Here is a 143527-nt window from a genome sequence, read left to right as displayed (position 1 = left end):
AAGATTTCTTATTAAAAATTTGTGTAGGTGACACCCTGACACCCATTTCACTCTAACACAATGCAGACAATGCTAAACCAACGTATGCAGGTATACCACCAGGGTGTCACCGTCACTACTGGGTCAGAGCACATTAAGTACAAGCGGACCGTCCTACTACTGGACTAGTCTCAGCAGTTTATCCTTCACCCATTTTCTGCACATCATCCTGAGGTAAACCAATTTTAAATGTGTTTTCAGTAAACCAGTTATGACAATTTATGCTAACAAATTGAACTAGAACCCATCTGATAGGTCTTGAATTTGTTTTTTCATTTTTTGATTTTAATACAAATGCCTGACTGAGCTCAATCATCAAGCTGCATGCATGAAAAACTGGCCAGCCCAAACAGTGTATTAATCATTAGCAAATGGAACTTTAAGGAGTCCACTAAGTGCTTCCTTATCATTAAGGTAGTACAGTATTTATATTGTAAAACTGGTGTGGAGCTTGATCTTTAGGGGACAGGACCACCAACCAATACATGCAGATTTTGTGTGTGTGGACAGAAGGTACTTTTGACATTCAGTTTTGCTATATAGAAACAGAATGAATAAATGAACTTTTTTCTTTTCTTTTTCTTTTTTTTTTTTTTTTTTGCAAGAGGTAAGTAAAAGATTCAATTTGATTCTTCTAGTGGGGGGAAAAAGTAGTTGAAAGTAGGTCTTCATTTTGCAGTCATCATCTGTACGAATTCTGAAAAGACAAATAATCATAACTTTTGGTTATCTTCCAAAGCAGCTTTAATGAACACATCTCTACTCTGCATACAAAAAAAAAATCAGTAGATCGCTAGAGAAACAGCTGATTTGTTTAAAGATCTGAAAGTTAAGACTACTGAAAACTAAGCTAATGCAGTTTTTAGGGTTTTACCTTCATAGTTGACTTGTCCATCTCCATCAATATCTGCTTCTCTGATCATTTCATCTACTTCTTCATCTGTTAGTTTTTCTCCTAAGTTTGTCATGACGTGACGTAGTTCTGCTGCACTGATGTAACCATTTCCATCCTGGGAATGTTCAGCAATTGTTATGGATAGTGGTTTGGTGTTAGCAAGCAGGTCTGTAATTTAATTATATGCCCCTCACAAGGTACTGCCAACTTTGCTGACATCAACACTACTCCCCTTTCCACGTCTCCTACTAAACACATTCAGCCAACACTGAAAACATGGGGAATTTTGTTTTTTCCATTAAATACTGAAAGTAATAATTAGAGTTGGTTTAAAGACCCTCTCTATTATGCCTTCCTCCCCTCAGCTAGCCAGATTACTAAAGAGCCAGGATTCCTGGAAGTGAGATCAGAGGCTCAGGCAGTGAGGCTGTGTCTCATTGACTGACCGCTGCAGCCATCAGAAGCAATGGCCAGAAAAAGTCCTATGTAAGTACCGTGTGAAACACAGGTGCAGAATTACCTTGTCAAAGACTCGGAATGCCTCGCGGATTTCCTCTTCACTATCTGTGTCTTTCATTTTTCTAGCCATCATAGTTAAAAATTCTGGGAAGTCAATGGTGCCATTACCTCAAAATAAAAAACAAAAGGCCCACATAAGATAAGCATTGCTCAACACTGCTTTGCAGTAATAACTGTGGCACTGCTGTACAGGATGGCAAGCACTTGCTATAACAAAGTGACTACCTTATTAGGACCAACCTAAAATGCTCAAATACTTCACAGGGCTAATTTCACGATTCAAATTAATCATGAGTGCCTAAGGCAGTACTGAAAGATATGAAGGAAACCATAAGCCTGCATCTATGACCACCACAGTGAGCAGGGCAGTTCAAAGGGAAGGCAGCATACAACATCGCAGGACAAATCTTCCCACTTTTAAAGCAAGCATTCTTGATTGCCCACCCTGAGCTAAGAAAATCACTCAGGTTTAACTCTACTTTGGCCACTGATGCCAGTAATGTGCAAACTGTTTTAGGGAAGAAAAGAAAAATAAGAGCAGGAAAAACGGTTACGCATGGCTGCAGTCTTCTTGGGGTGCATTTTTCAGCCACACTATAAGTCACCTAATCATTTTTCTCCCAAGTCTTTTTTTTTTTGGGGGGTGCAAGGGACTAAATCCAGGGCCCCTCAGCTGCTAGCATGCAGTCCACCACAGAGCTGTACCATCAACCCTAAACTGAGTCTCTGTTTCTGACTAAGGGAAATGATCAGAAGAAGTATTTTCAGTTCAGACGGTTATTATAAGGGACTGTCACAAAAACTCACTTTATGGGCAGTATTCCAAATAATTCCTCTAAAACTAACAGAAGAATACCCCCAAAACAAGCCTCCACTGTTACTTGAATTAAATGAAAATAAAATTAGAAAAAAAAGAAAATCTTAAGGTTAAGTTACTTGTTTGCACCAGTATCTCTAAAACAGAGTAATCCTGACACTGAGGATATATAGTTCAACTTGCACAAGGCCCTGGGTTTGATACCAGCATCACCAAAAAAAATTAACTGATTTTTTCTAAATTTAGGGAGTTCTTCAAGTCTTTTAGGTCTCTGAAGGTTTAAAACATTGCTGATATTCACGCGAGACAAAATAAAATTATTTGAAGTGCTATCTCACAACCATGCAAAGATGTCCTTAGTTATCACCATATTTACTCAGAGCAAATACAGGATTCTGTGCTTGATGCAACTTCTCCCATATAGCTTGAGGGACAAATACACCTCGCCCATTCCCCAGTCGTTTCCCAGAGTTTACACAAAACCAGAGGGAGCTGCCCAAGTTCCTAGATGTCTGATCACCTTAGCTGTCAAACTAGACCTAAGTATGGACAGTTTCTTTTTCTAAAACAGTATTAAGAATAAAAACAATCTTTAAAAATAACTCTAAATGAGCACAGAAAGTCTTGTCAAAAAGCTTAACCAAAAGCCCTACTTCTAAATGCTTTTGACAAGTATTATTCTGCCATATCACCTTATGGTAACAATTTTTCTAAATGACTACTATCAGGTCAATTACCTAGAAAGTAAAGTCTAGATCCAAACTGTTTATTCTTAGCTCATCTTTCAAAAATGTATCATATTCTATAATCTTATGTAGTACATTAGTGTGTGTATATGACTTACAAAAGTTCACTGGTTGCTAAGCATGGGGCTACACCTGTTTACTGACGGAAGCTAGCAATGGAAGCTCTGCTGTCCACTGGAGGAGCGTGGAGGAATGACGATCCACTACTGGTTCTAGCCTCACACTTTATACAACTGACTCCCACTTCTCTTAGATCCTGCACATCCATTCCCTACAGAGTTGGACACCCTTCCTACAAGCCTCATGTGATACTGTTTAGCAAATACCCACTGCTCACACCGTGTTAAGTTGTACGTTAATTTTTAAGAGTGATCTTCACCTGCTGCAGTTGAGGAATTCTCTTCCTCTTAGGGATAATAAGCTCTTTTTTTCTTTAATTAATTTTTTTGTTTGTAATAATCTCTTTTTAAAGCACATTCTATGGTTATTTATTTTTACCCCCACCCCCACCAGAGCTCATTGCAGATTCATGAGACAGTTGGTAAGATTTGAACTGTAGGGCACAACAGCAAGCAAAAAAAAAAAAAAAAAAAAAACAGTGATCGGATCCAGGAAACGTTCTAGACATAATCTTCTATTTTAATGTCAGGGGCCATAAGTCAACCACAGAAACAAACTCTGCACATTTGCTTTGCTCTGGGGACCTGAAAGACAATCTCGTAACATGTCTAAACTTGAATTACACTAGACTGGCACTCAACCACAGTTCTAAAGCCTTACCATCGGCATCTACTTCGTTGATCATATCCTGCAATTCGGCTTCTGTTGGGTTTTGACCCAGTGACCGCATGACAGTTCCAAGTTCCTTTGTTGTGATGGTGCCATCGCCATCTTTATCAAATAGGGAGAAAGCTTCCTTGAATTCTGAAAAGAAAAGTTTACCCTTTAGAATGAATGCCTTCACCCAACCCAGTCACAACACACACTTCCCTGGGGTTTGCCAAAGCAAGTCATTCAAGTTGTGCGAGTTATCAGAAACCACCTGGTCTTTATCTACTAAAATAAAGACCACAAAAGTCATGTTGGTCTGGCCTTCACAGCAGCCTATAAAGCAAACACTGCTCCTGGTAACCAATTCCATAAAGCCACAATAACCTCATATTTTTAAAAAAAGTTAAGCTTGAACAAGCCTAAAATTAGTCCTAAATCCAATCTGGCATGAGAAGATTGGTCCACATGTTCCCTTAAAATTCCTTCGTGTTAAATTTCTACAGTCATAAAAACCTCTCGCTTCACAGCAACATGAATGTTATTAGAAATGTCCATTCCCAGGTAACCAACTGTTTACAGTACATTCAGACTGTTTCAAAGCATCTCAAAACAAGTGCTCCAGGAAACATTAAAGAGCTAAAATCAAAAAAGAAGGAAAAGACCAGTGGAGGACCGGGGCCAGGAAGAGGGGAAAGGGAAGGTAGCAGGCAATGAAACAGATCAAACTGATATAGCCACACAAGAATATGCAACAACGAATCCCACTGTTATGTATAATTATAACGTACCACTAAAAACAGAAAAAAAGGCTAAAATCTAAACTAATGTAACTTATTTCCCAATTAATACATTAATGCTAACACTCATTTCTCCCCATTCCATTTTAGGACACCAACCAAAAGCTAAAAGACCTTTGGCATAGAACTGCAAATTCAACTTCTGAACAGCAAGCTTGGTGCATCTGCATGATTTACAAAGCCATGTACATGGCAAAGCACAGACACCCCAGAGAGTAACAAGTGGGCATCCTTAGTTCCACTTCCTTCTGTTTTATCACTGAAAGACTGGCCAGGAATAACACCCAACCTAAATGTTTTTCCTTACTGTTTTCACTCAAATAAATTCTTCAAAAACTGTTCAGACTGTAGGGAGGAAGGGACAAGAAGAGTCACCAAAACTGAGTCAGAACCTAGTCCTAGCCTTCGAGGGACTCCCGGAGTCACCAACTTACCAGCAATCTGTTCTTCAGTCAGTTGATCAGCCTACATGGATAAAGAAAAGGTTACAATTCAATGAGTTTGACTGATATCAAAATAGTTTTTCCAATTCCTCTTTTAATATTATCATCTTTCAAAAGTCAATCTTAAAAATCATTTGAAATCATTAGCACTATCATTTAATGAAGGCGATTAGAATAAAGGAAACCAGTTATGCTAGTTTAACAAAGAATGACAAGGAAGCGACAACATCTGCTCCCTCCAGGTCTTCTTTTCTGGCCTGCAGATTGCAGCCTGCGCTGAGATCTGACTAGGTAGGGTCAGTTCATAACGTGAAAAATGGCACCTCTAGTGGCAAAAGGCTCCACCGCACCAGTAGCTACTGCTGCAGCAGGCTGAGAAAGAAGAGCGCCACCTACTGCGACACCGACACTGCCATTTCTGCTCCTATCCAAGAGACACAGCCCAATGCTGCTGCCACAGCAGCCCGGGGATCAGGATCCTGTCCAGGGGCCGACTTTTAGCGCACCTTGCGCATTGCTTTGGGCCCTCAAAATCTCTGAACTAGGGTTACATAATAGCATTGGGTTGGATTAACAGGCTTTTATACACTTTTATGAGAAACAATTAAGTACAAAAAATAAATATACATCAATGGCTTACCCCACTAGCTTCATTCCCTTTTATAATAAATGCTTTCCAATCATTTAAATTAGGCAGTTATTTGTTAAAAGCCTACCATTTACAATGGCTAATGCTTCGGTCAAATTATCTTATGATTCAGAAGCCAGGAGAAAGAATGGAACCATCTTTCAACAGTCGTGTTGCAAGACTGCAGAAATGAAGTACACAGTAATCATGGGACTACAGTACTCTTTTTTGGAGAAAAGCAGTAAACTATTAAATTCCCTGGTGTTTACCTTAAGAATGACATTTTACTCATAATAAACACTATTCGATGTGATAATGACCACAAAGTTATTAATTCTCACTTGCATTATGTGGTCTCTGCAACATCCAATCTGGGCTCACAGTAAGGGGAATTCGAGAACAAGGAAAGCTAATATACATTATTATTTTCATGAAGGATGCCTAACGAAGCCAGTTACAAAACAGGTCCTAATAGAAAGCAGATGGCGTTAAAGTTTATTCTCTAAAATGGAAACTTTCACAGAAGGAATGATTTTCCAATCATTGATGGCCTTGGGGCAAGGAGTCTTATTTTTACAAATTATAAGTAGATCTTCCTTCCTTGTTACCCCAGTCACGGAAAACTAGTTTTCTTTAAATCAAATGGATGCTCGAGGCTTTATGTAACTCCGGGCAACGTTTAACTTAACAGGAAGCTTAGAGAAATTGTCACCTTACTGGGGAGTGCATTCCCACTTCTCCGCGAAACTCTGTTTTAAGAATTATCAAGAGTACCCATCTTCTCGACAAAGAAATTCACCTCCCCCAAATCGTGTTGGCCTTGGGGCAAAGGCGTTCCAGAACCCTGCCGGGAACCACCACGCCACCAAACCAGAAAACGCTGCCGGTGATGTCAGCCCTGCCCGCTGAGGGAGGAAGGGGCTGTGGAAAAGGCACCCAGCGAGGCGCACAGTTGCACCTGGCAATCTAGAGGCTGTGGAGAGGGCGGAAACGTGGAGGGCATCTCCCCGCGGACTGGGAAGTGGCAAGGGAGGCGTAGGGCCAGCAGTCGGACAGGGAGCGCGCGCTAGAGCAGAAGGGGGCGAGGGGACCCCCAGGCACGGTGCCGCACCTCCTCGGCCGGGGCGACCCCCACTCCCCGCAGCTCCGCACCTCCCACCCGCTTCTGCTCTCCCAGGCGGCGAGCCCTCCGCGCCGCCGCCGCCTCCTCGCGGAGCAGAAACTTTGCGTCTCTAATGGAAACGAGCCGCACGCCAGCTCCCTCCTCCCCCGCCCCCCCCGCCCCAATTAGCGCGACCGAGCGCCTCCCGCGGGAGGGGGCCTCCTGGTGAAAGCAGGCGCTCGCACGCCTCTGCCACTGCACGGGGCGGGGGACCGCAGGGGTGCGGAACAAGGAGACACGAGCCCCAGCCACACTGCAGGGCCCCGCCCGGGCGCAGAGCGGCCGGCCCGACGCTTCCGCCCTCTCCGCCCCCCACCTCTCGCCTTCCTGCCCCCACCCCACCCTTCCCCGGCTCCTTCCTTCCCGGCCCACGCCCGCGCCGCGCCCCCCTGGAGGAAGGAGGGGACAGTGGCCGAGGGAGGGCGCCCAACAGGGTCGACGGGGGAATCAGCCGCGGACTGCACCCCGGACCCCGCAGCCGAAGCAATATGCGCCACCGGCTCGCTCGGGTCCATTCATTCTCCGCCGCCGGGGGACCCTCCACCTTCATGCCTCGGGCGAAGCGGGAGGGGGGCGTCTGTGCCCGGCCCCGCCCGGCTCCCCCGCCCCCCGGGGCCCGGGCCGAGGCGCAGCGCTGCAGGCAGCCCGGGTGCGGCGCGCTGGATGCAGTGGGTGCGGGGCTGGGGGAGGGAATGGATGCGGAAGGCCCGGGTGCAGCTGTGGCCGCAGCCCCAGCCGGCGGACAGCCCATGGCCAAGTTCCGAGGGGTCCGAAATTAAAGGATCCCTGGCAGAGAAACCGAGATGCAAACCCGAAATGCATCCTTTTTATCCGCAGCTGCTGCGTAACACCAGGCAAAGAGAAAAAACCACAACCGGAAAAAAGAAGGAAAAATTTAAAAAAACAAGACCGAAATAAAAATCTGCTAATCGTAGGCAGTTGCTACGCCGGCGTTTGCCGCTCCGGACCTACCATGGTGCGAGTGAAGAGAGGAAGAGCAGAGAGAGCGAGAGTGGCTGCACCAGCGCAGTAGCTGTGACGGCGGGGCTGCCTCCGCTGCTGCTGCCGCTGCCGCTGCCGCTGCCGCTGCTGCTGCTAAGGCGCGGTGTGCTCGGTGAGAAGTACTGCCTCCGCCGCCGCCTGCGCCGCCGCCGCCGCCCGAGTGCGAGTAACGGCGCCGCGTCCACGAGACTCCCAGCACCACTGCCGGAGCGCGAACCTGCGCGCTGCTCTATATATATGGCGCGCCGTATCCCTCCGCCGCGGCCCGGCCGCCTCGCGCAGGGCGGTGCTGCGACGGCCGGGCCTTTCCGCTTGGCCCCGCCCCATCGCCCGTCCGGCCTTCCGCCGCCCCCTGCGCTCCCGCCGGGGACTGGGACCGCAGGGGTCGGGGAGGGGCACGCGGGCAGGTGCGGCCGGGCGTATTCTTGAGCGCGCAGTCCCCGCTGGGGCGAAGCGCAACACCTGCTTACCCAGACCTGGGGGCATCCCCCCGGCTTCCAGCCGACCACTCCCCACCCGCCTCTTCCCCGCTTAGGGGACCTCTCCCCACTACACCTCTCCAAACGCTCCACTGGGGCTGCAGGGTCACGCTGGCATCCACCTCTTGGGTCCCCAGTCAGTGCTTCCAGTTCCTGGAGCGAAGCTGTGGGAGATCCTGGGGCTGGGGGCAGCCGCGGGAAGGTGGCGGCAGAGGAATTGACTACACACCTTTAGCTGCTGAGAAGAGGGCTCTGCGGGGCACCAGGTAGTCGGCCTTATGGAAGAAATTGGTCGGTTGTTTGCTTTTCACATCATGAAGAACCATCTGAGGCACAGTTGCTAAATCTGTGCATACTAAGCCAGTCTTAATGTTATGTTTCCAGTAATTTTTCAGCAGGCCTGAATATTTCTCCCCTACTGTTTTGTTCCCTTTTTGCTATGGCAAATACTATTCAGTATTTGTTTCCAGTCTTGCTAAAAAAAAATTGTTTAGCTTCTGTTTATCTTAAAACCCATGTTTTAAATTTTTCATGGTCCTAAGATGGACCAGAATCTTATTCATAAATCCACAAAAACAAAGACAAAAAAAAGATACTTAGAATCTCCTAGGTTACAGCTGGAACACATAACCATTTGCCTCTTGTATGGAACTAGACTGTACTTTAACCTACACTCCTGATTATATTCCTTTAAAAGTAATATTTTAATCTTTAAATTACCACTGTTACCCTTTCTTCTGTAAACTAGAGAAAGAACAATTTCATTTCTTAATTTGAAGCCCAGGAGTAGTAAAACTCTGGACAAAATGCTGCAGTTTCTTTTCTTGCCAAGGCAGAACACAGAATTTGATCTTTTGTTTACAGGGCCAGGGCAAGTTGCAGGTTATCATTTGCTTATTTCAGAGAATATAGCAGAGTGTATGATTAACATGCTCCACTTGAAAGGGCTTTGCTCGGTTATGTTTTTTTCTGGCTTTGACAAAGTCTGCAGAAAGATGTTTTAAAAGAGTAGAAACTGTTTAGGCACATGGCAAACGCCTCAGGATAACCCCAGACAAGATGTCAGCATCTGCGGAACTGTGCTTACTGATGTTCTTTCTGGAATGCCACAGAAAGGGTGAGCCTCCTGTTTGATTTAAAGAGAGGCTGCAGCAGCAAACCAGGGAAGGGTGCTGCCTTCCCTCTGCAGACCAGACATTCTTCACAAATCAGCCCCCCAAAATAATATCCCAATACTTACAGAGGGGAAAAGGGACTAATACGAAGGCTATTTTTTAAATATTCAATAATCCAGTAGGTTACAAGTCCAAATAGCCAAAGTCATTATGAAAGCTGCTTTGTCTCTAAATGAATTATTTGTGTTTAATATTGGGGATCCACTAGTTTCTAGTGGTCTTCCATTCCAAGTAGTTTTGGTTAAATTGCTACAATCTGTGGTTTTGAAAACCTGTCATTCTCTCAATAATTTTTCTTTTATCATTTAACCTTATTTCACCCAAATAAAATACGTTGAAACTTTTTCATGACTTTATGTGCTAAAACCTGCATCTCAGACTTATTTTAATTATAATAGTAAAACTTCTGTTTCTAATTCTTCATATTATACAAATGAGTTCTCTTTTGGTAATTCTTTAATGTATCAAAGCATATCTTAGCTTTCAAGTCCAGTGGGTTTGTAATGAGGTCATGCTTTACAGAGTTTTATGGCTTGCTTGACACACTGAAACATAAGAAGGTCAAGTGACTTGCCCAAGATCTTACCGTGAGTCAGTGATGGGGTGTAAAGAGAGCTTGAGTCCTTGCTCAGGGGCTCTAATATTAGATTGTATATGAGTGAAATCAGTTTCTGAAAGTTTTTAAAGGCATAATTCTAAGGATTTGTCTAGTTCATAAAGCAGATTCTTCTGACTGACTTAGAGCTTGCTGGCTTTTCATGATCAAATAAACTCCTTTAAATGAATAAGCTTCCTAATGTGTGAAGATACCAGCAATCAGGAAAACAAGCCACATTATGGTAACATCATAATTTACTAAGAACTGAAAAGTCTATGGATCATTCTGTGATGTTTAGAGGAAATGGTTCTATATGAAATCATTTAAATCAAATAATGTTAAATGGAAGAAAACAGAGAATGCAGCCCCAAGCCAAGAATCTCAGGATTGAATCTCATTTCTCTCACAAGCTGGATCACACTACCTGAACTGAAAGAACCCAAGTGTAATAATTGTACATAACCTTAGGTAAAATAAGAGGTGTGAGCTTGATCTATAAATTCCTTCTGGCTATGAAACCCTGTGTCTGCATACATATATGTCCTACATATATGTGTCACATACATGTGTCCTACATATGCCATAAATACATGTCATATATACACACAAAATGTATGTATTAAAGATGAAGAGGGCAAATGGAGAAATGGAAATGGTTTAAAATAGTATTTACTGAGTGTCGATTGTGGCCAGGCCCTGTTCTAAATGTATTACTGGATCCTACCCACCCAGTGAGGCAGGTGCCATTTTTATCTTTTATGGGGAAACTGAGGCACTGAGCAATTCAGCAGGTTGCCTGAACTGAGTAGTGAAACCCAAAAATCTAGCTGGGAACCCAAGCACTCCAGTCTCATACCATAACTATCTCTTGTAATTTACTTTCATTTAATTGAGGCGGGAGGGGAAGTTCAAGGTTAAAATTAAAATTTGGTTTTTACAGAGTTACTTCTTATCCAAGGAATGTAGTAATGGCTCTATCTCCCACACAAGGAACACAGTGTGAAAGAAAACCAAAGCAAAACATTTGCTTTGTGATGCCTTCTAGCTAAGGAACGAGTCTCCTTTGACTTCAGGCCTATAGAGTTCCTAAGGGGATTTGCTCGCTGTCACACACCCAGCTGATAATTCTATACTCTCATCAAAGAAAGTGATTGATGGCTCCTTAAACACAGTCCTGCTCCTTAAACCAGGCTGTCTCTCCAGGTATTTTAATTTTGTTTTTCACAAAACTGTCCCTGAAGTAAAACCCAACCTGAAGGCATCGGTGCATACAAAACAGAGGTATAGTCTAGACTCTTACTAGCATATGTTCAGAGAATACATTTACCTATTTAAATCTACCTCACAGAGACCCTCGATTTAAATTTTATTTATTGCACCTCACACTTTTCTATGCACCATGAACACAGCATGGTATATATAATCTTCTTTCATGGAGCATATATTCTTTTGAGAAAAGTGTGTGTGTGTGTGTGGGTGTGGGTGTGGGTGTGTGTGTGTGCGCGCGCGCAGGGGAGAGGGGATAGGTTGGTTTCTTTGATTGTAAATAACCAATTTAAGCCTACTCACAGTATATAATTATGGTGTCATGGCTGCATTATCAGAGATCTCAAGAAAATTATAATGTCAAAGTAGCACCCATCTCTGGGGCCCTTTCTCTGAAGAAAAAAAATCCTGTCTCCTACCTCTCCACCATCCCCAAAGCCCTCCTTCTCCATGTTATGGTGCAACGGTACTTCAATGGATTCCCACTGTTTGGAAATTCATCTAACTATCCCCAGTCTCCAGATCAGATTCTTGCTATGTGGATTTACCTCTCATTAAATTTTACACAGGATTATTTTAGAAGATTTATTGTCTCTATCAACAAACAAAATACTCATTCTTTTTCCATTTTAAATTTTGCTACTATCCTGTTATCTTTATGGATGAATCTTCCAGGTAAGGAGTCAGGCAGGGAATATTCTTACATTACATTTAAATTTGAAAATATGTTACCATCAGAACATAAGATGCAAGTGTTAGCCATGACTATTTACTATGAGAGAACCATGTCAATTTGAGCAGGTAGGGTAGCTGTTTAGCGTTCCATGATTTTTAGAGCAACTGGCCTGCTGTATGTTCAGCTTGCAAAGGTCGTTGTATATTCAGTTAATGGTCTAATGTGCAATATTTCCAAACAGTACCATTCACATTGCAGTGTGTGCCTCATTCTTGTTTTTTAAACAACTCTTTCCTTTGTATAATAGAGACACGTCTTGCTCTGTATTCACAGGGTTTGTGCTTGTTTTGCTAGTAGCTGTGGTGATGGATTTACACTCATCTATTCCCTCTCTGGCCAGGCCACCCTTGTGACCAAGGTCATGAATATGCAACACAGCAAGTTGGGATCAGGGAGAGAGAACCAGCACAGAGCAAAATAATTGGCCATTAATAAGACTGGACCCATGACTTGGATTTCATTAGCTCTGTGCTTGAACCAACTGAGCTCTTAAATCACCAACAGCCAATGATTATACAGACTTAGGCAGTGAGAATGTGAATTCAGATAGTAAAATGCCCAATGGGATAAGATCACAGTTTTGTGCTCTCATTGTTTATACTAAATTCAAGTTGGTTAAAATAAATGCAGCTGATCCAGCAATGCATTCTTTAGGTCATATTATGTTGGAAGTACTTAAGCTACCATTTTTCCTAATTATTTCAAAAACCAAGTACAAAAGTAAATTTAATGAGCATCTAAACGCTGACCAGCAACTTCTTATTTCTACTCCATGTGCTAGAAAGATCGAACCAAAGAGCAGATCTAACTTATACATGCAACAATAGGCATTTAGCAGCTTACAAATGATTTAACAACTGTTCCGGTGAGGACTCTGTGGCCACCGTGGTAGGCTGGATGGCGGGCTTTGGGGTGACTCAGTTTACCTATAGGTTAGAATCAATGATTGGCACAAATTGGTACTTCCACTAAGATCCCGATCCACAGAAAACTGAACTATAATAATAAATTAGATAACTGAAGCTGATTGTGATTTTATCAAAGAATTGACCTTACCAATTACAACAGAGTAAGATGGAGTTAATAACAGTGTGGTCTGATTTTCAATCATAATGAATAGACTTTGTTCTGCCTGCTAGAGCTATGCTGTCCATTACAGTAGCCATCAACCATGTGTAGCTATTTAGATCAAAATTAATAATTGAGTTTCTCTTTTACCTACCCACATTTTAAGTGCTCAACAGACCCATATAACTAGTAGTTGCATACTGGACAGCATAGCACATTTCCATCATTACAGAAAGTTTTATTTGATAGCACAGTTCTAAAGTTTTGTTTATTTGTTTTTGCAGTACTGGGGATTGAACCTAAAGCTTCATACATGTGAGGCAAGCACTCTACCACTGAGCTATATCCTCAGTCCTAGAAATTTTTAAAAAGGAAATATCCATGTTAACCCAGGTCTGTAGTGTTGAGCATCCCAAAATTTTAAATACCACATCCATGATTCTTTTTTTATCCCAATGAACTGTGTCCCTTTCGATCCATAGAACACGCAGCCACCAGGTAAGTTTCAATATGTCACTGCCCAACTCAAACACCTTTAGTGGCTACCTGGTGCCTGCAGCAGATACAAGCAAAAGTCCTCATGCCTCATTCAAAGCCCTTCAACAAATTGCCATTCTATTTTTTCAGCATTATTATCCTTTGTATTCTACAAATATAAATTTGTTGCTTCAGACCAATCAGTTCATTCTGTTCCCTGAATATACAAGGCATCCTCTCAACTCACTGACTTTTCTGTGCAGTTCCCCGGGTCCAAATGCCTATCCCTATCCTCATCACCTACCTAAGTCCTTCTTACCCAGTTTCAATACCACATCTTTCAAACTTTCCCAATTGCCACAGCTTCAAATAAACTTCCTCTCTTCCGAATTCCTACATCTTTTATCCATTTCTACCCGATATCTTTTCATGGATCTTACCCTCAGCTAGATAGTAGCAGGAGTTACCATCTAATAGTCTTTGAACTCAGCATGGTACTGACCCAGTTAATACCAATAGATTACTTAATTGATTAGTGTTGAACTCAGTTCATTCACTTCTGGAACTGGAGAGGATATTAGAAGCAAATTTTCCAAAAGAGAAAAGGGGAAGGAAATCTTTTGCTTTAATGAACTACCACCCAAAGTCAGCCTTCCTGGATTTGGTAGCAGGCCCATACCTTCCTTGGGAATATTCTGGGCTATCCCTGATTTGATCCCAACTTGTACTCTCTTCAGCCCTCAGCACCCTTCTTTGGCATTCTCTTCACATTAGATTCATTTCCTGCTTCTTGTGGTGGAGAAAATATGGCCAATGGGAAGTTGTACTTGAACAGGAAAACTATCTCTGTTTAAATCCAGTGATGATGCTTCTTGAATTTTATTCATTCTAACTAGAGACTCTGAGTCATTGGCTAATAAACCAAGTCTAGGCATCACAACAGATGATTGAATCATTTGGTCACTTAAAAGATTTACCTTCCAGAAGGTTTTCAAGTTGTACAAGTGTACATGCATGTGCTCCTTTCCTTCCCATGTTCTCCATAAACCAAATGGATAGACAGAAATTTTTTCCTATTTCAATGAAAGGTTACTCAAAGTTTTGTTATTCTTAGTTCTGACAGAGAAAACATTTCCTGGGCTGGGGTCGTGGCTCAGTGGTACAGCACTTGCCTGGCACGTGCGAGGCCCTGGGTTCAATCTTCAGCACCACATAAAAATAAATAAATAAAATAAAGGTCAATTGTGTCCATCTACAACTAAAAAGTATTTTTTAAAACATTGCACAAGGAGAGGAAAGTATTGAAGAAGGGTATTGGCTAGGTTAAATGGCTGTTTCCTTGGTCACTTAGCCATGCAGACTCAACACCTCATCTGTAAAATTGGTATAATGATAACTCATCTCAGGGGCTTGGTGTGAAGGTTACGTGAAAGAAAAAAAATGTGTTGAACATAGCAAAATGTGTTGGTTTGAACACAGCAAAGTCACAGGCAAACCTAAGGTGTGATTGTGTATCACGTTTGACACATCAGTCTGCTAAATATGGCCCAGCAGAAATCAACTCAGAAGGCATGGAGTCAGAGTGAGTCTAGGACCCACAGTGGGAAGATCCGAGGAGGTGTCCCATCACTCGGCGCCACCAACAGGCCGGTGCCAGGGGCAACAATCCCTCGGCAGCCTCTCTCCCTCTGCCACTCCTACGGGCTGCTGCTGAGTCATCACTGTCTTCCAGAGCAGCCTGAGAGATTTGTGACTCAGAACTGATTTATAGTTTCATGTTTCACTGCTCTAGCTCTTTCCTGCCATGCGAAGTTTCAGAGTTGCACCTGTCTCACACAAAGCTTGAAATTTAGGAAATGACCTCAAAACTCAGTTGCAACAAAACACACAAGCCTTGTTTTGTTTGTTTTTCTTTTTTTCCCCCCCACAGTGCTGAGGATTGAACCCAGAGCCTTCCTTGTGCATGCTAGGCAAGGAATCTTCCACTGAGCTATACCTTCTGTTTGTCCTTTTTTTTTTTGAGACAGGGTCTTGCTAAATTACCCAGGCTGACCTTGAACTTGTGATCCTAGCCTCCCAAGTAGCTGAGGTTACAGAGGTGGGTTACAAACCCTTATTTTAAAAGGTCTGTTTGACATAGTGATTCAAATAGAGGTATTTCCAATTTTTAAATCCTAAAGAAAGGTGGGAAACTGATAAAAGGTATTCAGCAGTTTGTACCTACAGGAACTTTACATTTGGGGGTTCTTTGTGATTTGCATACACATTTCAACCTGTGTTCTGTGTGGTAATACCATTGGCTCCCACCAAACCAATCTTACTTTCTGAACTTATGCTTGCAAACATCAGCTAGGTGAAGGAGTTCAGGTGCCACAGAACAAGCCTTTCTTTCTGTGAAAGAGTACTATATGCTAAACAAGTCCTGTCATACCTGTTTTAACCACCTGAAGAAAACCAAAATTTAAGAAACAGCCTAAAAGTTGAATAATGACAAATGAAACTATAACTGGGATTATTCTTTGTTAGCCCTTGGCAAAACCCTAAAAAACACTCCAGAATTTCATGCAAGAATGGTAATTGTGTAGAGCTGGGTTCCTCTTCATTTGTTTGTTACTCCTGTCAAATAATAAGCTTCTCTGAGCTCTTGTGAGAATAAGGAAAGGACGCACTGCCAGAAGAGAGTAGAGAAACTATGATAAGGCTTAACAACAGGAAAGTGTCGGCAACTTAAATGAAGGTCAAAGATTTTAAACAAGCAGTATAGATAAGTCCTAGCCCCGAGAACAATTCTGCACAGCCAATCCCTAAATGGGAATAACAAAGTCCAAAGAAAAGTTGTCAGAATTTTCCATAGTCACTCAGAGGGCCTGTGGATGATAACATTCCTCTGCTTTCCTTATTACAATTGCTCTTGCATTAAAATGCTTTCAAAGGTCAAAGGAAAGATCAGCTGGTAGGATCCTAAAACCTGCTCTGTCCCTAACTAGTCACTTCTCAGGACTTTTCTTATCCAGAAAATGGGAAAGTTGAACCAGATGGACTTTTTCTGGTTTCTCCCAGATTTAGAATTTCATGATTCTCAATATTTGGTTTGGGAATTGTGTATATGTATATAGAGCTAAGGTCACACTGGACCTGACTCAGAGTTACATCTTCTTGTGAATATAAACAATTACGAACATTATAGAATTTCTACTTTTTTAAATGATACTTATGGAAAATACTTAGACTAAGCCATGTCTACTCAAACCGACTGGCTAATCCTGTTATTCCCCAAAATTAAAAAAGAAAAGATCAAAAGCTGGGTAGAAATATTATGTCTTTACATAGACCAGAAAGGCAACAATAGTTGGGGAAGGGAACAATGTTGTTTGAATGGGTCAGATGGGAATTTTTAAAGTCATTTTCTTCTAAATCTTTGTATTCTCCAAAGAATGTAATAGGATAGAATGAAGAGCTTGGTTATCAGCCCTGATGTTGAAGATTTATTAATGTTCCATAAACATACTTCCTTACTTTAAAAATAAAAAGTGGAGAAAGGTATGGTGGCACATGCTTATAGTCCCAGTGACTTGGGAGGCTGAGGCAGAAGGACAGAAGGATCACAAGTTCAAGAAAATCCTCAGCAAAACTTAGTGAGTCCCTAAAATAAAAAAAATAAAAAGTACTGGGTGCTCAGTGGTAAAGCATCCCTGGGTTCAATCCCCAGTTTAAAAAAAAAAAAAAAAAAAAAGGTAGAGACAACTCAAATGGAGAAAAAATTATCGTGTTGAATAGAGAAACATATCTTCTATACTGTGGATTCTCAATACGTATTGGTTGATTTTCTTGGAAATCAGCAGACCCTTCCCAATCTGAATTCTTCTATCATAGATTTAAAAGTGAATACAATTGTTCATTCGTTCTTTCAGTAAACCTTTACTGAACTCCCAGAATGTAAAGGAAATGTACTGAGCATAGAGAATATAAGGATGTATGGAAAAGGCCATGTCATTAAGGAACTTACAACTTGGTGAACTAATTAAAAACAAACAAACAAACAGATTTTATATGTGCTAGAATTGAAGTAATATGTCCTAAGGAAGATTTCACATGTAGATAAACCTGGGACAGGCTTTATAAAAACCTAGTTTTTTTGTAAATGGACACCTTTCCTCTGGAAGTATGGTGAAGAGTCTGATAATAAACATAAAAGTGACTTGAAAAGCTTAGGGGGTAAACAGAATCAGATAATTCTAAATATGACATAATTAAGGTTCAACTTTTTCACAGCAGAATTAAATATTAGAGCTGGGAGGAAATCTGGAATTCATTTAATCCAATCCTCTTATTCTACATTCTAGAAAACTGAGGTCCCAAGAACAAAGGAACTTACTCAAGAATTCCTAATATGTTAGTGGCACAGTCAGACCTCTTTTTTCCACACGATGGTCTGGCCTGCTACAAAGAAGTCACAGTACGTATTTCCTATACCATGTACATTGCAAAAGAAGTGTGGTTTGTTGTTTCTTTGGGCAGATATTTTTATGGTGCGATGGATATTTGAAAGTTCCAAGGTATTGACTCATTTAGTAAATATTTTTGAAGATGACTACTAACTGCTTACAGAAAGAAAAAGCACAGTTCTTCTCTTTTCTGAGAAAGACTTTTGAGTAAAAGTTTAAGAAACAAAAATAAACAGCAACTTGGCAACAATAGCCTTAGATCAAAGAACCACTTCATGGGTACAGGGCAGACACCACGTGAGAAGTTGCAAACCTTTGGGAAGGGCCATCCATAACATAATCTTTGAGACAGGATATGAATATAGAATAGTTACATCGCAAAAATCAGAGAATCCAACCCCTCTTGTCAAAATCATAGATACATGTTTAAAGGTTAAAAGAAATGGTGATTGTAAGAAATCTACAAGGCTTAATTTTCTTTGAGCATTGGCTATAACCAAGTAACATTTCTTTACTGCTTTCTCTGTAGGCCACTGAATGGAAATTGTGTTCAGAGGAAATGATTCCTTTGGTTCCTCCACCGTCCTTCGATTATACAATAAAGTTCCCCCCAGTGCTTGAGCCATGGCACAACCGCAATTCAGCCCTAGAAAACAAGGCGTTGCCGTAGTGGAAACACCGACTCGGGAGACAGTCCAATTCTGTGCTCCGCTTCTAAATTGTTAGGTGACTTTAGGGTGATCCTCACCTTCGGGAGCTGAGGGTTGAGGTACCCTGTAGCACTAGACCCATTAAGTAAGAGATGTGGCCATTTGAGAAGTTTTCACCAAATCGTCACATCTAACTAGGAGGGGCTTTCCACTGGGTGCGCGGGGGGGGGGGCGGCAGCGAGAAGTTTCGCGTCTGTCCACCTGCCAGTCAGAGCCAAGCAGGGGCTCTCCCGCCACTGCATACCAATCAAGTCCGCACCCGCGCGCGGCGGGCACCGCCAGCCCTCGACCGCGTCCCCACGGGACCCCTCAGGTTCCGACAAAGCTGAAAACCCGAGCCCAGCGCGCCCCTCCCGCGGCTGGAGATAAGGAAACCACAAGGGGGAACTGGAAACGGGCCCTCCTGGAAACACAAGTGCCCACGAGGGTGCTTCTCGGGGGGCTGGGCGCTGCGCCCCTACACCAGAGGGTGGCAATTCGAGTACGGGTTTCCAGATGAGGGAAGGTGTTCTGATAGGTCTCTGATGGCAACTGATTTTCACACTACGCGCCCGACCAGCCGCAAAGGGCGCTGCTCCTTGGCGCACCGGGACCGGCGAGGGTGGCTCCAGATCGGCCCACGGCGGGCCACGGGCCACGGCACAGAAATGCAGCATTATTTCTAAGTCAAGCATATGCTCCGGCGCGAGTAGGAATGAGCGAGCCTCGCCTCGAAGCCCTGGAGAGCTGGCGACGGGCGGGGCGCGGCGCGCGGCACTATATCTCCCGGCGGAGGAGCACACGGCGGCGCCTCGCGCACGTCCCGCAACGCGCTCTGCAGCCGTTTGCTTAGTTGGCGCTGCGGCGGCTTCTTTCCTCGTTCAGTTGGACGAGGACGCTCTGATAGGCCAGCGCGACCCTGCAGTGGTTGGCCGGAAAGAGTTGAGCCGCCTGATTGGCCACGCCGCACCTGCAATGCGTCAAGCCGCGGCGGGCGTGGAGGGCTCCGCGTGAAGGGCCGTGGCCCGCGGGGCAGCCCGCGGCCTTCCGAAGGGAGCGGCCCCGCCTCGGCCGCCATCTTTACTAGTGGCAACGCGGACGGCCCCAGACGTGCGGGGGCTGCCCTGCGCTCCTTGACCAGTAGAAAAAGGCTCTGCGACAGAAGTTTTGTTTGGGGGTTCATGTTCCTTTCTGGTGGGTTGTTTTTGCTCAGGTCCCGGGGATGTGCTTGGAGAGGGTAGAAGGCGACACTCGGGGCTTGGCGCTGAGAGCAGAAATGGTCACTGGAAGGAAAGGGCCTGAGAAGGGTCTTAGCTACCGCTTTAATAAAACTGCTTGGTTTGCGTTCTCTCGGCGAGCACGGGCGGGGCGGGGGTGCGCTCTGATTCAGTTTCTGCAGGCAGAAATGAGATTTGCTGCCTGGGCATCTTGCTTCAGCCGGAGAGCCTTTCTGGAAAGCTCTCCCGAATACGTCATGGTTCTTGCTCGCGCCGTGCGCGGACCCGCCCGCACGGAATCGGTTTTTGTTTTTTTGGAACTGTAAATCAAACAGCCGTGCTGGAGAGTATTTCTCGGCTCCAGAGGCAGTGGCCTGCAGGAGCAAAACTGAGCTTGCCTGATAGATAGGCTACAAGATGTGGGCAGAAAATTATTTTGATCATATCAGTTTATTTGCCCTTTTTAGGCAGATGTTGTTTGTTATATGTGTGATGTTTGATGCCCTCCCCCCCCCCCAAAAAAAAAAAAAAAACCTTAATTGTCGGACAAGATGGTGGGGTAGGACTCACCCACCCTTTTGTGGAACTAAAGAGTATGCTTCCTGGATGAATTAGAGATTGAGGAAACGGAAAAGGTCGTGGATGCCTTAGTTTAGCGGGTGGTGATAGCTTTCTTGGTTTTATTTGAACTGCGGAGGTGCAAATTCGGTGGATTGTGGATATCCAAAGGTGAATTCTGGAGCTGCCTAGGTATGGGTGTTGCCATGGCTACAGGGAGAGGGAGTGAATTGTGGGGCCAATAAACCTGGTACTGGCACTGCCCTGGCCTCTCTGGTGTATTAAGCCTTAGTAATTGACTGCCCTGGTTTGCGTATCTAGGCTTTCTCCATTTCCATCCCCATCTAGGATTTGTGGATTGATCAATGCAGGCACAAATGGGCGTGTCGATTTCTGTTAATGACTTAATACAAGAGGCACTCACTACCTTGTGTAGATTATCTGATTGGATTGTGCATCTAGGAGTATAGTTTTTGTTCCATTTGCCATACGTTTTGATTTGCAAGTTATTGCTGCTGTTACATAATCTTATCAGTTTTCAACAATTATTTACTGACTCGTATGCCTTTTTTTTTTAAATCTAGGTAAACAGTCATTCTACCATAGGGTGCCTTCTGCCTAAAATGAACACTCCCATTTTATTGTGTATAAATATAATGTCAGAACACTGAGTTCATGGACATTGCAAAAGAAAGAAAGTTGCAGCTTTGCATAATCTCTATATAGCAACAACCCCTCCTGCCTGTAGAGCACACAGTATCTCAGTGTTTGGCAGCTGCAGGGGTTGGCCCTTAGCTTGCTGTGTGCACAAGAAGTCTTCCAGAGCCTGGATTACTTCTGTGTTGTGAAGAGAATCAAATCTCAGAGTTGTGGGGATTGTATGCTCTGCAAATGTGTCAGCACTGTGTAAATTGCAGAACTATTGACATATTGATATGCAATTACTAATGCAATAATTTAGTGCCTGTACTGTCTGACCTTGTGAGAGGAAGATTTTCCTTCAAACTTTTCTATCTCTGGAAAGAACAGGTGAATAAACTCATATCCAAAATAAATCTTAAGTAGCATTGCTTTCTTCTTAATGAAAATAGTACTAATATAACCTTGTTAGTATGCAGTGCCAGATTTGGGGGGCTCTTAGAGGGACCAGCTTATCACAGTTTACTGGATGTACCTAGTTTTAACATCATGTGTGTTCAAAAAGTTCCTCTGCCCTCGGCAAACCAGGACAACTGGTCACCTTTGGACTGTTTTCAATGGCAAAAAATAGGATGAACAGAATAGAAAATGGAAGACTTTTATTATATAGAGGTTCCTTTTAGCTGGGGGCTACTGGGCCCAAGAAAATGGATGCCCTTGTGTGAGAAAAGTGTAGGCTGCCACCTAAAACTCAAAGTCCCAAAGTCAAGCGGATAACTTTATCCATCTTTACTACTCTTCCTTCTCAGTCCTCACACATGGCTTTTGTTTTCAATATCTTAAAAGTTTCCTATCAACTTATCATCTTTATTTCTAATAAAGGCTCTACAGGGGCTGGGGATATAGCTCAGTTGGTAGAGTGTTTGCCTCACAAGCACAAGGCCCTGGGTTCAAATCCCCAGCACTGCAAAAAAAAAAAAAAGGGGGGGGGCGGCTGGGGAGATAGCTCAGTTGGTAGAGTGCTTGTCTTGCAAGCACAAGGCCCTGGGTTCAATCCCCAGCACCGCTAAATAAATAAATAAATAAATAAATAAAGGCTTTACAAACCTTTAAGTCACTGTAGAATACAGAAATATTTCCTTATGCCATGGGTCCTTTGTCACCAATCAACATACGGTTCTTTTGTTCAGGTAAAGATCATGAAAGGGCAAAGCATAGCTGTTTTGGTGTTGCAGATTCTTAGCCCTGAGTGTTACAGCTGGGACTTGGGTGCTTTGCTGTCTTGGATGTAAATCTTGAAGAGGCAAGCAGCAATATCATTGAGCAAGGCTTCACTGAACTGGTGCCGTAGCACCAGGGAGGCAGGACACAGGTCGAGTTCCTGGATCGGCTCCCTGAGGAGTCAAGGAGTGAAGCTCATGTCTGCAAGTCCCAGTCAGCTGTTGCCCTCATGCTGGTTCTTTGAGCTTGGCGATCCACGCAGGTGTATTGGGTCCATCTGGACTTGGCTGTTGGGATGGGTGAGGTGCTCCCCCCGGCCCTGGCGGCTTCAGCTGTCTGCAGAAATAACCTGTATCCACACCCTGCAGGCCCTTCCTATGCTGTCTCACTTTGCTGGTGGGATAAAAACCTCGGACCGTCGCCCATATTCCTAGTGGATGTCATGCTCCATTTCACTTAGAGGTTAGTGAAAACAAAGATGTTCTATTTTTCTCTCCGAGTACAGGGATCCCCTGAATTCTCTCCACGAAGTCCACGCTGAGAACCTTTCCCTCGCCATGGCCTCATGGCAGTTTTCTTGCTGCTGCTTTCACCTTTTCCACCTGTCCATCCTCGCTGCAGCCACCGTGGTTCAACTCGCTGCTGCTCTTCCCCTTCCTCTTGGTTGGTCCGTGTTTTCGTCTGTTCCTGCTGCTATAACAAGTACTGCAGACTGGGTCATTCACGAACAGCCAATTTATTTCTCACAGTTCTGGTGGCTGGGAAGTGCAAGGTCAAGGCACCAGCAAATTTGGGGTCTGATGACGGCTCACTCTTTGCTTCCAAGGCAGCACCTTGTCACATCCTCACGTTGTGGAAGTGGAAGGGCAAAAGGGGAAACGCCGTGTCCTCATGTGGCAGAAGAGATGAAAGAGCCAGGCAGCTCTCTGAAGCTTCTTTTATAAGGTCATTAATCCCATTCACGAGGACAGAACCCTCATGAGTAATCATTTCCCCAGAGGCCCCATCAGTTTGGGGTTTAAGTTCCAAAATTTCAATTTTCAAAGGACACACAACTTCAAACCACAGCTATTTTCCACCTTTTGCCCAGTTGATGGAGTACGTTATCTAAAACACATCTAAAGGCCCTGGGTTCAAGCCCCAGCACTGCTAATCAATAAATGAACAAACCACATCGGACTGCTTCATTTCCCTGTTAACAACCTCTGTAGTTTCTCATGGCCTCCAGGATTAAGTCAGGTTCCTCTAAGAATTCCTTTAGGGTCCTCCATAATCTGGCCTTTTCAGTCCTAATAACCTACTGTCCTTTGCAACTCTTAAATTTCAGTCGCATGAATTGTTCTTTAATATTTGTGCTCCTGCCAGGTGTTGTGGCACAGGCCTGCAGTCTCAAACTTGGGAGGCTGAAGCAGAAGGACTGCAAGTTTGAGGCCATCCTCAGCAATTTAGTGAGGTCCTAAGCAACTTAGCGAGACCCCGTCTCAAAATAAAAAGGGCTAGGGGGTGTGGCTCAGTGGCCCAGCACCCTGGGTTCAATCCCCAGTACCAAAAATAAAATAATCTGTGCTCCCCTCATCCCTTTTTGTGTTGCTTCCTTGGTCTAGGCTTTTGGTCTCCATCATCTGCTAACAAAGGTCTAATATCCTTAAAGGCTCACTTCAAATGTGAAGTCAGCTGAAATAAACTCTTCCTCCTTTGGCTTCCTTAGCACTTACTTCACTCTCTGCTGTTACCACTCTCAACTTTTATTATGGGCATTTGATTACTCATTCAATAAATATTTGTCAAGTATCCATTGTGAGCAGGGCCCTGGACTAGGGGCCAGGGGAATAGAAAATGAAATAAATTTGGATGTTGGTTTTTAAAGGATTTACATATTTTAGGTTGGGAGAGAATGTGAACCCAAGTAACGATTTTCCAGGTAGGAGAAAATGACAAGTATTTCAGGAGTCCAGAAGGAGAATTCAGTCTGCTGGAGTGATCAGAGAAAGCTTTGTGGAGGAGGTGGCATCTGAGCCAGCTTGGAGGATCAGCACCCTATATGGATGTACCCAGGGAAGGCATTCCACACCGAGGGAACGCTGGGAGTGCAGACAAAGACTGAAAAGAGCAGAGTGTCAGGAAAGGGCAAGAACCTTAGCTTATTATTCAGGAGCATCATGAAAAATTAGACCAGTGGCAGGTTTGTTAAGTCTAGATAGTGCTTGGCCCCGTGTTCCAGGCAAGAAGACAGGACCATCCCATATGCCGGAATCCACTGAAGAGCTTTGAGAAGAGTCTGACCAAACCAAATATTTTTAAGGATAATGTAGCAAAGTAAGAGGTGACTTTTACAGAGACAGACTGGACAGGGAGACTCACGAAGGCAATAACAATATGAATAGCAGCCAGTATTTATTGAGCACTTAGGATGTGCACTACCTTGACTTGCTGTATCATGGAATTAGAAGAGGGGAAGGTGTGAGAAATGCCACTCTGTAAGAGAGAGTGTTTTTGTTCTCTGTTTGAGACAAAGAATAAAAAAGCAAGAAATGTCACCATAGCTGGACTAAATTCCTGGGCCTTTTTGTCCAATATTGGTCTCATCATATGCATCCTAGACCCTTTTCTGTACTGGGTACAAATGTCAATGGGCTTGGCACTTTCAGGATTTCTCAGAAACCTTATAGGAGACTATTCTCTTATGCTTCCCGCCAGGGACCTTTCCTGAATGAGATCTGGAAATTTTCAAGACATTTCCTCCTGAGTGAAAGACCTTTCTTGAGCTAGTACCTATTTAAAGATGTGTGATTTCAGTGCTGGAGGAGTGATTTTCCTATGCTCTGTTGATGGAAATTTTCACAATTGTAGATGGAAAAATTAAACCCTATAGATGGCAGAAAACCCTTAAAATCTAGGAAGTCTTTTTACCCAGAGGCTTTTACCTTCACAGTAATTGACTACCTTTTCTCCCTTACTAATATGTTCACGTCATTTTGTATGTGTTTTATCATTCTAATTAGATCAGAAGTCCCTTAGAAACAAATTACCTTCAAAAAAATCCTCCCACTTACCTACATGTCCTGGATATAATTGTCACTCAATCCTGATTTTTTTTTTTTTTTTTTTTTTTTTTTGGTATTCTTTTCTTTATCTTTCCTACTCAGCCTTTTTCTCTTTTCCCTTCAGTGCTGGGGATGGAATCCATGACATCGCAGATGCCAGACAAGTGCTCCACCACTGAGTCACACCCCCGGCCCTACAACATGTCTCTGGTGACAGCACTAAAAAGTTTATTGATACTCTAGAAAAAGGGTATTCATTCAGACTCATTACCAATATTTATCCATTCTATGTGCCCAGGCCCCTCAGAATGTGAGTGCCATTTACTTTCTCTTGGGGTCATAGATCTTTGGAATTTGGGGAATCATAGACACACTTGAGAATCTGTGAAAACCATCGAAACCTCCCAGAAAGACACATACTTTTAAGTAATTCTGCAATTCCTGTAGTAGACTTTCTGATTCCATTAAAGCCAAAATAAAAAAAAAAAAAGCATTGCAAAACAACAAAGGACCAACTCCACTGTGATGTTTACCACCATATGATTGGGTGTGCTTTACCTGCACTGTACAGGTAACTAGGTGGGCATTCACATGTGGTAGATCAGCCACATAGCATCATGGGAACCAGGTCAATACTTGACGTGTTTGTTTGTTTGTTTGTTGAAATCTTAAGTCCCTAAAGCAAAAATGGTCACCTTTCTACTAGGAGAAGTAGAAAGGCAAAATGCATTATAGCACTAGTTTTCCAATAAGGTCAGAGTCCTAATGCTTTGCTAATACAAGCATTTTCGAACTATAACATGCCATATCAGTAAACCTAGTCTTTGATATTTTTGAGTTCTAATCTCTTGTTTTAAATTTTGTGAGCCATATATAACTAAATTCAATTAAGAACCAAAATACATTAATGAGATTATTTTACAAAATAGTTTCCCATGAGATTTAGTACTATTGATATTTCAATAATGTTTGGTTTCTTTTCTTTCTTTCCTTTTTTTTTTTTTTTGTTTTGTTTTGTTTTGTTGATTGAACCAAGGGGTTCTTTACCACTGAGCTACACACCGGTCCTTTTAAAAATTTTTATCTTGATACTGGGTCTTGCTAAGTTGCCCAGTTGTCTTGGAACTTACTATTCTTCTGCTTTCTGAGTTGCTGGGATTTCAGGCCTGCACCATCACACCTAGCTCAATATTTGTTTATTATCTTGAAAAAAGATTTATTTTCATTGACGAAAATGAGTAGTGAGTATTTTCAAAACAGTTGCCAGTGGATTTCTTTGGGTTTCTTCACTTGTGTGACTATTCTAATTCACATCAGCATTTGCTAAATTTTAGTTTTGAAAGACTGAAAACAATGTAATATTTACCTTTTTAAAAGCTTACATTGTGTTATGTTACATTGTGTTATTCATCAATTCAGCTGGCCCTGAAACTGCATATGAAATTTATGAATGAAATGAGTATGTTAAAGGGCTCAAAGAGGGAACAAAAGCTGTCATTTGAGAATTTTTCTTTTTTTTTAAATGTCATAATCTTTTAAATTTTTTTTAGTTGTAGATGGATACAATGCCTTTATTTTATTTATTTGTTCATTTATTTTATGTGGTACTGAGGATCAAACCCAGCTCCTCCCACATGCTAGGCAAGCGCTGTACCACTGAGACCAACCTGAGACTTTTTCTGTATGTGAATATTTAACAGTGGGATCCCTGGACCCCAAACAGTATTTACAAGCCTCTGCCTGGAAACTTGTTGCAGTTTTCATTATTTCTGTAAGGTGTCATTCCAAGTGTGTTTTAGAATCTGGTAAGACTGACTTGTTTCTGAACGAAGTCTTTGGGGTTCATTTCATTTATTTGTTTAGCAATGCTGGGGATGGAACCCAGGTGCTTACACATGCTAGGCAGATGCTCTACCACAGAGCTCCTTTTCCAGCCCTGAAGTCTATCTTAAATGATAGTACAGTTTGATTACAACATGGAGATTTTTCTGCCCATTTTAAGTAACTATAGGCACTGCAAACATGATCAGAATCATTGGTGAACATTATTGTGATTCTTTACTTGGGCCAGGACTCGGAGAGGTATCGTGCTCGCAAAGAATTTCATATGTCCCTGGCCTTGAGGACGAGACTGTAACCCACATGAAAGCAGAGATTGTTTTATTTAGTTTTTCTTATGTTCATATTTTCTGGCCTCCACCACAGGTACAACCTTGTCTGGCACATGAGAGCTGCTAAGCAAATATGTGTTGGACATCTAAATCAAAAAAGAGTTAAATGAAAGGAGGAGCAATTCTATTTTGTAATGCAACTTTTAAAAAGGAAAATATTACATTGGGTTGTTCTTTTGAAGCATTTTATTATGTGATATTTGATGCATGCAAAATTATATAGTAAATAGAAGTTATTAAGCATAATAAAATAAGCCATAGTGAACCCACCATCCAGATTTCTAGAAAATTGCCAATACTGTGGAAAACACGTGTGTGCTTCTTAATATCATTCTGCTGCTTTCCTCACCAACTCAAACTGCATTTTTTTTTATTTAAATCTTTTTTAGTTGTAGATGGACATATACCTTTATTTTAGTTATTTTCACATGATGCTGAGGATCGAACCCAGGGTCTCACACTTGCTTGGCAAGTGCTCTACCATTACAACCCCAGCCCCTCTAACTGCATTCTTGATTCAAGAGTATCTTAACTTTGAGGGCTGAGGGCAGAGCTCAGTGGTAGAACACTGCATGTGTGAGGCCGTAGGTTCGATTTCCAGCACCAAAAACAAACAAATAAACAAACAAAAAACCAATTATTTTAACTTTAAGATGTATAAATAAAAAGACAAAGATTATAAATGACAAATGTGCACAACAGTTTAAGAATTATAAACTTATTGAATGAAGACTAAATGTCTTCTTAATAGTCATGTGGAAGATCATTTACTAAAGGTCACCATTGTCATCCTCACCAAAAAACAGTAAGCCAAGGTACTCTAGAAACAAACGAACAAACAAAAAAAGGAATAAAAAGGTTACTCCTGTGTGCTAAATCCTAGCAACCGACCAGCTCACACACGTAACATCTGTACTAGAATTTTCTAGTATCTTGTTTTGCTCCTTGTTGGCGTAAAATGATTTTTGTAATGTCCTTTTCTTTTTCACAGTCTGCTCTAAGTTGCTTTTCTCTTTGACATATATAATGATTTCTATTTCATAGTCTCAGAACTATCCTTAAACACTTTAGATATCTCTTACAAATATTCTGAGTGAAATTCTTTCTATGAATTGTCTGAAGAGATTTTAAGTTAGAACACTGGGTATACAAAAATATTTACTAAAACTGAAGAGAAAAAAAGAAGTCACAACCAGAACAGCATTAGAGCAGTGTGTGTGTGTGTGTGTGTGTGTGTGTGTGTGTCAGTGTGTCACAATGGGCATTGAAACCTGTTACCCTTTACTACTGAGCTACATCCTCAGCCCTTCTTATTTTGAGACAGTCTTCCCAGATTGCCCAGGCTGGCCTCAAACTTGGGATCCTCCTGCCTCAGCCTCCTGAGTTGCTGGGCTTACAGGTGTGCACCACTACACCCAACAATAATATTCATCAAGAAAGAATTCTTTGACTAGTGTTTACCAGGTGCATCTTTGGATACAATACATAATATAGTGTGTTGTGTGTATTATCCTAAACTCATAAATTCCAAAGAAATAGATTGTAAATAAACAGGGCCCCTTTCCTGTACAATATTACCTTTCCCATTAATCTTTCTACATTTAGTTTCCTATGCAGTTCTAAAGGTCTCTGTTAAATTGTCTTTCCCATCTTTTTTCTTTTAATTTTTTTGACGTTAGATTTATAGAAAAGTTACAAGAATAGTACAAAGAATTCCCATGTGCCTCACACCCGAATTTCCCAGTGTCGGCATTTGGTGTACATGCCACGTGTGCAGGTGACTTCTGGCTCACTCTCCCTCCCCCCAGACATGATGCCCCCTTTCCCTAAATGTTTCAGTGTATAATTCGAGGACTAAGGTAATTCTGTTACATAACCTTGGGGCAATTAACAAAATCGGAAGTGGATACACCACCATCATTAATGTTGCCTAGTCTATAATCCTCATTCAAATTATGCTACTTGTCTCATTACTGTTTTTCCACATTTTTTATTGGTGCAGTATACTTGTGCATAGTGATGGGATTTAAGTGTGTGGGGGGGGGTTTGTAGCAAAATAAAATCCCCAAGTCACACATTGTATCCAGATGTCATCCCTAGTCTCATTTAATCTAAAATTATTTCTCAGTCTTGTTTTTTTCATGACATTGACTAATTTACTGATTTCTAACTAATCGATATGCTGAGCATTTTTACAGAAGTGAGTATATTCTAAGTAACTGAATTAATCACTGTCAGAATGCACAGAAAAGGTTTAGGTGTTAATTATCTTATGCTACATTCATTAAAAAAAGATCATGCCCAAAGAAATGGTAGAGTGAAGGGAGAGAGAAAAAACATTTAGAATTCTAGATTTATTCTGTGCCCTTATACTAACCCAGTCTAGTCTCCTTCAGAGTTGAGGAAATAAACCCAGACAGGTTTGAACAAATGTCCTTTAGCTCTCCTGCTTTTCACAGTGTAATGAAAAAAAAATTATTATAAAACTCTAAAAGTAGTACCTTGCATTTACCCCCAATTAATTCCACCTACTGTGTTTGGTTTTAGCATATGAATTCTGCCTGGAAGTGATCTGTTACATATTTATCAAACACAATATTTGATACTTGATTTTATATTATAATATTTATAATGTAATGTCTGTCATATATAGAAGTCGAATGTATCCTAACGCCATATAGAAGTATGACAGTTTTTCCAGGACACAAGTATAATGTGACCATGTTAAAGACATCATGGAACACTATGTCCCAAAGCAGAGGAGACTCTCTGCATGTGTGTTTCGGGGATCAAACCCCAGGCCTTGTGCATGCTAGGCAAACGCTCTACCACTGAGCTGTGTTCCAAGCCTGCAAGGAGCCTTCTCACCAGGTCTTGCACGAGGCTTTCCACGAGAGCATCCTGGACGGCCCAGGGCACTGATGGGGCTTACTGCTGCAGACCCGAGGGCTGGGGTGATCTAGCCTACGCACTGCACGCATTTCCTGTTTAAAATTCATACACATTCTGGGGCTGGGGAGATAGCTCAGTCGGTAGAGTGCTTACCTTATAAGCACAAGGCCCTGGGTTCGATTCCCAGCACCCCCTCAAAAAAAAAAAAATTCATACACATTCTATGTTACTTCTAATTAAAAAGATCTTGTTACTCAGAAGTCGTCTGAAGAGATGGCACTTCCTTATCCAGTGGCTTCTAGTTAGTCTGTGCATCACCACACCCCAGCCTGAGGAGCACACCAACTAATTTATGGAGAGAGTTGTGGAATCCCATGCCTCAAGTCCAGAAAGAGCCAGTGCGGTGACTCAGGAGTGAGTCCGGCCGGTGAAAGGCAGGGGCAGGGCAGCCATGGGCTCCAGAGCAGCCCGGGAGAGCAGCAGCTGGACTTCGATGCCACCTTGAGGAGCTGGAGAAATAGTGTGAGTGAGAGGGCCAATGCAGACGGGGAGGAAGAAGGGAGGCCCGCCTGGCCCTCTCTCTGCCACTCCCTTTCCCCAGCGACTGGGAAAAGCACTGAAATCTGGACCCTAGTTTCCTTGTATAGAGAAAAGCAGGACCACAGCCATCACAGTTTATGATTCAATTGGAACGAACAGGGTGCATTGGCTCAGTGACAGTTCTTAGGTTTCGTAATTGACAAGTTTCACCTGATGGAAGCCACATGCTGCTGCTCACATGCAGTATCTATTTCAAGGCACTCGGAATATTTACACTTTTAAAGATCTCTGTGAAATCTAGGCCTGCCATCTTATGGATCCTAAATGGTACTACCAAAACACAGGGTAGTATATTGTCAGCGTCAGGAGATCATGTCCACACAAATTGCCAGAATACCTGCTTATGAACATATAGCGTGTTTCTAAGGAGTTTACACAGCATTTTGAAATTTACTTTCTTTGATAATTCTTTTTGGGGGATGTGCATTGGAGATTGAATCCAGGGCTTGAGCATGCTCAAGCAAAACTCCCTACCACTAATGCTCTACCACTAAGCAAAACTCCCAGTCCTTACAATTATAATTTTAAATCTCCAGAAAGTAGTTAAAGGCCTCCACCCCCACCCCCATTTTAATTGTTGATCCTGAGAATTATTTTTGAGGCAACATTTCATTTTTTAAATGGCTATAAAATGACTTTGGAAACGTTTGAAACACCAGTGTGTTATTTATGAAAACTGAGAGAAGACACTTGCGTGCGATTGTGAAATGTAAGTCTTTCTTCCTTCCTTCCTTCCTTCCTTCTTTCCTTCCTTCCTTCCTTCCTTTTTTTTTTTCTGGTACCTGGGATGGAACCAGGAGGTGCTCCACCTCTGAGCTACATCTCCATCCCAGCCCTTTTTATTTTTTTTTATTTTGAGACTGGGTCTTTCTAAGTTGCTGAAACTATCTTCTAACTTGAGATCCTTCTGCTTCAGCCTCCCAGGTAGCTGGGATTACAGGTGGGTGTCACTGTGTCTGGCCCTTTTTTCTTTTTATTTTCTGAAAACTGATGAGCACAGGTGGTTTGCAGTTGTAGCGTGGATTTGTTTGTGGAATTTTCTCCTATCTCCTGCTCATGCACCTAAGCATTATCTTTTGTCACACAGAAGACCCAAACCACAGAGTTCTTGCTCCTGATGACCATGAGGGGAGCTAGGCCATGGGGAGCATTTTCAACTCTTTCAAAACTGCATCCTTAAAGTATTGACCAAGGATAAAAGGCTCTGATTCCCACATGAATTTTAGAATAGATCTTCAGTTAAACCTCTGTCCCAAACAGATCCAAATATAATTATTTTGCTTCCTTCCCACTAATACAATTCAAGACACTGAAATTGCTTTTGATGGGCATCCGGATTTTTCCAGGGCAAAAAGAGTGTTTAAAGTTGCTAATTTCATGATACTTTTTCAACCGATGCTTATTCTCAATGGCTTTCAATTTAAAACTTTTTTTTTTTTTTTTTTTTTTTTTGGTGGTGGTGCTGGGGATTGAACCAGGGCCTTGTGCATGCTAGGCAAGCACTCTACCAACTGAGATCTAGCCCCAGCCCCTTGATTTACTTTCAGTACCTTTCAGCATTTGTGGATATTTTAATTCCTTTTGAGTTGAAATGTAACTGTTACGGTATTGTAGAAGGTAACATTTGGACTGGTTGACAATATAAGCATTTATTATAACTACTTTTCATTGATATGGATTCTTACACCTGCACTAGACATCAGCAGCCAAGATCAATCAGAGGAACTATAGCGGAGTTCTATCCAACCCTTTTAGTTTCTTCCAGCTCCTGTTTTTGCTGAATAGAGATATTGGCTGAGATTTATCTCCTCCTTGCCCCCTCTTGGAAGGTTAGTGCTTTTTCTTATCATCTCATGATTTAATTATGTGACCCCCTTTCTTTAGAATTTTCTCTTGGGTTGACCAAGTCCTGTTATTAACTTTTAAGAAGCAATGTAAAGTGTTATTTTCACATCGAGGCCCATTGCAAGACTGTGTCCTCTGTATTCTCCTGTGTATTTTGATTATATATTTATACATATTTTAAATGTTTAAAATTTCTGGTCAAAGTTAAAAGTATTCTTCTGTAGGCTGATCTGATCATTTACTTAAAACATACTTGAGAAAGCTTTTGGGTTTTATTTCCAGTTGCTCAAATCAGGCTTTGAAATTTCTAAGTCATGTACATTGGCTTTTATTCTCTTTTCTTCCTTTATTTTGCAGCAGAAGATCTCTGGGGGATTCTCTGGAGTCCTGACTATTTGAATTTCCCTACAGCAATGACATTGTTCTGTTGCTGGTTATATGTCAATACAGTTTTGGTGGGTGCTTTTTCTCTTAAATTATGCTGTCATTAAACTAAATGAGTATACCAAGTGCCAAGAATACATTTAAAAGAAATGAAGTTGTTCACAAAAATAAGTAGCTGTAAGAAAGTTATCCCATAAATAATGTTTTGTGAGGTGCAAGTTTAAAGAAAGAAGTTATAGTTTTGAAATGATTCTGAAACTGAATTTTGGGGAAGGACTGCAAAGGTGTAATTTACATGTTGTATAGATATTTTCATGGCTCTCTGTTTAATTTCAAAGTTTCGTTTATTTTCTCTCCTGCCACAGGAATATTCTAGTAGCCATAAACCCAAAAACAAAATCATCGTCAATTTTGTGACTTTTATCTAAATATATAATTAAAAGTTTTATCTTCAGGCAATTAACTTTGGAAAAATAAGGTACCAGTGTAAAATTTCTTCTCCTCCTTCTCCTCCTCCTTCCTGCTCCTTCTCCACCTCCTCTTCCTCCTTCCTGCTCCTTCTCCACCTCCTCTTCCTCCTTCCTGCTCCTTCTCCTCCTCCTCCTCCTTCCCCTCTTCCTTCTCCTCCTTCTTTCTCCTTCTCCTCCTCCTCCTTCCTGCTCCTTCTACTATTCCTCCTCTTTCCTCCTCCTTCTCCTCCTTCCTGCTCCTTCTCCTCCTTCCCTTCCTTCCCCTCCTCCTTCTCCTCCTTCCTTCTCCTTCTCCTCTTCCTTCCTTCTCCTTCCTTCATTCTCCTCCTCTTCCTCCCTCCTCCTCTTTCTCTCTCCTCCTCCTCCTCCTCCTTCCTGCTCCTTCCCCTCCTCCTTCTCCTTCCTTCCTTCTCCTCTTACTCTTCTTTCTTCCTTCTCCTTCTTCCTTCTCCTTCTCCTCCTTCCCCTCCTCCTTCTCCTTCCTTCCTTCTCCTTCTCCTCCTACTCCTTCTCCTCCTCCTCCTTCTTCCTCCTCCTCCTCCTTATTGCTCCTTCCCCTCCTCCTCTTCCTCCTTCCTTCCTTCCTTCTTCTTCTCCTCCTTCTCCTACTCCTCCTTCCTTCCTTCCTTCCTTCCTTCTCCTCCTCTTCCTCCTCTGGAGACTATATTCATGTAGGATTACACTACTGGTGTTACTCTGCACCTTGTACACCCAGAAGAATGAGAAGTTATGCTCCATTTGCACACAGTGTGTCAAAATGGTTATGTCATGTATAACCAATTAGAACAAATTTTTAAAAATTAATTTTAAAAAGTGCTTTATAAAAGCAATCATCTAGATCAAGTTTCTCCTCTTTCTGCAAATCTCCAGCAAGTTCTTTTTAATAAAATGTGAGAATCATTCCATCATTGGGTTCTAGAATTTGTTCTCTCCAAACAAATGCCTTTCCTTTGATAACTGGCCATGGGTGGTGGTGTGTCCCTTGTGGGATCAAGATGTTGATGGAAATATGTGCAATTATAATGCGCCAGTTAAAAAAAGTGGGGGAAAAAAAGTTGATGGACTTCGGATTGGTCCATTTGAATTGCAGTGGAAGAGCTTTGTGACCTGAAGCCAGAGGCGGTTCCTCCCCTGGGGGGGGGCTCCCCTTGGGGTGGGCACCAGCAGTGCTGCTCCGCTGCCCATTCACACCCAGCTAGTTGAAAGGGAAGTGGCTGCCCAGCTGCCAGTGCATGCCAAGAGTCCGCCCAGCCCTCGGTTAAAAACCCCTGGGAAAGGTGGTTTGTTTGGGATCAACAGTAAGCTGAGCCTTAGCAAGAAAGGGACATAAGAATGTTCTGACACTATCCTAGTCCCCACTTTCTCCCGCCTGGCAAGTCGCAGCTTCCACCTTCAGACCCTCAGGGTCTTGACTTAGCTTTCTGCACAGCTACCCTCTCCTCAAGCTTACTCTCTGGGAAGAGTATGCAAATGACATGCTAATGCACATTTAGATTAATGTCCTACCCTCTGGGGGGCATGTGCATTTCCAAATCTGGTAATTATAGAATGATGGAATCAGCTGACAGTAGAGGTATTTTAGGGTCACATCCCCAGATCTTTTATTTTTTTATTTTTAAATTTTGAGACAGGGTCTCACTAAGTTGCCTAGGGCCTCTCTAAGTTGCTAAGGCTGGTTTTGAACTTGTGATCCTCCTGCTTCAGCCTCCCAAGTTGCTGGGATTACAAGAATGCAGACTAATTCTTTATGAAATCAACCTTAACAATCTTAGAGGCCATGAATGGGAGGCATTTGGGGCCCTTCTGGAAATTATATCAGGCAAAACATCTCCCAGGTTGCCTTCTTTTAAGGTCTTGACGTCTAACCTCACCTCCCAGATGCTTCCCCACTGCCACGGCACACATGTGTAGAGCTCCACTGTGTGCTCTGCCCTAGGCCAGGCATAGGGCCCCTACTCTCTGTACCTAATGAGACTATCTGGCCTGGTCAAATAATTATACGCACACATGTCCAGTTACAGCTGTGGCATTGCCATGAAGAGGTAGCCGAGTGCCGCTTGTATAAATGGGAGAGTTCGGCTCAATCAGGAAGTCCAGGACACACTCCCTTCCAGAGTTTGATTTGAGTGGACTTAAATGGGATTGAAGGACGCATTCATTTCCCAGGACTGCCGGGTTACTTACAACCACAGAAATATTTTGCCTCAGCGTTCTGGAGGCTGGGAATCTGAAATCAAGGTGTCTGCAGGGCTGTGCTCTCTCTGACATTCCAGGGTAGGGTCCTTCCTCGTCTCTCATAGCTTCTGATATTGCTGGCAGTCTTTGGTGTCCTGGGTTTGTAGACACATCTCTCCAGGCATGTGACTGTCTTCTCCCAGTGTATGTACACGTCACCTTCTCTCTGCATGCACCTGTCTCTTGTTCAAATTTCCCTTTATGAGAACACCAGTCATATCCGATTAGGGCCCACCCTAATCTCACTTATCTCGATGACCTCCATAAAGACCCTATTTCTAAATAAGATTCTTGGGGTGAGGACTTCAACATACCTTACCCATCTGGAGGTAGCAACCCAACCCATATCTCAGGGCAGGGAACGGTGGTGTAGAGGAATCTAATAGGCAGGCAGAACAGCATGTGCAAAGGTTCTTTGTCAAGGGGAAGCATGGCCTGTGTGGAGTCAAGAGCGTGAGGTGAGCTGGTGTTACGGTTGGGGTATGAGGTGTCCCCCAAAGTTCCTGTTACTGCAGGAATCTTCAGAGGTGAAATGATCAGATTATGATTGCTGTAACCTAATGGCTCCATCCTAGTTTGAATGGACTAACTTGGTGGTCACCGTAGGCGGGTGGGGTGTGGCTGGAGGAGGTAGATCACTGGAGGTCTTCCTGGAAGAATTCTTCCCCCATCTGCTTCCTCTGCCATGCCCATCCACCATGATGTGCTGCCTCTCCTTGGGCCCCGAGCAATGGACTCACCTATTTGAGACCTGAAATGAGTCCCAAATAAATTATTCCTCCTCTAAATTGTTCTTTTTGGGTATTTTGGTCACAGAGAAGAAAAGCTGATTAACTGGAAAGGAGTAAAGATTAGACCACCCCACAGGGTGATCTTTAGGCCTTACTGGGATTTCGATCTTTATTGCAATGACAGTGAAGTCCCTGAAGGCCTTTGGCAGGAACAAGACATGACTGGAGCCGTACTTTGAAAAACATCACTCTGGTGGCAGTGTGCAAAACATGTTGGTGACAGAGAGAGCGGGCACAGATGTCCTACTTCTGAAACTACTGCAGAGCAAGTAGGAGAGGAAGGGACATGGACATCAGTGAGCCTGATGGTAGGTCAAGTGTGGGGACAGGGGAGGGCATGGTTGGTTTGCCTGAATGCATGGTGGGGGCGGGGCACAGAGAGAGAACCAGGCAAGGGGGCTCAACTCTGCCTGTGGTCTGGACCTGCTGGGCTTGGGACGATTCTCATGGAAATGTCAAGCCTTTGTGGATCTGGAGGTGCGAGGGCAGGTTCTAGCTGAAGATGAAGTCATTGGTGAGCAAGTGATAATTGAGGGGGAGGGAGACTGGAGGAGAGGAGAAGGCCTCCGGCAGAAGCTGAAAATAGGCGGACACGGGAATTGAGAGGGATTGAGACGTAGCAGCAGGAGAGAGGACAACCAGGAGAAAGCGCCTCCAGGAGGCCAGGAAGAGCATGTAGTCAGATGCCGCAGAGAGAAGGAGCTTGGGCGAGGGAGCCACGCGGAGGCTGGCGGCCTCAGAGAGACGTGCTGGGGGCTGACGTGGCGGAAGGCAGGCTGGAGGGTTTGGGGAGTGGGTGGGGCGGTGAGGAAGTGAAGACAGACTACTCCACACACACTGCCCTTTTCAGAAACCTGACTGTGACATGGTAGAGGCAGTGGTGACTGGAGAGCGGGTTGGGTGGAGGCCCGAACTCTGGCCGCCACAGTGGGTCACCACAGTCTGGGTGACTTGAACCACAAACACTTACTTTTTTCTCTGGGGTTGAAGCTCAGTAGAAAAGCGCTTGCCCGCATGTGTGAGGCCCTGGGTTCAATCTCCAACACCACACACACACACACACACACACACACACACACACACACAGTCTATTTTCTCAATTGTGGAGGCTCAGAGTCTTAAGATGAAGGCACTTGATTTGATTTCTGATGAGGACCCGCTTCTTGGATCGTAGATGGCAGCTTCTTAGCGTGTCCTCACATAGTGAAGAGAGTATGAAGGACAAGCTTTCACATACTAGCCCTAGTCCCATCCTAAGGGCTGCCACTAACCCTAACTATCCCCCGCCAGCTTCCTAAACCATCACAGTGGAGTTAGGGTTTCAACATGCAAATTTGGGGTGGGGAACACCATTCAGTCCACATCAAGAGAGCTGGGGATTGGACCTGTGCTAATCATGCCCTCTGTCACTGAGGTATACCCTCAGCCCTATTTTTTTTTTCTTTAGTGGAAGTGATTTCAGTATTCCGTGGAGTTGCAGTTGAGGGACAGACTACATATTTGAACCAGAGAAGGGCAATTGAAGACACGTGGCAGGAGAAGGCAAAGTAGAAGTGAACTTAGAGAGGAGAGACTTTGTCCCTAAGAGAACCCTTCATTTTAGGGTTTTGTCACTTGGGGCTAAGAACAAGTTGTGTGAGTCATTGCCAGAGTCCTTCCCCTATGAATGGAGAGGTTGTGTCCTCCATGTGTGGAACTGTCACCAAATCTCTCCTGGGTTTGGGATTTCACTGTCTCTTCTTGTTTTAATCATTCAACCATTTCTCCAACTCCTGGCAAGGGTGGGGTGGGTTGAGAACATGAGAAAAAGGCTTCCTAGGAAAAGATCCTTAAAGATGGCGGCAGTGGCGTTTTCCTCAGGAGCTACTATTTCTGTCTCTCCTTCCTCCTCCTGGGTGCTTCCTCCATCTGCAGAATCAGCATCTGAGCAGTAGGTTTGCTCCTGGGCCTCCTCAGGGCACCTGATGGGCAGAGGACCACTGCGCCCATTGTATCTTCACCTCATCACCCAGCCACCCAGGTTTTCTTATGTGACAAAGCAAAGTCGGCCTTCAGCATGTCAGGGGGAGAACTTTGCTTCTCCTCGGATGGTCCTCAGAACTAGGTCGATGCCACCGCTCAGGAGAGGCGCCCTTTGCTACTCTGCTTGACAGTCAGATCTGGCAGCTGCTTATCAATCCAGGAGGACTCAAGTCTTTAGTCGGTTTTGATAATTGCCATAGACTGAATGTTTGTGCCCTGCCTACAATTTACATGTTGAATCTTAACCTTCAAGGTGAGGTGGGACATTTGGGAGGTGATAAGGTCGTGAGGGCGAAGACCTCCTCAGTGGCATTAGTGCCCTTATGGAGGAGACCCTGGAGGACTCCGCCCCTTCCACCATGTGAGAACACAGCCAGAAGACCGCTGTGTGTGATCCAGGACACCAGCCCTCACCAGGCGCTGAGGAGGCAGGCGCTTTGATCTTGGACTTCCCCAGGCTGCAGACTGTAAGAAATAAACTTCTGTTGTTTATAAGCCACTCAGTCTATGGTTTTTTTCTTATAGCAGCCCAAACAAATATAGTAATCTAATCACTGATAAGACATGCCCTAGTAGCCAAAGAGGTGACCATTCCCACTTTTTATAAAACACTGTGCTCTTTGGGCACTTCAAAGCACACATCTTCTCTTCATCTTTGGAGGCCATAAAAACAAATTAGATGAACTTTTCATGCCATGGCACAGTCTTAGTCTAAGTTCTCTTTTGTAGGAGCTCCTATTTTGGGGTCATTTGTAGGGAAAATATTTAGTAAGTGGAAGTGCTAAATCCGCCTTTAAAAATGTGATAGAACAGACTTAAAGGTAAGAAAATAGACTAAAATCTCTCATGCTTCTGTAATAAAATTTTATGATTTAAGACAGGAGACACTGTATAATAAGTGGCTCACAAACACCAGACACACATTCTGAGTAAATTCTGGTTCACTTTTATTATGTATGAATAAGTTCTGCTATAGATATTCAGGAATATAAAAAATATTAACACTGCTATTTTAACTCTCACAAATACTTAGGGATTATATAGCGCATTTTTAAAAACAGCCTCACTCTCTTTGGTAAGCACTTCCCAAACTGTGGAATTAGTTTGCTCAAGCAGTTTTCTTTTTAATTCACTTGATGTTATTTTTAATTTACTTGATTTTACTCAAAATTGTTTTTCTGCAAGTTATAATGAAGCTCTGCTGGCAGAGCCACATTCCTCAAACACCCTGAGCATGATGATTTGCTGCTTCTCTTATTTCCATCTTTGATCAGAGTTGCAGAACATGGTTTCCAATGAAGATGAATTTCATTATCAAGTCCTCTCAAGAAAAAACTGCCATATGCATAAACATGAATAGCCGATTTTAATTAGTTTATCATTTTGGATTTGGTTAAATCCTTTAATGGATATTCGGGATAATTTAGCAGAGGAGGATGGTTGGATATTTACTTATTCCTTCATTTAACCAACATTTAGATAGCACCTAGGAACTGTGCATCCCTGCCCCCGTCCCTTTCTTCCTACGATGTGCCATGCACTGTGTTAGACTATGAGATGCTGTCGGGTCTGGAGAAGCAAACTTGCCACCTGCCCTCCTGGGGCTTGCGTTCTAGTCGCAGGAAGACATACATACAGGTGAGAGCAACCACAGTTGCATGAGACAAGTGTGTTGGGGAACAGCGCAGCGGAACAGAGAAAGATCAGCAAAGGTGTTGCTATAGTTTGCATCTTGAATGTCCTCCAAAGATCCCTGTGTTAGAGGCTTGGTTCTTAACCTGTGGTGCTTCTGGGAGGTAGTAGAACCTTTAAGAGGTGGGACCTACTTGGAGGAAGTTAGGTCATTGGGGGTGTGCCCTTGAAGAGGATATTGTTTCCCTCACTTCCTGTTTCTTGCTTTTTCTTCCTAGCTGTCATGAGGCAAACAGGCCTCCTCCACCATGCACTCTTGCCATGATATATTGTGTCACCACAGACCCAAAGCAATAAGGCCATGTGACCAAAGACTGAAACCTCTAAAACTATGAGCCAAAATAAACTTTTCTCATCATAATCTACTTATCTCTGGTGTTTTATCACAGTGATGGAAAGCTGACAAACATAAGCACCATAGAAAAGGGGTCTTGCTGAGTGGTAGAAGATGAGGATATTCTTATTGTAAAAGGGCCTCATCATTCTCATAGCAACACAGGAGAGAGAAGAGAGAGAAGCTGGATCAGGCAGGAAGACCAGGTGTGTAATGGTGGGTCACTGGTCAGGGAATAGCAGTGAAGGTAGAGAGAAGAGATACATTAAATGGTAAAGAGGAGGAAACACAGTTTTGATGCCTGAATATGAGGAATAAAAAGTAACCAAAGAGGCAAGGAAGACTCCCAAGTTGGGAAGGGTTAGCAGTGACCCGAGAGGGTGCATATTGGTACTGTTCTCGTACATGGAGATGAGTGAACTAAATGTGTGGCAACTGTGAGACCCCAGCTGAATGTGTAAGGTCTGAAGGCAGGGGAGAGTCTGGCCAGAAAGGCATCTAAGAGTCGCACTTCAATGGCAACCACAAAAGGACCCTGTGTTGCAGAGTCTGCGACTCTCATTTCCATTATGACATTGACAGAGCCACCCTTTCATTTCCATTATTTCGCATTACTCATCCCATAAAGGGACATTCCCTGCAGTCAATCACAGCACTGTAATGACTAGCTTTGCAGTACAATCACCTGGGGAGTTTGAAAAATAGGCTCCTGGATCCCACGCCCGGAGGTTCTGATTTGGTGAGGTGAGGCAGGGACATTCACCAAGTATTCAGCACTCCCCTCCCCCAACCACATTTCTTAGCCCTGGGCAGTGGATGGGGTCATGCGACAAGTTCTGGCCTATAGATTTTAAGTAAATGTTACAGCAGTCACTTCCTCTCTCTCTCTCTCTCTCTCTCTCTCTCTCTCTCTGTCTCTCTCTCTGTCTCTCTCTCCCTATCTCTCATCCTGGGGATTGAACTCAGGGGCATTCAGCCACTGAGCCACATCCCCAGCCCTATTTTGTATTTTATTTAGAGACAGGGTCTCACTGAGTTGCTTAGCACCTCGCTTTTGCTGAGGCTGGCTTTGAACTCATGATCCACGTGCACCACCACACCTGGCTAACTTCCTCTTTCTTCTTCACCCTCCACAAAAGCAGCAAAAGGACTTGTCTCCAGGTGGCGGAGTCATAATTGAGAAACAGCCTGAGCCACACCTGATTCCTTGAAGGCCTCTCAGACCCAAAGTAGACGTAGCAAGAGGGAGAAATCAGCCTTTCAGTGAATTGCTGAGTTGTTCCTGCAGCACAGCTGAGCCCATCCTGATCAGGCAGCCTGCGTGCTGTGAGGCTTGGAAGTCAATTTTCTCAACTAGCTCTGCTGGTGATTCTGGTGTAGGCCCACTGACCACACTTGGTGACCAATGACTGGACTGACCTTAAGTGATAGTCCATATGTCATGAGCACCTTAGAAACTTACTTAATGCCCAGATGTTAGATTTGCCATAAAAGAGGTTTGGCTGGCAAATGGTGCATCCTTCACACAGACCCATAAATGGTACGTGTCATTGAGGGAAATGTGAGTCATCAGTACAGTTAATGGGTTGATCAGTTTGTTGAGCAATTATGATGCACAAGGATGATACTGCGTGTTTCACATACTTTATTTGTATTCTCCACCTTTGCAGGGTAAATAGGATTGTCACAAGTTGGAAGGGGAAGAGTGTGATCGGACCCAGTTTGGTCTAATTCCAAACTTGTACTTTAACTTAGAGACTCTCAATTTGCAAGCTTTACTCCTGTTAAATAAAAATTATGTGGGCATTGTTTTGGACCAATCTCTTGCCCTGGGCCCTAACAGTTCAAACTAAAAGTCAAATGGAGACACTCATGCTAAAGTTCTGCATTACCAAACCTGAACTGTTATCTGACCTTCTGAAATCAGAGAGAGAAGGGCCAAACATCCCAAGCAGACTAGTTTCAATCTGCATGACCATGAAGTTTAATCTTCTGCTTTAATTCTTACAAAAAAAAAAAAAAAAAAAAAAAGAATTGCCAGGTGCAGTGGTACACATATGTAATCCCAGCAACTTGGGAGGTTGAGGTAGGAGGATCACAAGTTCAAGGCCAGGCTCAGCAACTTAGCGAGACCCTCAGTGAGACCCTTAGTGAGAACCTGTCTCAAAAAATAAAAAGGGTTGGGGATGTAGCTCAGTGGTAAAGTGTCCATGGTTTCAATGCCCAGTACTGGGGGAGAAAAAGGAAGGAAGGAAGGAAGGAAGGAAGGAAGGAAGGAAGGAAGGAAGGAAGGAAGGAAGGAAGGAAGGAAGGAAGGAAGGAAGGAAGGGAGGGAGGGAGGGAGGGAAAAAGGAAGGGAGGGAGGGAGAGAAAAAGGAGGGAGGAAGGGAAAAAGGAGGGAGGAAGGGAGGAAGGAAGGAAGGAAGGAAGGGAAGTAATCTGATATTAACTTTTTTTGTTGTTGTTATTCTATCTCCCTGTTTCACTTTTAAAAGAAAGTAACTTTAAAAAGGCCAATCCACTTTTAGTTTTTTGTTTGTTTTCTTTAGTCTTTTTTCTCTCTATAAAATCAATCTCCTCTGCTTAGCCCACTGGACTATTAACTCTATTTTAGAGAATGAAATGTTGCCTGATCCTAGAATAAAGTCAGTTGAAATCTTTACACTAACTTTGTCGTAATTTTGTCCTTTGATGCTGCCCTGAGGTTTTAAGGCTTAGGGCCCACAGTTGAGGGTGACTTCGGTATTGCCACCCCACCTAAAGGACTTACAAAGGTTGTATAATACCAAAGGTTATTGTGTGTCAGCTCTGTATTACCACAACAAATTCTGGAGATGATCAACTTATAAAGAGAAAAGGTTTATTTTGGCTCACAGTTTTAGAGGTTTTAGTCGACCATCCGTCTGTCCCATTGCTTTGGGTCATGGTGGGGGCACATGGTGGAGGAAATCCACTTGTTCAGCTCAAGTACAAGAATCAAAAAGATAGCCAGGAGGGGGCCAGGACCCACAGTCCCTTTTGAGGCTACCCCACAATGACCTAAATGTCCCCCACTAGGCCCCACCTCTTAGATCTTCCACCACCTACCAAAAGTGCCACATCAGGGATGAAACCTTTTTTTTTTTTTTTTTTTTTTTTTAACTGGAGAGTAAACTGCAGGGCACTTAATCACTAAGCCACATTCTCAGATCCTCAGCCCCTCCCCTTTTTAAAAATTTTCTTTTTCTTTTTCTTTTTTTTTTTTTTTTTTTTGAGACAGAGTCTCACTAAGTTGCTTAGGACCTTGCTTAATTGCAGAGGCTGGCTTTGATCCTCCGGCCTCAGCCTTCTGAGCCCTGAGATTACAAGTGTGCACCACCACACCCTGCCAGGACCAAACCTTCAACACATGAATCTTTTGGGGAACACTTTAGATCCAAACAATAGCAGTTGTATAATTTAAATAATAAAAATAAATAAAAAATACATACATCCATAAAAGCCTACTTTCAGAATTTCAGCTAAGCATTTTTCAGGCTTTGGGGACAACTATGTAGCATATTTCAATTTTCCTAGCAATAAATGAAGATTTTTGATTTCTAAGGACTGCAAAAGAAATTGGCTGTGGTATGAGGATCCCTCCAGTGGAGACTGCAGACTCCAGTGAGTTTTGCATGTCAGCAAACCAAATGGAAAGTGCAAATTACTTGCAATGAAATTTCTTTACAAGATCTATGCATTAACTACGTCGAGGAGCCTAAAAAATACTCTGCAGATTAGCAGTCTATATGATTCATTCCTTGCTGATTTTCAACTCCATGTCCTCGTCTATTTAACAGTAGCACTTTCTCTTCCCGAGGAGCTGGGCTTAAATTCTCCAAGTCTTCTCCCAGTCATGAGATTTTTGCATTTGCTGACTCTTCAGGACAGGTGGCTGGATGGGCCACACGGACGAAGGAACAATTATGCCCCACACAAGACCACCATTCAGCTAAGTAGTCAATGACTTGTGCCAGGAGGTGCTGGGAACAGTTAACCATGTGACATTTGTCAAATGTCAAATTAGCAGAGATGGTCAAATGTTGACAAGCATTCAAAAGGATTTTTTCTTCTCAAATGAAGAACCTGGTTGCAAAGTCAGGCTCTCCAGTCTACTGTGGTTGGTAATCTGGTTAGAAACCAGGTCTAAAAACCCTGCGGACTTAATTTTTCCTCCAGAAATGAATGACTTGAAGGGAGAAGGTACCCTGGACACCACCACTCTGAAAGTGATTTTACCCTGCTATTGCTGAAAGGGTTGGTTGGAGGATACCATTTAATGCCAACTCCCAGATCAGTTGAGAATGTTAGAAAAATCACGTGCAAAACCATGGAACACCTCTGACCATGACTTGCACAGGTCCCATTTTCAAACAAAGGAGCAGGGAAGAAAACTATCTCTGCAGGTCCAAAATGCTCCCTTCTGGGAATCTACACCTCGCCTGTGGTGAGGAGCTGCAGAGGAAGGAATTGACCTGGGTGGAAAGTTCATTGAACACACTACAATGACCATTTGAAAATTCCTTGTTCCAAAAACCCTTTAGAAACCAGTCGTCCTATGAGCTTGACTTCTGGAACAGTTACCGGCCTGCAGTAAAAAGTAATTACAACTGTCAGCCTGTAAATGATTGCTCTAGTGTCTAAATAAATGGGGAATCTTCTCTGGAAGGACTTACTGCTCCTAAATGAGTCAGCTCATCTCATTCTCTCTGCCTTGGTTGCTGATGAATTATACCATCTGTCTAAACCAGTGAGGGAGAATGAAACGGGGAGGGAGGGTTTTTTGTTTTGTTTTGTTTTTTGTTTTTTGTTTTTTGGTACTAGGGATTGAACCCAGGGACGCTTAACCACCGAGCCACATCCCCAGCACTTTTTATATTTTACTTAGAGACAGAGTCTTGCTGAGTTGCTTAGGACCTCGCTAAGTTGCTGAGGCTGGCTTTGACCTTGTGATCCTCCTGCCTCAGCCTCTGGAGCTGCTGGGATTATAGGTGTGTTCCACCAAGCCCAGCTGGGAAGGGAGTTTTGATTGGTGGCAGCAAGGCAGCACTGCCCAGAGCTTACGGGCTGGACGGCACAGAGACCTTCTCTGCTGAGCAACCTTCAAGTTTTTCCCCTGTTGGGCACCCTGGGCTTCACATCCGGGGTCTTGACCACTGGCTTCATCATAAAGCCTGTGATGCTCTGACCCTGTCCTCTGTTCTTTGCCAGTGCTCACTAATCTTACCCAGGAGTCAGTAGACAGGGATACCTGAGCACACCTAGTTAACAGTGTAGGCCGCCAAAATGGACCATTTCCAAAGGAAATAGATGGGAAGGTTTTATCGAGGGTGAAGAATCAATTTGTAATTGAAGAAACTCCAGTACATTGGAGTAGTGTCTTTCCAATAATAGTAAAAAAAAAAAAAACCCAAAAAACAAAAAAAACCAAAAAAACCCCACACAACTGTGCAGGACTCCTAAACAACCCAACTTGCACCTCCTCAAAGCACTTTGTTAGGGATCCTCAGGGGCACCAGAGCCAGAAAGGACTGGGATGTGCAGTCAGCGCAGGTCTCAGGTTTTCCAGGCCTCCGTTTCATCTCTGGTAAAAGGGGAGGAGCGTTGATGGTTGAGGGCTCTCCTGTTTTGAAAGCCTCCCCTGGGTTTGGGGCACAGATGGGTGCCAGGGGAATGCCGCAGGTAGTCAGCGTTGGGGTGAGACTTTCGGGGAGACCTCCAATGATTTTTTTCTGGAGTTTCAGAACTTCACTGAAAGTTTTTTTAGTTTTTTTTTTTTTTAAAAAAAAAAAAACTCCCTGTACATGGAGGATCAAAGGGTATGGTTAAACCCTAGGGGAAACTTAGACACCTAGGCTGCTGCAGGTTGGCAGGGGTAGGCTGTCACTAGGCACCGACTCCACGGTTGCCGTGTACCTGCGCGAGTGACGGCACTCGATGGTTATCCCTTGTTCCCTGTGAATGAGGATGAAGCATCAGGAACCTTCTCTTGGTGAGCACTGCAGATGTCCTATCTGCTGAGCCACCAGCTTCTCACTCTGTCTTCCATTTCAGGAACACTGCATTATGCAGACCATAGTCACCTGCAGAAATAATAGATCATGGGATGGTTCGGTAGCTGTGCACTAGCCTGTGTTTTGGTTTCTCTTCAGCCCAAGTTTAATATTAATATCGATTCGTCATATTGAATACCCAACTTAACAATGAACACATTCACTCCTTAGAGAGCAACACTATTGGTTTAAAATGTGTTATGAGGAAGACACAAATTCTTTCCTAAATAATTATGCCTGGAGTTAGTTGCATAAATAACAGTAGTTGAGCAGGTGTCTGAAATGATTATTTATTAGTTATTAACTAAAGGGTATTTTCTTTCTCTCCACTTTAGATTTACTTTGTAATCACATCTTTGATGTGTATTTAGAGTGCACCTATGAAGCCAGCCACGCCTGTAATCCCAGTGGCTCGGGAGACTGAGACAGGAGGATCTTGAGTTCAAAGCCAGTCTCAGCAAAAGCAGGATGCTAAGCAACTCAGTGAGACCCTATCTCTAAATAAAATACAAAATAGGGCTGGGGATGTGGCTCAGTGGTCAAGTGCCCCTGAATTCAATCCCTGGTACTAAAAAGATAAAATAAATAACGTGTACCTATTAAAGATGACTTTTAGTGCAGTGCTTGAAGTTACTTAGTGCTTTTATAAATAACATTTTTGTTCTTTTTATAATATATTGTTTATTTTTAATTGGTGTAATAATTATACTTATTTATGGGGTACAGTGTGACATTTAAATACAGGTATACAGTGTACAATGATCAGATCAGGGCAGTTAACATATTCATCACCTCAAACATTTTTCATTTCATTTCTTTGTGTTGGGGACATTTGCAATCCTCCCTACTAGCTATTCGGAAAAATACATCTAATTGTTGTCACCCATAGTTTATGAATAAAAATTTCGACATAAGGACTAGGGCAACGATTCATCTATTTTGTATAAAGCACTTTGTTTGACATATTCATCAGGCGAATTTTCATGCTTTGAAACTCTCACCTTCCTCTCAGATATGTTTTCTTTTTGAGATAAGGTCTCACTAAGTTGCCCAGGCTGGCTTTGAACTACAACCCTCTGTAAGTCCAAGTAGCTAGGATTGCAGGCATGCCACTGTTCCTGGTTCTAGATATTTTTTAAAAATATTTTTGAGTTGTCAATGGATCTTTTTATTTTATTTATTTATATATGCAGTGCTGAGAATCGAACCCAGGGCCTCACACATACCAGGCAAACAAGCGCTCTACCACTGAGCCACAACTCCAGGTCCCTCTAGATATGTATTATTTGCAATATAACATTCCTCTTTCATTCTCTAAGCATCAAGAGCTACTCTGTGCTGAGCCCCGCTGGGACCCCTGAGAGCAGTAGAATGGAGTCAGCCCTTGACGGCTTCCTGCTGTTCTTTGTCTTGGACAGCTCACTCTTCAAGGTACTCAACTCTATGCAGTTCCCGCGGGGACGTTTTTTGACCCACATTCCCACTCCCTTATTCTATTGTCTGAAACCAAACTCTCCATCTCTGGGTTGGTCTCGGTTTGGGAGGCATCTTTGGCTGGGCCTTGAAGTGTCTGGTGAGGGTTGGGTGTGGTGAGGAGGCCAGGAAGGGGTTCCAAGGAGGATGGTAGGAGCAGGAATTAAAGCCATCTGGTGGTACTGGGTGGAGACTGGGCAGACGGAAGGAGTGGGAGAGCAGCTGGAGCAGTCAGACCCCGAATGGAGCGAGGGGAACCGGGGCGATGTCACCGTACAGAACGGACTGGGAGGAGGAGACTGGAGGCAGGGACCAGTCGGGAGGCTGATGGACTATTACAAGAACAGTACAATGATAGTATTGATCAAAGTGACAGATTTTGCTTCCTTTGAAGAAGAGGATCATGTAAGCTTTGAGAACAGAACGAAAACTCTAGGTGTTCTTAGAAAACACGCACACGCCTATCAAGTATTATGTGTAATTTGGGAGACTTGGGGATCCCAAAGGATGATGAAATAAATGGATCTGGAATCCCCAAGGGAAAGAGGAATAGTTGTACTGTGTAACTGGTGGAAATCAGTAGGAAGACTTGGACGAGGCAGTACATTGAGAGGGAAGGTAATGGACTTAGTTTCCCATAACAGGATGTAGGGATGGAGCTGAGCCTTGGGGAGCAGGGCCGGAGTGGGAGATGGAGGGCATTTGATTAGATTGTAAGAGTGTTTATTTTGAGAATGAATGAGTTATGTGAATTAACAAAAAGCAGAAAAAAAAAAAAAAACACAAGTATATCTCAATATGAAAACAGGGACCATGTTTATGTGGGTAAATCCTAGAAGAGGTTGGGATTGCTGGGATAAAAACCACACACTAACAAGCAGTTATTGTAAATTCCTAAGTCAATGATTTCAACAATATTTGTTATAAAACTTAAACATTAAACTTATGTTGTTGAAATCAAGATCAGGATAGAAGCTGAGCATTTAGAATTATAGCTACACCATAGTGATTACTGTTACAATAAGTTAACACACACAGGTACATGGAGGTCTCTAAACTCTTCACACTCACTCACCCAGTGTCTGAATGCTACAATGGAAGTTCAAGTAAAAATAACGAGTCTCCTTGCTGGCTTAGATTCTTTGCTTTAATCACCCCAGGATGGCAGCTGGAGTACCAGCATCTTTCACCCCATAGCTTGCATTCCAGTGGAACCTCTTTGGAGTCTGTTCTCCTAGGAGAGGCAGGGGAGGATTTGGGGAATTTGACAATCTTAACTGGGGACAAAGAGATACACCTATTCCAGGGACTAAGGTGAGATGCACTCCTACATCTTCCTTCTGTTATCCTCCCAGGCTGTTGCCACATTCCCAAAAGTTCTGGTGGCCCCCGGACAGGCCAAGCAGAGATGCAGAGCCCTGAGTGGGTCCAGGCAGGGACTGCCCATACCATATCCACCCCAGATCTAGGCAACAGTCAGGGCTACCTCAGAATCTAAACCCTCCATTTAATATACCTGCACTTGATTCCCCTATCCAGGTTCCTTGGGAAACCTGAAAGCAGATACTTCAAAATGAACTATCTGGGTATTTTGGGGCAGAGTGATTTATTTATAAAATAGTAATTTTTGGTGGCAGGTTTGAAGGCCTAAAATAGTCTTTATTTCCCAGGGGCCACATAACCTTTGGGACCTCTTATGATGATTATGGCATCATACGACTGTAAAACCATCTCTACCCAGAACATGAAATGACTTTAATCTTGTTGCTTCCATATTTTTTGTAATAGTAATCTCTAATCAGAATATATCAAATGAGCCAGGCCCAGTGGTGCACACCTGTAATCCCAATAACTTGGGAGGCTGAGACAGGAGGATCACAAATTCAAGGCCAAACTCATCAACTTACTGAGACCCTGTCTCAAAATAAAAAAATAAAAGGGCTGGGGATGTAGCTCAGTGATAAAGTGTCCCTGGGTTCAATGCCAAGTACCAAAAATAAATAAAACATCAAATGATGAGAGTGGCCACTCAAGCCAAGATTCCATCCTTTGGATGAACCACAACTTTGCACATCCTTCACCAATGTTTGCAATGAAGATCTGGAGAGGCACAACATACCTCATTATTGAGCAAGGATCAGACACTAAATCCACTAGATCTTTAGGAGCATTATGTACAACAAGAGTTGAAGCAAAAGATTTTTTCCTTGGCCCCTTTAAATTAATTACCCAGAATTGTCTTGATCTCTCTCTTTTTTTTATTGTAAGCAAATGGGATACATGTTGTTTCTCTATTTGTACATGGAGTCAAGGCATACCATTTGTGTAATCATAAATTTACATAGGGTAATGTTGTTTGATTCATTCTGTTTTTTTCCCTTCCCCCCCACCCCTCCCACCCCTCTTTTCCCTCTATACAGTCCTTCCTTCCTCCATTTTTACCACCCTCCTTATCCCTAACCCTAAACCTAACCCTAACCCTAACGCTAACACCTCCCACCCCCCATTATATGTTCTCATCTGCCTCTCATCGAGATCATTCGTCCATTAGTTTTTTGAGATTGGCTTATCTCACTTAGCATGATATTCTCCAGTTTCATCCATTTGCCTGCAAATGCCATAATTTTATCATTCTTCTTGGAGGAGTAATATTCCATTGTATATATATGCCACAGTTTTTTTATCCATTCATCAACTGAAGGGCATCTAGGTTGGTTCCACAATCTGGCTATGGTGAATTGAGCAGCAATGAACATTGATGTGGCTGTATCTCTGTAGTATGCTGATTTTAAGTCCTTTGGGTGTCTTGATCTCTTAAGCTGGAGAAACCAGGGATGGCTTGTGGGGACCTTTCCTGAGTGAGGAGCTCCTAGAGGATCTAACAATCCTTGTCAGAGGAGTGGGTTTAAATCAAGGAAGAAGACAAGGAAGAAGTCCCAAGTATCAGGTCCAAAGACTCAGGAAAGGCTGTAAGTGGATTGGTGGGCAAGGACTGAGGGAAGGGCCAGACAGGTGCATAAGTGATGGACTCTGGAGAATTGGGCCAACCCTGTGACATGGTGGGTCATGGCCGTTGGGGGAAGGGGAAATGGAGGACCTATTCTAACTCTGGACAAAGGGAGGGGTAGATTGTCTAGCCAAGATAAGCCAGAACAGACTAACCAGGAAAATTGTAAGAAAATTGAGTTCACATGATATTTTTGATTTAGGAATATTACTAAAATTATTCAAATCTTCTTGTGTAATGGGTATTTTGCACAACTTTGCCAAAGGTTAATAAATGCTTATTAATTACACATCGACCATTTCCTCTTCAGTACAGGTTTCCTTCTTGTATTTTGGTTGGACTGATCTCAAATTGCCTGAGCAGCTTGGGGCTCCCTGGTCCCTGGGAATCAGTAGGACGCTGTCAGGTCATCAAGCCTGTTTTTCGGCAAGAATAGAGAGTCTTTCCTCCCTTTCCACATCTTTTGCTTTTATGTCAAGCAAAAAGCTTCCCTTTCCATTAGCACAGTTACAGTAAACCAAACCACAAGGCAGAGGCTCAGTAGGTTGAGCTGGCTGGAAGAAATCTCTGCCAGGGTTGGGGATGGCTGCTTGGAACTCTAGTGGCTTGTATTGACAAAGGTTGCTGGTGCTGACTTTGGACTCCTGCTGAGCCTGTTTGTGCTTCTGTCCCCCCAGCCAACAGTTCTTCACCCTAGAACATCTGTGATTAGAGAACAGCAGGGTGAGATCTCTTTTAACTTTTCCCTGCTCAACCTCACCTCCCCCAGAGTTTCCCATCGGGGACCGTGTCCTACATGGGGTGCTCCTCCTGTGATAACACAGGGTTTTCAGACTAAACACTCTCCCAAGGGGGAATGTCATCCCTGCGTTATGTGCTCTCAATCCTCAAAGCCCAGGGCTGGGCTAGAGCTGTCAGTGCTCAATAAAACAGTCAAAGAAATAAAATGCATGGACACTTTTTGGTCTTGGCATGGAGCATAACTATCACTTCTGGAAGTTCTAAAAATTTGCAGGGTGATAATGACACAATGTCAAATGTGAGTACTTTCAAAATTGCAACAATACATTGAGTCCTAGAGATTTCTGCTTTTTAGCTCCATGGATGATCCTGGTTTGCCGTGACTTAAGCAGTTACTCAAGGGTTTATGGTTTCCCCATGCATCCTGACTGTGGAAGGATCACTTCTGGAATGTTCATCTCAAGCCCACCAACACGGAGCCCAGCATCACTGGCTGGCATGTTAGAAATACTGATTTAGTCTTGCATCTTTAATTTATGAACCCATTAAAAAAAATCTGCCCAGCATAGTTCTTCTGATTGCTCAGGATCTCATGCCACCATGTATGAAGTTTTACAGTGATTGAAAAAGTAACAAATAACACCCAAGGCAGTAAATAAATCACCTAGTTCATTAACTCAAAGTGCTGAATGTCAATCTGTAGAACACTATAGCATGGTGTAAAATAACATTACCCAACAGTGTAAGAAGGGAAAAGTGGGAATTAATTTTATTTTAATTTTTAATAGACTTTTGACTGCTCATAAAAGATATTAAACATTAATATAATTTCATCTGTACTCTGGCATTTCTCAAACCACGAATTTGTGAGCAAAATAAGTGCCACGTATTTTTAAAGCATTAAAGATTCAATAGTGATAATTAACTTGAAGGTCAAGGAGGAAGCCATTAAAAGCGCATTCCGCAGAATCGCCCACAAATCATGCAACCATAAGCTGAAAGGGATGTGAGAAGTTACAGCCAAAGGCTCAGTACTCTCGCGAGAGGTTGCAAGACTTTTTGCTTTCAGCTGATTTTGATGAGACAGTTAGCTGCTCCTTTGAGAATAGTGAAAAATCAGGGGATGAATGAATATCCATCCCTGTTGTCACCTTTCAGTCGAACAAGGAAAGATCGGGCTCCTGTGCTCACGCCATTCAATCTGCATGTGTGGAAATTCTGCCTATGACGTCAGCCTCACCAATGAGGCAGAGCTGTACTAGGAATGTTGCTTTGTCTGGATGATTGTCACCACCACATGACAATTTCATGGCTGAGGTCTTTGAATTTGAGGACCCTGACTTGAATGTTGATTTTTAAATTTTTTCCAAGCATTGGGGATTGAACCCAGGGGCACTCTACTACCGAGATGCAGCTCCAGCCCTTTTAATTTTGTATTTTGAGACAGGGTCTCACTAAAATGCTTAGGCAGGTGTCAGAAATTGAGGTTCAATTGCCTCAACCTCCCCAGATGCTGGGATTACAGGAGTGCACACCACACCCAACTGAATTTTGATTCTTGAAATACAAAAACTCACTCAAAATAAATAACAAATTGGGATGATTTTTCAGTAAGGCAAAGAGGTCATGCTGGGGGTTGAATTCATTGATAAACCTATCAGGGGCTATACCACCGTATGATGTAATGATTTATTTTTCCTAGTGTAAAGTGGATCTATCTGTAGAATTCCATTTGGTTGTGCTGACATTGTACATGTAATTCCTAGTGCTAAAGAAAGGAACTTATGGGCTGGGGAGATAGCTCAGTTGGTAGAGTGCTTGCCTTGCATGCACAAGACCTTGGGTTCAATCCCCAGCACTGCAAAAAAAAAAAAAAAAGAAAGGAACTTATTGTTTCTGAAATTTGGTTAGTACTTTTGTCTACTCTAACAGGGCATTTTGACTTAAATTATCTAGTTTCATCAACTACAATGATCAAATTAACTAACTAAATGATGGTCAAATATTCATTAAGCCCATCTAGAAATTCTACTGGGTAATTACTATTTTTTTAGGTACACTATTTCTCTGCAAATGAATTATTATTTCCACTGTAGATTGTCACTTACTTTGTGTCACTGACTTCTTTGATAGTGCATCTTGTAAAGCCACCTTGGCTCCTAGTTTGTAATTATTTATGCAAAAAATTAGCAATCAGAAATCAAGATTCAATAATTCTGAAAAAAAAAAACAAATTTGGGACTTCAATGTCCTTTTGAAAAAAAATTTTTTATTATAAAGGTGAAAAGATTCATTATGTATTATTCATAAAAGTATAAAGTTTAATATATATGTTACTTATGATTTAATACTCAGGTATTATTAGGGTATATGCACTTTCCAAAAAGTGTGGTCCTACTAAACCTGTTGTTTTAAAGCCTTTTAAGAAACATCATAAATCATGGCAACTTTCCAAATTAATAAATATAAATTGATTCCATCACTTTTAAGGCTGCATGATATTTTACAGTATGGACCTTTAGGTTATTTCTCATTTTTCATATTATAAACATGACTGATGCATATTTAAGATAAATTCTTTAAACGGAACTTGCAACTTCAAAAGTATTCCTCTTCCCCTCCACCTGCCTCTTTTTTGTTTGTTTTTTCTCCTGTGTCTTTTTTGTAACTACATTTTACCAAATCTTCATCCAGAAGATTTCTGCTCGGGACTGGAGGTGTAGCTCAGCGGTAGAAAGCTGACCTAGATATCATGCTAAGTGAAATAAGCCAATCTCAAAAAACCAAAGGCCAAATGATTTCTCTCATAAGTAGATGATGATCTGTAACAGGGAGTGGGGGAGGGGGTAAGGGAAGAATGGAGGAAGGATGGATTGTGTAGAGGGAAATGAGGGGTGGGGAGGGGGCAGGGGGAAGGAAAGATAATAGAATGAGACAAACATCATTATCCTATGTGTATCCTACATGTATGATTACACAAATGGTGTGACTCTACTTTGTGTGCAACCAGAGAAATGAAAGTTGTACCCCATTTGTGTACAACGAATCAAATAATAATAATAATAATAATAAATAAATAAAAATTAAAAAAAAAAAGAAAGAAAGTTGACCTAACATGCAGGAGGTCCTGGGATCCATCCCTAACACTGTGCTCACACACAGAGATTTCTGCCTCATTCTCCCCATTAATGTTTCCTTTTACCACATACTGGTATTTTCAGTCTTTTAAACGGTTACTATAATTTATCGTGGTAAAATTTGCATTTCTTTGATTATCAATAAAAATAGTATCTTTCCCATGATTACTTGCATATCTTCTTTTGTGAATTGCATTTTTATTTCATTTGTCCACTTTACAGAAGTCATATTTTTCTTAATTTATAAAAGCTCTTTATATATTAGTTCCAGAGAATATAGTTTTTTTAAATTGCTCCTTAGCTCTTTATATTTGTTTTTGATAGTTTTCTGTAGTTCAGAAGTTTTATATTTTAATCTAGTAAAATCTGTCAATGTTTCCTTTTTAGAATTTCTAGCTTTGGTTTTATGTTTAGAAAGACACTATCTGCCCCATGATTTTAAAAATATCTTATTTTTTCTAGTTTTTGCAAGTGTCTTTAAAAATATTTTAAAACTTGAATTAATGTGATATTCAGGAGAACTATAGATATAAGTTTATTTCAAGATTATGAATTGTGGAATTCATGCTGTATTCACTAATTTGAAATACTAGAATTGAATGAAATTCTGTGTGTCCTCTATTCTGCTTTATTACGTCTACTTGGTTTATATTAGTGCCATAATATTTACCTTACTATAGGTTACTACAGCAATATATTTTAAACCTGGTAGGTAAGTTTACTTGACCACTTTTTTTTCCAGTGCTGGGAATGAACCCAGAGCCTTCTGCATGCTAGGTAAGCCCTCTCTCCCTGAGCTACACATCACCTTGACTATTTTAATTTAAATGGTGTTCTCAGCTCTTATTACAAAGCTATTAATAATAGTCTGATTGTGATGAAGAAGGGTGTAACTGTTAGGAGTCTGATTTAATTTCTGCTGCAGGTGTACATCTCTTTCATAGTATTTCCCAATGCAGTTGACATTCATGCTTCTACTTTTTAATTTTTTTTTTTTTTTTTTTGGGGGGTATTGAGGATTGAACCCAGTGGCACCTAATCACTGAGTCACACTCCCAGCCCTTTTTATTTTTTTGATTTGTTTCTTTGTGGTGCTGGGGATTGAACCCAGGGCCTCAAGCACGCTAGGCAAGCACTTTACGACTGAGCCACATACCTGGCCCCTTAAATTTTTTTTTTTTTTTTTTTTTTTTTAATGAAAAATAAGGAGCTGCCTTTTGCCCACCATGTTTTGTGTGGTTTTTTGGGTCTCTTTTGATTTTTATTTTCACATTGAAGCAATATTAACTTTCAATATTAACACAAAATTCTTATTTGGAGTTCTTTTAGAACACAATCTGTTTACAAGTTTTTTAGTTAAACTATGATTTGACTAAAATTATCTGCTTAATAAACCTGCCCTGGGTGAACTTGTTCCAAGAGATGTTACTAAAAACACATCATACCTGAGGAGGACTTCACCACGTGAACTTACGGGATGGGTTCTTGGTGGTGGTACCACAGGAGGTTGGAAGAAGCAGGGAGTTGCTTGTCACAGTGTGGTTTGGTGGGTGCAGAAGCACCCTGACCTGTGGGTAGCCTTATTCCAGGTGATGACTTTCCACGGTGTCATCTGCTGTCATAGTACATAAAAGAGAGTTCATGCTCCTCTCTCCCATTCTTAGGTGGGCATTCCAGGCTAGACTGAAGAAGAGGGTAGGCAGCACAGAGGTAAGGGAATGGCTGTGTGTGTGTGTGTGTGTGTGTGTGTGTGTGTGTGTGTGTAACGCATTTGAAAGGCTGAATCTTCACAAATCCTATTTTGATGATGATAGTGGCATCTTTGGTGGTGTAAAATCTTTTCTTCTTCCATCACAAGGTTCATAACTGACACTCCAATAGCAAAAGACAGATTAATAAGAGAAAAGCAAATTACTTAGCTCAAGTGATGAAATGAAGACTCAGGAAAAAAAAAAAAAAAGAAAGAAAGAAAGAAAGAAAGAGAGAAAGAAACGGAGCCTCAGAGACCCAGGGAGAAGTGTGCGTTTTGTGGGCAGGTGGAGAGGCAGGACCTGAGGTCAGGAGGCAGGAGACTGGGTGAACCCAGCAGGTCCCATTTGTTCAGATCCATCCTGGCGTCTGTCTTCATTCCTTTCCTTGGGTTATGGGCACACACCTGTCACCTAAGGGTCCTACGTCCTACTTTCAGGAGAGGTAAGTTGGAGAATTTCCCTATGACCATGTTCATGCTGAAAGGCAGGAAAAGGTCAGAGAATGATTTTTTTTTTTCTGCAGTTTTCTCAATTTACTTCAATTTCAAACCCTCGCTATATCAAGGTGTCATATTTTGGAAATCATATTCTGAGCCCCCACATTGGGCACTTTCATCCCCTCCCCTCCCCTCCCCCCTGCTTTCTTTCCTTTTCTCTTTTCTTTCCCCCTCCCTCCCTTCCTCTCTCCCTCCCCCCTCTCTTTCTTCCTCCCCCTCTTCTCTCTCTCTCTTTCCTCTTTCCTCTTTCCCTTCCTTTCCTTTCTTCTTTCTTTCAGTGCTGGGGATGGAGCCAGAGGTCCATACATGTTAGGCAAGCACTCTGCCACTGGCTAACTCCCTAACTCTGATGTTTTATTTCTTCTATTTAAACCAGAAATTTTCCAGCCTCAGTATTGTTGATATTTTGGGTCAGATAATCCTTCATGGTGGAACCAACTGTGCACTGAAGGATGTTATGCAGAGTCCCCAGCCTTTACCTACTGATACCAGTAACATTCCCCAGTTGTGACAGCCAAAAACATCTCTAAACATTGCCAAATGTCCCTTGGGGAGGAAAATTGCTCCTCACTTTGGGAAGCCATCCATGTTCAGCAGAATCAGGTTTGACTGAGCCATGGGATACAGAGGTCTGACTCCCAAGAACCAGCGGTCACGAGAGACTGTTTCAGACCGCCTGGGGTAGGTGACCCTGTACAGAGTTGGCTCCCTTCAGAGGGAATGCTGGTTCTCTAAGCAAATGTCTTCCCTAACTCCACCCCGTCCTGCTCCTCACAGAAGCAGCCCCTCCCAGTCCCCCTTTACCTGTAGGGCTATAAATAAAGGGAAGGTGGGCTCCTTCTTGTGAGAGCCAGATCTTGGCATGGCCCCATCTGTCACACCCCCTCCCATTTGAAAAGATTATTGATTCTTGTGTTTATTTCATAAGTTTCTTAGTGATTAATCAATAGCCGGCACCATCCTCCAACAGAAACCCTTTTCCTCATTCATACTGGATGTGGCAGGAAGAATCACCCCCACACCCTACCATACTGAAAGTCACTGATTTAAATAAGTATTTATTTTATTTAAATAAAAAGTCAAGGCTTGTTGCCTCGATTGCCCGCAGCCAGGAGAAGTGCCTGAGACACACAGGCAAACATGGTGGAGACCAGGACCCACCAGCTATTAAAATATCACTTTTCTGGTCAAAGAAAGGTTGTCTGAATAGCATAGGGATTTAACTATTTATCTAAAGATTATTTTTAAAAAAATGGTTAATGTTATTTCGTTGATCTCTTTCATTAACAACATAACATAAAAAAATTAATTTTGGGGGTGTAGCTCAGAGGTAGAGAACATGCTGAGAATGTGTAAGACCCTGGGTTCAACCCCCAGACCAACAGATAAAATAAATCCATTTGTCATTTTCTGAAAGAGCTATCATCACAACAAAAGATGAAAATTCTCTAAGAGCATTTTGAGAAGTACTAGTTCGAGTGAGCTATCCAAGAAGCCAGGCGCATTGGTACATGCCTGTGATCCCAGCAGCTTGGGAGGCTGAAGCAGAAGGATCATGAGTTCAAAGCCAGCCTCAACAATGGCAAGTTGTGCCAAGCAACTCAGTGAGACCCTGTCTCTAAAAAAAAATTCAAAATAGGGTTGGGGATGTGGCTCTGTGGTTGAGTGTCCCTGAGTTCGATCCCTGGTACACCCCCTCCCTCCAAAAAAAAAAAAAAAAAAAGAGAGTAAGCTATCCAAGATTTATTTAGCCTTTAAAAATTCTGGTTAGCTGGGCACAATGACACCTATAGCCCCAGGTACTCAGGAGGCTGAAGTGGAAGGATCCCTGAGCCCCAGAGTTCAAGACCAACCTGGGCAACATGCTGAAACACACCACCCCGCCCCTCAAAAATACTCTGGTTAAAGCCACTTTTATCCAGGGCTTGCATGGAGTGTCCACAGCCCAAATACATGAGTCTCCTTACAAGAGAGCAAACCTAAATGCAGTTTCCTTTCTAAATGGTAACACCATTATCGAGGGGTGTCAGTGACTTTCCTCTGTGCATTTCTGCAGGACTTCTCGAAGTCCTTATGCATTTCAGATGGATTTTGGCCTAAGCAAATTATAAACTAAGCTTCAATAGACTGCTTTACCCGTGACCAAAGAACGGTCGCTTGGACTTGTGTCCATGTACTGAGACATTTCCAACCCAAGGTCCCCACTGCCTCCAAAAAGAACAGAACAGTAGATCACACCTGTGAAGTGACTCAAGTTCTTTCATTTCTTTGCTGTTATCTCTGGTTTCCAAAGGGCACATTTGCTTTCTTTTACTTCACAGGGACTACCAGAGAATTCCTTAAGACTGAATGAGTTGATAGACCTGTTTTTCCAGATTGACTGAGTTAGTGAGTGAGGATTCTTTCCCATTCAAGATGAAAGGGAGTTGGCTTTTACATGTTCTGGGTAGGCCAGTTTAAAAATTTCATTCATTGTTCAAACTAATTGAAACATGTCCAGACTCTGGGACTGTGACCTGGCTTGAGGAAATGTCATAATTCACTCATTCTCTATTATTTAGGACTCTTGGATGCAAATGACAAAGTGAACTTGGATTTGATTCCTGAAATGGGGAAATAGGATATTTAACTGTTTCCTAGAACCCAAACATGGAAATGAGGCTGAGCTCCAGGGACAACACAGGTACAGTCCCAAACCTCAGGGACTCTACAACTTACATCTGGTTTCACCAATCTCTCTCCCAGAACAGGTTTCCTCCGCCTCTCCACCATCTCCTGGGCTATTACATCTTGCAGTCCAGACACAAGAGTGACTAGTTTCTATTTTATAATTCTATTTCTAAAATTTCTAGAAAAGAACTTTGTTTGGCCTGGCGTGGGTCAGAGCTGGATTGAACACCTATCAACTGAGGATGTGTTAGTTTTTCATCACTGTGACCAAAATACCTGACAACAACTTAAAGACTTAAAGAAGGAAAAGATTATTTTAGTTCATGGTTACAGAGGTTTCAGTTCACTAATGTGGGTTGAGATGAAGCAGAACATCATGGCAGAAGGGTATGGAGGAGGAAAACTGTTGGCTCGTGGCAGTCAGGAAGAAGAGAGAGGGAGAGAGGAAAAGAGGGGGAGGAGCAAGTAGAAGAGCTCTTGTGGGGGGCATGCCACCAGTGTCCTGCTTCCTCAATTAGGTCCCACCTCCCAGTAGTTCATTTGGCTATCAATGGATTAATCCATTCGATTACTCCATAATCCACTGCTGAACTCAGAGCCCTCATGATTCAGGCATTGCCCAAAAGCCCCACCTCTGAACCTTGGTGCATTGGGCACCATGATTTCAACACATGAGCTTTGGGAGGACATTCTAGCGTCAAACACATACCTGACATACCAGATGATGTAAGACAGCTAGGCTACATTGCACCAACCTGACCTTGGGGAGTCAGAAAAAAGGGTGCTAATTAAGCACAACAAAAGGTGTGCACTACCTGTTCTTTTTTCTTTGTGTAATATCCTCCTCTAAAAGCTAGTGGGAATTAAGTAGATACTATTGTATTAACCAGCAAGTCCTAAAGGCCTCTGTATTTTGTGTATGTCTCTTGGCAACAGTTCTGTTCATATCACATCTTCTTCTGACATCCTCAAAGGCTGTTTCCTAGTTTTTGTTCCTTTGTCATGACTACCTCTTTTTCACTTTTATGTGCAGACTGGATGCCTCCTTTACTGAGATCAGACTTACATCAGTCATCCAACTCCTCAGGAATTGAAACACAACTTCTTTTCACATTTATCTCCTACACATTTTTTTTTTTAACCTTCTTCCTCTTAAATTCAGGGCAAAGATTCCCTCTTGTCAGTGTCCAGAGGTGCTTAAGATCTGTGAGATGGGGCTGGGGAGATAGCTCAGCTGGTAGAGTGCTTGCCTCGAAAGCACAAGGCCCTGAGTTCAATCCCCAGTACCGCAAAAAAAAAAAAAAAAAAAAAAAAAAAAAGATCTGTGAGATGAACCTGGGGCTAGTGAAAATATACTAGAGAATGAGATGGATGCTGGAATAGCAACTTGTCTATTTCAAGTGAGTTATTGCTGCAACAAAGAATAGAAATGTTTAAAAGTAGTTTGGTAGTGCATTCTCTTCCTTTGGTACAGCTACATATAAAGCGGAATGATGATTTGAAACAATTTCTGGCTTATTTTAAGAACTCACTACCATATCCACAAGAAACATCAAAAGTTTGTAAATTAAAATAATAATAGTAACAACAACAACAACAATAGTTAAAGTGAGTTGTTTTTGTGCCTTGGGGGTCATGTGGTTTTTCTATGCAGAAAAGACTATTACGAAATTTACTTCCAGTTAAGTCTAACACTAAAAAATGTGCAGAGGTTTAGCAAACTGTGGCCAAGGTCAAAGTAGCCCACAGGCTGGCTTGTAGGGCCCATGAGTTGAAGATAGTTTTATATTCATAAATGCTGGAAACAATAAAAAGGAGAATAATACATTGTGACATCAGAAAATTGTACAAAATTCAAATTTCAGTGTAGTTGCAACAGAGATCCCATGTCCTCTTAAGTCCCAAATATTCACTATGTGAACCTTTTTCAGGAAGTTTGATAACCCTTGGTGTAAAAGATTAGCGTTCAATTTATTAAAACAAATTAAAAACCCTCATTGTTCTTAAGTTTTTAAAATATCAGATGGTCACACATCTGTGAAGCTGCAGTGAAGATCCAGAGCACTTCTATCACCTCCTAAATATTCCCCAGACCTCTCTGTAGAACATCCTTCCCTCCGCTCCCGGACCTCTGTGACTGCTGCTCGACTTTCTGTCACTATATACTAGCTTGTGTTTTCTAGGATTTTGTATAAACGGAAACATACAGTAAGCACTGTGTCTAGCTTGTCTCGTGCACCATGCTGATTTGAGATTCACTCCTGTTGTATGTTACAATAGTTTGTTCCTTTTCATTATTATGATTTTTTTCCAAAAAGGTACATTTTAAAAAAGAAAAATTTAAGATTTTTGTATCATGGAATATTTCAATATGCTTAACCAAAAAGGACAAAATAGTGTATGAATTCCCATGTACACATTAACCCAGTTTCAACAATAGTCAAACCAGGGCCAATCTCTTTTCTACCTCATCTCTACCCATTAATTACCTCCTGTATTAATTTGAAGCAAATCTTAGATGTCATTCACTTCTTCTGTCTGTATTTAGGTATTTACTTCTGATAGGGACCTTTAAAAAAGATACAATCACAATGCCATTGTCTTGCCTATAATATTTTAATAATAATAATTCCTTAATTTTATCAAATGTACCATCAGTGTCCTACCTATGTTATATGCTTTGTTTGAATCAGAAGCCAAACAAGACCCCGGTAATATTATTTATCAATAGACCTCTCAAATCTTTTTGAATGTGTAAGTCCCCTTAATACATTTGTGCTGGTCTAATGAAATACATGAGTCTGGGTTATTTACAAATGATAGAAATTAATTTCTTCATTAAGCACAACTATACCAGATCTGTAATATGGGAAGTCTATGATTAAGACCCTGGCAGGCTCAATATGTGGTTAAGGGATGTTCTCTCTGCTTCCAAGATGGTACCTTGCTGCTGTATCCTCACAAGGCAGAAGACAGAAGGGAAAGCGAGAGGAACACTACTTTCTTTTTCTTTTTTTTTTTTTTTTGGCGGCGCTGGGGATTGAACCCAGGGCCTTGTGCTTGCAAGGCAAGCACTCTACCAACTGAGCTATATCCCCAGCCCAGAACACTACTTTCATTCACCTATTTTTTTTAAGGTCACTAATCCCATTGCTTGACTAATCCCACTGCTTGACTTAATTTCCCACTAAAAGTTCTACTTCTTAAGTTTCAACAGAAATATTCAAGCCATAGCAACCCTCTGTGGCTCTCTTTCTTTTCTTGTAGTCATTGAAAGAATCATGTAGCTTTTTCTCTATAGTTTCCTATGCTCAGGGTTTTGCTGATTATATTCCCTAGTAGTATTTAACATATTTCTCTGTCCTCTTCGTATCTTGAAATTTTGTTGGGTATAGAGGAATAAATGTTTTAATTGAAGGATAAAGCTCTTATTTTTTTATAAGTCTAATACATTTTAGTAATAATTTTTAAGGGGTCTTGAGTAATGTTGGTTTGAATTGATAAAGGTAGTTAATTAAACATTGTCCAATATAATTTTGAAGTCTTTGGGGATTGGCACACTATAGCATGTTCGGCCTACCATCTGTGTTTAACATATATCTATCTCTCTCTCTCTCTCTCTCTCTCTCTCTCTCTCTCTCTCTCTCTCTCTCTATATATATATATATATATATATATATATATATATTTCAGTTGTAGGTGAACACAATACCTTTATTTTATTTTTATGTGGTGCTGAGGATTGAACCCAGGGCCTCGCATGTGCTAGGCGAGTGCTCTACAGCTGAGCCACAACCCCAGTGCTCTACTATCTGCTTTTGTAATTAAACTTTTACTGGAACATAGATTAGCCCATTCATTTATATATTTATTGTCTGTGACTGCTTTCCCAATACAATGACAGAATTCAGTATTTGTGAAGAAGATCCTTTGGTCTAAATTATTTACAAGGTGTCCTTTTAAGAAAAAGTTTGCTGACCTTACATTTCATATGAATTTAATAATACTTATTTCCTTTTTAGGTACTTTATTTATCTATCTCTCTTCTGCCATCATTCATTCTTAATAAAGCTAATCAATTAAGTTACAGATACAGTAAACTTTAGATTTCTTAGATGTCCTGAAACTCTGCATAAACTTTATTAACATTTCAACTTAACAACCAGCAATCTATATTAGTTACCTACTTTAAATTGTTCATGTGAGGGGTCTCTTATGCCAAACTCTCTTACACATTTATAAATATACAAATATCTAGTCCAAATTAAAGAAACACCATTATTATGGATTGGATTTCTTAAGCCTTTCATATTAATTCTTATGTTTCTGGAAGGGAAAGATAGGAAGTATTAGGAAAGACTGTTACCATCACAATTATCTCAAGTGAAGGCAGATGATACATGGATCAACTGAGATAATTTACAGCAAGACATTTTGACAGAACCTGAGATTTTTGTTGCAGACGTGCAGAGGATTACTGCCCCTACTGTTCTACTAAGCCCCTTTTTGCAAATACCGTGTCAGAGACTTGGAAGCTTGAAGGGTGCTGATTTTGAACTCAGACAACCTAATTCTCATGCGGTTGTGTAGCTATGCAAGGGTTTATTCATCCCTTGATTAGATGATTAGATGCACATCTCTGATTTCTGACATATTTTATCTGACTCTGAAGATCACTGAGTTCCCTGGAATCGAAAGAAAAATATCTCCATCTATTTTCACTTGTAAATACTTCAGTATGTATCTCTAATAAATAAGAACTTTCAAAAGACATTTTAATGCCATTAGTCCTTTGGTACATGTAAGAAAATTATCAATAATCACTTGATGTCATATATTAAGTATCTACCTTCTTATTTCTCTGTCTTAAAAATGCTGGAGTGTAGTTCAGTGGTAAAATGTTTGTCTAGCATGCAAGAGGCCCTGGGTTGCAGCCTACAGCACCAAAAAACAACACACAAAAACGTCTTTCTACAATTTGTCCAATCAGAATCACAAGGCCACATATTGCATTCGGTTGATGTGTCTTTAAGAACTTTTCATCTATTGCAATCTTCTGCCCTCTTGTAACAGGGGCCCACTTCATGCTTTGAACAAAACCCTTGCTGCTCTGCCATGGCCGCGTATTTTAAAGCTGACATTTTTTCCCCTTTCTCTTCTCCCTCTCCCCCTCCCTAACCTTGGGGGAGCAAGATTACACATTTATAAATATACAAAATATCTAGTATGTCCAAATTAAAGAAACATCATTACATTCTTCCCATCCTAGGTTATCTGCCCTTGAGCAAACACACACCACAGGAATGAAGCAATTTAGATTTTGAGGATGGCTCCAGAAGACCTAACAAAATGCTATCTCTGAGGGCCACAGGTGATTTACTTCCCCTAACAAGGTGCACCTGGAATACAGCCTTTGCCTCACCACTTTAAACTCCTCTGTTTCCCCTGCTGGATAGAATCACAGACTCTGGGACAAGAGTTCCCTGTGTTTTTCTTTGGTTAGCAAAGCAATAAAACCGTCTTTGTTTGCATAACCATGTTCTCCTTATTGGGTTGGTATCGGGGACAAGGATGGAACTTTCATTGATACTCTCAAAAACACTGATTTGCTAAAGAAACCCAATTATTGCTTTTCTATGATTTCCCCCATTTTGGTTTTGGCGGATTTCTTCTAGGTGGTATGAAATCTTTTAAGTTTACTTTATCCCCTGAATTTCTAGTGGCAGACTAGATTAGATGTGGATTCCGCCCCTTCTCCCCCGACCTTGGCCAAAATACTTCATAGGCAGGCAAATGTATTTTCGATCAGAGCTTTGAACTTGATGGGTCCTTGCGTTCTTTCGTATTTCTGGGATATTAAAAATGGCAACCTGATCGAAGGGTTGATATCTCAACGAGGCTTAGTCGACCTTGCAGTCACAACTCACATTAACAGCTTTTATTAAGCACTTCATATATAAGTTCCTTTACTCTCGCAGTATTCTGCAGAAAACGAAACTAAAGTTTACAGCGTTTGATTATTCCGACCCAGCTGGCAAATAACGACAGCGTGCGTTAATGGATGGAGTTAGAATTCCGATTTCCTACTCCCTTCGCTGTCTGGCAACTCCATTTCCGGGTTTCCGCATTTCCGGTTCTCACTGAAGCCTGAGGGCACCAACCAGGAGGAAGGAAGCCCTCTTTCCGTGTCTTCTGCATGCGCCTCTCTTCTCTTGTCCCGCCCCTCAAGGTCCGGGGTCGAGTCCCGGCGAGCACCAGGAAAACCACACTTCCCAGAGTGCACTGCGACTGGTGGAGGCCTCCAATCGGCGTTCGCCGGCAGGCGCCACTTCCGTAGAGAGGAACAGTGGTGCGGCCTGGGTCCATGGCGCTCTTCCCAGCCTTTGCGGGCGTTAGCGAGGCCCCCGATGGCGGGGGGTCTAGGAAAGGTAAGCACCCAAAAGGGTTGAAGAAAGCACTCGGTGGGATTAAGGGCAGTTTCTCGGGCCCGGGTTGCGTCGTTTGTCTTAGGTTGTTTATCCGTTTGTATCCCAGAGTTCTCCGCGCGCTGCAAAGGCTTCTGGGAAGGGCTCCGCGCCTGGTGTGGGGCCCGAGGCCGCCTCTGGGACTAGGGTTGTAGAGTTTTGGAAGGGGGAGGAAAACGGAAAAGAGGCTTTGGACCTGGACCCAAGCTATTACCGTATTGTTGGACGTCTTTCTTTGTCCGAGCCTCACTTCACCTTTAAAATGCAGATGATGGGGCTGCATATTGCAAAGAGACTTCCTGATGCAAATGCTGGATGTTTATTATTATTATTATTATTATTATTATTATTATTTCTAGCTTTAATGTTTTATTTCTAAAATTCTTATCGGGCTTCTATCTTTTGGCAGACCCAGAGCTAAGAATTAGAGTCCAAAGACTAATCAGTGTATTTACAAATGGACATAACTCGTCGTGAAAGAATTAACATTTTCTTAAGGGTTTACTGTCAGGTTGCAGCCATACATATTTTATTTTAGCCTCAAACATCTCAAGAGGGCTGCATTGTTAAAAAAAAAAAAAAATGAGACACACAGTGAATTTATTTAAAAAGCAACCTGTGGCGCAAGCCTTGATCCCAGAGGCTATGGAGGCTGAGGCAGGAGGATCGCAAGTTCAAAGGCAGCTTCGACAACTTAGCGAAACTGTCTCAAAACTTAAAAAGGGCTGGGAATGTGGCTCAGTGGTAAAGCGCCTCCCGGTACCAAAAGAAAAAAAAATGGCAATCTTAAATCATGCACTTTATGTGAACGGGCTCAATTGTGTCTGACACCTGTCAGAAAAAGTTACAGCAAATTTAAAGATCTTATTTGGCTTTCATTCTCGAGTTTATAATCAGGCATCCCTCAGAACCACAGCAGGTTCAAAGAACTCTGGAAATGCACCTGATCTGACACGTTTATGGGTAGAAAATGGAAGTGAGGTGCAGAGACAGCTTAAATGGTTACAGTTCAGTGTTTTGTCTTACTGGGGTCAACTGCTCTCCTGCAGTTGACTTAGCTACCTTGATTGACTAAGATTCAAGTATTTGTTACAAGAGTAACTCTTATCCCTAAGTTAGACTTTCAGTCAGCCTATCAAGGCAGGTTATAGTTCACCACATAAGGATGCACATACACGATGCATTTTTAGCTTAAACTTAATTTAACACACTTCTTTATATCCTCTCTTAACTCCTACACTTCTCTTTTTGTAGCAATTCTTACTGGTATAATTTCTTATGTGATTAATGTAACCTTTATTAGGCTGTAATCAACAAAGCTAGGGAAATTGTCTTTTCACTGTAGTACACTTAGTGTATACTTACTGTATATTTAGCTAAACCATTTAGCCATTTGCTAGTGGCTAAGAATAAAATAAGTGTTAAATAAATATTTGCTGGATGCATAGAACAATAGAAGTACTCAAAATTATCGTGTTGCATGAGCAAACCTAAAAAATACAAGGTAGGATGTTGTAGATGTCGGAGGTGAACTACAAGAATAACAACTTCTAATGGAAGATTCAAAGAAGTCTTTATGTAGGAGCTAACTTTGGGACAGGTCCTCAAGAGAGTAGGACTTGTCAAGTAGAGATTGTGGAAGCATTGCAGAGCCTTGAAGGCCCTGAGGAAGAAAAGCATGAGGCCTGTGCATAGGACTGCAAGTAATCCAGTGTGCGTGGAAACATGATTGGGTGGTGACAAGGAGTATAGTGACCTTTAACAACAGGACAAGGGTGTATTTTATTTGGGGGGGGGTTTCTCTTGTTGAAAACACCTTGTGGGAGACTGTTACTTTTCATTTATCTTAACTGGTATTTATTGAACATGCCCTGAGTATTCAGCATCAGGATAATGTATAGAAAAGTGCTTTTCATAAGATATTTTTAAAAAATTTAAACACTAGATTATCACTCATAATGAAATTAACTAATTCCTTAATATCGTTTAGCCATGAATCTGTTCAGTTTTCCCAAGGTGTCTTAAACTGGCCTTTTATATTTGGTTTGCTTAAGTCAGGATCCAGAAGTCAGGATCCACATTGCATTTTATGGATATGTCACTTTCAATGTAAAACAGTTTTTCCATCTATTCTATTTTCTCAGGTGATTTATTTGTTGAGGAAACTGGGTTATTTGTCCTAAAGACATTTCCCACCAAATCTTCATGATGTCATTCAAAATGCTTCTCTGTTTCTTATAAAGTGGTAATTAGATCTAGAGAACTGAGTTGATTCAGGAATAATCTCTTTTGTTGAAAACACCTTTCTAGGAGTGCTGTGCAGTTGATATTATCATATTGGGAAGGTGTGCTGTACAGTTGTCTCTTTTAGTGATATTAAGATTTCATCAGTGGACTTTTACATTTGCAACCTCTTCCATCTAGTAGGAAGCTGCCCATAAACCTTTTACCCATTTATTTTTGCAGCTGTTTATGATTTGTGCTTAGATCCTTTTCATTGAAGTTGCAAAATGATTATTTTCTAATTTTTTCATTACTCCTGTATTAGCATCATTCTGTAAAGAACTATTCAGGTACCATAAAATACAATTCAGGCAGGAAATGTCAGGATGAATACTTGATTCATTTCTTTTGTCAGTTTTCAGAATGAAAAGTTAGGTCCTGGTAACTTCTAGAAGTTACCATTGACTTGTTGTTTTGTTTCATTATTAACTCATGAATTTTATTTTTTATTTTATTATTATGATTTTTTTATACCAGGGATTGAATCCATAGTTGTCCAACCACTGAGCCACATGCCCAGTCCTTTTTAATATTTTATTTAGAGACAGGGTCTTGCTGAATTGCTTAGGGCTTCACTAAGTTGCTGAGGCTGGCTTTGAACTCGTGATCCTCCTGCCTCAGCCTCAATGAGCTGGGATTATAGGTGTGCCCCACCACTCCCAACCCAAATTGTTGTTTTTAAAATCCCTTGAAATGATTTTTTGTGTAGCTTTGTTACCACTTTTGATACATGATTAGATATGTTGGTTGTATTTGTTTTCAGTTTTTAGGGAATGCTTTTTTCTTCTTTTTGATTTGATCTTGTTCTATAGTCATGTAAAACATTTGCATAGCTCTAAAGTTGAAAATACAAATCAGTTATATTCAGAGGAAAAAAACCTTCTTTCTCTGTTCCTCCAACCTGTTTTTTTCCTTCCCCTACAAGTTAACATTTTCACAGCTCGGTAATATCATAGGTAACTACATTTGCCTTCTCTTTCCTAAACACTTACTGTTCTGTATTTTATCTAAGATCCTGAAGATGGCTCTTAAGAAGAGCTTCCTTTTTCCTTTTAATTGGTCCATCATCGTGTGGATGGCACATGCTTTATTCTTCCAGTTTCCCATTAAAGACATTTGGACAGTTTCTAGTCTTTTGCTGTTATAAGTAGAAGCATTGCAAGTTTTGCCTTACACTCTAAAATATTATAAAAAATGTAAGCTTAGGAGTAGTGGTACAGAGTTCCAGTGGTGAATAGGAAAGACAGGTAGTACCAAAAAAAGTGAGAGGGGCTCTGCTGTCCACTGTTCAGGTTTGGTGAAGAGTGAGGCCAGCATTTGAGGAGGCATCACGATCAGTAAAGACTCTGGAGGGCTGTATGCAGCACCACTCATGCTTTGAACCAATAGGAATGCAGAGTGACCATTGGGTCAGGAGCAGTAGAGAGCCCCTGATTTCAGGTTCCTTCAATTCTTAAGCTTGATTCCTTCAATTCTTAAGCTCTCTTTGTATCCTTGGATCGTTCATTAGGATTGTGTACCTTAAAACATTGTTGCTTGTGAGTAAAATACATGGACAGAGTTGGTATGGAAGATGGTGTATCAGTTCATAGGAAGCAGGTGCACTTTCCATATTTGGGGAAGAAACTAAATTTATTATCCCCCCACAACCCTGTTCTTTCTGTGACCACATATATTAGAAAATGGTGCTGCCGTTCCCCCAAACCAAAACTTAAATGCATATCACAACTCCCCCTGTGCCCCCTTCAGTTCTTCATGGAGCCCTTATAGGCAACTCTCCAATTTATTAGTTTCTTTCTGTTCCCACTACCACTACCTAACTTTTGCCGTACTCATTCCCTGGGTTACAATAACCTCCTAAAATAGTCTTTCCTTCACTCTCTAAATCACTCTTCATAATATAACAAAAAATTTTAAAATGTATTTTCTTAAAAACACAGTGCCACTCACTGGTCTAAATACTTTACAAATTTACAAATACTAACTCATTGACCTCTTGTAAGAACCTTATGAAGTTGGTACTGTTCTTTGCATTTAAAAAAAAATATTTTATTAGTTGTTGATGAACTTTTTTTTTTTTTTTCATTTATTTGTATATGGTGCTGAGAATCAAATCCAGTGCTTCACACATGCTAGGCAAGTGCTGTTATCAACTGAGCCACAATCCCAGTCCCTGTTCTTTGCATTTTTATGGAGTAGGAAATGGAAGCATAGAAACAGAGTAACTTGCCCAAGGATTTGAGCTCAGGAGGTTTAGCTTCCAAAGTGCACGCTCTTAAACCCTGCTCTTCTCTTGAACACCACTTCTGATATTGGCACTGTTGCTCAGAACTCTCAGAACGTCTGTTCATTGCTCTTAAGGTAAATTCAAACTACTTGTTTCTTAAAGCGCAACCTCCCCACCTTCGTTTTGCCCCCACTTCCCCTCAGCCCCAGTGGTCCAACCATAGTAACTTATGGCTCTTTCCTAGAAAGCCTTGCGTTCTCACTTTCAGACCTTTATACAGCCAGTTTCCTGTGCCTGGGCACTTCCCAGGAGCACATTGCTTACCTCAGCAGCATTTAGATCTTAGCTGAGGAGTTCTCCAAGTGCTCCCTGGTTCAAACCTTGTTTGTATTAGAAACCTGTTTAAATTCTCTCATACCTGGTGTGTTTTCTGTAGCTTGGCCTTTTATCATACTGCATGTAAGTAACCACCAGCATATCAGATCTCTGAAGTCAGAATTGGGTTCACTTGGTTCATTTGTATTCCTAGCCCCAGAACAGAGTCTGGCATTTAGTAAAAAAGTAGTTGAATGAAAAAAGACTCGGAGGAGGTTAAGAATTTTGTTGAGAATGTACTACTAATGAATGGTGAAGTCAGTTTGAACCCGATCCTTCTGACTCCAGAATTGTGATATAAATTGTGCTGTGCCACATTGGAGGCAGTATTCAATATTATAAGGTTGTTTAAACATTCCCTTTGAATTCTGGGCCTTTTCAAACCCTACGTTAATGCCCATGGAAGGACTGACTTTGCTCCATTCTGTCATCAGCATCTTCCCTGCAGGTACCAGCCACGTTTGCTGGTACTTTTTGTACAAGTAAGTTTGTGCCCTAGGATTCTTCATCAGAAAATGAGGGTTTTGATCCAAACAAAGAGCTTGATTTATTCTTTTTAAATAAACAAACCTCTTCCTTAATATGTGTGCTAATTTATTTATGTAGTCAGCTCTAGAAATGTTTTTTAGATTATCATCTCTCAGGGGTGGCACCTCATCTTTGAGTTCACTGAAACTAGTAATCAGTGTTATTTTGTTACAACAGAATGTAGAATGGATATAGAACTGGGATATTTTATCCAATTATAAGTCAATTTGTTTTTAAAGTTTAAATCTTCCTTTATTAATGTAGAAATTAAATCATTTTCAGTAGTGAGAGAAGTAGAGTTGTATAATAAACTTACAACAAAGTATTTCAGCATTAAGTATTTGGTGATGATTGAGCATATTATTTTCTGTTAAATCATCTTGGAAGTTTATACATGCTACAGTCCTACCAGGTAGCTGCCTATTTTTGTTAGACAGTAGTTCTACAGTGGTTTTCTGTTCCATACTTCCACCTTTTTTCCTTAGATGTGGCCAAGTGCCAGTCTCTAGGCAAGTCACAACCTGTGATTTGTTTACTGACCCATCACCCTCAGGGACAAAAGGTTTGTCAGTTTCTCTCTTAAGCCTTGGACGTTTGGTACCTTTTTGATCTTCTCTGTAGTATGTTACATCCTGCTTAGTGTTGCCATAGTTACATATTTGATTTCTACCAGGCAATGTAAATTATGTGAGGAGGTCAGTAACAGTTGAAAAGGACTTTGCAGTCTGACTGAAGAAGCATCTTTAATCTTAGTTAATTCCAGGAATCGGTTTAACCAATGTTGAATTTGACAATCCAGATATATTATTTGACCAGCTAAAATTATGATTAAGCACCGGGTGTGGTGGTGCATTCCTGTAATCCCAGTGGTTCAAGAGGCTGAGGCAGGGGGATCACAAGTTCAGCATCAGCCTCAGCAACTTAGCGAGACTTTGGGTTCAATCCCTGGCACCAAAAAAGTTTAAAAATCACAAAAAAGTTATGGTTAAGCACCATGTGAGCACAGCCTGTTTTGTTACCACTCACCCCCCAATACCTAGGACCTAGGAGGTATTTCTTTGACATCACATCTTTGGGTTTTTTGGTTTTTCCTTTTTCTGTTGCCACTCCTTTATCATGTCACAGTAATCATTACTTATCTGGAGCCCAGAGGATGTGAGTTGTTTGACCCTCCGCATAGAATATAGTGGGAAGAGTGATGTGCCAAAGGTGACATCACAGTGTGACTATTGCCATACCAGCCTCATGTACCAGTGGCAAGGAGGTCTTAGGAGAACTTGCTCCTTAGGTGAGGAAGTGGAGAAAAGTACCATGGTGTGGTGGAGAGCGCTGGATGAAGACTGGTGACCAGGTTCAGATGTGTACCCTCGGCTGCATGACTTGACCTCTTTGAGCCTCCAGATATTGATCTGTAAGTGAGAGCTGCGCTCCAGAGAGCTTCTCATCTCCTCCTTCCGAACAGCCAACCAGAGCTTCCCTGCCTTTTCTATTAAGCACATCAGACTTTCCTCAGTTTTTATTTTTGTTATTATTGTTTTGTTTTTAAGATAAGTGAATTCCTTGGCTTAGAAAAGTTTGAAAATCTATGGACTAAATAACCCCCCAGATTCCTTCAGTAATAATCATCTAGTGAGTATTACTTATGATATTTCATGCTTAGTCAGCTAAAATGCTAACAAAACATAAACCAACTTCTTGTGTGGTGAAAATATTATTAATTAGCTTTTTGTTGCTGTGACCAAAATACTGACAGGAACCACTTAGAAGAGGAAAAGTTTACTTGGGCTCATGGTTTCTGAGGTTTCAGTCCATGGTTGGCCAGCTTCATTGCTCTGGGCCTGAAGTGAGGCCAGACACTATTGTGGAAGGGCATGGCAGAGGAAAGCTGCCCAGCTCATGGCAGCAGGGAAACAGGGGCCAGGGATAGGTATAGTCCAAGACCACACCTCCAGGGACCTGCTTCGTCCAGTCATACCCCATTTGCCTATAGTCACAACTGGTAGAACATTCGAATTATTTCATCCAATGGATTAATTCACTGATGAGGTTACAGTTCTTATCTTTTCATCTCAGAATGCTGGTACTTTTTATTGAACCCAGTGCCTCACACATACTAGGCAAGTGCTCTACTACTAAGCTACAAACCCAGCCCATCAACTGCATTTTTAAGAAGCCTTTTCTCTTATCTTGTGAAATACTTTTTTTTTTTTTACTAAATTTCTTTTTTTATTTTTACAGACTGCTTTTTGATTCATTGTACACAAATGGGGTACAACTTTTCATTTCTATGGTTGTACACAGTGTAGATTCGCACCATTCATGTAATCATATGTATAATTTGTTCATTGTTTTGATGTTTGTGTTAATGTTTGCTTTCAGCTGTCATTGTTATCTGGGATGTTTGTGGAAAGACATCCTGGTTTGAGCATCTCTCCCAGCATATTGTTTGTTCCATCTTTTCCCACTCTTCTTTTGTCCGTGATAGGATCTGATTGTTGTGGAAATAATTCTGATCTTAGCAACAGGAACTATTTCCACATGTCTTTGCCAGGAATTAGGCCCAAGGGGAGTGAACCAACCTCAGAAGGAAAAAGGAGACAGTTGAAGAAAGATTGCATGAACAGTCACAGTAGCTTAGCATTACTAGATATGACCTTACACATTACTTAATCCTTTGAGCACTCGTTTTCTCTTCTGTAAAGTGGACATCAAATACTTCTAGGGCCTTATTACAAGGATTAAAAGATGTAAGGGGTGCCATTTTATAGATCCACCACTTTCACTTATTCCTCCACTGATGGACACTGGGTTAGTCCCTCTCTGTGGCTACTATGAATAATGCTGCCATGAACATTCATGTACAAGTTTTTATATGGAAATGTTTTTTTCTCTCTTGGATACATACTTGGCCTGGTGCTTGGTATACTGTAGGCATTAAGTTGGAGTCTCTCTCTCCCTTTTTCCTGTGTTGTTTAATATTTCTTTTTTCCTTTGGAATTTTCCATCCTTTCTCCTTCTTCTCTTTTCTATAAATAGTTGTTGAACTTCTGCCATGTGCCAGGCATTGCCCTAAGTGCTGGGGATACATTGTGAGTAAAACAAAGACCTGTCTTCAGGGAGCATGCGTGCTGATACCTCCTCAGTAAGATGCAGTTACCATAAGGGACAGAATACAGAATATGTGAAGAACTCTCAGAACTCAATAATAAAAAGATGGCCCAAGTTAAAAACAGGCAAAGGGTTTGGGTAGTTACTTCTTTTTGTTCTGCGGCTGACCAATAAACAGATTAGAAAGTTGCCAAGATCTTTAGTCACAAGGAAAATGAAAATTAAAACCACATTGAGATAACATATCACACCTACTAGGATGACTATAATCAGCAGAACAACAGTAACAACTGTCCGTGAGATATGGAGAAATTGGAATCCTCATGTATTGTTAATGGGAATCTAATGATGCTGCTACTGTGGAAAATAGGCTGGCAGCTCCTCAAGATGCTGAACGTAACCCAGGAGTTCTGCTCCTAAGTATCCAAGAGAGAAAAAAACATTTCCATATAAAAACTTGTACATGAATGTTCATGGCAGCATTATTCATAGTAGCCACAGAGAGGGACTAACCCAGTGTCCATCAGTGGAGGAATAAGTGAAAGTGGTGGATCTATAAAATGGCATGTCGTTTTGTGATAAAAAGGGATAACGGGATGTGTGCTGCAGCATGGAGGAGTGTGGAAAACATTTTGCAAGTCAAAAGCAGCCAGTTACAGAAGACCACATGTTATATGAGCCCATTTATACTAAATGTCCAAAATAGGCAAATCTGTAGGGACAGAAAGTAGATCAGTGATTCCTATGTCAAGGGGAGGTGACGGGAATTCACTGCTATGTCAGTGAAGTTTCTTTATGGGATGATGACATGTTCTAAAATTGTAGAGATGATTGCACAACTCTAAGCACACTAAAAACTGTTGTACACTTTAAATGGGTGAAATTTATGGCATGTAAATTATATTTTAAACTACTAAAAATTGCAGTTACCTCTTCTCTTGGTTCTTCCTCCGTTTCATGGGTTCTTTCTCCTCAGCATGTGAATGTGCTCTGGCCTCCCATCCTAAAACCAAAAGCAGAAAACATGACTCCTCCTGTGGGATCCCTTGCTACTTCCATCCTGTGCTTTTTTCTCCTTTCAGAGCTGAGACTCCTAAAAGTTAGGAAATGAGCAATTTGGAAATAGTTTATTAAAGAAAAGTTAGAAATTATGGATAAGCAGAAAGAAGATTTTAGATATTTAATCTTGCCACCCAGAGGTAATTACTAATAACATTTTTATAATTTCAGCATTAATATTTGACATCTTGTGTGGTTTTTTTTCCAAAGAGGAGTACTATTACAAGGAAAGATTTGTTAAGTTACTACATGAAGACAGAACATTGGATATTATAAAAAAGGTCTTTACCTCTGTCAGAACATTAAGCATGGTGGGCTTTTATGCATGATTTGATTTTTCACTTTTATGATTTGTCTGAATCAAATTTGAAGTTACTAAAACCTATGCTTTGGAAGCATTCAGACTTATTAAACAGTGTGGATGGAATACAGAAAACCAGGTTACCTTTTAGGCCACACCTATTATGTGGCTTTTGCTTAAGCTGCAGCCTGATGCTACAAGAGGATTTCAGTCTTAAATATTTAAGAGCACCTTGAAGTGCCATGCCCTGTGAAATAAAAATTTCATGGATTCTGTTCAGCTTCTATGGGCTGTTCAAAATGTTTGACTGACATTGGCTGTGAATTGAGATGCCAGATAAGATGGATGGATTTCCTGCTTTTGAAATCATATTGAGCTAATTTCATTGATCCTTTCTCCCTTTTGCATCTGCAGAATTAGACTGGCTGAATAACCCAAGCTTTTGTGTTGGAGCCATAACTTCCCTGAGCCAACAAACTGAAGAGGCCACAGCTCTTGTTTCTGAAGGGTCATCAGCAACAAGGTATTTTTTGACAGGTGGATTTTAGCCTTTGTTGGTCCACTCTATAGCTTAGCTTAAATGGGGCTCCTTAGAAGGCCTGTGATGAAAGAGCCAAGCGAAGTTCTTCCTTTACTTAATGAGAGGACCTTTGACTGCTTTTCCTTATCTCCTTCCTGTGGAATGTTCCTTTTGTTCCTTTTGCATGGCAGTGGCAAGTACATGACAGTTGGTGCCTAGAATTAGGTCATGAGGGAAATGGCATTGTTGAGATTCTCAAGGAACTTTGCCACCTTCATTAGTAACCTTGAGATTATTATAATCTGCATATTTCTTGAGTTGCATTTTCAACACTTCTTGTGTTGTAGCCTGTGTAATATAACTTAGGGGGCTGGAGTTGTGACTCAGTGTAGAGCACTTGCCTGGCTTGTAGGAGGCCTTGGGTTTAATACTCAGCACTGACAACTAAAAAAAATTTCAAAAAAAAAAAAAAAAAAAAAAAGGTCTTAGGACCTTATGACTTAGGATAACATTTCATGAAAACATTGAAGAAAGCAAAATGGCATGTGTCTCTGCCCAGCTATGAAAGGCCTTTTGTAGATGATAGCATTGAGAAATGTGCTCTTCCACAGATGTAGACTAGGTGGTCTGTTTGAAACCCTTTACTCTAAATGTGCAGGAAGCCTTTGGAAATTGATAATAGTTAATATCCAAGAGGGAGTTTGTAGATATTTTGGTAATGAGAAGAAGAGCTCATTGTCATCTTTAAAAACAGAGACCACAAATTAAACCTATTTTTGTTTTGTCCTTAAGGACATTTCAGCATAATATATGGCCCTGAAAATAAACTTTTAATAATGTGGCTAAAAATACTTTATTTGATAAAGTAGCTGATTACTTTTATTTAAAAATGTATAGGTAATGAAAGTATAGATTAAGAAACTATTAACATGAAAATTTTTTCACCTGATTTTATTTGAGGTCCAATTTTTAAGTCTTTAAGGTGATTTGTAATCCAGGAAGGTTCTGCACAGTATGTGGGTAAATAGTAAGTCTCTTTGGGTGTTTTATCGAACTCCCTGTTACATATTTACTTACATTATTTTCTTATTTATATATTATTTTTCCTATTTCTCTTGAAAATAATTTTAAGTTGATTTTCTCAAAAAGGAGTCCTCTGAAATCAGAGCCTTCAGATGAAAGTGATGCTAGCCAAAAGCTCACACAGACAAGCAGGAGAAAGAAGAAGGAGAAAAAGAAGAAAAGGAAGCATCAGCACCACAAGAAAACCAAGAGGAAGCACAGGCAGTCGAGCAGCAGTGAATCTGAGCCAGACTCTGATTCAGGAAAGGACCAATCCTCAAGGAGCATCAGAGGCAGTCAGAAGCAAGCTGAGAAACCCAGGTGCGTTGTTATGCTCAGATACTGTAGCACTTTATTTATTTATTTACTTATTATTTATTTATTTTTGCAGTGCTGGGGAGAGCACTCTACCGACTGAGCTATCTCCCTAGCCCGCTTCTTTCTTGATCGTTGCCATAAGTTAGGCATTTGAATGATTAGCCAGTCACTCAAAAGATCAGCTTAAGGGCTGGGGATATAGCTCAGTTGGTAGAGTGCTTGCCTTGCAAGCACAAGGCCCTGGGTTCAATTCCTAGCACCACACACACACAAAAAAGATCAGCTTAAAAGCAAAAGAAAAACTGTCATAAAAATTTAGGGGTATTATTTTATTTGAGAAATACAGTAATGATTATGTCAAAATCTGACTTGGGCTTTCTCAAAAGTGGTTCATGTGCCACTTGGCAGGCTCATGTGTCGCTGCACTACAGAGTGAAGGATTCCATCACTGAGGGCTGTTGCTTCCACACTAAGAAAATAACAGAAGCCTCTTACTTCTTAGTAAACCTTGCTATATCTTTTGTTCATTTACTCCCATACATACTTTCTCTCTGTCTCACTCTCTTTTTTCAGTTAATATAACTCTTAAATAATTGCTTTTTGTCCCTCTCCTTTTCTTATTTCACGTTTATTTAGAAATACTGTGTTAAAGGTGTAGAATAGCTTGTGACCACAGTATTTCCTTTCTCTGGTGACTTAGTTCTCCCTATGTCTCACTCTGCCATCTGCCTTGAACCAGTTGCTCACATCATTCCACAAAAGGGCCACAGCATAGGAACTCAGTATAGCTCTTCCTCTTTGTGTAGTTGAACATCCTTCTGCATAGAAAGGTATGTGAGATGGAACAGGTAGTATATGCTGAAACTACTAAATTATAACTCATGTGACTTTTGCCTTTTCTTAGTTCCTACAGCCTAGAAGAAAATTTTAAGTAGCTCTTTAGGGCATACTTTAAAATATGGTGCCATTGTGATTTTTGCAACCCTCAGGGATTATTTGCTTTTGTTGTGTGCTTGGAAGTCCTGTTGGTACCAGTGAGAGTTCTTTGCTGGAGCCAGTGTGGAGCTGGCCTGAGTATTTCCATTAGAGAGGCAAACACTGCAGCCCTCTGGGATCCTGGAGAAGCGTCATCAGACTAGTGGTGAAGAGCACTGCCTGCCTCTGTGACTCAGAGGAGCCAGATTTATTTAGCCCTGTGTGTCTCAGGTGCTATACCTGTAACCCGTGCTTGCTCTCAGGAGGAAAAAATGGAGGAGTTCAGCAAAAGGTTCTGAATTGCAAACTGAATTCAGGAGGGATGCAGCTTATTGCCACATCCTCCAGTGCTTAGTGGGGCCTGCCACAATGTGTCATTGCTGTGTGAATGAGTGTCTTGAGCCCAGGTTCTTGAGCATGCTAGGCAAGTGCTCTTCCACTGAGCTGTACCCCCTGGCCTGTGTTCATGCTTTTGTGTATATTTCCAAAGCAAGCTGCTTTAAGTTGTGGTAGTTTCTGAAACATACTTGTCCTTTTTTAGCACTGAGGAAAGTGTTAGACGATTTCCTGAAACTAACACAGGGACGACCATGAGAACTTGAAAGACTGTTCATTTTGTCCTGTGCTTACGGTGGCAGAGAGGATCTTCACAGCCTCTTTGTGGTTTTATGATTCAGATAGCATTTTTAAGTTTGTCATTTTGTGGAATGACCTGAGATCAAAATAGATTGTTTTTATCCTTCTCTTTTGCTTTTTTGTGATTAAATTCTGTGGTGTCTTCCTGGGAAGTTTGACCTGGAAGAACTGTTTGTTTCCACATAGATAAGGGCTAAGATTAGTTGTGAATGTCTTTCCGTGATGTCACGGAAGTGGGTTCATGGAGGGTAGCATGCCATGTGGGGTTCCACTTCAGGGGATCTAGGGACAGTTTCCCCTGAGGCTGAAGCTACTAATTGACCTTCATTTCCTGGGATGAACTTTTCTTCACCTTAAAGGGGAGGCTACCTCTACTTGTGTGCAGTTTAGAGGGTGTCCTGCCTCCTGCCGCTGTGGCTGCTAGGGAAAAGATGAGGGCTTCTTTATGTCCTGGAACTGGGCTGCAGCTGGCTATTCCTCCCTCCTCCCCACATTTGGCTTTCCTTTTATTTCTGGAATGCATCAGTCTCTTTCCAGTAGGCTCTCCTTCCTTTCACTGCCCCTTATGGTTTTTGTAGTCAGAAAACCCTCCACAGTTGTCTCCATATCATGGTATTATCATTCAACATTCAGGTCACCATATATTTTAGCATTATCTTTCAACAAGTATTTATTGAGTGTCTGCTTTGTATCCCTGAAATGCCATTCCCTTTGTATTCCCTGTCAAGAATGATTTAGAAGCCTTCAGAATTCTTATTTGCATTTGGGCAGAGCTAAAAAGCAAAGATGGAACAGCAGTTAATGGCTGTTTTGACTACTTTGGTGACTCCTGTGTCAGATGCACTATGAACTGATTTTCTTTAGAGGGAGGAAAATGTTAGGGTGCCAGAAACCCCTTCCCTGCCTCTTACGTAACTCCTTGGGAAGCAGTTTCACTCATTTGTATCTCAGTCGAGAGTCTGCCAGCCCACCACTTGGTTCAGAGAGATACATAAGGGTCCTGACTTCCAGGGCGTCTGCATGACTCTGCCCTTTCCATGGGAGGTCCAGAGATACAGGCAAAACATGGTATATAGCATGGTATAGTTAGGATTATAGAAACAAGACTGGGACCACTCCTGAGTAACATGGAGACTGAACAATTCTAAATGATGGCTTTTTTCCCCTTTTTTAAAAACTATCTGTTTGGAATAAAGTATTTGAGTACTTTGATATTGATGAGGCGAAGTGAGGGCAGCTCACTGTAATGTCAGTGGTTGTCACCTTTAAATGTGTGGCATCATTCCCTCTGCCTAATATCTAAATGCCTCAGAGCAGGATTATTTTTTAGGAAAAAATTTTGTTTATGAACATACTTGAAATTCCAGTTATAGCCACGTAAATGAACTACTTAAAAAGAACATCCATTATCTCTTAGGTTAATTTTTGAGGTGATGACTTTTCTTGTCACTTAGTGGTGGAAGGTTTTGTTTTATTTTTTAAGCTCTTTTCAATTTTATGTACTTAGGTATGTTGAATGCCTGGTGGGGTTTGAAAGGTTTTAACTTCCTTATTTCTGAAAATGTCAAATGTGTCACTGGAAGACCTATGAAGTGCCTCTTCCTTTTCTTCCCACAGTCAAGGAAATAATGCTGCCGCTGATGCTGGATATCACTCTGTCTGGCTTGAGGACATTCAGACTCTGACAGGAGAGACCTTCAGAACAGATAAGAAACCAGATCCTGCAAACTGGGAGTATAAGTCTCTCTACCGAGGGGATATAGCAAGGTATCCATGATGTTAGTCCCTTTCTTTTGCCATTGGAAATGAGTTCTTTCCCCTCTGGGCTGTCTCAGACTGTTTGCCTCTCTCTTGTAGGTGGTGGTGGGTTTTATCCATTGTTAAGTCTTTGAGGATCATGTGACACTTCATATTCTAAATTGAAACCTTGAGGTCAGGTCAGGTTAATCTTATTTGTCCCTTTTGCTTTGCATAGTGCCTGGCAAAGTTGGTGTTCAGCAAATGTTCGTTGAGTGAATAAATCTAAAAATACCTATAATAATCAGTTGTGACAGAGTATATGGAAACCATTTGGTCTCATCTATGTGCCATTTGAAAAAGTGGCAGAAGCCTATGCCATTTCAAAGACTTTTAATGGTAATGACTTTTTCTCAAATTATTTCTAGCATACACCACCAGATCATAAAAATAGGTGATATTTGCTTCAGTAATAAGTTTGAACTTTTCCCCTATAATCTGTCAATCAAAAATATTTGAGTAAACCGGGCTGGGAGGCTCATGCCTGTAATCCCAGCTACTCAGAGGCTGAGTTGTGAGGATTGTGAGTTTAAGGCCAGCCGGGGCAACTTATTGAGACCTGTTCTCAAGATAACAGCTATTTGACAGTATTTTGTAGGAAATGTGGGAACATAAGGAACAATAATATACTATCTCTATTCCTAAACACTGTTGTAAGAAATGCAATTTGGAGTTAGAGAATCATAGAATATAAGGCCAAGAGATTTGGGAGATGGTTATTCTTTATAGGCCAAATTTCAGTTTCTAGTACCTTACTGTACCTCCAAATTTTAATCATTTTCCATTCAGCCTGACATATGTCAACACATAAACAATTCCAGCTTTGTGATCAGTTGTATAATTTGGGTGTCAGTACGTATTTAATGTACATACTGTTGACCAAAACCTTACGACAGAATAAATGAGTGTCGTGTTTAAAAAGTATGCATATACTTCTGCATTATTTTAATGTTGTTTGGTCTTCCATGCCCCAACGGGGAGTGCCAACAGATATGGTGGGTACCCAATAAATGATGGGGAAGCCAGCAGATATAACTGGGCAGGAGGTGTGTGCCATGGTCCTGCGCTCATTCCACTTAATGTCATTTTGTCTGCTCATGGCTGCTCCTGAAGGAGGAGAATCTCAGAGAAGTTAAGTAAGTGCTCAAAATTAGGCAGCCATGGAGCAGCAGGGCTGGGATTTGAACCAAGCAGTGTGAGAGAGCTTTGTGAAAGGTGCTTCTGCAGTTGGAAACAGGACCCACGTGCTCATTCTAACTGCTCTTTACTAGCGGCATAATCCCAGGCAAGTTGCCTCTCTTTCTGAGCCCCCTCTTCTTTGTTTGTAAATGGGAAGTACAATTTCTGTCCTGTCTTGCACTCAAGATCAGAGATATTTGATATGGAATTGGAAATTGGTATGCACTTATAAAGGGTTATTATTTATTATAGATTGAAAAAAGAAGAAAACATTCTGAAGAGTGGCTCTTGAGGTTTTGCTAATGAGTGGCATAGGCCTTAGGAAGAGTAATGAGACACGATCCTATTCCTCTAAATTACAAATAGTACTGTTGAAAGAGTTAAGGCATTGTTGATTTCCTAGTAACTCAGGAGTTTTGAGTGAGGCAGTCTTACCTGGATTAATAGCTGTAAAGCTGTTAGTGATGGGGTCGAGGAAGATTTTGATCCCTCAGCACCCTAAACTGGTCAGAGGACAGTGGGACTATTGTGTTGGATACTGTATTTCTGTTACACTTGAAAAGGAACACTGACAAACCAGAGCATCTGGCAGATGGTGAGCAGTTACTTAGGGTTTGACTAGCTACGTGTTGTCGGCACTAGATGAAGGGGGTGGATATTTGGCTTATAGTAGGGACATGATCATTGTCTTTGTTGAGCTGTCCTTTGGAAAGTAGATTGACAGTATTATGACTCAGGGAGGCAGAACCAGGACAGAAAGGAAGTTCCAGGAAATCAAATTTGTCTCAAAAGAAAGACATCTTCTACAAGTATGTGCACCCCAACTGTGGCATGGTATGTGTTGGAGGATTATGAAAGACAGGTTGGGTTATAAAGTCATCACCTGTGGAAAATTCCTTAGGACTGATACACTGTCTGTCAGTGAAGTTCAGCTTGGTCAGTTTTTTCTCCATTTTGAATAGATGGTTTCTTTGGCTGTACAGACAAAATATTTGGCTTGTATCTAGGAGCCAAATTTTATAAAATAATAAGAATAATTCAAGCTTACCTGTCCCTTGGTATGTGACAGACATTCTTCTAACACATTTACATCTATAAAATTTTTTGACTATCCTAGTAATTCTATGACAAAGGTACTACTATTATTCCCATTTTACAGATGAGGAAACCAAGGCACAGATAGTGCTATGGTTTGAATATGGTTTGTTGCTCTGAACTCTTGCAGGAGTTTAATCCCCAAAGTCTTATGTTAAAAGTACTAAGAGGATGAAAACTTAATCTGACTATGGTGTTTAGAGGTGCAGCCTTTTCCCAAAGTGATTGTAACCAGTGTTTGGTATTATCAGTTTGTAAATTGCAGCTGTTCTAAGGGACCTGTGGTATATGTACCTCCTGGGGTTTTAATTTTTTTTTAGTTGTAGATGGACATAATACCTTTGTTTTATTTATTTATTTTATGTGGTGCTGAGGATGGAACCCAGTGCCTCACACATGCTGTGCAAGCGCTTTGCCACTGAGCCACAAGCCCAGCTCCCTCCTTGTGGTTTTAATTAGGACTTCCTCAGTGAATAATAATGTACTTTTTCTTGGGCACTTATTGGCTACTTGCCTTGTGTGAAATTTTAGTTCATATCTTTTGCTCAGTTTTTATTTTTTTAAAAGTGTGTTTGAAATTATTATTTATTTTTGGTGCTAGATATTGAACCTAGGTGTGCTTTCCCACTGGGCTACATCCCCAGACCTTTTGAGACAGGGTCTTGCTAAGTTGCTGAGGCTGGACTCAAACTTATGATCCTCTTGCCTCAACCTCCCAATTTGCTGGGATTACAGGTGTGCACCACTGTGCCTTGCTTTTGCTCAGTTTTTAATTGGGTTGTTTGCTAACTATATACCGAAAAGTACAAAATTTTCTTTAGTTTTTGCCTGTGTGTATATTCAGTAGTCATGTGCTGGTAACTCTGGGGACGCCTACGTGTTCCATAAAAGCATTTTAGAACCTAGTCTCTTTTCCTCTAAAGTAGAAAATAGCCAAATGTAATTTCATTTGACATACTTTGTTTCAAGACTAAAAAAAGAATCTTAGACCTATGTGTTACCTTCTTAAGTACCGACACAGGACAATATTGAGAAAATGGGACTGATCTAGGAGACAGATGACCTAGGTTCCCAGCTCTCAGTGTGCTTCTTAGGAACATTGTAAAAGAGGGGATGATGATTTCTGCCTTGCCTGTTATGTGTGACTGTGATGATCAAGTGATATAATGAATGGGACAGTACTTTAACCACAAAGCTCCAGAAAAATCTAAATTACTAAAATCTAGAAGACAGGCATGATCTTAAACCATGGTGATGTTAACAAAGGGTTGACGTGTTAGAGGAAGAAGTCAGACCTGGCAGAAAATGCTGATTGCTAATTCTTTCATGACTCTAAAGACAAGCAATTTGAAGTAAAGTAAATTTGGATAGATGAGTGAACTTACAAGAGTTTAAAGGTCTAGTAGCTTTCAGGCTCTTGGAGGTAGCACACATGTTCCCTCAGTAACTTTTTTCTTTTTCAATTAAAAGATACAAGAGGAAAGGAGACTCCTGCCTGGGCATTAACCCAAAGAAGCAGTGCATATCTTGGGAAGGGGCTTCCTCAACAAAGAAGCATGCGCACAAGCACGTTGAGCGCTATTTTACAAAGAAGAGTGTGGGGTTGATGAGCATTGATGGAGTTGCCGTCAGCAGTAAAGCAGAACCTCCCTCTGCAGAGCCAGTGCTGTTTATCCCCGTGAAGGACTTGGATGAGGTGGCTTCTCCTGTTACCACCTGGTTGAATCCTCTGGGGATTTATGATCCGTCAACCACACAGTGGTTACAAGGACAGGGCCCTTCAGAGCAAGAATCAAAGCAACCAGACTCACAGCAGGACAGAGAAAATGCTCTTCTCAAGGCAAAGGTGGAGGAGTTTAATAGGAAGGTTCGGGAGAACCCTCGGGATACTCAGCTGTGGATGGCATTTGTGGCTTTTCAGGTGAGTGTCCCTGTCCTGGCTCTCATACCTTGGAATGACATTTCTGAAGTTGGGCAGACCTGTTTATCTGCAGCCCTTTTTGAGCTGCCATGAGGATGCCTGGCACCAAGCAGGTAAAGATTGTTAGGACCTGGCCCTTGCCCTGCACTTGCCCAGAGCCCATGTGGCTGCCCGATGAGAAGAAGCGGTGCAGCTGGGTAGTCAGTGCTGCCATGTGCTCTGTGGGGACAGAGTCACTTGACACTGGGGAGGAAGAAAGGCTCCCACAGGAAGGTGCAATTGGAACAGCATCCTTCTCTCTTTTTCTGTCTTTCTTTTGTGGTGCTAGGGATCAAATAAGGGCCCCCCATGTGCTGAGCAAGTGCTTTTCCACCAAGCCACCTCCGCGGCTCAGGCAGGAAGAGAATCTTGAGAGGAGTAGATATTCACCAGGCGGCGGGAGGCATGTCTGAAGGCCAAACCACAGAGCTGGGAACGAACAGGGCTGCTCAGGATGTTAGCTAGCTGGAGTGTGTGCTCGCCTTATATGTCCTTCAGGGCTAGGGCTCTTGTCTCTGCCTTCGCTTGGAACCACACACCATCATTAGGTACTCTCCTGGGTTTGGCTGTTTTATTGGTAAGACTGACTCTTCAGAGAAGGTTTTCCAGGCACAATATGCCAGTTGTTAACACTTACTGTAAGTTGGAAGTGGCAGAGGAGGCAGGTCGTCTGTTGAAGTAAAGAGACCACTCCTGCTGTGGTAGGTGACACAGGCATCCTAAGAAGCGAGTTTTCACGGAAAGGCATTATGATGAATAAGTGGTTTTCAACAAAGTAGAAACCCGGTGGGGGTCGTTATTCTACCCAGGCACTGTCGACACACTGGAGGTCCCCCCTCATTGCTCTAGTAAATTGGTGTTTTTGTCATTGAGGATGAGGTCATGAGGAGTCCTGGCCTGTATGCTATGGAGGAAGGAGAGCAGGAGAAGAGAAAGAAGTCCCTGAAGCTCATCCTGGAGAAGAAGCTTGCCATCCTGGAGCGGGCCATTGAGAGCAACCAGAGCAGCATCGATCTCAAGCTCGCCAAGCTGAAGCTCTGTGCGGAGTTCTGGGAACCTGCCGCGCTGGTCAAAGAGTGGCAGAAACTGATCTTTTTACATCCCAATAATACAGTCCTTTGGCAGAAATACCTTTTGTTTTGCCAGAGTCAGTTTAGCACTTTTTCAATATCAAAAATTCACAGTCTTTACGGAAAGTGCTTGAGCACTCTGTCTGCTGTTAAGGATGGCAGCATCTTATCTCACCCTGCATTGCCTGGCATAGAAGAAGCCATGTTTGGTAAGAAGATACCGAATCCAGTTGTGTGGGAGGAGTTGGAAAAAAGGACTTATTTTTGGTTTATTTTAGAAAAGTCTAAATTGTCAGAAGTGATTTCTTAAAAATGTTATGACTCTGGTTGATTATAAGATTCTCTTCCAGCTGTCTGGGTTGTGGTGGGGGCTGTTTAGAATCAGTAGTTGGGAAAATATCACTGGACAAGAAGTTCCAACTTTGTACTTATTAGTCCATAAACAGTCTTTTAATTGCTTTGACCAAAAATAGTCTTACCTGTTACGACCCCTATTTATAGGTCTCTGGGAATAATGTACATAAGATGCCCTACTGACTATGTAGATGTTATTGATATTATTATGTTGTTAGTGTTTTGGGTGTGTTCCAAAGGAGCTTAGAATATAGATTTTGGCAGTAATGAGATACAAGAGGCAGCATGTTATGCAGGAGCTGGAGAATGTCACTCTTCAGTTTGAATATGGAATTTGTCTTCATTGGCTCTGGCATGACTTTGGGCATATATTCCTTTACCTGTTTGAGTTCCAGTTTCCCCATCAGGAGCAATAGTTTAACATCTACTTTACAGGACTATTGTACACATTAATGAGATAATGATAATATGTGGTTAGTCCAACTCAATGTGTGGCACCTAACAGACATATATTTGATTGACTCTCTGGTTGTTATTGCTGTTAGCATCTAATACAAATATAGTGCTCTAGAAATTATGAGCATTTACCATTCTAACATTAAGAATCTCATATTTGGGGCTGGAGGTGTTGGGAGTGCATGCTTAGCATGTATGAGGCCCTAGGTTTGCTCCCCAGTACCAAAAAATAAAATAAATGAATTTCATGGAATATTTTTTAAAAGTTTTATATTTGAAATTATTGTGATATTAATGCTTAAATAGCTTGATGTTATTTAGTAAATGGAATTATACCACAATTAAGATGAACTGAAAATTTCAAGCATGGAACCTTGATTTGTTCACAGTGGACTCTGATCCCTTGATGAAAATTGCTGGGGAACAATGCCATCTAGTGATCAGTGGGGTACAGATTTTTGCTTTCTGATAAAAAATCCTTGTCATCCTCTTCCTACAGTTTTTCTTGTAATAGTGTTGAGTATTTGACAGCCAACATTCAGATCAACCTCTTGACGTATTTTTAGGTACCATATGTAGTTTTATCATATTTGTATTCTCTGGTGGTTACATAGAAAAGTCAGCAAGATCATACTTGGATCACAGTCCTGCTCTCAGTCCTTTTAAATCAGGACGTGTGTGCGACGGCTTTGGAAATGCTGCCAGGAGTCTGTGGCAGAAGGTGTTCTTGGTGTTGAGTCGCATGTTTGGAGCGTCCTGCTCTTTCCCTCCGTAGCGTCAGCAGGTGATTCTCTCCCTTTCTTCTCCTTTCTGCAGCACTCTTTCTTCAGCAGTGCCACTTTCTGCGGCAGGCTGGCCACTCGGAGAAGGCCATATCTTTGTTCCAGGCCATGGTTGACTTCACTTTCTTCAAACCTGACAGTGTGAAAGATCTGCCTACTAAAGCACAGGTACCAGTCTCTGCTTGTATGATCAGTCCTCTTTCTCAGAAATACTCTATTGAGCCAAGGAAAATTCCTCAGTGTAAGTAGGAATAGGGACAGAGACAAGCTGCTGTCCTTTCTTCCCCATTGTGACCCTCTTTAATGGCAGGTCACCCTATCAGTCAGGCTGCAGTAGCAAGTCTTGTCACTCTCCTGTGTCCCACTCTGGGTCTTGTGTTGCTGGCCAGTTGGCCTTCCCACTGCCTTCAGTGTTTGCTTGAGTTGCAAATGGAATCACACACAGGCACACCGTCAGCAGCAGTCCCCCTGAGAAGGAGCCCATCTTAGAGTTGACCAGTGAGCATTGCCAATGTGTTATGTGAAGAAATGGAAGCAGCTTCTCATGGAGGCATACAGACAAGAAAACCTCTTGGTTCCCTTTTCCCACTGAAGAAAAGCGTTTTTTGTTCTGGAGAGAGTCCAGGAGGTGATGGATAGGGTATCTGAATTTATGGTGACCCTTCAACAGTCTGTCTTATGAGACTCAGGTCTCCCTCCTGTGGAAGTTTCATGAATTGCCAGTAAAAGCCGTTTTTATAAAGTTGTTACCTCTAGACAAAGTTGGGTTAAAGAATTACCAGTTAATATTGTTGTAATGGATTATTAATAGACCAGATAAAGATATGCTTTGGTAGTTTAAGAATATACTGCGCTCTTCTTAGCTGATCCTAAGGGCACTGTGGGTCGGGATCTAAAGCCCTCTCATCCATGTCCCTCTGCTGAGACTCTCTGTGAGGAGAGCAGGTACCACGGGAGGAGAGCGCCACCAACTACTGTGACACAAGGGGACCACTGCTCAGCTGCTCTTAGGTGTCCAGGGATCAGGAGCCTCAGTCATGAGGTTTTAAGTACTAAAGGTGTGTGTTTCCAGAGCATTTATGTGACAACTTAGAAATGAAACTTATTTAACAGTGTTCCATTTTCTATAACTGAGACACTGTTACTGTAAGCACATTAACAGTTTATGTAATAAAACAGTCTGTGAAATAAACAAATTGATTATAACTGTTTATCACACAACTGAAAAAAAAATCTCTTTTCTTGAGTGCACTTTCTTCTCCCACTCTCACGATAGCAAATATATAGAGAGTGTGGATTTCCCAGTCCCTTTTCTGTCACGTACCGGGAGTGCAGGGCCCATGTCAGCAGGCTCACTCTGTCCTGCCCTTCTTGTCTGTCCTAGAGACCCACGTTCCTCCAAGTGTGCTGCATGACACGGCTCAGGCTGCATAACCCTGTGACTCTGGTCTGTGCTGTGCCCCCTGGAAGCATGCTTGTTCTTTAAAAGGTTTCTTAAGAGAGCTTCATGGGAGTAGGTTGTTGGCTCAGTTTTAAAGTCCTGTTGCCAGTTGATAACATGACCGTGTTCCTGCTCTGAGCTGCGTTCACATTCTGTTCCATGGGGAATTATTCATTGCCAATGAGCTGGTTTCCACACACTGCAGACCTCACGCCCACTGAAAGGAGCAGGGACTCATGGGGCCTGGATAAAATGCAGGCCATTTTTTTTCTCAGCATGCTTCCCTTCTGCATCTGTGCCAGCAAGTGTTTATTGTCCCTACTGTGTGTTGAGCTCTGTGCCAGGTGTTAGGGATAGAGTTACCTAAGATGTCGTTCCCCTCAAGAGCTCATGGTCATTGGAATTTTGAATTCCCTTCCCCTGAAAAGGTCCTGAAAGCAGAGTGACTTCAGGTATCTGTCAGGGGATCCAGTGGCATTAGAGGTACAGGCAAAGCCCCCAAGGAGCAGAACTGGGAAACTACTTGTCTCCTACCCAGCTGCAGGCCCTTGTCACCAGACCTTGGCCAGTCTTTTTTGTAACCTAATCTTGGAAGTGTCATCCCTTCACCCTTGCCCATTTTGATTTAAGTCGCTGCTCCAGCCTGTACTTAAGAGTGTGCACACTGAGGCGGGTTGGGGTGTCTCAGAGGCTGCCTACCACACTAGATGATTATGTTTTTGTTTTGGCATGTTCCATGGGTTGACTTCAAACTCTGGCAGCCATACGTGGCTTTAGGAATCCTATTGTGCCCTGTATGCCCACCAGCACTTACTTTGCCCAGTGACTCAGCAGTTTTGTCCATGGTAGGCCTAACTTACGTTTTTTTCAAACCGAAACAGGTGGAATTCTTTGAGCCCTTCTGGGACAGTGGAGAACCCCGGCCTGGGGAGAAAGGCGCCCGAGGCTGGCGGGCGTGGATGCACCAGCAAGAGCGGGGTGGCTGGGTGGTCGTCAACCCAGGTAAGGCGTCTCCTCCTGAAGATGTGTATGCTGTTTTCTTCTGGAGTTTCAGCATCTTCATGGCCATTTGTATATCATATAACCTGTTTATCAGTGGCTTAAGAACATGGTAAAAACATCAGGATGTCAAAAGCACATTAAGTAGATTCCATGGGAGAGTACACTGTCTCTAAGGCTGCAAAGTACTCAGCACCCCCTTCCTTCAGTCCACAGTGCTCTGACGACTGGGAGTTTCCAGAGGAAGGAGGTTTTAGTTTTCCCAATAAGTCGCTCCTGAGGAAATGAGCTTGTTGGTGCCCTCCTCCACCTCCCATTCTTCCTAGTATGTATTTAAGACAGTCTTTTCCTTTGGCAACATACAGATGAACAGATCCTTTTTGCCTTTTTAGGAATATTGCAAAATTATTATTAACTAGCATTTGTATAACTGTTATTCTGCATGACTCCAGATTTAAGTTCTAACCCAGAGCTATCTGATAAAAATACAACACAAGCTACATGTGTGATTTCAGATCTTCTCGTAGCCACAATGAAAAGGTAGGTATAGTGGTGCTTGCTTGTAATCCCAGTGACTTGAGAGGCTGAGGCAGGAGGATTACAAGTTGAAGGCAAGCCTCAGCAATTTGGTGAGGCCCTAAGCAACTTAGTGAAACCCTGTCTCAAAATAAAACATAAAAAAAAAAAAAAAAAAAAAAAGGCCAGGGATGTCATTTAGTGGTAAAGTGGCCCTGGATTCCATCCCTAGTACCCCCCAAAAGTAAAAAGAAACAGTTGAAATTACTTCAATAATGTATATTTTAAACTCTTACATTAAAACATATCAGCATATACTCAGTATTTAAAAATTATTAATAAGCTATTTTACATTTTTTCCTTTTCCTTTTTCCTGAAAGTCGGTGTGTGTTGTGACCTGCAGCTGACCTCAGTTCAGCTAGCCACTTTCCCAGTGCTCCGTAGCCACGTGCTCACAGCTGGGCTGTGGGTGGTGCAGCTCATAGACATTCAGTAACTGCTTCTCTCTCTGAAAAGCACTTCTAGCGTAGAGGGGTCTGCCATGCAGACTGTTTCATCCAAAATGCCAGGGAAAACGGGTGGACAAGGACTTGGAATTCCGGCCCTTAGCTGAGGCTCAGCCATCTCTTCTCTCAGCATGACCTTTCTAGGCTGTTTTCTTGACCTGTAGATAGAAACTTTGACTGAAGCATGGTCTGGCACAGAGCTCAGGCCAGATGGCATTTTGGCTACCACTGAGGAGGCAGAGGGCTCTTTTGAAGTTTTGGGCTGGCTTTGCTGGGTGCCTTCAGGTGAGGATTGTGCCTCACGGGCGCTGTCATAAGCTCAGCTGTTCAGGTTTCCCTTGAGTGCTCCTTCTCAACAAGAGCTGGGACCAGTCTCCAGGCTCACAGTGGCTTTCTGTCTGAAGGCAAACAGCTTGCAGCCCACCCGTGTGGAATGGAAGGAAATATCACACTTTTGGCCACAGAGACGACATGAGCAAGGACCAAAAAATGGCAATCTTGGTATTAACTCTTCTTTATCGAGGGATTGACTCAGCATGGGTCTGTGTTGTAGGTAAACTTTTTGATTTGTTGAGGAGCAAGATTTTTACGATGCATAATATCTGTGTTATAAAGTTTGTCATTCTGCACTTCTGTGATGATGAGGTAGCATTCTCATGGTTTCCAGAGACTGAGGTAACACTGCTTCTCTGATGTGCATCCAGATGTCTAATGGTCACTCATCATCAGATGTAAAGAGTAAGTTTTCTCAGAACGGAGTGTGAGTGTGGAGACCCTGAACTTTAGTATCAGGTTAGGGATGTGTCTTGGCACTTACATTCCCGGAACTTTCCAAATGTTTTCTTTGTGGAGAATCATCTATTGAATTTAATTAATGTCTTTCTGATAATTTAATGGGAGTCTTAAAAAACCAGTAGGATCAAAGAGAGATTGATAGTTTTCTCATTTCCATTTTTGTTTTTACCTTTAAATTTTCTTGTCTGTGCTGAGAAACTTAGCATTTAGAAGGTAGTTGGAATTTTATCATGGTTCTGAGGTATTTCTTTTTCATATATCACAGCTTATTTTTACTTCCTGTTAGTCTGTAATTATTATGCATGTCTGTCCAACATCATGTGATCATTTGAATTTTTTTTTTTACCTAGGGATTAGACCCTGCCTTGCATATTCTAGGCAAACAATCCATTGAGCTACAGCCCCATCCCTTTTTAAAATATTTTTAAATTTTGAGACAGTCTCAGTCAGTTGCTCAGGCTGGCGTAGGACTTGTGGTCCTCCTATCTTAGCCTCCCAAGTAACTGGGATTATAGGCATTTACTACCATGACTGGCTTGAATTCTTAATGTAATAAATTCAGGTGACTAAGTCTGATGTATAACTCATAGGGATCATTTAAAAGTGTTTTAAGAGTGTTTAATGGATTACTTTAAATGTAGGGCTTTAGAAGATGATGATTGTTGTGCCCAAAGGCTCGAGACCCCACAAAGACCACCAGAGACCACGATCAATGCAAGCAACAAAGAGTCATTTATTAGCAAGCTCGAGCCTGGTCCTCTGCGTCCTTAACCGGTGACGCTAAGAGAGGCCCCGAGCCCTCGTTAGCAGGGTTTTTATAATGAAAGGCAAGCAGTTTTACAGTGTTCTTTTAATTGGTTAACATTTGAACAGCTAAACATTAGTCCTCCTCTGGTTGGGTCCGGCCAATCTATTTGATTCTCATTGGGTCCTGCCAGAACTGAACGGTCCTAGTGGAAGAAGGGAGGAGGGAAGGGGTGAACTATGCAGGAGATGAGTCGGTGCTAAGCCCCGCTCCCGTCCTTGACAGATAAGGTCTCCAGGCAACTGCACATTCCTCGGACAAATATCTCTTAACAACCTTGGTAAGCACAGGGGCCCAGCAGTCCTGTTTGTCCTTGAGACAGTGTTAGCAGCATAGATACCACCCTGCTCTCAACATTCCCCCCTTTCCAAGAACATTTAGAGAGCCAATCTTGGGTCTCTATTGTTTTAATTCTTGCTGCTTAATGGGCTGATATTGGGCCTTTAGCACCATTAGCTGTACTGTATTTATTCTATCTTTAACAAAAGCAATTAACTTATTGATTATACAAGATCCTATAGTTAAAGCTAGTAACAACAATATTAGGGGTCCCACTGTAGCGGACACCACAGTAGTTAACCAAGGGGAAAAATTGAACCAGGATTCAAACCAGCTCTGACTAGCTTCCCATTCTTTCTTTCTGTTTGTTAGTCCTTCTCTGACTTTTGCCATGGATTCCCTCACTACTCCAGAATGATTAGCATAAAACCAACATTCTTCTCCCAGAGCTGCACATAGACCTCCTTGCTTACAGTCTTTAAAGGCAGGTAAATTTGGTAATTAATGAGCTTAGGAGATCCTTAACATTTTATTCTTCCAGGGGCAGTCTCCAACTTCCAGAAGCAGATGGCCTTTATGGCCTTCACTTCCTTAATTTGACCCGATCCCATATTTCTATACTAACTGCCTGTCCCCAATTCTGACTTCATTTACCCCTCTAATACTAGGAACTCCTTCACTGCTGTAGGGAAAATGGGCGATGACCAATCTGGCTTCTTCGAGCTGGAAGTGGGCAGCGTGGGGCAAGCAGTTTGGAGTTCCCTTTTTAGAAATCGGGTCAACTGAGTGGTCCAAGGTAGAAGTTTGGTTGGGGAAGAGCAGGTTGTAAAGGCATCTGGGGATGGGTGCTTCTATGAGAGAAGAACAAAAAGACATGAGTACCGAAATGAGATTGATACAATATAAATGTTGTGGAATCTGGAACATGCTAATGAATATCATAAAGATGACAGAAGTCAATAATTCCTCACCAGGGGGTGGAAGAACTGAGAAGTTGTTCCCAAAACAAGGCCTAGCAAAGGCTGGAGGGGACAAGGCCTTTATTCGGGGACTTTAACATTGTCCAGGTTATCAGGAATGTAAACACAATATTTAACTCTTAATGTCATTGAGGTCCCCAGAAAATATAGTTAAGCTACTTAATGTCATCTGATTTTTATACAATATCCCTTTATTGGTATAGCCTGTGTTAAGTAGAGATCTCTGTATTTCTGTTACTTAGGGCTAGATAATCATACTAGCAAACATAGATAAAGCCTACCTGTGACTGTAGGCCTTAAACTGACTAAAATCTTCTGACTCTGGCAGTTTTCCTTGATAGTTATCAGGCACATTTGCCTAAGAATCTTTCTTTTGTAGCTTCCACTCTTAATTTTAGTGGGTTAACACAAGTGTACATCTTAAGTTACTTTTAACTATTATTTCTTTTAAATGCCCAAGAATGGCTATATTTTGGTTTTAACTGTTTTGCTGGGTGTCCAAGACCAAGCTGGTCAAATTGACCTGGTTCCTGTCTTGTTAAAGAGTCAGCTGAGTTTCCACAGGGGCCACTCATAGAGAACTTAAGAGCAGCTTCTTAGCTCCATCAGTGCCATTGGTTAGGCAGGGTCTTCTTGATGAGGTGGCTTTCCTTGAAAGCATTAGGGGTGTCTCCCTTTTTCCATGACCCTCCTCTGCAGCAGATGCACTGAGTGATTTTCATCCTCTAGTCTCAACAATCTCCTTGATCAGGAGGTTGTGTGACCCAGAGTTGCAGCGCTCCTTAGAGAAGTCCTCTTATTCCCTGGGTTCAGGCTGACTTTGAGGGCAAGATACTGTTTTTTTTCTTGGCCTCTGTATTTATTTCCAATTTCTAAGTTTGATCTTAATCATCCAGCAAGCCAGTCTCACCAGTCATAAAGTAAGAGTACTGGGCTTTAACTTTAATGTCCATAACTTTACAGTCATTTACCCTTTTATTAAAGTACTACCACATACTATCTGTTTTGAAGGTGATGGCCTATTATCACAAGTTACCTAGGTTGTATGTTCTGGAAGCAGCTCCTTCTGCAAAACAGTAACAGGCAACCATTTTACAAAATGAAATTAGCAAGAGTAAGGGGTGGGGGGGAAGGGAAAAAAAATAATGAATCAAACATCATTGCCCTATGTAAACGTATGATTACACAAATGGTATGCCTTGACTCCATGTACAAATAGAGAAACAACATGTATCCCATTTGTATACAATAATAATAATAAAAAAAAAGAAATTAGCAAGAGTAAAAACATATTCAGCTTGTATAATAGTTATCTTGAATTTTGGCTGAGTTCTACATTATATACCCTGTTTGAGATCACAGTAATCTTTACAACAAACATTAAACTTTTGAGCACAACTTTAAATGAGTTAAAGTCTGGCTTACTTTGGAGTCATTCTAATATGTAGCAGGGTGAGGCAGAGCCTTATCTCAGGTAAGGCAGGGCTCTTCACAAGTCTTAAGTAAAATGTTCTAATCCTAAAGCTAATTTTTGCCCCTTTTGCCATGACCAGCATGACCAAATTTTCAAGTTCAGTGAGGGTCAAAGGAGTATTAGAAAATAAAGGTTTATAAACACAGATTTTGAAGATTAAGCTGAGATCAGATGGAGCTCTGTTCTCTGATGGAAATGCAGATCTAAAGAGTTATGTTAGCAACATTTATACATGTCTTATTATTAGGTTAAAGACTATGTAAGCATTATTCTTTGTTTTCAGGAGAGTTACAGAGACTAGAACATCTACATAACTTTTTCCCACAACTGCAAAGTGCAATGTTAGGAACTCCGTGTAGCTCTCAAAGAAGTCCACTGTCCAAAGTTACTGTAAGGTGGGCAGGAACTAGAGAAGGGAACTGATGAAACACTGGTTATCTAGCAAAACAATTTCTTTCTGCCCAAGAGCTGTGTGCCTGAGATCAATGTAAGAGCTGATAGGACTCCTGTACAGAGCCTCCCCAGGGAGGCTACTGCCACAGCAGTTAGGCATCTTGTGCTCCTACACAGGAACACTCCCAGGCACCAGGCATTCTACAGTAATGAAGTCAGGGACCCTAATCTCAGTCATTGTTGTCCCATTTTTGCTATTGTACATTATACTCTTTCTTAAATGTCATTTTAAGAAGTTTACATATATTGATTCCTGAGTCCATATGAACATTAGTTAACACAGTCTAACATTATATCCAAAACAGGAATCAATCAAAGAAAGGCTGAGAGAGCTTTTAACTTTTCTTTTGTGTAGCAAAATGCTTTCACCTTCTACAATATGAACCTTTAAACAAATCAGTCTGTCACTAACTCTTAGATATACATTTACATTTAAATTTTTATCTCAGTGAAATAAGTAACCAATTTTACATATACCTTACTGATAATATGTCCCATAATAGAAAATTAAATGATAGAAATAAATCCCCAATAAAATGTACTCTTTAAGTTTAATATTACCAGTACAGACAAGTTTATTCTGGAGAATAGCAGCTTGACAAATTTCCTGCTTTAAAAACTTGTATACCTGGAAAATATGAATACATTTAATATACAAGGAGTGACCATTTCACAATTACCTTGACACTTTAATCTTACTAAATTCAGTTTTTAAAGAAAAATTTAGACTCTAACATAGTACAATACTCTTAACAGTTGTTTAACCATAATTGTATAAACCCCAATTTTTAAGACTAATTGTTTTAAAGAATAAAACTTAATAGACACAAAGTTAAGAGTAAATTAGTGTTTCTAAGAAATCCTTGTTGTTTTACCATGTCATTTTACCATATAGATAATGGCTTATATCAGAACATTAGTATTTCACCTTAGGAAAAACCTTAAATAGCTTTAGCTGTCTCACATACACACAACCAACTTAGTTACACACAGACTTTCTTAGCACTTACTTAGACCCTCATGTATTCCATCACACAGGCACTTTCTTACCCAGAAACATTTTCTTTTCCTTTTTATTAAGTATATTTCCAAACCCAGAACCTTTTATTTTCTCTTTCCTATCTGTTGACCCCTTTTTGTCCACATTCTGAAACAACTCTTATGAAATTTTTGAATTTAGACAAATTACTCCGATTTAACAAGATAAAATACTTTGTGGTTTATAGTACTCTAACTGAAACACAGTGAAAGGGGAGATGGTAACTCTAAATCCAAATCTAAGAGCTCCTTGGAGCTTTGCAGAACTGGAGGGGGAGCAGAGGGAAGTGGTAAGGGAGCAGATGGAACGCTCACCCTCTGAGTTGAGGTTTTATCTGTTAGAACATAACTCTTAATAACCTTGTTTTTAGTAATGACACAAAGCAATTATAAACCCTTTTTAATTTACCAACCTATGAAAACACCAATAATGTTTAAGTATGTTACCCCATGTAATTTAAGGAGTTAAAAGTACTTGATGTTATTTAACAATGAGCATTTTAACTTTGCAAATTAATCAGATGTCACCAACAAACACATTTGAGTAATCCCATACATGTTAACTCTTCACTTATTCTGTAAAAACCAACATATCAGACAAGTGTCCTGAACAGTATTTGCTGTCTCTTTCCTGTTGAAGAAAAGTCCTAGAAACAATTGATATTAGACATTGTTTAACATCAACATACCATTAGTTTGACCACCTAGAGACTTGCGAGTTATTTCTAAAGACATTTTACTTTTATTAGTTTACCCAATTTAAATTGAACCCTTTTAAATCACGTGAATAAAAGTATTTGGATCCATTTTTAAATTTTAATTTTAGGAGCGCTCAGTTTTGATACAGACAAAACATGACATTAGCACGACATACAAATAATACAAAATCAAAGGCCTTGTAACTTTATAGGTGAATCTCCATTGCAGTGTAACAGATGTTCCAAAACTCTAGTTGAATAAAAATAGAACTGATCAAAAAAATCATTAACCTACGTATGCAGGATCAAAATTATGAGCTCAAAAATACAGCATCAGAGAAAAAACAAAACAAAACAAGAATCCTAGAGAATGAGTTAGTTCTGTGTAGCAGCCCAGGAGTTTAAAACGGACACCTTTTTCTTCGTGGTTGAGAAATCAGGTTAGGTTTGAATGCAGAAAATCACAAAACATTATTTCTTACTACTTTTGAGGAATGGAGCTGCTGAGCTCTCTGCCTAGGGGGATTGGAGTAAACAAATCTCTCAGGAACAAGGAGGACTGTAAAGTACCCTGCAATGAGTATCCCTAAGCCTAAGATCGAATTAACACAATGAAGAATTTAATAGAAGGCAAGAGTAAAGACCATATAGTACAATACACAAACAGACAGACACGTAGGGCGCTAAATCAAAAATTGGCTAGCTGGTACTTTGTCAATAAAAACAAACAATTTCTGATTATATCAAAGAGTTGCCCAGTCGCAACACAATGCCCAAATGGGACAAAGATTTACCCAGATGCGACAAAGTCGCCTGAATGCAGCACAGAAGCTGCCCGATGCAGCACAGAAGCTGCCCAGATGTGACAGAGTCACCAGATGTGACAAGTCGTCCGAATGCAGCACAGAAGCTGCCCAGATGCAGCACAGAAGCTGCCCAGATGTGACAGAGTTACCAGATGCGACAAGGTCGCCCGACAGGTCGAGGGGACGTCTCCCGAGACCCTGCTGGGGTCCTATAGCGCGTCCGCCAGGACTATGCCAGCCCAGAACCAGAACCTGCAGGCAATCCAGACCAGAAAACACACGGCAATGCCTTACTCACCGGCCGAAGGTGTCACTTATGACTCTATGATCAGGTGTCTGGGTGAGCTTGGGGCATCCTGGACGAGCCCCCATATGTTGTGCCCAAAGACTCGAGACCCCACAAAGACCACCAGAGACCACGATCAATGCAAGCAACAAAGAGTCATTTATTAGCAAGCTCGAGCCTGGTCCTCTGCGTCCTTAACCGGTGACGCTAAGAGAGGCCCCGAGCCCTCGTTAGCAGGGTTTTTATAATGAAAGGCAAGCAGTTTTACAGTGTTCTTTTAATTGGTTAACATTTGAACAGCTAAACATTAGTCCTCCTCTGGTTGGGTCCGGCCAATCTATTTGATTCTCATTGGGTCCTGCCAGAACTGAACGGTCCTAGTGGAAGAAGGGAGGAGGGAAGGGGTGAACTATGCAGGAGATGAGTCGGTGCTAAGCCCCGCTCCCGTCCTTGACAGATAAGGTCTCCAGGCAACCGTACATTCCTCGGACAAATATCTCTTAACAACCTTGGTAAGCACAGGGGCCCAGCAGTCCTGTTTGTCCTTGAGACAGTTAGCAGCACAGATACCACCCTGCTCTCAACAATGATGGATACATTTTAGTGTTTTACTTTGAGAAACACAGAAAAATGTTTAGGTAGAATGCTGATATACATTTAAATTATTCAGGATTTTTGTTGTTTTCTTATTTTGAAATACTTAAAGATTTATAAGGAGCAAAAAAAAATGTGCATGAAGTTTTGTGAACCCTTTGCTCAGTTGCGCACAGTGGGTCAAGTTTCACAACCAGAAGCTGGCCTTGGTACAGTCTGCAGAGGTTATTCTGGTTTCACTAGTCTGCACCTGTGTGTGTGTTTCCTAGGCATTTGGGTCCCATGTAGCTTCGTGCAGTTACCACCACAGTCACGACACAGATCTGGTTTATCACCACAAAGCTCCCCCGTGCCTCCCCTTTTTAGTGCCCCTGTCCCCACCTCCCCAAACACTAGAACCACTGATCTGTTCTCCACCATCTTTAGAACGTTTTCATCTTCCTCACCTGAAACTGTGCTCATTAATTCCCTCTCCCTGTAGCAGCTGCCATTCTTGCTTTAGTAACCTCACACAAGAGTGGTTTTGTAATTATTTGTCCTTTTGTGACTTATTCTACTTACCGTAGTGTCTATAAGGTTCTTCTGTGTTGTGCATGTGTTGGAATTTCCCTTTTTTTTTTTTTAATATTTTTAGTTATAGATGGACCCAATAACTTTATTTTGTTTATTTATATGTGGTGCTGAAAATTGAACCCAGTGCCTCACACATGCTAGGCAAGCACTCTACCACTGAGCCCCAGCCCCAGCCCAGAATTTCCCTTTCTTTTAAGATGGTATGTGGGTACCACATTTTGTTTGTTTGATGGACACTTGGTTTGCTTCACCTTTGGTGGTTGCTGATGCTGTCATGAACATGGGTGTAAAACATCTGTTTGAGTCCCTGCTTGCGGTTCTTTTGGGTATATGATCAGAAGTGGAATTGCCCACTCCGGTGATAATCCTATGTTCAATTTTTTGAAATATCAATACTGTTTTTTACAATGACTACCATTTTATATTTCTACAACCAGTGCACAGACTTCAGTCTATCCACATCCTCTGCAATGCTTATTTTCTCTAGCTTTTTGAGATTGATTCCTTTCACTTAGCACAAGCCCCCTGAGAATTGTGGCTATTAATAGTTGTTTGTTTTTACTGAGTAGTAGTCCACAGTATATATCACAGTTTAACTGTTCACTTACTATGGGATCTTTGGGCTGTTATGAATAAAACTGCTAGGAACTTTAGTGTAATAGGATTTTGTGTGAACATAGGTTTTTTGTTTTTCTGGAATTAGTGCCTAAGAGTGCAATTATGGTAAGTGCATATTTAGTTTCATAGGATACTGCCAAACCTTTGTGGCATTTATATACCATTTTATATACCCTGTTTATTTTTTAACATTGAACTTTGCAAGCAACTGAGATTTTTCTCTGCTTTCATTTCTGCATGTTCAGAATTAGGAAAGAGAAATTACTGGGTATCCTGAATTGACTTGTTTTTAATCTAGTTATAGTGATGTCATAATAAATGGTAAAGCCACCGGCTAAATATTCTGATGGCTTAAGGAAATCTAAACCAATGCAGTCACTAAATAACATTTAGCATTCTAAAACTGTGTTGCCCAAAACAGTGACCTCTAGCTGCCTGTGACTCTTCAAAAATTAATTAAAGTGAAATTAAATTAAGAATTCAGTTTTTTATTCATTACATTTCAAGTTCCCAGGAAGTTCTTTGTAGCTAGTTGCTACTGTTTTAGCACAGATGAAGAACATTTTCACCTCTGCAGAAAGTTCTTTTGGACAGTGCTGGTCTAGAATATCTATCATTCTCTTTTTGCTGTGATAGCATTTCAAATCATCTGATTTCATCATCTTTCTTGCCTGTTCTTCCTGGAGCTTGGGGGAGTCCCTAGATGCCCCTGAGTGCCTGGGGGGGCTGGCCTGGCTGTGACTCATCTTGGCATGGCAGCTGCCCACACAGTACCTGGCACAGTGGGCTGCCTGGGTGACCATGGGGATTTTATTTACTGCTGAGGTGAACTGGAAGTTTCATTCTTGTCTAGATGAGGATGACGACGAGCCAGAAGAAGATGACCAGGAGATAAGAGAGAAAACTCTGCCCCGGTGGCAGATCTGGCTTGCTGCTGAGCGTTCCCGAGATCAGAGGCACTGGAGGCCCTGGCGCCCTGATAAGACGAAGAAGCAAACTGAGGAAGACTGTGAAGATCCCGAGAGACAGGCACGTGCCCTCCACCACAGGCAGGAAGCTGACCGTGGGATCTTTGTCCTCCTCTCTTTCCCGTTATGTCTCCCTGTCTGAAAGAAGTTGCTGGGGCTGCCCTAGTGCTTGACTGGCTCAGGAGACTCTGGCCTGTTCCTGTGTCTGGGGAAACTACCCTCCTGCCCAGTATCAGGATAGAATTTCCCTCGTGTCTGGTTATGGGAGCGCTTATTGGCACGTGACCAGGTAAATCCTGTTGAAGGTAGGCTCTCGTGCTCACCCCTTTGGAGAGTGTCTTCCAGGTCATTGAGTTAGCTTTTCATATGGAACCGTGTTGCCTCAGGTTCTGAAAATTTGGATCACTGTGTTCACTCCCTCACCCATTCTCTTGGATCCATGGAGATGTAGCAGCTGGACTCGACTCCAGCAGACAAGAGGAGCAGAATGGAGAGACCGTTTCTAGGGCAGTAGGCACACAGCTTGTCTTGCAGAGGAAGGGCTCCTGTTGGTTGAATAACTGTTGAGTACTAGACACTTAACTTGTGTTGCCTCGTTTACTTTCATTACATGGTTTGGAATGTGCTGCTCTGCATTTTGGGGTTAGCAGCTCTGTAGGTTTTAAATTAAAATGAGGGAGGAAGTGGTCTTTTGATGCCTGGAAGTAACCAGCTACTGGCTCTGCTGCTTGGTGAGTGTTATGTGAACCAGTAGATTTTCTCAGTGACAAGTCCCTGTGACCCTCCTTGCAAGTGACTTGCCTTGAAGGTGGGGTGTTCTGCTTCTTGTTCACTGCTGTGTCACCAGCGCCTAGAACAATGCTCGTTCTGTGCTCGGGTAATGTTCTTGGATGTTGAAGGTTGTTTTTTGATGCATGGTGCCAGCCTGTTTGAGGGGTGATGAACAGGGTGGTCAGACAGGAGTTAAGACAGAGAAGTAGGGCTGGAGAAGCAGGTACTGTCCAGGCAGGAGGACCAGATTCCAGGGAAACCTCAGCTCCCAGCCTGCTGTGGGAGGTGCATCTGCATGGGAGGCCTCTTTCCTGACTGCAGCTGTGTTTAGGGGATTCTGTGGTCTCCCTTTGGTGTTCAGGGGTCTTATAGAGTTCAGAGCTAACCTTTGGGAAGTTGGTTCTTGACTTAGAATTCCACCTGTCCAGTGGAGCTGATTTCTGGAGCACACAGCTGCTGTGAGTGGCTTCTTATCATTTAACTTTTTCTCTAATCCGGGGTTGGGGGACAGAATCTTTCTGATTTTTCGATTTATTGAGTCCCAGGTTTATTGTGTTTGCATTTTGATTTCCTCTGCTGAGAGCCACAAAGATGAACCAGACAAGCAGCAAGCACCTTGAGACAAAAAAAGGGTAGTGAGTGTCCTTGGCCTTACATTTTAAAACAGTTACACGAAATCAGTAGTGTACAGTTGGTGTTAGGTTCTTAATTGCTCTTAACATAGTCCACTGCGCTTGTCATTACCCAGGCCTGTTTATCTGCAGTTTTCATTTCCTGAAGAAAATTGGGCAAAAAAATCCACAAATAGAATTTTTCTATCCTAAGGTAAAAAGATTTCACAATTGTAATTTGTTATAGTAATTATGAAAGCAATTATGTGTGCTTTTTGAAGTGAACATGGTCTAGATCTACGAATCCAGCAGGATGCTTTGGAAGTGGTTGGTGTGAGGCTGTTTGTGCCTGCCTTACCAGTTTCCCAGATATGTGAAAATGGTAGTGGTCTTGGGCTGCTAGCAATTCTCTAGCTGTCCAGGTGGCCTTGGGAGCCATCCAGCTTTTTTGTATTTTGCAGAAAACTTAGTTTCTATTTAATATTTATTTTAATTTGAATAGTGTTGACTCATTAGTATATCCATGTAAAAAGAATTGTGAAAAATCGTGAAGACAGAAGTCTTATGAATTTGAGAGTTTCATTAAACAGATCACTTTATTTGGCCTTTGATATAGGTGTTGTTTGATGATATTGGACAATCTCTGATCAGACTTTCCAGCCAAGATCTTCAGTTCCAGCTGATGGAAGCCTTTCTGCAGTTCTTGGGTGTACCTTCTGGCTTTGTTCCTCCAGCCTCCTGCCTGTACCTGGCCATGGATGAGAGCAGCATCTTTGACAGTGGACTCTGTGATGAAAAGCCCTTGACTTTTTTCAACCCTTCATTTTCTGGCATCAGCTGTGTTGGCCGCATGGACCGGTTGGGCTGTCTCCGCTGGACCCGGGGTTACAACCGCGAGGGCGAAGAGTTCATTCGCAATGTCTTCCACCTTGTGATGCCTTTGTTTTCAGGCAAGCAAAAATCTCAACTCTGCTTTTCCTGGCTACGGTACGAGATTGCCAAGGTAACTCCAGCCGCCTCCTCCCTTTCATTTTACATCAGTGTTAGGCATTGCAGGGCCCCAAGTGCTCCTCCAGAAACTGTGCCTTCAGTGGCTCCTGGAGGCACGTCGTGTGTGTGACTGCCCCTCAGAGGGGCTGCGGGAAGAGGGGGAAAGCAGGAGCCAGTCCAGGGCGTGGTGCTGGAGCTGTCACGTGGAGGTTCTTACCAGATGCCTGTGATGATGTGGCAGTGGTGTTAACTAGTGCGAGCTTAGCAGGGTTAAAGGGTGTAAGTGCTTATTAGGGTAGATGAAATAAGCTGCTCATCCTGAGCGGAATAGCTGTCTGCTCAAAAACTAGTCTCAGCCTGCTGCTCTGCCCTCTGCTGGCCACAGTTAGTATTGACTCTTAACATTCAGAGTTCTGAAGCCAACTACAGCTTACACACACCAGGTTGTGCTAAAATAGTGTCTTCAGTAAAATGTGGCCACATCTCTTTGAAGAAGAGCATTTGAAGTGTATAAACTTTGTTTATGGAGATATAAAATGGAAACCTGGATGTGTTAATGTTATGGGTCCTGAGGCCTTGGTACACCCTTGTTTCTTTTCCAGCTCAGAGAGCCTCGGTGTTTACCAAACACACAGAAAAGGAGATATAGTGGCCTTTGCACTGTGCTGCCAGTGCTTTCTAGAATTGAACAGTACAAAGAGATTGCTTGAAAATTACAGAGCACCCAGAGTCATCCTTTGATTCTTTTTGTCTTGTAGGTCATTTGGTGTCTGCACACTAAAAACAAGAAGAGATTAAAGTCACAGGGGAAGAACTGCAAAAAACTAGCCAAGAACCTCCTCAAAGAGCCAGAAAACCGTAATAATTTCTGCCTCTGGAAGCAGTATGCACATCTGGAGTGGTTGCTTGGCAACATAGAAGATGCCCGAAAAGTTTTTGATACAGCACTCAGCATGGTGGGCAGCAGTGAGCTGAAAGACCGTGAACTTTGTGAACTCAGTCTGCTCTATGCTGAGCTGGAGCTGGAGCTGTCGCTGGACTCTGCAGGGGCCACAACAGCTCGAGCCGTTCACATACTAACCCGACTGACAGAGAGTGGTCCCTATGGGCCCTTCACTGGGCAGGTCTTACCCATTCATGTTTTGAAAGCTCGAAAGGCTTATGAGCATGCGCTACAAGACTGTGTGGTTAAGAGCTGTGTCTCTGATCCAGCTCCTGCTGACTCTTTAAACTGTCTTAGTAGCTTGGTCAAGTGCTTTATGCTCTTCCAGTATTTGACCGTAGGGATCGATGCTGCTGTGCAGATATATGAACAGCTATTTGCCAAACTGAAGGGTTCTGTTTTCCCAGAAGGCCCTGGTCTGGAGGACAGTGCCTGCTCCCAGAAGTTGACCAGCGTTCTAGAAGCCATCACACTGATGCACACAAGTCTGTTGAGATTTCACATGAAAGTTAACGTGTACCCTCTGACGCCACTACGAGAGGCACTCTCGGAGGCTTTGAGGCTGTATCCTGGCAACCAGGTTCTTTGGAGGTCATATGTTCAGATTCAAAATAAGTCTCACAGTGCTAGCAAGACCAGAAAATTCTTTGATGCAATGACCAGGTCTGCCAAACCCATGGAGCCATGGTTATTTGCAATTGAAGCTGAGAAAATGAGGAAAAGACTGGTAGAAACTGTTCAGAGGTAACTACAGGCCATCTTGTTCGTGTGTGTCACAAACCTCTCTGGGATGCTCGCCATTTTCCTGTGCCCTTGCCAGATATCAGGAGTGGACGGGGTACAGGGCTGGAGCACCAGCTGTGGGCGCCCCGGGTGCTGTAGAGAACACGCTGAGGATGAGCAAGACACTTAGAGAGTAGCAACGTCTTCCATGAGAGGCTTTGGTGGCTGTCTTCCTGGGCATGGGCCTCTTGGGGTGTGAGTGTTGCTCCTGGTGTGCATCTGAGAGGCCACTGGAGTGTCTGGGGGCGCCATGTGAAAGCACAGTGTTGACAGCCTAGGCTCTGGAGGTCAGTTCTGATTGCAGTGCCAGCTCTGTTGCTTAGCAGCTGGGTGACCTCCGGCAAGTTGCTTCACCCCTCTGGTAGGCTCTATCGAATGAGAATAGTTAAAGATCCGCCTCTTATGGTTGCTCTGAAGGGTCCGTGAGGTAAGTGCTTGACCCAAAGACTGCATGGTAATTTCTAGTCTGTCACTGTTACCTCAGGGGCCATGTTGTGGTTCACATGCTATCTTTTGACACAGTGTATTATATCTAAAGGTTAAATGATAGTCTTGTGAACTTATTAGTTAGGTGTCATTGTTTCTTCTGGAATCTTTGCTGTGGTTTCGCTGCAACCTTATAAATAAGACAAAATTGCCTTTGAATAGTGTTTGATTTTTATTTCTTCCATTGGGATTTTTTCACTGCATGTGAGTTTTACCTCATCTACTTTGAGTGGAAAGGTCTTTCCTTCTCAGGAAGTAGAATTTTTATTCTGATTTAAGGGTAGGGTAGTTTCTTTTCTATTTTAATAGTTTAATGTGTTTTAATAGCAAACTTACAGGAACAGCACAGAAGAAAGACAACATTAAAAACATGTACTTGCATGTAGGACAACTCAGTTAGAAAAGTATAGTGAATGGATGGAATCTACTGTGTGATAAAAATGCTACACAAACACCATTTAGTTGCTGTCAATAAGAAATTGACTTGTTTAAAAAAATCCAGATGCTGGCATTGTTCAGAAAAATTTAAGTTTTATTTATAACTGTTATAAAGTTGAACTGCTGAAACTTGTTCACTGAAACATTTTGACTTGCATTAATGCTTTATATCCCCGCATTTATATTCAAAATTCACACACAAATGAAAATGGGAAAACGGCCAATACCTGATTTCTGTCCCCTATTTTTCCACTTGCAGTCATGTACTTAGGTACCTTTTGACCCCACGGAAAAAAATATCTAACATTCAGAACTACCAATAACAGGAAGAAGAGAAAAAAAATTTTTTTTGAGAATGAAATGTTTCCCATCATAGTGAATTCTTAAGCACATTCTCCACGTATGCGGCATGCTAGTTGGATGTCTTTTGTCATAATTGTTACATGTTTGGCATGGATAGCACACAGGTTGGTGTCTTCAAAAAGGCCAACCAGATAGGCCTCACTTGCCTCCTGCAAAGCACCAGTAGCTGTGCTCTGGAAGCACAGATCTGTTTTGAAGTCCTGAGCAATTTCTTACACCAGATGCTGGAAGGGGAGTTTGCGAATCAGAAGTTCCGTGGACTTCTGATAACGTCTAATTTCATGAAGCGCCGCAGTACCGGGCCTGTAACCATGAGGTTTCTTCACCCCTCCAGTAGAGGGCGCACTCTTGTGAGCGGCTTTTGTAGCCATTGTTTCCAGGGTGCTTTACCACTGGTCGATTTGCGGGCAGTGTGCTTTGTACCAGCCATGGTAGAAAGACCTCCTCACTTACCCTCTTCTTCGGCTGGAGCTCAGAGACAGAGGATGCTCCACACCCCACGTCATCTAACCCCCAAGCCTAGGTTTGGGGAGCCTAAGGGGAAGTGGGGGAGGGGAGGAGGCACAGAGGAACCGACCTGTGGGCGGAGGGGTCACTCTGCCCCCAGGGTAGGGTAGTTTCTTTAGAAATGAGAGAAGAGAAACAAAGAATTTGTGACTTCTGGACCGTCTTTGTGTGGGGCAGAAACCACAGAACCGTGGCCACTGCCTTCCTCTGGCCTTGGGGAAATTGCATCTTACCTGCACTGGGTGCCGCCACACTCAACACTTGAAGGACAGCACACCCTGATACACTCTGACCCAGCTGTTGCTGACCTTTATTGTCACTTGAGCATCCCTTCCTGCAGGTTGCACAGGGAAGAGAACTTGTCTTGGTTACATGAGCCCTTGCCTTGCAGGGTGGGCGGTAGAGAGATCCATGCCACCATCCCGGAGACCGGCTTAACACACCGGATCAGAGCCCTGTTTGAAAACGCAGTACGGAGCGACAACGGCAGCCAGTGCCCCTTACTGTGGAGGATGTATTTGAACTTTTTGGTAAGGAAATATTTTGACTTTTGCTTGTATAGAACTCTGCTTCTTCCATTTTTAAAAAAAAAATGTTGACAAGACCTTTATTTTATTCATTTATTTACATGTGGTGCTAAGGATCGAACCCAGCACCTCACCGCATGCTAGGCAAGCGCTCTTCCGCTGAGCCACAGCCCAGCCCTGTGTCTTCCTTTTTAAGTGTGAAAGTGTGTGTGGCCTGGAGCTGCTGCTAGGAGGGACCCTTTTCACCGTCAAGCCTCCCGGACAGTGTCATTTCTCTCAGGACTCATGAGGAGGTTGTGGATTGCATATTTACTCAAGTTATTTGGTAGAACAAAACCAATTAGTAATTACTGGGCTGTCTGATGTAATAGAACTTAATACTGGTTTCTCTGAGTTGACTTCATTAAGTCAGCAACTTGGAAAATGGCCTAAGAGCTTTCTTTTGAAGGGAACCTAAATTCTCTGTCATTTTGCTCATAAGAATTTCCAGGTTCTGATTCAGTTTTGTTATTAGAAATTCAGTCTAGAATGTGGTTTTTAAATTAGACATTTCCTCGTAGATTTGTGTTTACTTCACTGGTGAAGCACCATTTAATTTTGCCAGCATGAGGGTGCAGACTGGAAGGTGCTTCTCTGGCTGCCCAGACTGAATTGGCTTTGCTTTGGGCCTGACCTGGCACTGGGCTGGCCCCCTTCACTTGGGTACGTCTGCTTCCCAGTTGCCTGGTTCTTTACAACGCAGTCTTCTAGGCCTCCTGCTTGTTGCTTTAGTTCACGGCTACTCAAGTCACATCTAGCTGACCTCTAGTGAATAGTGTGCCCTTCAGAAGCCAGAAGTGACCTTTATTCATGGATTTTATGTATATTTCTGACTGTTCCCACAGGTAAGTTCTCAAAATTTGGTCAGAGAATTTGAACATTTAATGTATGACAAAGCCGAGGTGTCTAAAAGAGATGATAGATGGTGAGGGTTAGGAGAGGTTTGGGCCTCCCCTGACTTCTGTCTTAGATTCCAGAATTCATCTAGGTGTACCTTCCTGACCTCTGAAAGGGGCCATGCGCTGAAGACCTGAGGATCAGGAGGACACACTATCTCAGGACAACTATTCCTGGCATATCCAGGAAGGATGGGCTAACCCTAAGGGGTCGGAGTTGGCGTTGAAAGTGAATTTCCACAATTGGTGCATTTCCCTTGTGCTTGCTCTTTAGAGATTTTATGCTTTGTGTGAAGTGGAAGCCTTAAGGGGTCCTATGCTGGCCTGGCACTTGTGGCTACAAGCAGGGTGCTGCCTGTTAGTCAGAGGTGACGTGGTGCTGAAGAATCGGGAGGACTGGGGTTTTGCCAGAGTCCCTCTCTGATTTTTCCAGCATGAATACTCTGTCACTCTTTCAAAGCAGATGTAGGTTTAAACAGGGTCCGCTTGCAAATTTACTGGTTTAATTTCTCTAGACTTTTATAGTAGAGATAGGGTAAGGTGCAAATTCCAGTATTTTTATTGAGTCTTTGTCATGAGCCAGGTTTGATTGGGTTGTAGGACAAAAAGTACCATCCACTTGGAAAAAAGAACTAGACTCTGAAGGAACTTGTCTGTTTGCAAAGGTGGTGTCAGAACTAAGGATTAATTAGAGCTGTGACTTTGCCTCACAGTTCCTGTGTGAGCTATTGGCACCTTATCAAATAAGTACAGTGAATAAACCAAACAAGAGCCCAGATACAGCTGCAAGTGCCAGGAGAAGTCCCCGTGGAGGGTGGGACCCTGGGGTGGCCGCTGGTCACCCCTGCTGGAGCCTTCCGTGAACATCCGAACAGATTCGCTTCTTGCTCTTTTCATGGCAAATATGATAGAGGGATTAAAAACATTGCTGGCCGTGGAGAATGTGGAAGGAACAGGAAGTGGACCAATACCATTCAGACTCTCCATTCAGGTTGGAACATAGCAAGGTGAAACCTGGCTTTTAGGATTTCCAGGGCATTTTTCTGCATGAATACTAACATTTCAACTAAACTTTTTTGTTGTTTTGGCTAAAGTTGCAGTTATTCTGAAGATTCTCTGGTCATGTTCCAATACAACAAGGAAGGAAATGTCACTATTGATAAGCTAGTCAGCTGATTCCATGGGACTGAAGAAAGAAGTCTTACTACGTGAAAGGGGACAGTGGCATTTCTAATGGTTAGTCACTAGATTCTTCTGCCCTCCAGTACAGTTTCTTGTCCCATCCTGTTGACAGCTGGCAGAATTCAGGCCATGTTAAGAGGCCACCATTGACAAGGGCTGGTGGGAGGGAAGAGAGTCTTTTCAGCTGCCCTCCTGGGGTGAATGAGCAAACCTCTCACAGTGCCAGTGAGGCACAGAGGAAGTATTACAGAGATGACATTTTATTGGAGGAGAGTGGATATCAGTTTTGTCAAATTGCCTGAAAAAATTCTGTGAGCTAACAGTTGCTCAGATATGTTTATAATGAGACAAGAAAAGAGAATCAGATTTTGCAAAAGCCTGAAGACTTTCATCTTCTCGTTTTCTTAGAAATGTTGCTTCCCCTTTCTAGAGGTGGAACACGTCGGAGAAGAAGCACCAAACAGCTTCTCGAAATGGGAGAGTGCAAACACTTGTTAGGTGTGCTGGGCTGGCCTGGTGGTGGCTGCCACCTGCTGTGCCACTGGTGTTCTTCCCTGCCGTGGAGCGGAGAACGGATAGTGCTCCGCTCAGGGCAGACAGGGTGGTTGCTCCGGAGGGGCTCGCCTGCATGATGCTCACGTGTGTGTGTCTCAGCTCCCAGGGCTGAGGCTGAAGGAAGGGTGGCCTCTGTGTAAGCTCTATCCTGCCCCCTCTGGGGACTCATTGATGGGATCAGGACATGCTCAGAGATGGTAACAGTGTGACCAGCCCAGGCCCATTTGCCCACTGCACAGGATGCCAGTCGTTGAAACAAGTTTTGCAAAAGAGTTGATTCACAAGGCAGCAGAGTGTGGCACAGGAGGCCATGTCTCATCCACCTCCTGAGGGTAGGGTTTGTGGGATATTTATGGGATAAAGAAGCAGGCTGATGTGCAGCGTGGGAGAATGATTGGAGATGAAGTAATCTGCATTCCGTGTATGCGTGATGAAACTTCATGGCTCTTTATGAGACATGTACAGAAAACAGAGTTATATGATCTGAACGTGGAGATCATCTTGACCTTCTGACAGAAAAGGTCTCCCACTGGACACCTGCACAGGCCCAGCTGAGGAGTCGGTGGGTGGTTTCAGCAAATATAACCAAGTGCCTGAAAATTAACCTAGGCAGCTGTCACCATCATGACACATGCCAGAGGTGTCATCTGTAGCTCAGCTAGTGGGAGGCTGATGGTATATAGCTCAGCTCTGTGACCTCCAGGATCGGTGATTTGTAAATCAGGTAACTAAACTGGGGAAGGGGAGTTCAGAGAGAAGTACAAAGTGCGGCTAGTGTAATCAGACCAGGGCAGCCATGCTTGTTAGTTATCAGAGTTAGGATTCCATTCTCCATGGAGCCTTGGAGACTGAGGTGAGGGTTACCATCCCACAGTGGCTCTCAGGTCCTTGGGAGAAGCTTCTGAGCTGCAAAAGGTAGATATTCATGACTGTGAGCCCCTCTTAGTATCTGCCAGCAGACAGCGGGGCCTGGCGAGAGGGGCGTAGACCTACCAGCAGCTCTCGTCTTTCATCAGCTCTCTTTTCTCTGGTTCCATGTGAAGACCCAGTTGGTGCCCTGAGGTGCTCCTGGCTTGCCTGAGGACACACATTTACCCAGCCACAACACCGTGGGGGTGACAGGAATATCACAGGAACTCCAGACAAGGGGGTATCACCCTGAGTTATGTTTCAGCCCTGACGGAATCTTACCAGGAGTCTCGGTTGTCAAGATGACATTTAGACGGTGATGGAGGGACCAGGAGAGCTGGTAGTGCCCACAGACTTTTCTCTCACTTGAGGCTTGTTCTGTTCAGAGGTGAAGGTGTGTATAAGGCCTTGTCTTAGAATCCAAAACCATGGGTGGAAAACACACAGTCACCACTGAGTTCTCACCTAGCGTCAAGCCTTCCATACCTGGTACAGCAAAGGACAGTATTTTCCTGTGGCCTGTTGATGAAGGAAATGCCCTGAGAAGAGTTCTTACTTGAAGTAACTTGTAACTGGATTTGCTGGCTTCCAGGATTCTGTGCATGACAGAGGAAGTAGTAATACAGTTTTTCTTTGTTCTTTCAAAAAGGAAGAAAAAGTTCAGTTGAGTCAGGAGTTAGGAGAGGACATTGATGCATATTAACATGGGAAGGAAAGACAACTTACACGGGCTCCTTGGTTGTGAATTCAGCAGGCCAGCCTCAGAACTGGAGGCTCACAGTAGTAAGGGCACACGGGAGTCCCCTGAGTCCTGTGGCTGGCTCTTGGAGAAGCTGAGCCTTGTCCAAAGCAGGGGTCTCATAGCTGCGGTTACAGTGCAAGCTGTAGTCCCTGTGACTGGGAGTGAACCTTGAAAGATTGAAAAGTGGAGTTCCTGAGCAGCAAATCGGAGTCTGGATGCTGTGGTCCAGGTTTCCGGGAGCTCAGTCAACAGCTCTTACTGGTCCAGTTAGCTGCAGCGTGCTGGCTGTGTGACTAGAAGAGCCGGTGTCCACTAGAACCTCTCCTGCAGCACGGGAAGTCTGAGGGAGGAGGCAAGCACAGAGACCGACTGAGCTCCCTGGGCTCTGCTCACACCAGCCAGCAGGTGCTATCCTGGGCCGCTGTGCTTCCCTGGAAGGTCAGGAGAGGCCCCCAGCTGTGTCCTTCCACACACACAGCTGGGAACATGACAGTGGAACTGATTTGAGACTAAGGGTTTTAGATCTAGAGAGCCAGAGAGAAAGCCTGCTGAAAACCTGCACGCACTCAGACTGAAGTTTTTTTCTTTTTTTTTTTTAATATTTTTTTTACTTTTTAATGGACTTTATTTTATTTATTTGTATGTGGTGCTGAGAATCAAACCCAGAGCCTCACGCATGCTGGGCACGCGCTCCACCACTGAGCCACAGCCCCAACTCATACTGAAATTTCTGATGGAAAATTTTATAAGGTAAAATCTGGTATATGGGGTAAGCTATTGGAGAAACGTGATAGTCCTGGTTATTTCATTTCTCTGAAAGACAGCTCTCATCCAGCGGCACATAATAAAGCAAGTGTTTTCTCATTTGCACAAATTTTCAAGTTCACCAGCCTCATCTCACTGACCTGGTCTCATTGCATGTACTTCACTAATGCCAAGGCAGGGTGGCCCCAGTAAAGGAGGAAGAACGGGATTTCTCGCAGTCAGAAGTGTCCGGCATCCACACTCGGGGGCACTTGAGGAGAGGAGATGACCCCTACACAGCAGTCGCCTAGAGAGCATTCTCTGGTACCTGCGTAGTCCCTTCAGCTGGTACTGGGCCATCCACACAGGCTGGCTACGCAGCTGGAGGCTGCATGCCGTGTCTTTACAGCCTGAGCTTCTGTGCTTCAGTTGGTCATTTTTGTACTTCCTCTTACCTCAGGTTTCCTTGGGAAACAAAGAAAGAAGCAAAGGTGTGTTCTACAAAGCACTTCAGAATTGTCCTTGGGCAAAGGTAGGTTTATAGACCGGGGTACCTTCAGCCTCCTCAGAACCCTTCTCCGGGCCTCCATGCAGCCAGTGTCATCCGGGACAGGTGGCTCTGGGGATGGCAGTGCCCTTCCCCAGGAACATGCAGGGCCTTTTCCGAGTGAGACTGCCCCCTGTGGAGTCGGAGCCCAGTGGTCCTGTTTCCTTGCCCTGCCCTGGAGCTGGTGCTTCATGGGAGGGTGGCTGGGGATAGATGATCTCTTGACACGTGTCCAAAACTCAGCCCAGATGCCAAAAGAGTTGGGATCCGTGTCCCATCCAGACGGGAGACATTTGGAAATCAGGTAGTGATCACACTGTCTGCCAGCACTCTGGTCCCACCACTGTAAAAGGTGTCTCGCCTGGTGTTGAGTCCACTGCCCTTCCTGAGCTAAGAAAGCCCCAGAGAAAGGGAAGGAGGACTGGAGGGCGAGGGCGGGGGCGACTTGCTGGAATCCGCTCCTTTTCCTCAGGCTCCTCCCACTCACTCACTGCCCGCCCTAGGTGTTGTATCTGGACGCCGTGGAGTACTTCCCCGACGAGCTGCAGGAGGTCCTGGACCTGATGACTGAGAAGGAGCTCCGCGTGCGGCTTCCCCTGGAGGAGCTGGAGCTCCTGCTGGAGGACTAGAGCCGGTGCTGGGAGCGGGGCGCGCACCTGGGCGCCTCTGCCTCGGCTGTGCGCTTCCTCCTTCCTCAGTGCCTGGGCGTCGCCTTTCCCGCCTTGCACAGGTGTTGGATGGGCAAAGGCACCAAGCCATCGTTCTGCATATTATACATGGGACTGCGTGTGCCTGTGTAGAGGTGAATCATGCCACGTGATGGTGACTCCTCCTGTGGTTGAGGTGCGTTGGGTTCCTGGTCCTGCTCTTCCTCTGCCCAGCCCGCACTGGCCCTGCCCTGTTACACACAGCCCCTTGGTGGCTTCACTGAGGGTCTGCCAGGCTCTCTGTGTTTGGACTTTAAAGTCTCACCCCTTGACATTAGGACCTCTTGCCCCAGCTCCAGGGTAGGAGGGCAGATTTGTCCTTGTCCTCAGCCCAGCCCCGTGGAGGGTTGTTCAGCACTTGGTGTCTTTCCTGGGTCAGGTGTGTGGCGAGTTTCTCCTTATTCCCTGAGCCCTACTTGGGTGGCCCCAGCCTCTGCACGGCAGCACCCCTGGGATCTGGGGAGCAGTGCCGACTCCCAGGCCCACCCTGGCCCTGCCTCGTCAGTCTGCCCCCTCACAGTGAGGGGTGGAAAGCCTGCCGGGCAAGCTCCCTCCACCGTCCCCACCCAGCCCGACTCTGCGGGGAGCGCTGAGGTCTGCCCGGCCTCCCGCGTGGCAGAGTTGCCATCTTAGTAAGGCTGGCCTGACCTGTTCTGGTGTTGATTTCTGAGGGCTGTGAGTAGAATGAGAGCGATAGCCACATTCAGGCTGTTCCTCCTGAAGAGATGAGCGCCGCTGTTTCCACCGTGAGCGTGGCGGGGGCAGGTCTGGCCTGTCTGGGGGAGGTTCCTGGTTTTTAAAAAATCCTCGTCTGTGTAATTGCTGAGCATTTGTATTTGGAAATGCCTGTGTGTGGGATGTAAATCAGCCCAAACGGTCTGGGAATAGAGGGGGTGAGTGCATAGCGTGCTTTCTCGGGGCGGCGTCTCAGAACACCCAGTCACCACCCTCCTGCCCCTTCTGCTTGGCTTTCTTCAGCAAAGAGGAGCTGGGTGCTCCCTCTGGTGCCTTTTCACAGAAGCAGGCGGAACTTGAGGAAGTGGGGCGCTCAGCCCTGGGCTGGACTCGCTTGGGCTGAAGTAGAAGCCGCAGGGAGAACCAGCGCCCCCCTCCCAGTTCTTGGCATCCTGCAGAGAAAGGTCTCTGCCATCCTCACCCTCTTGTGGGGTGGGTATCAGGCCAGACACCTTCCACACCCTGTTGGGGGCATGCAGTTGAAGCCCAGGACCAAGCCACGTCCCCACAACAGCAGCTCACAGTTTGATCCTGAGGCCCGCATCTCTTCTCATTTGGTTAGAACTTAGAAACTGGCCTGTGGTTAACTGGTGCCCTTACACCCAGTGGCAACCTTGTACCTTGGGAGCCTGGAATGGATTGTGCAGCTGGGCAATGAACCCCTGAAACATGATAAAGGAGCTTCTCACATCGAGTTTGGCACATTACCTTGTGCATGAGAAGATGCTTTAAAACACAGACACCACACACACACATGAATTCTCTGTGGGTAGCAGTGTTTTTGTTTTTTGGTTGTTGTTTGTTTTTGTACTGAGGACAAAACCCAGGGGTGTTTTATCACTGAGCTATACCCCCAGCCCCTTTATTTTATTTTTTGATACTGGGAATTGAACTCGGGGACACTTAACCACTGAGCCACATCCCCAGCCCTTTTAAAAATATTTTATTTAGAGACAGAGTCTCACTGAGTTGCTTAGGGCCTTGAAAGTTGCTGAGGCTGGCTTTGAACTTGTGATCCTCCTGCCTCAGTCTCCCTAGCTGCTGGGATTATAGGCGTGTGCCACCATGACCAGCCCCTTTTATTTTTTGAGATAGGGTCTCACTGAGTTGCTTAGGCCGTCCTCCTGCCTCAGCCTATTGGGATCACAGGTGCATAACCATACCTAGTTCTCTGTGGGTAGATGTTTTATAGAAAAATGAATAGTGAGATAATTGTGATTTTTAAAAAAAGCCTGTTTGAGATTGTTCATCATGAAAGTCTGAAAGATGATTAGGCTCTTCCCAAGACAACAAACTGGTAGGCAGAGAAGGGGTTTGAGTTTCTCCAGGTCCATCAGGCCATTGCTTGTGCATTTATCAAGAGTGCTAATTATTTCCCAAAAGGAGTTGCCCATCACCTCAGACCATAGGGCTCAGCCCTGTGTTGGGTCTGGGGTGACGCTGGAGCCGAGCAGTGCCCATACCTCTGGCCAGTGGATCACTGGGTGGTGCTGTATCCAGGTGAGCGAAGCCTCTGTGCTAGCTCCGCCCATAATACACACATATTCATTTAAAGAGTGAAAACAGGGTGGGTCCTGAGAAAAACACATGCTTGCTGGGAGGGAGTGATCAGAGTTCACATTAAAATGCTTCTGTGGGGAAGGGCTTTAAGGAACTAGTGATGTCCACGGAGCAGAGCCGTCTGCCCTGCTCGCCAGGTGAGAGGCCAAAGAAATTGCTCTGGAGAAATGGTCACATGAGTCACTTCCTTCTTGTGGCTTGCACTGTGGACCATCTGTAGAAATGACAACTTCAGCATTATTTTGGTCGCAAGCTAAGTGGAGAGGCAGCTGGAATGGGGTGGAGGATGGGGTATGGTTCAGGCTGTGCCCCAGCTTCCTCTTCTCAGGTACTCTGGGCACTGGTGTTTCTTTGGCTGCTTTTGTGTAACTGACAGAAGGGAGATGTCCCTGTGGATAGAGTGAAAGACTTGGAGGTTACCAAGGAGGAAAAGGAAACACTCATGTGCTGCTTATGTTCTGTTCTTTTGAAGTCTGAAACTTAAAAATATTGTACAGAAAAGTATAGACATACCTTGGTATCCATGGAGGATTGGTTCCAGGACCCCAAGGACTCTGAAATCCAAGAATGTTTAAGTCCTTTATATAGAGTGGCATTAGTTTGCATATAATCTATGCATATCTTCCTGTATACTTCAAATCACCTGTAAATTACTCATAATAATATTTGTAATACATTACTAATGCAATGTAAATGCTATGTAAACAGTTCTTTTTACTGTGTTGTTTGGGAATAATGACAAGAAAAAGGTCTGTAAAGGTTCAGTACATATTTTTTCCTGAATATTTTTGATCTGTGATAGATTGAGTCTCTGGATGTGGAACCCTTGGACGTGGAGGGCCAGCTGTACATTACAAGAAACTTTTTTATCTTGACCCACTTGGGGGTAGGTTGCCGATAGTTTTCTGTACATTACAGTGTAAGCATCACACAGGAAATCGGTGTGGATATAGTTCCCTCTGTGATCTTCAGGTCCAACTTAGGCCTCGGATTGTCACAGTGTCTTCTGTAGGAAGAAGATCCTATAGCACTTGGTTATGTCTCCTTGGTCTCAGTCAGTCTGGAAGCTTTACCTTGTTTTTTGTAACTTGGACACTTGAAGTGCCCAGAATTTGTAGACTGTTCAGTTTGTTTGCCCAGTGTTTCCTCCTGAATGGATGCAAAGTCTCTTTGGCAGGAGTGTCACAGAGTGACACATCTGGGGTAGCACATACTTTCAAAATGCCCATTATTACTATTTAAAGATTTGTTTTATATATATATGTTGTAGATGGACACAGTACCTTTATTCTGTTTTTATTTGGTGTTGAGGATGGAACCCAGTGCCTCACACATGCTAGGCAAGTGCTCTGCCACCGAGCCACAGTCCCAGCCCCAAGATGCCCATTATTGATGTTTGTTTTGATGACCAGGTTAAGATGGTATCTGCTGGGATTCTCCAGTGTGAAGTGGCCTTTTTCCCTAATTGAAAAGTATTTTATGGGGAGGTATTTCGAAAACTCCAAATGTCCCATTCGTCGAGCTTTCAGTTGATGGATGTTAGTATGAGCTCAGTTCCTATTTTGTTGAAGGGCTGTATTCTTTTGGTGTTGATTATTTTGATGCTTAAATTGCCCCAGGTTTGACAGTGGCAGCACCTTCGGGGGACTGTGTCTTTTGACACGTCCCCATCATTCTGCGTACTTGCTTTCCAGCAACACGTAATTAAGGTCCATCTTGTGCTCTACCTGCCCAGCTCTGGAGGCACTCTAGTTCCTTTTAGTGGAGAATGGTATTTACTTTTTGTAGTACTGGGGGTCCAACCCTGGACATCGTTCTTGCTATAAACAAGTGCTCTGCCATCGAGCTACATCCCCAGTTCACAAATGGTATTTAGAAGCAAAGATGTATGTTTAGGTATGTCCATTGTCATCAGGGTGTCATTGTCCCCAAGCACTGTCCGTGGACAAAGTTCATTCTAGTTTTCTCCTATTCTTACCTGTAACTTCTCAGTGAGAAACCTGGCTTCTGCCATCCTTCCTATGTGACCAAATGTAACCAACCTTTTCGACCTCTGCCACCGTCCAGCCCCTCACGGATGCCCTCCTCCCACACAGTGACTCCAGTACTCATCAGGCTGCCCACACCATCTCACCTAACCCATGCCAAGTCCTCATGCTGTGCTGTTCCTCACGTGGACACCCCACTTCCCCACATGTACACCGTCCTCCTGTACCAGGCCTCCACGTTGGGATATCCCCCATGGTAGGCAGAAAGATGTCCACATCATAAGCTCTAGAACCTGTGAATGTTACGTGGCAAAAGGAACTTTGCAAACAAGTTCTTTAAATAGGGAGGTTATCCTGGATTATCTGGGTAGGTCCAGTGCAGTCAAAAGGGCATTTAAGTGGAAAAGACAGGCATATGACAACAGGAAAATTCAGAGCTCAAGAGGGATTTGGCCTGCTGTTGCTGCTTAAGGACCAGAGGTTGGGGAAATAAGTCAAGGAATGAACGTGGCCTTCAGAACCATCTGGGAAAGGCCCTCAGATGACAGCAAAGAAATGCCGACTCCTAAAACTGCAAGGAACAATTTTGCCAGTGACTCTAGGATTCTCCCCTAGAACCTACAGAAAGGAATGCAGTCCTTCCAACGAGACCAGTCCTAGATTTGTGAGCTACAGAACTGAGATAAATTTTGTGTGTGATACTGTGGATTTAACCCAGGGATGCTCTACCACTGAACTACACTCCCAGCTCTTTTAAATTGAGGCAGAGTCCCACTTGGTTGCCAAGGCTGGCCTTGAACTTGCAATCCTTTTGCCTCAGCCTCCTCAGTAGCTGGGATCATAGGTGTGCAACACTGCACAGCCAGAACAGAGGCAAATTTATATTAAGCCAAGTCTGTGTTAACTTGTTATGGTGATAACAAAACTAATACTCTCACCAGGCTGCCCCACTCAGTGACTTTAGAATTGATTTGTTCAGAAAAGAAAGTGAAGGAAATAGATGGACAAAGGAAAGGGGAAAGTCTGGCATGTGTTCAAATACTCTTGAAGGTGATGAGGTTTCTGAACCCAAGAACAAGGCAAGACTGATAGCCAGATTCTTTAGCCCTAACCTGAAGTTTCTTGTAGGAGCCCTCAGTCTCTTGGGACTTTAGTACTTATTTTCCCAGAGTGGCCAGAACCTACGTAGTCCACAGGTGGAAGCTTCTTCTGTGAAAGTAGTAGCCACGTTAATTCAGTCTTATTATGTGCTGAGGGTGGAACCCAGTGCCTCACACGTGCTAGGCAAGTACTCTACCACTGAGTTAACCCCCAGCCCTAATTCAGTCTTTTTTAAACAAAATCTCTTGCTGTTATTCTCCCCCTACGCATTACTGTGACATCACCAGCTGTGGGGTGCAAAGTAGGGGCAGTAGGTACTGAAGTGCGGGGTCCTGACTGCCCAGAAGTTTCCGAGAGCAAGTTCCACCCACAGATTGCTGTTGTGGAGAGCACACGCGATCTGTGAAAGAGCACGCTTTATTGGGAAGCAGAGCGCAGCACGGTGACCAATAGAGGGCGCCCCACACGGCGTGCTCCAAAAGATACAGGGGGTGTTTTACTAATAAAAATCAACAGGAACGTGGCTTCCTCTGGGCAACTTCCCCATGCTCGACCCTCTCAAGGGTCAAGGAAACTCCTGAAGGCAACTGTGGTTTGCTAGAGATAGAGCCCCTCAGGGGTGCCTTCTTGCTTTTTGTAAAGAACATTTTCTTTAGATTTTTTGAAGTCTTCATTTGTTACTTTCATCCTCCGTTCTCTCAAGGCCATCAGACCGGCTTCTGTACAGATTGCCTAAAAGGAAGCAGTCAGTGTGTTCAGAAAATGAGGTATTTTTAATCATAGCAATTCAGAGAGCTATTTTGAAATAAGGTCTAAGACAGACCGAACAAAATGCTCATTGGGAAGATTATTTTAAAAATGTAAAAGGATCTGAGATGGCTTAAACTGGGAGTACTTTAAGTCGGCTGGCCAGGAGGCAAGGCTGTGTCTAGATTTTGGCTCAGGTTCTAACAACCTGCATGTGGCCTGTCAGGTTAGTAATTTCTCGTAGCTCTACTTTCATTAAACATGTTCTTAGGAAATACAGGAAATTATGCCCTGAAGCCCAGAGGCAGTGAGAGTAAATCCATTTTATTTACTAAGGGTCAGACCATATATTCCAGTCAGATAGGTAGTGTAAGTTGTAGTGTATTAATTCTAATGTTAATTTTCTCACAAATTGTCAAAAGTCATAAAACATAACCCTTGTAACCCTTGGTTTTGTTATAGTCATCATGTTATTTACTTAAAATGGTTTAGTCAAAAAGTGAGTGTTGCTTGTGCACAGAAAGAAAGCAAGTGATAAAACGTTAATCACTGGTAAATCTAGGTGGGAATGTGGGTGTTTACTGTTATTGCTCCATTCCTGAAGGACTGGCACTTAATAGAGACGTTACTCCCCAACTAAGCAGCTAACCTACTTTTCTGTGACTGAAGCCAGTGACCCAGAGGCCCAAAGCAGTCGCTGGCCTGGAAAGTACCACGTGTGCCACTCCTACCTAGCCACGGCACTTATGCTGATGAAGACCCACATCTTCCCAGGGAAAGCAGGGTGTGCCCACAGTGAGTGCTACCAGGCCTGGTTTATAAACCCTGGGCACGTGGGAAGAAACACCTTAACTCACATATGGTTATAATAAAGCCAGGGGTACAATCTGGTATAGCCTGTCAGAATGCAAAGGGAGAGACGAATGTAGTGGGTGCTGGGTATGCACACTCTTCTCCTGGCCTGGGCCTTGCAGAGGTGTCAAAATTATGCCAGTGACTCATTCTTGTGGCAACAGGGTTTTTGGAGTCACTTACTTCATAAAATAATTCATCAAACAACTTCAAGTAAAAAGCAAGTCTACCATTTGGATGTAATAGTAAACGGATACGAAGAGTCTGAAGACCCACACACACCTCTCTCCCCAGGAGCACAGTCTTTCCTGGTAGAGGAGTCACCTTTCCAGAGATGAGGTGACCCAGCTCAGTTAACTCACCTTGATGTCAGCACCAGAGAGGTCATCCTTTGCCATGATCAAATCGTCCAGGGTTACGTCATCGGCCAGTGTCATCCTGCTTGTGTGAATCTGAAAGATGCGCTTTTTGGTCTTTTCATCAGGCAGGGGGAACTCAATCTTCCTGTCGATGCGGCCTGCAGGTACAAAGCTTCCAGTCACACCCCCTCCAGACCCAGCTCTGCCCTCAGAAAGAGGCCTCATCCTGTCTCCCCTCAGCCGTGGTTTCAGTCAAATGGTGTTCTGCGAGAATGACACCCAGATCTTAAAAAGTAAACACCTGCTTTTATACTTTGCAAACTTCTGTATTTAAATTCACCCCATTTAAAAGAAATCCTCTTTGCTTTCAGATCCTCAGAAATAAATGAAAGTGGGGGCTGGGGATATAGCTCAGTTAGTAGAGTGCTTGCCTTGCAAGCATAAGGCCCTGGGTTCACTCCCCAGCACCGTGCCAAAAAAAAAAACACCCAAAAAAAACCAGTTCTTGAACAGCACATTTAGTGACAAAGGAGAGACCTGTCTGCTAAAAACATTACAAAAGATACCAAACAAATCACTGCTTTCTTTCTAGTGCTACCTGAATGTAAATAATAAGCCCAAGCGGGTATACAAATTATTTCTTCAGGAAAAGTGTTTGAGGCTAAAAAGGGAATATTATGGAGAAAAAGATCAAGGTGTAAGATTGTAATTCAAAGGGCCAAGATGCAAAAACTAATATACCACTCTTAACTATAATCTCAAGGGGGCATATCTTTGGTAAATCAGATTCTAAGTTTCACTATGATATTTGCCATTATATATGTATCACTTTATAATTCTCTATGATGAAACAAAAGCAAATTTAACCTGGTCTGATAAGTGCTGGATCCAGAGTTTCTATTCGGTTTGTGGCCATGATAACTTTCACGTCTCCCCTTGAATCAAATCCATCCAACTGGTTCAACAATTCCAACATTGTTCGCTGAATTTCTCTTTCACCTCCAGAGTTTGAATCATATCTTTGGAAAAGAGAAGAAATGAAGACCCAAATCTGCTAAAGGGGAAGGACAGCAAAGGCCTTACCATGACAGAACAACTCAACATTCTCTCCTCAATCCAGATGTCACTCCCTCATTCTTCTAACCAAAAAAACTGGTCTCCCATGTTGTGTCCTGAATGTGTCCCCCAAAATTTATGTGTTGAAGGTGACTAGTGTCTTAAGAAAAGGCTGGTGGGAACTAGCTTAGGCCTCTTCACCCTGCCACATGAGCACACAGCATTTGTCCCCTTTTGCCTTTCTGCCACATGTTCATGAGAACTGTGCAGCAAGTAACCATCTTGGAAGCACAAAGCAGCCCTCACCAGACACCAATGCTAGCACCTTGATCTTGAACTTTTTAGCCTTCAGAACTGTGAGAAAATAAACTTCTGTCTTTATAATTTACCCATTCTATGATATTTTGTTACAGCAGCACAAATGGACTAAGACACCTGTCAACCAAGCTACAGATCACAAAATTCTTCACAGCAGTTTTTGTGCCTGAAATTGGAGTACTGATTCTGTCTTCCTCTTCCAGTGTGTGGTCTGATCCCACAACCTGACTGAACTCCTCAAGGGCAGAGACTACCATGTTCATGGCTGTATCCCTTGAAGCCTGGTGGTTCTGGCTCAGGGCAAGCTGTAGTTACTGAAGACTGACCAATTTCCAGATAAACCTAGCTCCTGGGTAGGTAGCTGCTACCTGGCTTCTACCTGGAGAGCAAAGTCCAGAACACCCACAGAAGGCCACAGACAACAAGAACTTGCCACACAGGCAGAGCTCAGTGATCATTAATGCTTAAAGAGCTGTGTGATTTTTTTTTTTTTTAACCTCTCATCAAGGCAAAACAGGTGGAGAAGTTTACCTTTTGGTCCCAATGGCATCGATTTCATCAATGAACACAATGGATGGTGCATGTTCTTCAGCAACTCGAAACAATTCCCGTACGAGTTTGGGCCCATCACCTAGGTACTTCTGAATAAGTTCGGAGCCAACCACTCTCAAGAAAGTGGCCGAGGTTTGGTTTGCTACTGCTTTAGCTAACAAGGTTTTACCTATTTTAGATAAAAAGAAAAAGGATAACAAAAACCCTCAAGTGCTGTTTTAACTTAGAAACATTACCACCTTAAATGGACACCACAGATGGGTGGAGCCCAGTGATGAAAAGGCATACCACCATCAGGTGTCCTGCAGTTCTCTTCTAAGTAGGTAAGAGGAAATTTAGAAAAACCTAACACGTTTTGATTATTTGAACTATTTTCCTAAAGTCATCACCACATCAGAAAATATATACTTGGTTAGTTTCAAACCTTGACCCAAAGTCTCCACTGAAGAATTATAAACTATAATTACCTATAGGAAGACTTTCTCTGTACTAGCAATGAAATAAATCTTTTTTCTCTAGGTGAGCTTTCCTTGGGTCTCTTCAAAATTGCATATAAAATTAATCCAACCCATCCAACCCAGGATTAGAGAATCAAATAACTAGAGTTATCAAGGATGATACACCATCTGGAATCCTAGGTTTGACCCATCAAGGGGATGGGTTGTATTGTAGCTCAGTGGTAGAGCGCTTGCCTAGCATGTGTGAGGCACTGGGTTCAATCCTCAGCACCACATATAAATAAATAAAATAAAGGTATTGTGTCTATCTACAACTAAAAAAAAAAAAGGCTTTAAATGTTCTTTTTAAAGAGATAACACTTAAGGTTCATGACACAGGTCACAGAGGAGTTACTCTGGGTGGGCTTGCTGTCTGCTCAGGCACCTGAGTCCTAACTAGCATTTGATGGAGCCCACAAATGAGAGCTGTGGAAAGCTTAAGACTTTTGTCGATCTTGGGTGACCTCTGAGAATAAGGCAGTTCCTCTCACTGATCTCAGGAAGATCTCAAACCATATCTCCAATACTTTTCTATTCTCTCTTGGGTCCAAAACAAAGAGTATCCAACTTGAGAATTTTAGAGCTGTGAGACCTTAACCCCTTTGATGGTAAGTGAAGCCATGTCTCAGGATTGAGTGCTGCCTCAGGACTCAGAAATAACTGGAGCACAAGTGGCACCTTGAGACCAGCAGGGGAACCCAAGGAGGAGTCTGGCTGGGGTGTGACATAGAAAACTCCAGAGTGGGAAGGACAGGGAACTAAACTTTGCAATATATGACAATGATATTCCCTTATGTAGAATGGCAGGTGAAAAGGTTTAGGGGCTGGATTACTCCCTGAGAGATCAATTAAAGATGGCTAAAACAAAAAGAGGGCCTTTTCAATGGATGGGATCTTATATTCCAGAAGCAGCCAGACCAGCTGCTGGGTTGCTTCAGTAGCCACAGGGATCACTGAACAGGTCTCCCACTTCTCCGAGGGGCCCACCTGCCTACTGCTGTGCCCCAGGCCTGCAGGCTAATGCTCTGTAAAAGGTGCACAGTTGTGCTTTGGGTCTCCATTATGGTTCCAGGTATTACCTGCTCAGTGCCCAAAGTCGTTGGAGTCCTGGGTTAGTCACCAGTCTCTTTGAAACATTAACTTCCTGAGCTAGAAGATGAGGGGCTGAAATAGAGTTATCACTTCTGGCTCCAGACTTCTGGGCACAGGGGCCTACTTTGTTTTTGAAGTGGGCAACCCCCAGCACACCCTCAGGAACATGACCAAATATATGTGTATTTTTATCATCACTCACACATTCATTTAGCAAATATGTATTCAGTCTCAGTGGGTCAGGAAAATGAACCTGATCTGAACACCCTAAGTAGCTTTCAAAGCAGTAGTTCTCTGCTATAGCTCCAAGGCTTGGCTACATTCTAGATAAATCTGTCAACTCCTTTGGGGATGAGACCAGCTTTAGTATTTTTTAAAGCTTCGAGGTGATTCCAATGTAAGTGTACAGCAAGGTTAAGGACCAATTTTTTTGTCGGGGGGTGCTGCGGATTGGACCCGGTGCTTTACACATGCCAAGCAACATGCCCTACCAAGAAGCTACACTTCCAGACACTGAGTACCTGTTTAAACTAAGGAATTGTGTTCTCACTGGACAGTTTAGTAATTACAATAGCAAATGCTGCTGCTCAAGATAGAAGCTGAGTACTGTAAAGTGTCAAACCAGCATACCTGTGCCAGGTGGACCATAGAGAATGACCCCCTTAGGGGGTTTTATACCCATCTCTTCATAATATTCAGGGTGGGTGAGAGGAAGCTCCACAGATTCCTAAAGAAATGAAACACTTGGTAAAAACAAGTCTTTCATATTAAAATTATTAGCATTATTTGATATGAGAATATCATCCTTTCAGCAAAATAAGCAAAAATCTCACTCTCAGAGACAATACACTTAACTTTCATTAGCAGCAAGGGCATACTGAAGAGGACATCTGCCCCAGCTAAGCTCCTAGCAGCCAGCTTCACACCCAGTTCCCTTTAACTTTCCAACAGAAGTCAGCGCTGAGCAAGAGTGACTTAAAAAAGCTAAAATTCACACTTTTCAAATAAACTACAGTTAAGACCAAGAAATATTTCCTGATGGCTGTTCCCACCTAAGGACATTTAACCTATTTCCCAGCTGTCTGTGTTACCAGTGGAAATCTGTGATAATAATTCTGACTGACTTCCCTATGGATTAAAGAGCATGTAGAGAGCTGGCCCACAGCATCCTGAATGACCACATTCTCCAACCCCCAGAACCACTGCAGGAGTTGGGATTGTTCTAGACCCCAACACTGTGTAAGCATGTGCAGTCCACACGCTTCCTCCATACAACACTGGGGGTCTGTAGACAGCCACAGCCAAGGTCAATGGAAACATGTCTTCACACAATTAAACATTATATATAGTAACTGTGAAGCTGCCATTGCTGTAGGAACTATCGTACCATTTATATTTACTATCTAATTCAGGATTAACAAAAACAACCCACAAGTGATAAGCTCTGAGACAGTCACTAATCTGATAAAAACAAATTCCAAAGTACCCTAAATAGGACAGCAATAAGAAACTAAGTCTAAAAACCCAGAGCTGGTTCCCAGCCATACCTTAATTTCCTGGATTTGGTTGTCCAACCCCCCAATATCTGCATAGGTCTCCTGGGGGGCCTTTTCCACCTTCATCACTGTGACCAGGGGATCTGTGTCATCCATCAGCACTCCTATCACGGCATGCACCTAACAAGGAACACCAAGCTTTAACACAGGAACAGGAGGTTCCCTCAGTCTGTTACAGCAAAGCATGCCAATTATGGCATTGGTCTCCCTTCCCCACCCTAGGAGTGCTTTGGCCATCCACTTCCTAGGGACAGGTGGTCAGGTCTAAGAGGGAGAAGAAAGCACTCCTATGGGCTTCCTTAGAGACTAGCAACTCACTTTGTGGTTGAGCAGGACTGAGCAGCCTGGTTCCAGCAGATCCTTGTCCACAAATGAAAGGATGCTGACATAGTGTTCTGAGCCCACAGATGTGGACACGATGGCATGATTGTCATCAATGATCTCTTCCAAGGTTCCTACTGACATTGGGGTCCCCCTCAGATCATCCACCTTTGATCTTTCTTCCTATAGAATACACCAAGGAGAAGCAGATTAGACTTAAAAGGCAGGTGATCCTTAATAGTTTCCTCATTTTACAGAGTAGCTGATGCTTTTCTAAGGTGCCTAATATGGCTTCACACAGGCCTGGAGAGGTTTACCTACTGGAATCTCACTTATCTGTTGACCCAGTTTCAGATTCTAAATAGAATTCAGTTTGTAAAAAAGAAAATTAGAGTTAACTTCTCCACTTACCTCTTGCTTTTCTTCTAAAGGTTTCATTTGTTCCTGATTTCTAATGAATTCTTCTTCCATGAGAAGATAGTCTTTAATTCTTTCTAACTTTAGTAATTTCAAGCGGCACTGAGTGTGAGGTGTCACTGTAATTAAAAAATAAGATTTTATTTTACTCGGAACTTTGCAATTAAGGAAAAAATATTAGCATTTTAATCTTTTTCTTGTAGTGCTGGGGTGTCATGCTTGCTAGTCAAGCACTCTACCACTGTGCTGCATCCCCAGTCCAAGATTTTGTAAAAATCTCACTTTAGCTTGGGGCAGTGGCGTACACCTATAATCTCAATGACTCAGGAGGCTGAGACAGGAGCATCGCAAATTCAAGGCCAGCCTCAGCAACCTGGTGAAACCCTGTCTCAAAAATTAAAAAGGCCTGGGGATGTGGCTCAGTGGTACAGCTCTCCTGGGTTCAATCCCTGATACCAAAAAAAAAAAAAAAAAAAAAAAAAAAGAAAGAAAGAAAACAAACAACCCAAAAAAAAAACAAAAAAAAAACCAAACACAGACCCAAAATAAAATAAGCTCATTTAATTTGGAAAAATTGTGAAAAAGTAAAGGTTTTATAACTGTCTAAGCAAGCAAGTGCCAAGATGAAAATGGGAAAGGGAGGCTGGCAGTTACAGCCAAACATCTAAAAATGGGAATAAGGTTTATGACCAAACAGCTAGAGCAAAATGACACATCCTGACTGAACAGTGTATATATTTAAAGAAGAAAAAAGACATCGACCCACAAAATAGTTGGTTTCTTTTTCCCACAGACACATGAAGTTATGCATGTTGCTCAGTCAGCATGCAGTGTTAAAGCCAGGTGTGTTCATAATGCTCATCCATTTGTAGACTTTTACAATATCAGGGATATTAATCTTTCCACACTTTCTTTTGGCTTTGAAGTTTCATGCTACAGAGGAATTTTATCATTCACATAGACAAATCTGTCAGCCTTTCATAGTTTCTGTGTTTTCTAGCTTTCTTCAAAAGGCCTCTTCTTCCCTAAGTTTAAATATATCCCTGAATTTTTCATTTAATTATTTTCCCATGTATATCTATAATCCATCTGACAAGAGGCAAGAGGCCTGATTTCATTTTCTCTGGACAGAAGATTAAAAAAACTCAGTCATTTTATATTAAATAACCCATTCTATTGTCTGCTGAACTGAAATGTCACCTTTAACATACACTAAATATCAATGTATCATAGTAGACTTAATAGATGATTTTACTATCTGACTCCCTTTGTCTTTAACTAAGCAATATTTTTTAGAATTAGCTCATTTCTTTTAATTAGGGAAGGACACTGTTAGATGGGCATGGAGATGGTCCTTGAACTGAAGCCTGAAGGGATGAGAAGCAGATAGCCATGGGAAAGACATTTTAAGCAGAGGGAAGAGTAAGGGCAAAGGTCCCGACATACAGAAAAGCTGAAGGACACAAAGCAGGCAGTGTGACCAGTGAGCAAAGAGGAGTGGCAAGGTTGAGCATGGAGAGGTGGGCTAGTCAGGACACCTGTATTTTGTGATCAGCAGGAAGCCAATGAATTTTAAGTTCAGGCATTACATGTTCCAAATTTTAATACAGTGACATTCCATTTCATGAAATACAATGTTTCTGAGTTACGTAAGTTCAACCTGGGCTTTGTAATCTAAAACCATACTGTTATGGTTTGGCTCTTTAATGTATCCTGAAAAGCTCATGTGTTAGGGAATGCAGGAATGTTCAGAGGTGATGATTAGATTATGAAAGCCATAACTTCATTAGTGGATTAACCCATTTAATGGATTGGTAATTTGAATGGACTACTGGGGAAATGGGGTGTAATTGAAGGAGCTGTCCTACAATTTGTTTAGACCCAGAGCCATGGAGTCAGTTAACCATAGACTGAGACCACAGAAGCTGTGAACCCAAAATAAACATTTCCTTCTCTAAGCTGCTCTTGTCAGGTACTCAGGCCACAGCGATGGAAAGCTGACCAACACACGTACTTTTGATAGGCTAGAGCTCGCTATTTAAAGAAAAGAGAAATGGAATATCTTACAGTGAGACAGACTTGAATAATGCTACATTTTAAAATAAAGTATAACTCATACTAAGCTAGAAGAATGGTAGAATGGGGTTGTGAGCACAGAGCTAGAGGTTTAAAGACTCTAAGCTACATGCACAGAGATGGTTCCCCCAGAAACTGGGAAGACAGGAAGGGGGAACCATGTCAGTACCCAGTGGTAGTTTGCTGGCAGCATCTGGTCCCTTTGTTTTCTTCTTCTTTTTCCCCACTCTGGTTGGTACAGGAGGTTCATATTTTTTTTTCTTATCCTTGAGTTTTTAGAAAAGCAAGAAAAAAAGGTCAGGTGGAAATCATAAAACACAAATACATTTCTGTATTACCATCATCTATTTACAGGTGGTACAAATTTCCTTATCTTTTAGGATATTACTTTAAAAACATGTTTTTTTAAAAAATTAGGTTTCATACTCTTACAATTTTAAGTAAAATGTAAATGTGACCTTTTTATAATACATATTAGTTACAGTGAGTTGACTACTCCAAAGGTACAGAGACGTCAGAATTGAGTTATATACCCTAAGTTTGAATAATGTGAGGCAATTCCTCACTCCTCAGAATATTAAACACTAAAGTCACAATTTACTTTAAAACTTCTGTCATACTTTTGTACATTTAAAATTCACTAACTCACAAATACCTATGTGATGGTTAGGTCAATAACTTTTCAAAACATGAAAAGTATATTTTATCTACAGGTCAGGCTAGTTAAACAACTATTAGATCATTTTGTCTTTTAAAATTCCTGAATACCCAAAGAACTCAGTTGAGACCTATGACATTTTCCATAATTTCACATCACAGTACACAAGTGGTTTCTTACGTACCTTGTCATCCTTCTTGCCACCTCCAGGACCATGACCACCACTCTGACTTTGACCCTTAAAAAAAAAAAAAAAATCAGACATAGATATAAATTCAGACTATCATCACTTCAAAAGAACATCCTTCTTACTGTCCTGATTCTAAAACATCTGCTTATTCTAACATGTACGAACCCAAGATGTGCCTTGTAGCTAATGTGTGCATTTAGTGTAGTGGAAATTATTTGCAACTGACTTAATCTTAGAATCAAGAGTAACTCTCTTAAAAAGCAGATATAAGGAGGCTGAGGTTCTAAGACCATTACCTCTTGAGTGGAAGGTATACAGCTTGATATTCTATAATATAAAACTATCAGACAAGGTTACCAGGAGTATATTTCAAGGAATCAGCTTGTGGGAAGTTGTCATTATATGTAACAGACAATCATTTACTCTATATGGACATCACCCTAAGATCCAGAGGACTTTCAACTACATCTTATCTACCTCTCACCCCTAAAACCTGGGAGCCACCAGGCAGGTCTTTCTATTCAATCTGAAAAGCTGAATCACCTTAAGATGTTAAGAACTTAGTGTAATTAAAAAGTCTGATGGGATTTCTTATTTTTAAATAGACCTTTCATTTATAGGACAATGCATAACACAGAGCATGACTTAGAAATAGTGCCAATTTGAACATTATTTAACAGTGAACTTAGTGATTAGAGGGGCTTGTTCAGCCCCCTCAAATCACTTCCATGTAGATGACTCTAAATTAATATACATGCAGTTTCATTATCAAGCAACTATACCATGGTTATCAAATAGAATTAAGTACAACTCTTAAAACTTTGTAATTTACTCTGAAGAAGGTAATTAAGGGCCCAGAGAGATTTTGGGTAACACAATTTGTTTTGCTTAAACAAGCGGTTCAAATTATAGGCCTTTAACAATTACTTAAGGAAATCTGCTGATAGCTAAGGCAGCAAAAGTTGGTGTGATGCTTACTATGTGCCCAACCCTACTAGATATTTTTCCTTTACTCTCATTAATTCCATACAATCCTCCAAGAAGGGCTCCTTATTCCCTCATTATAGATGAGGAACTGCAATAAGCATGAGAACAAGGGCTGTGGAATTAGATGACTGACTCCAGGTTTAAACTCTGGTTCCATTACTGTAGGCTGTATGGCCTCGGGTAAGTCAGGTCATCTCCTTGAGCTCTGGTGTCTTAACTACAGAGCAGGGATGATACTAGCTCCTGCTGCAGAAAATGACAAACTTACTACATACATGACTTAAGTTAAATTCTCACCAATATGTGATTACTGGTGAACAAAGAAGGTTAAGGTCAGGATTTTGTCAGTCTGGCTACAAAATGTAGGCCTTAAAATAGCCCATATCCATTCTGGTTCAGTTTTTTGCTCTCTCTTACCTCCATTCCTTCATCCCTGTTTTCATCTAAACCATCTTCATCCCTGCCTCCCCTGTGCCCCACGTTTTTTCCCCCCCTCTGGTACTAGGGAATGATTCCAGGCCTCACTTGGGCAAGCATTCTTACATAGAGCTACATCCCCAGTGCTCAGCCATCTAGACTTTTGGACTCTAGCCTCCAATATGAAGCCTCTGGGTCCAGTTTTTCCTCTCACCAATATGCCTATTGCCTTTAAAGACAAACAGGTGACCCTTCAATTCCTTCATAACCATCCAGAGCTCCCTGACCTTTATAGTGTAATGTCCCAGCTCCCTAGTCTGGCATGCCTAGCCCTTGACAACCTGGCTATACCTAAACTTTCTGGGTTCATCTACCTTTCTCATGATCCTGCAAGTCAGGAGAACATTTTCCTGAAAGGGTCCCACATTCCACCTCTGGGGCATTTCATGTTTCTCATTCTCAACGAAAATGCACTGATTATTGAGGCCTTATGCCAAGTAGTTTGCTAAACATTATCCCATTTAATTCTTACTAACACTAAGAGACTGATACTATCACTACCCCCAATTACCGATAAGAAAACCAAAGGCTTGAAGAGGCTAAGTGACTTACATCGTGTCACAAAGTGTCAGAAACAGCCATGAATCACATTCAGGTCTACTAGACACCCAAGATCCAGGTGTTTCTTTACTGCTCTAGAAAAGATGGGGCTCGTGTTCCTTACTGTGTTTCACAGCAAAATAAGGCTAATTATTCTCTCCAGGGAACAGGGAGGAAATGCTGTAAACAACACCCGGACAGGCTTAGAACTCCACCTGCAGATCCTCACTGCGTGTCCTGTCCTTCTTCCCATCCAAGGTTCAGGCTAACCGCAGTCCCATCTCGGGTCCTTTGCACTTGCTGTCCCTTCCTTCCTTCGGATACTTGCATGGACTGCTCCCTCAATTCAGGCCTCTGCTCAAATTCCACCTCTGCAGAGGATCTTTAGCTGACACCCTATCAAAAACAGCCAACCCCGCCATCCTTTCCCTTCCTGTGAAACCGGTCAAGACAACGGCCAGCGCCAGGCCGCCGCTGCTACAATGCGTGCTGCTTTCGGTGCCCACCCGCCTTCTCCTCCCGACCGTAAGCGCCGCGCGGGGGGCCGTCGCCAACCCCGCTCAGCCCCGCTTCCTTGGCGCGCGGAACGGGCCGCGTCGCCCGGCGTCGGGCTGTTCACTGGATCGCGGACACGCCGGCAGATGTACTACGCGCGCCTCGGCCCTGTCCCTCCCAGCTCCGCCTGTCAAACGCACCCGCTTCGCGGCTCCCCCGACGCCCACGCCAAACGGCTCGCCGCCCCGCGGGGCCTCCGCGGCGGGAACGAGTCCCACCCTCTGCGCTAGCCCTTCAACCTTTCCCTCCCAAGGCTCAGAAAACGCCTGCCCCAGGCGCCCCAAGGAGCGCCGTGGCCCAGCCCGGGTCGGCGGAGAGCTGGCGAGACGGCCGCTCTGCTGTCCCCCGCGCGGGGACTCACGGCGCCGGCAGCGGCCGCAGGCCCCCGGCCCGGCCCGCGGCGAACCTGAGTGCCGTCTCCCGGAGGCCCCGCGAGCCTCGGCCCGCAAAGGACCGTCGGCCCGCGGGAGGGGAGAGGGAGGACCAAGCTCCTCAACAGTCGCCTCGTTCTCTCACCCCGGCCCTCTCCGGTACTGTCTCATCGCGACCACCAGCCGAAACCCTTAGTCACTCACCATCTTGCCTCGGCCGCTCCGGCTGCCGCTGCCGGAAGTGCATTCTCCACTCAGGAGCGGAAGTTGCTGGGAGACGCTACGGAAACCGTTGGAGGCCAAATCTCATACGAATAAAGTTGCGCCCGAAGAGCAGGTGCTGGTGGGTTGAGATAGCGAAGTATGTCGCGCACGTGTTGTCCACCTTGTAAATATTTTACATGAAAAAATGTTAAATAGCTTCCACTGGGCTCTTGTCAATAATTTACGACAATGATGTAGACTGTCAAAGAACTGGGACAACTGTGAAAATAAAAAAGTATGAAAAATAACTGGAAAGAATGTATCTCTCTAAGAACTGGAGTGGCATTTGGAACTGCTAACTTCTCATGTACGTTTGCACAAACATTTAGATTCTGCAATTAACCTCACCTGAGAACTTTACTTTGTGTAATGAGTCGTGTAAGCCTGTTTCTTCCCCTGATGACTTGTGATTTGTGATGATGTCAAATGTTATCTTAAAACTTCTCATCTTGAACTATTTTATAAAGTTCAACCACCAGGACATCAGAAAGATAGCAGACATCCCTTGCCTCTAAGAAACTTCCATCAGCATGTGCTCAAAATACTGTATCTTGGGGGCTGGGGATGTAGCTCAGTTGTGGAATGCCTTGCTTAGTGTGTGTTGGGCTCTGGGTTTGATCCCTAGCACTGCAAAGGGGAACTACACTCTCTCTCTCTCTCTCTCTCTCTCTCTCTCTCTCTCTCTCACACACACACACACACATACACATTGCATCTTGCTGAACAGGAGATGGATTTTTTCCTTCTTTCTTGTCTGCTTCAAATTAACTTTCATGTATTAACACACAACATATCTGCTCTTTCCTATTATTGCTAAAACACTTGTTAAATCAAAGTTTTGGGGCTAATAGTGTCTGTAATAAAGGGTTTGTTGAGCCAAACAAATGGTAGGTAAAGGTAAAAAAAAAACCAGTCCTGGGACACATTCCCTAAGCCACCAGCAACATGACCAGATAGCAGTTGGGGAAATGTCCACCAGACCTAAGGGGCTTGTTTTATAGTGAAAATTTGAGAAGGAACAAATTGCTTACATTGAACCTACATTGGCTATAGAGAGCACAACACCACAAAGCAGGAAAAATCCTGGGAGGAGGTTAGTTCATAAAGAGTTTTTGCTGCTTCTTGGATGGCTGGTGACCTTGATGGGGAATCATCAGCATACAGGAATATGGAGCTGTTTATTTCTTGTTGATTTAGCTTGAAGTTGCGAGTTAAAAGGAACATTTCTCATCTCTTTCCTCCCTCCACTCTCTGACCTGTAACTTAATTTGGGACATCTCAGAATTCTATTCTTATGCTGTAATAGGAACTCTTGGCACTTTTGACCTCTGTTAACAAATCTGGCATCTATTCTACCCGATACACGAAATCGCAGGATAGGACATGCAAAGACATTTGCTGAAGGCAATGCCAGCGAGCAGTCTGCGGACAACCCAAAAGAACAGTAGGGTTTCTAAGATGCCAGATAGTCTGACAACCGAAATGTAAGACTTAAATTCTGGAAGACACACACCACAGGAGGAAATGCCTTCTGCATGCACAGCAAGCCTGCCCATCTCTCTCCCCTGTGGCTGGTCTCTCCACACTGTCCCCCCCAGTGACTGTCATCTCTACAACTCTCCTTCCCTCTTGCAACTTCCAACCTTCCCAAGTGCCCAATGTCCCAGACTGCCTTTGGAAACTTCCCCCTGCTTCTCTTAACTGTCAAGCACCCCTGGGTTCAATCCCTGGAACCTAAAAACAAAGAAAAGGGAAAACAAACAAACAAACAAAAAACCCCAAAACCATGAGTTTACAGAACAATCAGGAGATAGGACAAGTGACAACTTGTTAATAGAGGAGTCAATGGCTTTTCCATTTTCTTTCTGACTATGAACCCCCCCCCCCCCCAGAATTATGGCAGGTTTACTCTTGGCCTCTCTCCTGGGAATTCCCACAAAGAGGGAATCGCTGTTCGTGGATAAGGGCAGCTTCAGGAAGGCTCCCTTGTGTGTCTGTTGACTCTCAAACCACTTCAGCTTAAACGCTGTCCATATGCCAACTCCGGAGGGCAGAGCCGTCCCTACTGTGTTAAGCTGAGCTGCGAAAGTTAAGCAGGAGGAAGTCGGCAGAGAGGTCCCCAGGCAGAGGTTGTGGGAGCCCCCAGGGTCGACAGAGGCATATGAGCTTAGGGTGCATCTCAGCCCTAAAGCGCTGGGTCTTCTTAAGACAAAAAGCAGATGAAAGTAGAAGTTGGGCTCCATGACGGGCTGGGAGTCAGTCGGTCACGGGCTGAACCTCCAAAACTGTGAGCCCCAAATACACTTTTCCTCCTCCACGTTGTTCTCGTCAGGTCTTTTGGTCCTAGGGACGCAAAGCTGACCCACACGCGTCTCTGGTGCACACACCACCAACTCCGCTCGCCCTCGTCTGCCGTCGCCAGCCAGCTGCCTTCCCTGCGTCCTCTGGGTCTTCCGCCTGCCTCTCTGAAGATGGTTCCTCCCCTCCTCACCTCTCTCCTAGCCTTAGCCCTTCCCCCCATTTGATGTTTTCACGAAGGTAACTTTTACACACAAAAAAGTCTAAAATAAATCAAGAAATAAGATAAAAATGCATGTGGCCTACGTATGCACCCATGCGCACACGCCCAGGTACCTCCACTGTGCCAACAAGGGGTAAGTCGTCTCCAGGACCCCAACCCCTTCCCTCAGGGGGCTTCCTAGTCTATCCGGGCCTATTCGGAAGCAGGAGTGACCTGATCTTCATCATCACGTGGTTTTGCCTGTTCGGGGCTTTCATGTCGTTGACAAGTGGTACACGACGCATTTCGGTATCTAGTTGTTTTCGTTCAAAATGTTTTTGTTTTGCAGTCCTGGGGATTGAACCCAGGTGTGCCCCACTACTGAACTGCACCCCCAGCCCTTTTGATTTTTTTATTTTGAGACAGGGTCTGACTAAGTTGCTAACGCCGGCCTTGAACTTGCCACCCTTCTGCCTCGGCCACTGGGATTCATAGGTGTGTGCGTCCAGCCTCAGACCCTTTCTGTGATTCGTCTGTATTGTGGCATTAATTGGTGATTCTCCCTCTTCCTCTCTCTTTTGGTGCTGATGGTTGAACCCGGGGCCTCCCTGGTGGCTCAGTATGCATTTAACCACTAAACTACATGTGTAGTAATTCATTTTTTGTTTTGATTTATTTTAAGATAGGGCCTCCCTAAATTGCCCAAGTTGACCTTGATCTTGTGATTCTCCCACCTCAGCCTCTTGAGTAACTGGGATTACAGGTGTGGACCAACACACTCAGTTAGCAATTCACTTTTTTTTTTTTTTTTTGGTACCAGGGATTGAACTCTGGGGCACTCAACCACTAGCCACATCCCCAGCCCTATTTTGTATTTTATTTACAGACAGGGAGGGTCTCGTTGAGTTGCTTAGCACCTCGCTTTTGCTGAAACTGGCTTTGAACTTGTGATCCTCCTGCCTCAGCCTCCCGAGCTGCTGGCCTCCTGTGCCTGGTCACAATTCATTTTTAATGGTTGCATAGTATTCCTTTGGATAGCTATAACACAGTACATCTGCCCATTCATCTGCAGTGGTCACTGGGCGTGTTTCTAGCCACTGGCTACAGCAAGGAAGACCTCTGTGCACATTCTCACACAAGTGTTTGGTGGATATATGTACTCACAGCTCTTGTGTGGAAATGCTTTGCAAAGCGGTCGTACAATTTTATGTTCTTGCCAGCAAAGTACAAAGGTGCTGGTTGCTCTCCATAGTCTCCATCCCAATTTCATTGTCTTTCTTTTAACTTTTAGTCACTTCAAGGGAACACAGTGGGAATGTGGTGGGGTCTCACTGCGGCCCTGATGGACGCTGTCAAGCATCTTCTGTGGGCTCACTGGCCTCTTCTGTGCAGGGCTTGCTTAAATATTTTATCTTTTTTTTTTTTTAAGCAGCTTTGTAGTAGTATGATTTACAAAACCATAAAATCCACCCATGTTTGGTGTACGGTTCGATGAATTTTGCAACCACCAAGTTTGAGGACGTTTTCATCAGATCAAAAATTAACACAAGACTGGACCTTGAAGAGAGGTGGTGCTCACGGAAGCAGACAGATTCCTCCTCCCCATCCCATGCTGAGAATCATCATGGGGACATTGTTCCCTTAAGTGGGACCCCCGCCTCTCACTCTGCAGCTGCACGGATGTCTTTGCCATGTGTGGACACCAGGTGGCAGCACCGTGCGAACTCAACACGGGAGCCTGGAGCTCAGGGACCCCAGGGCAGAGGCCCACCTGGGAACAGTAGAATGGGCGTGGCTCACTGGCAGTGAGCAGCCTGCACACCTGTCATTCATCATGGGACAAATGGATGGCACTGAGAGGAGCTGGGGGAGCCTTCAGGAGGCTTTGTTGGAGCCCCAGCAGGGAGCAGGTCTATGTGGCAGACCTCTTGGGGGTTAGTCTGGGGGGTCACAGGAGGTCCTCTGGAGAATGTGAAGACAAAGACAGACTGGAGGGCAGTCCCCACGGGGCCTCTCCAGAACCCTGTGTGCTTCATGAAGGAGCTGGCAGGAGCTGGCATTTGGACCAACGGGCATCAGTCAATAGAACATGGCAAACACCCCCACTAAGACAGCTCCCAAAGGTGGGTAGCAGCGGCCTCCGGGGAGCGCTGTCAGCACTTTGGGGGGTCTCCCTCTCCCATGGTAGGGAGGATGCTCTTGGCATTTAGTGAGCAGGGAGGCAACCCTCTTGCCCTGTGTGCCCAGTGAGGAACGTCCCCTCCAGTCATGAAGCTCCATTGTAGGAGTCGACGCTCAAGATTCTGTCACTTCCCCTGGGACCCCTCACCTGCCTGTGTGTGGTGACTCCGGAGGTGTCAGAAGCCGCAGAGTGGAAGGAAGGAAGGAAGGAAGGAAAGGGCTTCCTGCGTCTTGAGCCAGGAGTCAGGTCGGCGGGGTGCTTTGGAGTGGACTAGACTTTTCAATCAGAGTGAGTCTTCCAGAACGACAGCTGTCCTTCAGGTTAGAGATGACCCAGACTGCAGGGACCTGCCTGAGAGGTGGGCGCGGGGCTCCTGGGGCCTGGGGGAAAGGCCAGTCTGAGGAGAGTGCAAGCTTCCTGGCCTGCAGCCTCCCCGGATCTTAGTAGGCCAGTGTTCCTTCACTCGCTCAGTCTCAGCTGTCCCCAGCCAGTCACCGGCACACAGTGCAGGGACAGCGCCCTGGCCTTCTCGGGGCCGGCACTCTGGCTGGTTTGCCTCTGTGCCTGTGCGGGTCCCCTCCACCTGGACTTCTGGCTCTCTGTCTTCCTGGACTTGAGGAGAGCCTCCTGGAGCAGCACCAGGAGCCCCCTCTGTCCCTCAGCGGTGACAGCACTGGCTTGCTCTAGTCGTTGTCTCCCGGGTCGGTTCCCCTCCTGGTCAGGGCCACCTCACTATCCCCAGGGCCTCAATGAGAGCGTGCACTGAACTTTGAGGGTAAGTTAGTCGGAAGACCTGCCTCCTTACGACTGTCATTTTTTTTCAGGACTCCACACTTGACACCCTGAGCAGGTCATTTCCTGCTTCAAAACCCTGGGCCTCTCTTTCCCCATCTGTGAAGTGGGCTTCTCATCCTCACTCCTGGATGCTGTAAGGATGGAATGCATTGGGGGGCTGGAGAGGGGTCCCCGGGGCTGTGCCACAGGGCAGTGAGGTGTCTGGGGGTGAGAGCGCGTTCTAGCCACAGTCCCGGAGGGACCCTTGCTGAGCACTTATGGAATCCGGATCATCTCCCATCCGACGAAATCAGGACTCCGAGGCGCTTGCAGACAGACTCCGGTGCTTGCATGTTTATGGATTGGCTCCTCTGGGGGTGGCGATGATGACGACGATTGATCATGTGTTACCGTCTCTCCAGTTGCTTCCCCCATAATTCCTGCTTTCCGCCAGGTTTGACCAGGCCTTGTTTCTTACACATGCCCTGGGATCTGCATCTCCGTCTGGACTTCCACTTCTAATTCTGCTCCTACCTGTTGAACTCCTATTCAACCTTCAAGACCCACTCAGACGCTGCCTCGCTATAAAACTTCCTGACCGTTCCAGAAGCTGTGCTCCGGCCCTCACTTCTTAAGGCCTTTTCGTTCATGGACTTAGCTGGGAGTTGGGGGGGGTCGTGGGTACCTCGTTCCCTTTCTGAGCCTAGATTGGAGAGACCATGTCTGTTTGTGTCTGTTTCCTGGGACTGGTGTCTGATCTAGTGGCTTGCATAGGGGGGAAGAGCAAGGGCTTCCCCAAGACTGCAGCTGAGGTCATGAGGGTCCTGGGGTGGAGCTGAGCAGCCTCACATCTGAGCCAACCTCACTCCCTGCTAATCTTCCTGGGCCTGGCTCCCCTGGACTTTCCACATTGTGCCAACAGCTGCCCACCAGTGCACGCCCATGTGTCCCCACAGGCTGCCCCTAATGGCTGGGAGACCGGAGCTGTGCACTGGGGAAGCCCACGCAGAGGTAAGATTAGGTGCGGCTTGTTAAGGAGTATTCCCCAAACCTCAAAACCTGGCAAAGCCTCCATGCCAGCAGAGTCCCTGGGGGAGAAGCAGCAAATGGCAAGTCCCTGCGGCATTTGAGCTACTGAAAACCAGCTGCCGGAAGGACTCCGGCCAGGCAGCCGCCAGCCGCGGATTGCCTGGTTCGTGGACTCCAGTTTGTAATGTTCACAGTGAGTGTCGTTACCGGCGTGCCTGCCACTGCCAGGCCGGAGCTGTCTCAAGGCCGCGGTCTGGTTTCCAAGACTTTGGGAGCCAGGGCGCCACAGGGAGTAGAGGGCGCTGATGTGGAGGGCTCCAGCCCCGGGGCCAGCACTGAGCCCCACAGGCCTTTGCAGGTGAGTATGAGCCGGCTGGATTTCAGCTGGTTTTCATGGGGCATTTATTGAGCATCTACTGTATGCATGGCACGCTGGCTCTTGAATCAGAAAACTTGCCTCTGATATTTAGGGGCTGACAATCAGCTATGCCTCTGGGGAGAGCATTTCATTGGATGTAAAGTGGAGGCCATGATGGTGACGGGGACAATGACAGCTTCCACGTGATGAGCTCCTTCAGTGAGCTTTCCTGCCGTAGTTTATCCCATCCTTGTAGCGATCTAATATCCAGAACCCACTCATGGCACCGTCTTATAGACGGAAAAGGAAGAAGAAAACAGAGAGTGTTGGGTTGGGCTGCGTCCCCTTCAAAGTTCATGAACCCCCCACTGTGACCTTTTTGGAAATAGGGGCATTGCAGATGTCATTCGTTAAAGTGGACGGGTTAAGATGGATCTACTGGATTTGGGTGGGCTCTTACTCCAGGGTGACCAGTGTCCTGAGGGAAGAGGATTTCCAGACTCCCACAGTGTGAGTGTGAATTTCTACTGTTTTGTTTTTTGTTTTTTTTTTTGGTCCCCTCTGAGGGGCCAAGGATTTGAACCACGGCCTTTGCTAGGCGAACGCTCTCCAAAAATGAGCTATTTCTTCAGCTCGAATTTCTACTGTTTTAAGTCACCCCATTTGTGCCATTTGCGAGAGCAGCTTTAGGAGAGTAAAACAGAGAGGGTAAATGAGTTGCCCAAGGCACACAGCTGAGGAACAGACCTGCTGGGATTCCAGAGCCCTGAGGATGAACCAGTTGCATTAGCAAGAGCTGAACTAGTGCCGGGGCTCCTGCTGTTGGTGGCGTTAATTACACGGTGTCGCGGGCTCCCTCCCTCCTCTGCATGCTTCACAGGGTTGACGTGGAGGTGAGGAAGATAATGAATGCCTTGCAATCGTTTGAGACCCAGACAACTGGGATCATCTGATCATGAAAGTTATCATCAGAGACAATCAAGTACAGAAAAAAATGAATATATATTTTTTACGACCTACCGAAGTGTGTTTAGTCAAAGCAACATCCGCTTATCCTGCTGAGTGGAGGTGGAAGCAAGCATCCGCGGTCCTCTGGAGAGAACTGGAGATTTTTCTGCATCTCATCAATGACCCCAGATGCTGCCAGGTTCAGCGAAGAGGGAGAGCGCGGCCCAAACCCCCGCTCTTCCCTGCAGCCACGACTTCGGCCACGTGGCTTTCCTGCCCCGTCACCTTGGTGGTCGGTGCCTCTTTCCCTGCCCTTGACTCTGGGTGGCCACGGGGTTTGTGCTGGTCAGTAGACCAAGATGAACGTGCCATGCTTCGTCTTTTGTTTCCACCCGGCACTGTCTCTCTGCTGTCACTGTGAGAAGGCTGGTCTGGACAGCCTGCTGATTCCAGGAGGGGGATGAGAGGCCCCTGGGACACAGCCACCTTCTGAGAGCCCAGCCGGGATCTGCTGGCCCCAACTGCAGACCAGGAACTGCATCAGCGCTCATGGCTGCCTGCTGTGGGGATTGGAGCTTTTTGTTACGCGGTGTCACCACAGCAAAGCAAACAGATACAAACCCCCATGCACTTCCTCTTTTATATCCAGGCCTGCAGAGGATGCTACCTGGACTCAAATAGTAAGGACGGCATTCCCTTAAGCCTCCATGGGGACTTGGGGGTCGAAAGGACGGCCACGTGAATGGCACCTGATGACTCTGTGACCTCTGTATGAAGGAATGCGTGCATAGAACACTGAGTGAAAGAAGATGCATGAGAGGTTCCACACAGCGCCTGCCCAGAGAGGGTCTCCACGGGGTTGGCTCCTCAGCAGGCAGGTGGTCAGAGGCCCCGCGTTGATGGCACGTCAGCTTACGTACATGGAAGGCCTTGGTCCGGTCCTTACAGTGCCCAGGCCTCTTCACCTTGCCCACTATCCATCCCACAGGTTGTTCCATGTGACAGGAAGAAGTTCAGTGAGGTGCTGGGCTGGGGCTGATTGTGAGTCCCTCCTGCACCACAGGGGAAGAGCAGGATCGGGCAGGTTTATCAAGCTCTCTGTGGTCAGCAACGCCTCCTGTGGTTAACGTCTGTG

General features: G+C 43.2%; 3 protein-coding genes and 1 long non-coding RNA gene across 8 annotated transcripts in view; 2 read left to right on the top strand and 2 right to left on the bottom strand.

The window, feature by feature from the left end:
- The window catches only part of Calm1 (calmodulin 1), a 10841-nt gene extending 2800 nt beyond the window's left edge, over nt 1-8041 (bottom strand). Inside the window, exons 1-6 of the mRNA XM_047538755.1 lie at nt 7790-8041; nt 5019-5049; nt 3797-3940; nt 1455-1561; nt 914-1049; nt 1-736 (exon numbers count right to left, since the gene is read on the bottom strand). The exon at nt 1-736 is cut by the window's left edge and continues 2800 nt beyond it. Of these exons, the coding sequence (XP_047394711.1) occupies nt 708-736; nt 914-1049; nt 1455-1561; nt 3797-3940; nt 5019-5049; nt 7790-7792 (450 nt within the window). The 5' untranslated portion in view covers nt 7793-8041 and the 3' untranslated portion in view covers nt 1-707. The remainder of the gene's footprint in view (nt 737-913; nt 1050-1454; nt 1562-3796; nt 3941-5018; nt 5050-7789) is intronic.
- An 11664-nt stretch (nt 8042-19705) lies between these two features.
- Nucleotides 19706-25898, top strand: LOC124977326 (uncharacterized). Of its 3 annotated transcripts, XR_007107150.1 has the most exons (4): nt 19706-19946; nt 22756-22849; nt 23214-23332; nt 25556-25898. It is a non-coding gene; the product is annotated as an uncharacterized LOC124977326 (long non-coding RNA). The 3 variants fall into 3 exon arrangements; XR_007107149.1 differs by lacking the exon at nt 22756-22849 and having other exon boundaries at nt 22893-23332; XR_007107148.1 differs by lacking the exon at nt 23214-23332.
- A 40612-nt stretch (nt 25899-66510) lies between these two features.
- Nrde2 (NRDE-2, necessary for RNA interference, domain containing) lies at nt 66511-125968 on the top strand. 3 transcript variants are annotated; one of them, XR_007107270.1, is made up of 15 exons: nt 66511-66642; nt 76974-77082; nt 78229-78462; nt 81688-81837; nt 85612-86062; nt 86975-87380; nt 88798-88931; nt 91086-91206; nt 102478-102653; nt 104591-104977; nt 105723-106651; nt 108876-109014; nt 114539-114610; nt 115129-115468; nt 124144-125968. XR_007107270.1 is itself a non-coding variant. In XM_047541708.1 (14 exons), the coding sequence occupies exons 1-14, from the start codon at nt 66579-66581 to the stop codon at nt 115252-115254; spliced, it is 3498 nt and encodes a 1165-aa protein (XP_047397664.1). In that variant the 5' UTR covers nt 66511-66578; the 3' UTR covers nt 115255-116927. The 3 variants fall into 3 exon arrangements, 2 of the variants coding, with proteins under 2 accessions (XP_047397664.1, XP_047397665.1); XM_047541708.1 differs by lacking the exon at nt 124144-125968 and having other exon boundaries at nt 115129-116927; XM_047541709.1 differs by lacking the exons at nt 114539-114610; nt 115129-115468; nt 124144-125968 and adding an exon at nt 111041-111945.
- On the bottom strand, nt 121118-134608 carry Psmc1 (proteasome 26S subunit, ATPase 1). Its single transcript, XM_047541710.1, has 11 exons — nt 134542-134608; nt 131402-131455; nt 130729-130825; nt 128478-128602; nt 128064-128249; nt 127737-127865; nt 126820-126916; nt 124580-124769; nt 123542-123693; nt 122678-122832; nt 121118-121448 (listed from the first exon to the last, which is right to left on the bottom strand). The coding sequence occupies exons 1-11, from the start codon at nt 134542-134544 to the stop codon at nt 121314-121316; spliced, it is 1323 nt and encodes a 440-aa protein (XP_047397666.1). The 5' UTR covers nt 134545-134608; the 3' UTR covers nt 121118-121313.
- Nucleotides 134609-143527: the final 8919 nt, after the last annotated feature.

This window comes from Sciurus carolinensis, chromosome 2 (assembly GCF_902686445.1).
Source record: "Sciurus carolinensis chromosome 2, mSciCar1.2, whole genome shotgun sequence".
Lineage (NCBI taxonomy): Eukaryota > Metazoa > Chordata > Mammalia > Rodentia > Sciuridae > Sciurus > Sciurus carolinensis.
Note: the sequence above shows the minus strand (reverse complement) of the source record. Positions and strands in the feature narration are given on the sequence as shown.

What these genes read in the sequence shown, in the direction of transcription:
- Nrde2 (XM_047541708.1), top strand. Translation starts at nt 66,579, where the DNA reads ATGGCGCTCTTCCCAGCCTTTGCGGGCGTTAGCGAGGCCCCCGATGGC. An exon ending in TGGCATTTGTGGCTTTTCAG is followed by an intron (nt 86,063 to 86,974) that starts GTGAGTGTCCCT and finishes TTTGTCATTGAG; the next exon opens with GATGAGGTCATGAGGAGTCC. An exon ending in TACGGTACGAGATTGCCAAG is followed by an intron (nt 104,978 to 105,722) that starts GTAACTCCAGCC and finishes TTTGTCTTGTAG; the next exon opens with GTCATTTGGTGTCTGCACAC.
- Psmc1 (XM_047541710.1), bottom strand. An exon ending in TGCCAGCAAACTACCACTGG is followed by an intron (nt 128,603 to 130,728) that starts GTACTGACATGG and finishes TTTTAATTACAG; the next exon opens with TGACACCTCACACTCAGTGC. An exon ending in TCCAGCACTTATCAGACCAG is followed by an intron (nt 122,833 to 123,541) that starts GTTAAATTTGCT and finishes TTGTACCTGCAG; the next exon opens with GCCGCATCGACAGGAAGATT.